Genomic DNA, 144,179 nt, shown 5'->3' on the forward strand with positions numbered 1-144,179 from the left:
AACATCTGTAAAGCCCCCACTAGATTCCACAATTGTTAACATCTTGCCATATTTGCTTTCTTCCTCTCTATCTAGGCATATCTGTTTCTATACCTATACTGACCACTCACTTAAAAGTAATCCGTAGACACCACGATACTCTACCCCAAACACTGAAGCATGAGTCTTCTAAGAATCATCTCCTATATAACCACAAACCATTATCACATACAAACATTAACCATAGTGGAAGTCTCTTTAAATTCTGTCTTTCATTGCTGGAAGTTCTCCTAGTAGTCTAGAATCAGAAGGATGCAAATAGCTTGCTGGAGACAGTAATCCCATCCTGCTCATGCCCTTTAAGGAAGACAAGAACAAGGGAGGCTCTCATAAACTGGCTGCAAGTATTTGAAGGGCTGTCACGTGGGAAAGTAAGCAGATTTCCCTTGGGAGCAACAGAAGCGAACACCTGGAATAAAAAATGGATATTTCAAGGAGGCAAACTGAATCTGGAATGGGACTGGTGGCCTTGTTCTGTGGTGAATTCCTTGTCACTGGAAATATCCAGGGAAATTGGACGGCCCCTTCTCTGGGATACTGTGAAGAAGGATTGTACTGAGTAGAAAACTGGTCTGTGGCCTTTTAAGCCACTTCAGACAATTCCTAGAGGACAATTCTCTGTCTCTTAGAGGATGGAAGTTCTGGAGAGACCCAAACTGATATACAGGTTAGAATCAAGTTGTGGAGACCTTAGGTTTTTTTTTTTTTTTTAAGATTTTATTTATTTATTTGACAGAGAGAGAGACAGCCAGTGAGAGAGGGAACACAAGCAGGGGGAGTGGGAGAGAAAGTAGCAGGCTCCCAGTGAAGCAGGGAGCCCAATTCAGGGCTTGATCCCATGATCCTGGGAATATGCCCCGGGCCGAAGGCAAACGCCTAACGACTGAGCCACCCAGGTGCCCCTGTTTTGTTAGTTTTTTTTTTTTTTTAAGATTTTATTTATTTGAGAGAAAGAGAGAGAAAACATGAGTGGGGGGAGGGGCAGAGGGAGAAGCGGGCTCCCCGCTGAGCAAGGAGCCCGATGTGGGGCTTGATCCCAGGACCCTGGGATCATGACCTGAGCCCAAGGCAGGTGCTTAACTGCCTGAGCCACCCAGGTGCCCCAACCTTAGTTCATTTGGCCAATCCCAAACAAAGCTGATTGTTTCTATATCTGCTTTAAGGTTGGACTTTTTTTCCCCTGCTATTCATTGGCTGCCCATCTCATAGCTCTGGTTGTTCTTGGTAAATCCAGTAAATATTATATTTCTTATATAAATATTTCTTATATTTTATAAGAAAAGACGAGAGAAACTCTGCCTTCTTTAAAGAGGAGGCTGGCCTTTTCAATTTGGCAAAAGATTAGAGGTAGAAAAAGATAAACCAGGGAAATACATTCAAATTCTATGTCTATTCCCTTTTGCCCCAGCCCAAATGTCTGAATGGGTCTCTTTTTTTATTAACTGCAAAATGAAAGACCTCAAGGGATGTTTCCCCGGGAGTAAGAGTAGCTTGGACTGAATTTATATCTATGTCACATAACGTGCTTCTAGAGATAAGAAGCAGTAAGAGGTATTTTCCGCTGTTCATGAGAGTTTGTTTAGTAAACTAATGAATGGGTATCACTGACAAGCTTTCCAAAGTGGAAATTACATCAAACTGTCATCTGAGGGGAAAGGGCAACTAACAGAAGAGGAACTCTGGGCTCTTGCTATAGGGAATGCATGTCAATTCTAAAGGAGAGTCACGCTTTCACTGTCCCATTGAAATCAATTCAATTTTAGGTAGGAAGTGGCTGAGTGGAATTATGTTTCTAGGAAGCCACGCAACGAAGTGGAAAGCATTAGTAGTTCTTGACCCAGCTCCGCTATTAACTGGCCTGGGAAAGTTCTTGTTCCAGCCACAGTTCAGCTTCCTAGTCTAACAAATGTTTCTGTGTACATTTACGGATCCGTGGAAGGGACATGAGATAAGGTGATTAAAAAAAAAAAAGGTAAGAGTATATAGAATTCTACAAATGTGAGGTATTGAATGTGCTGCCCCCTTAAGGATATCCTAGGCATCACAGCTAAAGGTGAGGCAAGAATTTCCACACGCAGGATAACAAGCTCAAGAGGTCTTATCCCCAAGCCGATAAGATGTGGAAAGAAACCACCTGATCTCGAAGCAGGACTGGGTTTGGTTCCAAATGGATAAGATAGATGTATTTAATTAATACAAATGTGTTTGGATTTGATATCAAGGACTTGGCAAATGGTTCTTGGTCAACACCCACTTCTCCCAAATTCCTGAATGATTGCCTATCTGGATCTGGAAGTCTCAAGGTTTCTTTCCTCAAAGGGCTGCTTTCCTCCCGTGGTCCGCTTCCTCTGTGGGTCCTTGCCCCCACCTCTCCCTCTGTCCAGTTATCTCCCTCGTGATTCTAGAAAAGGCAGACTGCAGGTTTTTGCCGCCTTAGGTGGGTTTCCGTCTACCACAGCCTTCCTTAGGGGGGAGCAAGGCGTCGCGAGTCCAGTCTAGGGAACTTCTGTGGATGACGCTGATGACGAATGGAGGGGGAGTGCTTTTCCCAGTCAGGAGTCAGGTTTTGTAGCGCTCCATTGTTCTTCCCTGTGATGTGTAGTGTTCCAGGCTGGCAGCATGCGGTGCCCAAAGAAATGGTATGCAGTAGTCTCTTTGGATATGCTGTCACTTGGCAAAGGGCTGAAGGCAAATCGCGCACCTGCACCACCTTGTTAGCTTGACGAAGAATCCTGGCTCCCTGCCCCCCCATCCCTTCACAGGAAATGCTCCCAGACGGCAGCACCAACAAGCCCTAATTAAGTCTTCCCTCGGATCCTGACGCCTTTTCCTCTAACCTTGCTTTGGGTTTAGATGTGTAATTAAGAGGAAGGGTGGGGGAGAGCAAAATCAGGTATACGATGCAGCTGGGAATTGGAGCTACTTAATAGCATGGAAAGACTAGAATCTCTGTTCTGGCGGCTCTTTTGACAGTTTAAACGGAGCAAGGGATATGGTAAAATGATGGAGAAATTAAGATGCTTTTGATGAAAAGATTGGGTGCAATTATGTGAGAACGTTTGCTCAGACATTTTGAGTTTCTCGTGTTTGTGCCTTTTTGTCTCTGAAGAAAAGAATTTCTATGTTTTTCAGCCAATATTTAAAGATAATGTATGTAAGGTGCCTGCTGCTTCCCTGGGAAGCCTGTGAACGCTCCCTTACAATTAAATGCAAAATCTGGGGCTTTGCGTACTTATCTGAAAACAGAGTCCCATTGATTTTATCATGTCCCCAGAGGGTTCAAGACATACCCCTCTTCCCCCAAAGTTTAAGAACCACCGGTATTAGAGAAGGCTCTGGAGGCAAAATCTGGAAGGAGAGCCACATTGGGAAGCCACGAAGACAGGATGCATCCTATAAAAGTTAGGGAAGGATGGAAGCCCTGGACAGACCCATGGGAGGATGTGAGTGGTTAAGCATGTTAAGCATCTGGAATGAGATGCACCTGAGCTGAGAGCCCAGCGTCTTCATTTATTAACCGTGCTGACTGTGTGGCAAGGGCAAGTTACAGCTCTCACTTGGGATGGGATGATAGGACCTGCCTCATGAAGGTGTTGCTTGCCTCCTGGCCTCCCTGTTGATGTGCGTGCATGCGCAGTCTCTGTCTCCGGGCGTACTTGGCTTTTTCCTGTGCATTTCATGCCTCCTTCTGGGCCAAGAATCCTGTACAGACCTCTAAGGGCTCTGCATTCTATTCCACTATCTGGGTTTTTTTTTTTTTTTTTTTTTGCTTTCTTTAGAAAAATCATCATTGTGAGGCAGGGTCCTCAGCGGACTATCCTTCCAGCTTTTCTAGAGCCTGCTTGCTGGCGGGATAGAGAGTTGCATATTTGCACGCTTCCAAGCAGTACAGGGAGCATGAGAGGCTGGAAGCCTAGAGCCTGGAGCATGGAGCCAAGTGAGCCAGCCTCCTTTGGGAAGGAGAGACCAAAACAGTGCTGTAAGGGGAGAGCCTACTTCTGCAGTACCTCGAAGAAGAGCGGCTGGCCCTCAGGCAGCCTCAGGCTGGCTCCGTGGCCTAATTCCTTTTGTAATTTGCACAATAGACCAGAAGATGGGGCTCTTGACCTTGGAGTCAAGGACCAGAGACTGACTTTCTCCACATTTGAAGTGGAGGAAAATAGACCGACCAGAGCTCCCAGGAATTTTCTACCCCCTGAGCCCTCTCCCTCCTCTGCCCACTCATGCCCACTCCCATGGCTAGGAGCTATCCTTCCAGGGAGGGGGGTATTCGGGGCACATCCTCCCTTTGAACACCATCCTTGGCCTCTCCTGAATTACCATGTTGCCAGAGTCATTCTATCTGACTCTGTCCCGGCTTTCCTCCCTGTAACCCACCTCACGCCAATGGCAGTTTCTGGCCATATTGCATAGCGGCCAAGAACTCTAGAGTCAGACAGACTCATCCTTGCCTCACCTCCTAAGAGGGGCTCTCCCAGATCACCCCGTCTAAAGCAGCTCACCCCACCCCCCACTACCCTCTATCACATGGCCTCGCTATGGACTTCCTAGCAGCCATCATAATCTGTAATCATCTGTTTGTTTATGTGTTTACTATCTCCCCACTAGACTGTAAGGCTCAGGAGGGCAAGACTCTGTTTTATTGTTCTTTCCTCAACATGTAACCGGAATACATAGGTTCTCAGTAAATGTATTTTGAATTAATAAATGACCAAAGCCCAGCTTCATGACTGCCTGATCTTAAGAAAGCTACTAAACTTCCCTTAGCCCCCATTTTCTTACCAGTGAAATGGAGAAATAATGGAGATATTATAAATATTACATAATACCATGCATTTAATGACAAAGCCTGGAACCTGGAAGTGTTCTCCAAAACTTTCAGCAGAGTCTTACTTTCTATTATATGAGAAAAGCAACATCTGAATAAATTAACTGGCTCTCCATAATTTGGCCATAGTTGTTTTTGTTTTTGTTTTTGTAGAGAGAGCTCAAGAGCGTTCACCTGAGGGGGGGGGGGGAGAGGAAATAAGAATCCTCAGCAGGCTCTACGCCCAGCTTGGAGCCAATGGGGGGGGCTCTATCTCACAGACCTGAGAGCATGACCTGAGCCAAAATCAAGAGTCGGATGCTTAACCTGGAGAGACTGAGCTACCCAGGCACCCCTGTTTGTTTTTTTAAACCACGATCTGTGCTTCACTACTGTTCTTTTCTCTGACTTTTTGCTTTGGCTCAAATCATGACTACTCTGAACGGGCCATGTACATTCCTACTATTATTACCTAAAGATTTTATTTATTTTAAAAAAGATTTTATTTATTTGAGAGAGAGACAATGATAGTGACAGAGAGCATGAGTGAGCACGGGGTGGAAGGAGAGGGAGAAGCAGACTCACTGCTGAACGGAGAGCCTGATGCGGGGCTTGAGCCCAGGACCTTGGGATCATGACCTGAACTGAAGGCAGATGGTTAACCAACTGAGCCAGAGGTGCCCGTTTTTTAAAATATTTATTTTATTTTATTTTAAAGATTTTATTTATTTGACAGAGACAGCTAGTGAGAGAGGGAACACAAGCAGGGGGAGTGGGAGAGGAAGAAGCAGGCTCCCAATGGAGGAGCCTGATGTGGGGCTCGATCGCGGAACGCTGGGATCACGCCCTGAGCCGAAGGCAGACGCTTAACGACTGAGCCACCCAGGCGCCCCAAGATATGTATTATATTTTAAATTTGTCTGCATCTTCAGTGCGATTTGGGCTCGTACATAGTAGGGTTGGATATGTTTTTGATCGAATTAGAAGCACATATATTTGTTAACTTCTTTCTGTATGGCCAGTGTTCTTTGAGGCTCTGTGGAACACAGAAAGACATAAAAAAATAATTATCTTCAAAAAACTTACAATATTATAATAAGTTAAACTCAACATATAATTAAAGTACTTAAGTAACCACAGCATGGTAACTGATATAAGATACGGAGTGCCGTGAGGCTTCAGAGAAGGGAGAGGTGATATCTCTAAGAAGTGCTGGAGAGAGTGGGATAAAGAAAGTTTTCTGGGAAGAGATAGCCTTTGAGATTGACTTTGAAGGATGGTTAAGATTTTGATGGGCAAAAATGGGGGGCAGTGGATTCCAAATTCAAGGGACAGAATTAGTGAAGAGATAAACAGAGACTGTGGCAAAGAATGTTAAGGCTCAGAAACAGAACCAGGGGCCTTAGACAGGAGATTAGAAATATGGTTCTGACCCAGGGACACACATCAAATTTCAGGTCCAACGCAAGTTGTGGTATACAGGGGTTGAAATTTCACACGTACCCGACTATGTTCTCCAGATGTAGTTTCTTTTGAAGCAAAGAATCGTTTGGGCTGTCTCCCCCCCCGCTCTAAAAATATGGACTCACGTACAGTCTGATGTGATAGTGCGTGAAAGGCAGAAGGCCCCTTGCCTCCTCTTGGGGACAGAGGGTTGGTTGGTTTAAGGCCAGGCTCTGTTTTGCTTCAAGCCCAAATCAACCTGAACGCATTGCTCATGAGTTTCCAACCTTGCCTTAGATCCGTGGTTCTGTTGTTAAATAATAATGTGCCGTAGATCATTTATCGGAAAAGTTGGAGGCATTTTTGTGGAATTATTTCAACAATCCGCCTGGGCTCGACTCTGTGCGTTTCTCTGCCAACCTAAGACCAGAGGAGAAGACCTGAGTTGGAGTGAGTCTGTGGAGGGGGGTCTGATCACTGCCTGCCCGCTTCTCTTTAATGCACTTTAATCTAGCCACTAGATTAACAAGTAATTTTAGAAGGCCCTTCCCCCTCATCCTCTGGTACTTCCTTCTTCAATCCCAAGGGCTGTTACCTCAGAATTTGAAAACCATTACCTAAGTAATAACATCAGAATTAGACAAAACCGACACTTTCTCAGTTTTCAAGGGTCAGGTGCAGCCGCAAATAGCAGCACGAGATTCTCAATTTCTAGCAAGCAGCTGGGAGGACCTTTCAGCCCCGAGGCCCCCGAAGGGAGGGAGGCGGTTTCCAAGGCAACCGGGCCCGGAGCGGTAGCCTCCCCAGACTCCCTCCTCCTCCTCCCGGTAGCCCAGGGTACCGCCGGACAGCGTCCTCCCGTGCTCCGCGCGCTGATTGGCCGCACAGGCCGCGCGCTGATTGGCTGCGGCGAGGCCTCGCGGGCCGGTGGCAATGGAGGCGGCGGCGGTTGATGGTTGACCGTTGGCTCCGGGGTAGGGGTCGCCGCTCGGGCTATCGGCTCAGAGCCGACCGGAGCGGGCGGGCTGCTGACGCTCGGCCTAGAGCCGTCGGGCCAGACGTAGCTGGGTTCCGCCATGCCGGCCGGCAGTAACGAGCCGGACGGCGTCCTCAGCTATCAGGTAGGGCCCCGCCTCCCGCCCCTCCCCGGGGCTCAGCCTCCTCATCCTCTGCCCACCCTCCTGCCTCTGCCCCTGAGCCGGGCTCCGCAGGCCACTCCCTGAGGGCGAGGGGAGGTCCGCCCGGGACACCAGGGGGCGCTCCGGGCGGCTGGGGATCGGGCCGGGGCCGCGAGAGGGTGACCTTGGGCGGAAGCTGGGAGCCGGCGGATCACTGCCGCATCCCTTGCGCGGCTGGCCCCGGGGAGCCCTGAGGGCGGCGGGCGGGTGACCGCTGTTCTCTAAGGGTACACGGTTTTGGGAGAGAGGCTGGCTTCTGGCCTCGCGGCGTCCTGTTGGAACGGGGGAGGAAGGGTGGCGAAGGACCTTGCTCTGGTGGGGCAGGTCTCCTCTTTGTGTTTTTATTTCTGGAGACTTCTGGTTCATCAGTGGTTCAGAGAAAGAGCTGGAAAGACTGGAGGCTGGGACCAGACCCCGTTAGTGTGGCCAGCTTTATGACTTTCTCCATCCCACTGGGCAGACAGCTGAAACTTCTGGGAAGGGAAGGGAAGGGAAGGGGAAATGGGATGGGGAAGTGTTGAGAGGTCAGGAATAGGTGTTTAATTAAGGGAATGAGGAAACCAGATTTAAGTAAGTGATAACTGTTGGGGTGACAAATGTCAGGAAAAGCATTGGACTAGGTGTCGGAGACTGTAGGCTCAAATCCTACATCTGCCTTGCACTGGCTTTGTGACCTTGAGTAAGTCCCTTGTCTCCTTGAGCCTCAGTTTCTCCATCTAGTAAAATGGGAATGGTAATACCTGCTTTGCTTACCTCACAGGGTTGTTTTGAGGACTAAATGAGGTGCTATTTGTGAAAGGCTTTATTGTGTGACAAACTAGTAAGTGAGTGCTAGCTCATTGAATTCCCACTCCCCCCTTTCCTATGCAGTCAGGTGGTCTGGTTACTGCTCTGGAAAGAGAGGTTGAAGGGGGGTGGGTGTCAATCTGAAGTGGAGGGGCGTCAAGAGGATGATGGGCCTTCTAAGGAAGGATGATGGGTCTTGGAAACAAGTGCCATGTTGATGTCCGTGATGGTTTCTGTAAGGAAGCAGTGGGAACAGTCCGAGTTTGTAGCAAAATGGGCATCAGACACTGACTCCCTTCTTCTTCCTGGTAATAGTTTGTCACAGAAGATCCATGATTCCTTGCTTGCTTGCTCCATCAAAGAAGGGACCATATCTAAGATTTTGGGAAATCTTTCCATACCTGATCCTCCCAAGGCCTACTAAGTGTTTTAAATGTATGTCGGGGTTACAGCAATGAGTGAAAATAGGCAATGTTCTTGTCCCCTGGAGCTTCCTGTCTTGGGGGGTGGAGAGAATAACCATTTTTAATCAAATAATCCCATTAGTAAATGTATTATTATGAACTGTGATAAGTGTTTCAAAAGAAAGATAGGCAGTGCTCTGAGTGGTTCCAGCCTTGGCCTTAGATGAGAGAAGAATTTGCTAAGGAAGAAAATTAAAGATCTAAAGAATAAGTGTCAACTGAGGAAAGAGGGAGATCAAGGATGTTGGCGACAAAGAGAATAGCAGAAAGGGGGCACATCTAGTTAGAGGGCCTGAAAGAAGGCCAGTGTGGCTGGAGCCACAGGGAGCAATGCGGGGAGTGGTGTGAGATACACTCTGGGGTCATAACATGCAGGGCCATTATGGCCCATCCTGAGAAAGTTGGGATTTATTTGGGGAACAAGGGGAAGCCGCTGAAGGGGTTTAAGCAGGGAGGGGAAGGAGAGGGACAGAGAGAGTGCGAGAGAGAGCACAAGTGCATGAGAGCGAGGGAGGGGGGATGAGAGAGCAAGCACCAATGAGATCATGATCAGATTTTCCTATTGAAAGATTTCTCTGGCTGCAGTGGGGCGGAATAGAACAGGCTGGAGCGAGTGTGAGGAGACAGTGTCCTTAACATGCAGAATGTGTACCAGTTGTATTGTCAAGATCGTAATAACCCATAAGCTTCTGTTAGTGCTCTGTGAAATTGATAACTCCTGAGTGCTTCTGGGGTAGAATACAAAAGAATTATCTCCTTTACATCTAGTTCGTGTAACTTTCATGAGTGGTGGGGGGAAGAGAGGAAAAGGAATAGAGCAGAAACAGTAGGACCTCATGAAGGCTGAGTCAGGTGATGGGCAAATGGGCACTTGAGATATAGGGAGGAAAATAAATGAGGGCAGGAGGAGCGAAGGAAATAGGCATGACCTGGAGGACAGTCAACCGATTGAAAATTACCAATGAAGACTTCTGTGTGCCAGCTAGGCGCTCTCTCTCTCTGTCTCTGTGTGTGTGTGTGTGTGTGTGTGTGTGTTGCGGGGGGATGGACTTTGCAAAGTGAGGAGATTGTGTAACTCGGTGTAAACAGATTCTAGGCATCACATGTAAATATCATAAGCCTAGGCTGTTATCTCTGGTGTGGACTATTGCACTAGCCTCCTACACTTCCCTCTGCTCTCTCTCTCTTGCCCTTCTACAGTCCACTTTTCACATGGCAGCCAGACAGAGCTTTTAAAAACACAAATCATGCCTGATCCTATCTTGAGACCCTTCAGTGGCTTCCTGGTGCATTTTAGAACAAGACCAAACTCATCATGGCCTACAAGCTTCAATGTGTCCAGCACTGACAGCCTCTCCCCCATTCTCTCACCATGCACCTCTGTACTGGCTTTCTTTCTGTTTCTTTCATATGGCAAGCTCCTTCATGCTTTAGGACCTTTGTTCCTGTCATTTTCTCTGTCTAGGACATGATTCTACCCAGGCTTTTTTGTGACTCCACTCAAACGTTACCGTCTCAGAGTGGCTTTCCCTGACCTCCACCCACAGTCACTCTCTTTCAGATAATCCTGTTTTATCTTCTAAATAGCACTTATAACTCATCTGAAGTGTTCTTGTTCAATTTCTATATTATCTTTTTGAATAGAAACTTCATGGGGGCAAGAACCACGTAGAAAATCTTGTCGTACAGCACGGTTCCTGGTATAAAACAGGTGCTTAGTTGCATGAGTGAATGAATGACTTTCCTGTATCCAAAGCCAATGTGCTTCTCCTTAAGGAACTCATGGTCTTGGCAGGGTTAGTACAGAGTATCAGGTGTCCATTGCTTGATTACACAAAAGCTCTCCCTTGTGTCCTGCTGGGCCTTTGCTCAGGTGTTCTGGCTGTGAAATCTTTCCCCTCCTCTTCACCTAGAATATTCCATTTAGCTTTCAAGGTCTGGCTCTATATCACTATCAGAATTCATCATTCAGTCTTCTCTGCTCACAATGCCCACCGAGTGCTATTACTGTCTCCAAAATATGTGCCTTTAATCACTCTGCATTACAGTAGCTTCTGTTTTGAAACCTAGACCAGAGCTTGGTTTGGAGTGTGCTTAATAAGTGTTTGGGAAGATATGTGGCAAGGTATACAAAGGATGTATTGGATAGGGAAGAGACTGGACTGAGGGAGGCCAGCGAGGAGGCTGTAATTTAAGATGACTTTTTTTTTTTTTGTAATGTAGGATGACTTAATGAAGGCCTGCATTACTGAATTTTGATAAGATCTCTGGAGGTGGTTATTGAAATTTTAGGAGTCAACGAGCTCTTAAAGGGGTTAGGTAGTAAGGGAGGAGGAAGAGCAGAAAGCTTTAGGGAGAGCCTCTAGTTTGGACAGGAACTGAGGACATCTTGTATCTTCAGAGTTCTCCTGATCAGCACTCTCAGACTTGAGCAGAAAGAAGTGCTGGAGGAGAAGGCTGGAGTGGTCGGAACCATCAGGACTTGAGGCAAGGGGTGCTGGGAACTGCAGGCCGGTTCAGTGGTGGTGTAAGTGACAGAGAGGCGAGCAAGTGAGTTTGGGTAACGACCAAGGCTTTTACGTGAATCAGTCCTGCTCAGAATGGAAAATTCTGCAGAAATCTTCAGAATACCAAGCCCTGGGAAATGGGTGATAATTGGGGAGGATGGATGATGAGAAGGACTGATGAGAAGATAGTCACATTCTATATCTTCTGTGGACCTGGAAAAACTCGTCCAAGCCAAGACTTCCTGAGGGAGGCCTGACTGCTAGCGCCTAATGACTGGCACATGTCGGAGCCCAGTTAACATTTACTGACTGTTATTGAATAAATCATCAACCATAGCAGTTTCTCTTCTCACTACTTGCGCTGTACAATCCATATTCCTCAACCCTCTCCCAAAATACACTAGATGTTCTTTTCCTTTGTAGGAGTGGGGGAAACTGTGAGCATCCTCTGTACATGGCTTTCCCAGCTCTTCTGGGGAGCTTCAGTAGGAGAGGTATGGGCTGTCCTGCCAAGCAGAGAACTGAGGTAGTCTGGGGGACAATCCAGGTTGTAAATTTACTTCCTTCAAAATCTGTAGATAATTGCCTTAGCTCAAGTTTGCTTTGGCAGGGTAGACAGGGCTCTCGGTCAAGACTGCCGTAGTACTAATCAGGACACAGAAAGCAACCATGTTTATTCTAGATCTGCTGCTAGGTAACAGCAACAAATCTTAGATAATGGAGTGGTTGGTTGTTTCCTGTAAGGTAGTAATAAGTTTACTCTGGTCTTGGTAGTTAGGGAACCATAATCTGTGTATTAGTTTCTATTGCTGCCATAGCAAATTACCCCAAATGTGGTGGCTTAAAGCAACACAAATTGATTATCTTACAGTTCTGTACTTCACAAATCCAACGCAGCTCTTGCTGGGCTATATCAAAGTGTTGGCAGGGCTGTGTTTCTTTCTGGAGGCTCCAAGAAAGAATCGGTCTCCTTGACTTCTGCAGCTTCCGAAGGCTACCTGCATTCCTTGGCGCCTAGTTCCCTCCTTCCAGCAGCACAGCATGTCTCCAACCCTGCTTTTGGCGTCACATCTCTTGCTCTGATTCTAGTCTTCCGTCCCCCTCTTCCACTTTTTAGGGATCCTTGTGATTACATTGAGCCTACCAGATAATCCGGGATAATCTTATTTCAAGTTCAACTGATTAGGAACCTTACTTCCATGTGCAGTCTTACTTGGGGGGGACATTACTCTGCCTACTACCATGTACTAACTAACTAGTAATCTGAGTACTGAACAGGAGTGACTCCAGCTGAGGTTCAAGAAAAGAATCACTGAGAATCCAGAGCTACTTTGAAATTTGAGGCCCCAGCAGGCTGCTGAATAGGCAGAATAGGGAGCTCCCGGGTAGTCAGGAGTTCATGGCCACTGAGAGGTCCGTAACGGCTGGACAAGTCCTTATGGAACCTTTTTTTCTCACTAAAGCAGTCTGAGTTCAGTGAGGATGTCGAATTGAGGGCATTAGACAGATGGGCATCTGTGGGCCAGCTTCACTGACAAGGGTATACAAGCGGCCAGAACTGAGACTTTGCTGGCTGAAGAGGAAGATGGACGTGCATAAGATGGAGAACTATTGGAAGTCTGGTCAGTAAAAGGGCAAAGTACAAGTTTTAAGTACCAGGTGCTGGCACACTAAGGCTTTAAGACGGTAATAATGTGGGTCTTGCGCTGTGAACACTAATGCATGATTAGGTGACCTGAGCTCTCTGAAATGACTGGGTTCTTTGCTTTTGGCAATGTTAGCATACAATGTTAATAAGAATACAGAGGGGTTTGGGTTCGAGTTCCTCCTATCCCACTTAGCTCGTGTGATCTTACTTAACCTTGCTTTAAGACTGCCGTAAAGATTAAGTGGGGTAATATACGTAAGGCACAGCGCTAGGCGTACAGGAAGTGCTCAGTAAATATTTGTTCCGAATACTCACTGTATCAACTGAGTTTGCTGATTAGAAACCCTGGAAGTCACTTCTATGTTTGTTGTTTTAAAAATGGTTAAATGTATCAGAACTCAAGAGATGCTTGACTCTTTTTTTGTTGGGGGTGAGGATGGGAGGGTGGAGGGGTGGAAGGGTGTTATACACAATCTCTGAAAACATTGGATCCTTAGGAAAAAAGATGAAAGCGGTCTTCAGAGGTGAAAAGTCTGAGACTAACTGCAGGAAAGGAGGGGGAGTTGAGTTTGGCTGGTCCCCCACCCCGCAGGTCCAGAGTGGTGCTGCAGGGGGCATGAGTCAGGGAGAGCGCTCAGGGTGGGCTCCACTGCCTGCTGCCTTCCCCCACCCCTGCAGCCTCTGGGGCTGCTTCCAGGAGCTGGAGCCATTACGTAAAGCTCAGCTCTGCCCCTGCCTTTTCATTTGTCCATTAACTGTAAGTCAGAATCTGGTCTGCTACTCAGGTATAATTCATTCATTTTTCAAGACTCATAACAAGATGTGCCTTGCAATTTCAGTGTTTTAATGTGTATTTAACCTCCTTAGTTCTTTTTATCTTCTCCAGTCCTTGAGGTATGCACCCAAATCAATTCACATTTACATAGTGGGTCATTGTCAGTGAGCTAGGCGGAAGTACAGAAAAGAGGAGACTTAGAAACACCACCTTTTCTCCAGTTCACTCTTCTTTCCTTTTTCTCCTAAACTTATATAATGTGGTTCTCATGATTCCAATCTTTTCTGAGTCACAAGCTTCCCTGAGAATCTGATGGAAGTTATGGGCCCTCTCAAGAAAAATGCGCACTCACACATAATCCTGAAGCCCATTCATGGGAACCCTAGAAATCTATGGATAAGAAATCCTCTCTGCCAGAAATAACAATGGTATCAGAGGAAGTAACAGCCAGCTGATGAGGAATCTGCAACAAGCACAGATCAACGAGACTTGATATTCTTTTCTTTTCATTTTTTATGATTTTAAACAAACTTTGTATATACTTGAAATTTATGGAACATTTCAAGCAGATAATAAAGTAGAAAGACTTGTAAAAGTGACTAGTCATGTACCCATGACCTAGCTTCAACAATAAACACATATATGTTTTGTTCCATTATGTCCCCACCCATTCTCCAAATCCCAGACATCATATCATTTCGTCAGTAAAAACTTCAGTGTGTATCACTGAAGATTAAGAAGTTTTTTTAATGATATAACTACCAAATCACCATATTATTATTATTTTTTAAAACTCACAATAACTCCTTAATATAATAAATATCCATTTAGTTGTTTAAATTTATGTGGGTGCCTTATAATTTTTTAAATAGCTGTTTTATTTGAACAGGGATCCACACGAGGTCCACACATTCACATTCAAGCCTGACATTTCAAATGCTCTGACTAATGGTGTTTGACAGTGGCTCTGTTTTCTTTGGCAAGACAAAGAAAGTGGATGAATTTAGGCTGTGGTTAACTAATCTAAATTAAGGAAACAAGGTGAGTTTTCAACCTGAATATTTCAGATGTTTGACCTTGCTCTCCATATTTTGTTTTTATAGTTCTTAGAATCATAACATCAATGATCCCACCCTCCCCCTGCCCCCTTTCTCCAGATTCCTGCTGTGTTCTATGCTGTGCCGGTTATCTGCGGACAGTGCTAAGCATTATAACTAATTGGTCCCTGTCCTTTGGATATTACAAACCTGTGGGGAAGCCAACATGAAAAATTATTCATATATATGTATATACATATATATACATATATATGAAGTTTAATGGGAAAATATATGATCATATGCTAAAGAGTTCAGAACCCTAATAAATATTCATTCATGACAATTTTTGGATACTTACCACATACTGGACATTATATTAGCTGCTAGGTACATAGTGGTGAACATAGGCACACCACCTCCCCCTCTGGGACTTACAAGAGTGCAACCTACTTAGAGTGGTAAGCTACTGTATTGGGCTCTAAGAACATAAAGATGAGAAATTGTGGCTGCTGCCATCAGGAAATCCATGACCTAAAAGATGAGCTAGATAAATAACAAATCTAAACTAAAGGCAAGTTGTTCTGCTTAGAAGTTATTCCTTTACTTTATGTGAGTCTTTACATTGATATTAAAGATGTATTTGAAGATTTCAAGTTATTTTAAAAAATTATAAAATGCGAAAAAAGTAATATTTCTAAGTTAATATAGTCTTTTCCATATCTGTAATCTTTCAGTTTTATCTGTAAATATTTCTGTGTGTATCACTAAAAGATAAGAATTCTTTTTTTAATTTAAGCATTTATTTTATTTTAATTTCAGCATAGTTAACATAACAGTGTTATATTAGTTTCAGGTATATAAGATAGTGATTCAACAACTCCATACAAAAAAGGTAAGAATTCTTTAGAAATGAGCACAGTGTCGCCTAAAGAAAAAAATAGCAATTTCTTTACTATGATAAAAGATCTAGTCAGTATTCAAAGCTCCAATTGTCTCAAAAAATTATTTAAAAAAATAACTAAAAAATTATTTTGGTTTGTTTGAATCAGGATTCAAATAAAGTGCACACGTTGAGATTGATTTATCGCCTCTTTTAAACTACTCCTTTCGCCTTCTTCTCTCCCTGTCTGTCTCTGTTTCTGTCTTTCTCTTCTTGCAGTTATTTATTTTAAAAAGGGGGTAAGGGGAGGGAGAGGATTTGTTCTACGGTTTCCCAGAGTCTGAGTTTTGTTGATTGTATTTTCATGCTGGTGTTTTTCCATGGAACTGTGTTTCAGTGTATTTTCAGTAAATTGGTATTTGGATTTAGAGGCTTGATCAGATTCAGGGACAATTTATTTGTTAAGATTACCTAATGGGTGGTGATATGGCCTCCCATTAGGAGACATACAATGTCTGGTTGTCTCTCTTTGTGATGTTAGCGGCTGTGGAAAATCAATGCACTCCATTAGGGATTGCAAAATGGCGATGTCCTAATTCTAACATTCCTTTTTCATTTATTCTTTTCTATAATAAGAAACTTCTCTCATTTCTTCTATGAAACCACTATGGTACAATTTATATAGGAAAGCCAAGATAAATGTTTAACAGTTTTCAAAATAATGTGTTGGTTTGTTAGTATTATCTTCCAATGGTGACCGGTTAATTTTTAGAGTGACATTGCAAACTCATAGATTTTAACATATTTGATATAGTTAATCTGTTGCAGTTATTACTCTTATTGATGCTCAGATTGTCCTAAAAAGCAAGAGATCTCTTTAAGTTGACTCCTGAGTCCTTTTGACACCACCCTAGTTGTCTGTGGGCGGCTTTTAGTAGAAAATGATATTTTAAGAGGCCACAATCTAGGTGCTGAGGATACTCATTGCTTCTGGCTGATCATTTTTTCTAGGCTTTTTGAGTGGACAGAGCTAGAAAATGTAAACTTATAAATTTAAAAACATTTAAAGATAAAAATACGTGTTCTTGTTGATACATCCGAATCAAATTCAGGACTACATGGTTTTTACTTAACTTCTATCTTAAGACTGTATTTCCTTTTACCCCTGCTGAGAATGCCAGTTCTCAATGACATTGAGAAAGACAGAACAAGTTTACATAATCACTCATTGGTTGATCTCATAACGCACAACAGTCTCAGAGTGATAGCACCAACACTACCACCAATAGATAACTAAAAAGCAGTTTAAGATCTTCTTAAACTCTTTCTGTCTTTAGGGTATATGCCACTAAGGATGTTCAGTCAATTTATTATATCTTAGTTACGTGGAATAATTTGTCTTGGAATAGTTATGCCGTCAATTTGACCTTTGATTTCATTTTGTTTCTCATTTCTGGGAATTGCTTTTAAAATTTTTAGTTTTGTTTTAAAATTATGTGAGATATTTATAAAATCAGGTATATTCAAAGAAGTCTAGTTTTCTGTCCTTGTCTCCTCACCCTATTCCCTCACTCCTCTATAGGTAACTATTAAAAAAAATTGTTCATGGTTTATTCTTCCTCTATATGGTTTTAAGTATGAGCAGATGCTTATGTTCCAACACTTTTTCTCTTATATATAGATATCTATATCTATATCTATATCTATATCTATATCTATATCTATATAGCCTCTGGTGCCCCAAAACCTCAAACTCTTAAATACAGAGAACAAATGGGTGGTTGCCAGGGGGATGGGTGAAAAAGATAAATGGAATTAAGAATACACTTACCTTGGGGCGCCTGGGTGGCTCAGTCGTTAAGCGTCTGCCTTCGGCTCAGGGCGTGATCCTGGTGTTCTGGGATCGAGCCCCACATCAGGCTCCTCCGCTGGGCCTGCTTCTTCCTCTCCCACTCCCCCTGTTTGTGTTCCCTCTCTCGCTGGCTGTCTCTATCTCTGTCAAATAAATAAATAAAATCTTAAAAAAAAAAAGAATACACTTACCTTGATGAGCACTGAGTAATGTATGGAAGTGTTGAATCATTATATTGTATACTTGAAACCAATTTAACACCTATTTTAATTATACTTGAGTAAAAAAAAGAAATAGCAGAGATATACTTGAATTTAAAAAATAGCGCATATATATATATATATATATACATATAGATATTTGACTTTAATCTACTTCCCTAAAAATTGGTTTATTCAAGTTGTCCTCAAAAACCTTTTTGAGGGGTGTCTGGGTGGCTTAATCGGTTGAGTATCTGCCTTCAGCTCAGGTCATGATCCCAGGGTCCTGGGATCGAGTCCCACGTCAGTCACCCTGCCCTGCCAGGAGCTCGTTTCTCCCTTTCCCTCTGCCTGCTGCTCCCCCTGCTTGAGCTCGCTCTCTTTCTCTCTCTCTCTCTCTCAAATAAATAAAATCTTTCAAAAAAAACTTTTTTGAGTCTTCTCATTAGGAAAATGGATTGCTTTATGTTCAGGGTTGCCTTATTTGGGGACATAGATGATAACTGGAAAGGAAAGGAGTAAAATTAAGACAGTAAGCTGGAAATTTGAGCAGGATCTAGAAGATGGTCAGGATTTGGTGGAGATTTGGGGATGGGGCACATTAGACGACAGAACATGTGAGCAAAGGCATGAAAGTGGGAATGTGCCCTATGCCCATGGGATCAGTGAACTTGGCTGGAGCTGCAGATTTGATAAGAGAAATAGATTGGCAGGAAAATCAGTTCAGATATTTTTTTGAAATAATCCAGGGTTTTGATAAGGTAGGTGCCGTTATATTCATTATTTTACCAAAGAATTATTGAGTACCTACTATGTCTGTGTAGGATGCAGGGGAAACAGTGTTGAGGAAGACACACAGCGTCCCTCCCTTGAGCAGAGACATTTCATTATGAAGGAGAAGTACAGCGCACTATGAGGGCATATAAATGGGGGGACCTAGCTTAGTTCAGATGAGGGGTAGTCAGGGAAGCCTTTCAAGGAAGTGCATTGAGGCTGAGATCTGCGGGATGATGAATAAGTATTGGCTGCTGGTTGTGGAGGTGAGGATAGCAGGGAGACGGTGATAGTTCTAGGCAGAGGGAGAAACACTTGAGGAAGAAAGTAAATATGGTTCCAGAACTGAAAACGTGTCCTGTATGACCTAACGGGCTGGAGAGTGTGGCCTAGAGTAGATGAGACATGAGAGTGGATTCAAGAGAAATTGCAAAGGAGGACTTGGTAAGAAAAGGGAGAAAACGATCTCCCTGAAGACATAAAATAGACACTCAATATACATGGAATGGTTAAATCAGTACATTTGAAATTTCAAACGTGGACTAAGAAACGAAGGTACCATGGGTGAGTGTAAGTAAATGAGCACAGGGTGCTAGTTTTGGAAAGATTAGTTTGGTTTTAGACATGTGGATCTTGTGAGTGACATCCCAATGGTTTGTCAAATACTGAGTCAACAGTTTCAGGCTGCTGTTGAAATTGTAAGACTCAAGTGAGGGAAACAAAAGGTAGAGTGTTCTTGCTTGGGAATGATGGTTAGAGGAAGAAGATGAGCCTTAGGCTGAGAGAGAGGAGACTTGATCAGAGGAACAAGATGGAGAATTTCAAGGACAAGAGGCTCAAACACTGTAAAGAGGTCAAGGAGACCGATTTACACTAAATGAAATGATGTGTTTGACACTGCTTACAAAATGCAGACCTATTATCCTCTTGTACAGGTGGAGTGGGGGGCTGGAAAAGGCATGAGATCTGCAGTCACAAGACCTGAGTTCAGTCCCACCTCTGCCTTTGACCACATTTGTGTCCTTGAGCAATAATTACTTCATTTTCTCTGACTCTCAGGCTGCTCTTTTATAAAGTGAGAAAGAGGATGGCTGTCATGTTTGTGTCTCAAAGTTATTGTGAGGTTCAAGTGAAAAACATACATAAACTGTGGTGCTTTCTCCCCCAAGGGTTGCAAAAAGGGTCTGGCTCCTCCGCTATGAGCCTGCTTCTTCCTCTCCCACTCCCACTGCTTGTGTTCCCTCTCTTGCTGGCTGTCTCTATCTCTGTCAAATAAATAAATAAAATCTTAAAAACAAACAAACAAACAAAAAGGGTCTGGCATACACGTGGGACTTAAATGACTGTTCGAATGAACATATGCATATGACCGTGGCTACTTCTTTATGTTTCAACAGAGACCAGATGAAGAGGCTGTGGTGGATCAGGGTGGGACCAGTACAATTCTCAACATTCACTATGAGAAAGAGGAGTTGGAAGGTAAGAACTGTGGTTTTGTGTGGGGTGGGGCGGGGGAGAATTAATGAGAGGCACACTGGTGTGGGAGGAGAGCTTTGCCATCAGGAGGCCTGAGTTTGAGTCCTCTAGCTTTCTCACTAGCTGTAAGACTTCGGGGGAAAATCACTTCATTTCCCTTAGGCTCTATGTCCTTATCTGTCAAATAAAAGTAGGGATATTAATACAGAGAACCAACTGGTGGTTGCCGGGGATGGGGCTGGAAAAAGGTGAAATAGATAAAGGAGGTTAAGAGGTACAAACTTCCAGTTATAAAATAAGTCACGGGGATGAAAAGTACGGCATAGGTAATAGAGTCAATAATATGGTAATAATGTTGTTTGCTGACAGATGGTGAGTATACTTACTGCGATGAGCGCTGAGTAATGCACAGAATTGTTAAATCATCATGTTGTACACCTGAAACGAACACAGCATTGATGTTAATTATAATTCAATTTAAAAAGTAGGGATATTAATACCTTCCATTAGGATCCAATAGCATGTGAGACAGTGCTTTGAGCACTCTAAAGTCCAATATAAATATGAATAAATGACCTATTCCTTGAGACTGTAAAGTACTCAGACCAGTTTGTCAATTCTTGGCAAGTGCCTACAAATAGTAATGTAAATACACAATTTTAAAAGAAAATAAAATACAAATCGTTTCTAAAATTCAGTTTGGTTATTATTCGGTTTGGTTATTATTCGGTTTGGTTATTATTCAGTTTGCCCCATCTCCAATATTTGCTCTTCCCATTCTAATTATCCGCATTTCTGCCTGGTGTTTTCATCTAAACAAGACAAAAGAAAACATACACACCTGTAACATATTCTTTAAGAATTCATAGTGCAGAGTTGTATTTTAAAAACACCCAGCTGAAGTAGAAGGGAAAGAAGAGTCATTTTTATTGACCTGCTCTGTCTAGTTCCCTTAACCTTCTTTTGTCCCGTGTCCCACCCCTAGGTCCCCACATGACCATTGGTGATATCCTTCTGCTTTCATTTCTCCATAGTGGCTGGTTTCCTGATAGGTGGTGAGGCTCAGTTTTATGAGAGAAAGGCTCGTGTCCAGTCTAGCTTTAATGAGAACCCACATTTGGCTCAAAAGCCTTTGTGAAATCTCTGCAGCGTCCCCTGCCATGTCGAAGGCTATGACGCAGCAACTTTCTAATGACCAAGACGGCATGTGAAATGTTCTCTCTGTACTGCTTCTTCCCGTGACGTTTTGTTCATCAGAGCTGCATAATTCCCAGAGAAAACTTGTCCTTTGGTTGGGGAGAGTGAAAGCTGTAGAGGCTGACTCAGCCCCGGGGCCGTTACCATGAGAACTTCTGTGGGTGGCTTCTGGAGGTCAGTGGAGTTTGGATAGATCAAGGTCAAGTTTTCCAAGTTATTCCGACCAGATGGAAGAAGAGCCGGTGTGGGTTTCGGCAACTGGGGGAAGTGGAGAAGGAAAGGGCGTGGAGGCGGGAGGCTAGCATTTGTTGAACGCCCCTGCGCGTGAGGCATTGGGTTAGGCGTTTCGTACCAGTTGTCTTTTTCATCGTGCCAGCAGCCCGAGCGGGTAGGTATCATCCCTATTTTGCATGTGGAGAAATTACTCAGGGTCATTTAGCCTAATAGCAGGTGAGTCTGGGATGGAATTCTGCTCTTTCTATTCTACCACACTGCCGGCCAGGGAAGACAGTCCTCGGCATTAGCCATCCAACCTCAGTTTCTTGCTCCCTCACATACACGCTTTTATACGATATAAACATCGTGTGAATATTTATCATGTTGCCCTACCTGTCCCTCTGCCTTGGTAATCCTGTTGCCTCTCTACCCTCTCCCTGCACCCTGAGGGCACTGTTGCTCTCAGTTTCATTGTCTGGGTGCACTAGACCTTTGCCCTCAGCAAGGAGGTAACCAGTGACGAACACTCTTGTCTGCTTGGGAGTAGAATCATAAACACAGGCAAACTCTCTTGGATCCTGAGGACTGGGTTCCATCCACGGAGCTCAGCTGAGTAATCGGGAGTCGGAACATCTTTTCAAGATGACATCATCTATTCTTCATGCACTCACCATTCTGCTATAAAAGAGAGCTATCTATGATGTCATCTGTAGGGGACAGCGTCTTGGGAAATGGTCCCTTATATAGAGAGCTTTTTGAGAACTAGAAACTTATTTAGATTAGCACTTTTTAAATAAAGCACAATTGGCACATGGAGGACGAATGGTGCCCACTTCTCAGGCCTGATGTGGTTCTAGAGCAGCTCCAGAGAGGAGAAGAGGGAGTGGGGATTTGCTGTAGGCTTGGTCATGCTGGGGACTCTACCCGGGTTCACTATGAAGGAGGCCCTAGGACTCAGGCTGCACCGAGGGTGCTGTCATTTCTTGAAGGCAGGAAATAAAGTCAGTCCCACTTTGATGAAGGCGGAAGTAAACTCTATTCTGATTCCAAGTGCGTGCCATGATACAGGGTTCTGTGGCTGTAGACAAATCTCTGGGTCTCCCTTCCCCTTTATTCCATACCTTCTGCTCCACATAACATAACCCAGCCCCCTTTTCAGCACTACTTCAGAGATTTAGTCTCTGGACATGGTTACAGACTTTTGTAAATGTGGGTCTTTTTGCATAAGTTAATTCCATCAGTAGGAGAAGGTGCCTTAAACCATGACATTGCTTCTTTTTATGTATGAGAGGAGTCCAAAGCAAGTATTAGAACAGATTTCCAAAGATAAACTCACAAAGAGCAATAGTCCATGATGTGCTTCAGTGGACACTCCCATTCCCAGAAGGACATGGAACAGTTGCTTTAGTTACAGAACTGGGTTTTTCCGTTTTTTTCTGGCAGATCATTATTTCTGATCAACTATTAGACTTAAAAATCCTGACTAGGTTTAGTGCCTTCTAATAAGTTTTTAACAGAGGTAAGAGCCTTTTGATCCTATTTTTAAGTTATAAAAAAAGGCTCGCATCTGCTCCGCGTGTTAGATTCCCCCCTCCAGTTATTGACTTTGAGTTCAACCTGTAGCCCAAGGGGGCGGAATACTTTTCAGTATCTGCTAATGAGTTCTGCGTGTGTGCTGGGTAAACTGTTTATGCTGTGCACTCTATGTTGGTAGGCCCGGTCTCTATTTGCAAGGGTAGGTCACAGCTGTGATTTCTGTCCTGCTCCATGAGATTCGGCCCCAGTTCACTAATGGTTGCTCTCTGTATGTGTATATATACTTATTTTTAATAACACACACTAACATTATATCTCTCCCATAAGTTTTACTGAATGAATAGTTGTATTTGTACACAGATAGCTCCCAAAGCATTTGACAATGACTGGAAACAAAGAATGGGGAATTAGATGGGGAGAAGGTGGGGTCTGGGTGGGGTGGTAAGTAGGTGAAAGGGAAGAAGACTCCAGGAGGGAAGGCAGTTGAATGGCCAGCAAAGTGACCACAGGATGGATGAGTCCAGTGAAGTCACCAGACTGCCAGAATCCAGTTAAATGGACTAGATTTTATTGATGCCGTATTTATTTCCTGATGTCCATTTGTTTGTCATCGTTTCTGCTGATTTCACTCAGAAAATCCAAGTCCCTGCTTCAGAAGAGTCCTCAGCTTAGAAACTGAAGCCTAATTTTCAGACAGCCACTTTGGTCTTTCTTAGGTCTGACCCCTGCTGGGACTTGTTTTCATTTCTGCCTGTCTCCCGCATTTTCAAAAGGCAGGCACTGTGGTTGGTTAGTGTTTGGGAGAACTGATTGGACCGAACAAATTCTTAGAGAAAAAGAGCCTTTCCCTAAGATTTAAGCCTTACCCTACTTCCTACAGAGCCACCAAAGGCACCTGAAGGATGTCTTCCCCATTATCCTCAAACTTGCCTAGTGGGAATTTTAGATATCAGGCAAAACCATACATCATTTGCTCAACAAACATTTACTGAGCCCCTGCTATACTCCCTTTTTGCAGCAGTAAGTAAGAATAGTGGGAACAATCGAACCGCCTTGTCTTCTCCAAAGAATGACCTTGCCTGAGCCTTTCCTAAGTTCGTATGTAAAACCTGGACTAGAAGTGACAAGCCATTTGATCCAACCTCCTTGTTTTACTTTAATAGTGACAGCGAGCAAATTAACCAAGAAAATGAGATATAATAACACAGGTTCTAATACCTAATCACTACCCCTCATTTTCTATTTAGAATATACTTAAAATTACATAATCTTGGCAATATACCGACAAACGCCCAGTGGAAGTATTCAGAATGTGCTTAAGAAGAAGTAGAGGTCCTAGCCTGGCTGATAACCATCTGGGGGATTTTGGGAAGATGGAGCTCATGGCTGGGATGGCTCTGTTGAAGGGCTGAAAGTCACCCCTCGCTGAGGCTTTTCTTCACCTAAGTCTAAGCTCTACCTAGACGTACCTGATTTTACAACACCTAGGTCACTGTTTAAGGGGCTGGCTGAAGTGGTTCTGTGGGATCTAATTATGCTTTTCACTACCCATGGGTTCTTCATGGTCCTGCCTGTCTTTTTGACCTTTCTCCCCTCCTCTTCTTTCCTCTTTCACTTTGCTCTGGCCTACTGGCCATCCTTTTGCTTTGGAACTTGCACATTCCCACTGTTAAGGCCTATACATTGATCTTGTCTTGTCCTGGAATGCTCTTCTCATGGCCTCTCCTCATCACTCAGCTGTTGCCTCTAATCATCTTAGCTACAGTCTCCCTTCTCTATCCTAACTTCTACCCGGACACTTGACCTTTTTTTTTTTTTTTTTTTTTTTTTAGGGGGAGAGAGACACGTGTGCATATGAGGGGTGTGGGGTTACAGAGGGAGAGAGAGAGAATTTTAAGCAGACTCTATGTCCAGTGTAGAGCCTGATGTGGGGCTCGAGCTCACGATCCTGAGATCATGACCTGAGCTGAAATCAAAAGTTGGACACTTAACTAACGGAGCCACCCAGGTGCCCCTACCATGTTTTTATTCAGAATAATTATCAATACTTGAAATAATATGTTACTATTTTCATGATGCCTGTCTCCCCTAACTGGAATATGTGTCTTGAGGACAGGACCTTGTGCTGTTCACTATTGTATCCCCAGCCCTTGGGACAGGACCTGGCACAGTTAGGTGACTCCAGCCTGGGTTGGTCTCAGTGGTATACTACGGGAATTAATTAATGTACTATAGTGGAACATTATTAGCTAACATGATATTTTATTAAGATGGTATTCAATTTAGTCATTTTCACACTTTATAGTTTTCATTGATAATGTCAGAGGTTTGGAATCCCACATCTTAGCAGATGACTTCTTCTGGCTCCATATTTCTGTTTCGATAAAGTTGCAAGATGATTACATTATGTTCAGAGATCTGCCTGTCAGAAATGTCCTGAGACACGCATGAGTCGATATAGGATTACCCTAACACAGGATGAGGATAGGAGGGGTTATTCCTCCAATACTAAATGTTTATCCTCCTGCTTCTCAACATTCTAATAAATCTCTGATCAGCTTTCCTTCTAATCCCGTTCGTCTTTCTTTGAAGTATAGCTAACATACAGTGTTATATTAGTTTCAGGTATACAATGCAGTGATTCAACAATTCTGTGCGGTACTCAGGGCTCATCAGGATAAGCACACTCTTGATCCCCTTCATCTACGTCACCCATACCACCACCTCCCTTTTGTGAACCACTAGCTTGTTCTCTGTGTTTAAGAGTGTGTGTGTGTGTGTGTCTGTGTGTGTGTCTGTGTGTCTGTGTGTTTGTGGTCTCTTTTTTCTTTGTTCATTTGCTTTGTTTCTTATATTCAACATAGGAGTAAAACCATATGGTATTTATCTTTCTCTTCTGATTTACTTCACTTAGCATTTTACACTTTAGGTCCACCCATGTTGTTGCAAATGGCAAGCTTTCATTCTTTTTGATGGCTGAGGAATGTTCCATTGTTTGTGTGCAAATTAATACAGCCACTGTGGAAACCAGTATGGATGTTCTCCCCAAAATTAAAAATAGAATTACCATGTGATCTTTGAGTATTTAGCCAAAGAAAATGAAAACACTAATTCAAAAAGATATATGCACCCCTATGTTTATTGCAGCATTATTTACAACAGCCAAGATATGGAAGTAACCCAAGTGTCCATCTATAGATGAATGGATAAAGAAGATGTGGTCCATATAATCCTTTCTTTTTATTTTTCTTTATCATTTGGGAGTTTGGAAGGCAGGAGAGGACAACAAAAAGGAGAGAGAAGTAGAGAAAGGAATGTAGAGCAGCACTCCAAGGCATATTAATTAACCCCGCTTGTAGGGGGAGAGCACTTATCGAGGAGTCCCCAGAGAAGCTGAACACAGTCTTAGGAAAACCCACTGCTGTGGGAAGAAGAAGAGTTGGCAACTTTCCATAAAGTCCCTTTATTCAGGAAGTCTTCCTGGATTAGGCTTTCCTTTCTCAGGTTGGCTTGGATCTTCTGAGGCTTCTCATGCTTTGGTGAGTCTTTCATTTGCCCTAAACACATTCACTTTGGTTACACATTCCTTTTGTGGCTCCTTTCACCTTAGAAGCTCTCTTAGGTCTGATTGTGATCTCCTGAGGAGGTTCAAAGGGGTTATGTTCCTGAGGGAGGCTCTTAGGAGATGTTCCATTTTCTGAACATTCGTGGAACAACAACCATACGCAAAACACTGTGCTTTGTTATGTGAGGGATTCCAAGAGGAAGAAAGTCTGACCTGGGACCTTGAGAAGCTTGCAGATGAATAGTGGGAGGTATTAATTCTAGTGCAAGGCATAAAATAAGTGCATAAGAGAATGCTAGCCAAGGGCTCTGGTGACTTAGAAGTAGAAGGTGGCACATCTGATTGGGGGAGATCAGATATAATACCAAGAAGGAAGGTGTGTTGCTGTGAATCTTGTGGGAGCAAGCCAAGCCCGTGTCTGGAAGACACCGGCACACTAGTGGAATAGCGGTTGGTTCAGGTAGAGGAAAGAACTTGAGATGACGGTGGGTACAGCAGCTGAGGCTGTGGGGAGGAGACAGAGTTGCTGGGGAGGATGCAGAAAGTGTATATCTCTAGATTTCCCCTGCCCCTGCAATGTTGAATTGGTGTGAGCCTGTGTGGGATTTCCACTTCAGTCTCGCTTGAGCTGATTGCTCAGTTCTTTTAGAGGCCCTTCCCTTTATTTTTCTATTGAATGTACAGTTTGTCCTAGTGAAGAAAAGACTAGCAAGAAGGCTGGGGCCTGAGCATGCTGGAGCATGAGGGGTCCTGACTGCACAGACGTGAGCTGTGATCAGAGCGGTGCTTCAGGAGGATTTGTTTGTAGGGCTGAACTGGTGTGGGAGGCAGGAAGGAGGCTCCTGCTGTTGTCAAAGCGAGGGGAGAGAAATCCTTGACGTACCTGATCTGTAGAACGTAACACTGGGGGGCATGGGGTGAGGTGGAAATCTAAGGTAACTCTGAGGTTTCGGGCCTAGAAAATTGAGGGAATGGTGATGCCATGAACAGAAACAGGGAAGAAATGGGTATGAACTTGATCTGAGATGGAGGATGATGGCTTTGCTTTGGGATATATTGAATCACTGCAGATAAAGATTTGGGGGTCATTTGTAGAGGGAAACTTTCTAATCATGAGAGTAGATTCCAATAAAAAAGGGGAAGGGCCCAGGACCAAAACCCTGGGAGCTTTTCTTTGGAGGATGTGGAAGGGATGGAGAAGCCAAGTCAGAGGAGTGCGGAGGGAGGCCAGGGGTACAGGAGCTAAGGGACCCTGGACCACCAATGGGAGGAAGTAGTCAAGGGATTTGGACACTGCCTGGCACATGGTGGGCTCTCAGGAAAGGCTTTGGAGTTGAACGGAGAGACATAAGATGATAGAGATTTGGCGACTTAAGTGGTCCCTAATGAGGACACTTTCAGTGGGAAGTAGCCACATGCAGAGGCTATGGAACAAGGAGATGGTGAGGAACAGAAGCTAGGTGGGTAGATTGTTCTTGAAGGTGGTTTGATGGAGAAGGAAAATGGACAGGTAGAAGCTTAGAGAGTAGCACTATACTGGAAAGTTTCTTTTTAAGATAAGAGAGACGTGGTGCGCCAGCCTGGCTCAGTTGATAGAGCACACGACTCTTGATCTCAGGGTCATGAGTTCGAGCCCCACGTTGAGCCTAGGGCTTATTAAAAAAAAAAAAAGGTAAGAGAGACTTGTAATCAGGAGAAAGCTGTGGAAGGGATGGATGGAATGGAGAGACTGAAGCTAGCTGATGGAAGAGGACTCCAGAGGCGTGGGAAGCCATGCTCATTAGCCTGGTCAAGAGGGGCGGCTGGGGGAGGAAAGCAAGCCAGGTTGAGATGGAGGGAAGTCACATGAGACTGCCTAAGTCTTCTTAGTAAAATATGAAGGGAGGTCACCTGCTCAGAGGGAAGAAGTGTGGCTCAGGGTTGTGGATTTGAGGACAGTGACGGAAGACCGGAATGTTCCTGTAGTGGGAGAAGAGGGGAGTCAGCCTGCGATCTAGAGCGCGAGTAGCAGGAACTGGGCAGCAGTGGGGGGAGACTCAGGCTCCGTGCGTCAGGGTGCTAGCAGCCCCGAAGCTACTGATTCTGGGCTTCAGGCTGGCAGCGAGGCAAGGCAAGCTGGGTGGAGGTGAGAGAGAAGCCTGGCAGTCATGAGCAGAAACAATAAGGCTTCTAGAAGGAAGAGATGAGTAGAAAAGGAGGAATTGGACAAGAACACTCTTGGATCACTTATTTTCCCACATTCTTCTCTTTTTGTACAACATGTATTATCTCTCCCTGTAACCCCAGACTCATGCTTCTTAAGATTTGTAGCTAGTCTCTCACTGCTCTTCTGGATTGTGTATTCTACAGTGCCGAAAGAGAAGAAGTGGAGACTGGTCCTAGAACGTAGTGGCTGCTGAAAGTGATTTCAGGCATTGTGTTGAGCATTTTATATACATTATCTTATGTATTGCTCATGAAAACCCTCTGAGTTTAAATAATAAGCTTTTAGTATTATTTTTTAAAGACAGAGAATGATTAGCTAACTTATTCAAGGTCGCATGGTTAGTGAATGGCGAGGTCAAGTTTCGGACCCAGGCAGGTTGACCTGAGCCTTTAGCCACTTCTCTAAACTGCCTCCCTGCCAGGACTTGCTACAGTTGGCACAGTGACTGTATTGCTTTTTCTTCAATTGCTCAAATTGTCGTAACAACAACTAGAATCCTTGTTGGCCTTTATGGTTTGCAAATCAAGTTCACGCACATTATTTCCTTTGATCTTAACACTCCTGTGAGGTTTGCAGCCACGTGCCGGGGGACGGAGTGCATCAACTCCAAGCTCTCTACGTCTTTAGTCCTGAAATCTTTGAAGTTTTGCCATTACAGAGTTGTCACCCGGCCTTTCTTAAATATGCTCGATTCCTTTTATTAAAGGCTTTCTCTGGGGTGCCTGGCTGGCTCAGTTGGAAGAGCATGAGATGAGACTCTTGATCTCAGGATCCTTAGTTTGAACCCCACATTGGGTGTAGAGGTGACTAAAAATAAATAAATAAAAACTTTTAAAATAAAATAAGATAAAAAAAAAATAAAGGCATTCTCTGTACAGACCTTCTGCTTCATTCCAGGTCATAGAACTCTGTATGTGGGCGTTCGGATGCCGCTGGGTCGGCAGAGCCATCGCCATCACCGAACGCATGGCCAGAAGCACCGAAGGCGAGGGCGGGGCAAAGGAGCCAGCCAGGGAGAGGAAGGCCCAGAGGCCTTGGCCCATGGTAACATTCTCAGGAGGGAGGGTGGGGGCCCATGGCTGGGACCTTGGTGAGGCTGAGGGAATGTATGATGGATATCAAGTACGTGGTCTTGATTCTCTAGCCCTTTTATAGAGTTTTCAGGGCTTGCTTCCAACAAGAAGAAATGCCTCTAAGAATCAAAAGTATCTTCCTGAAAAACTCTTAGTTCAGGCCTCCCAAATCAATTACCGTATAGGTTGAAATCATTTGCCAGAAAATTAACCATTCTTTTTAATCAAATCAATCAGATTTCCAGTTTGTTGTGGGTTTTCTTCAAGTGGTCTTAGTTCATAATTTTTCCCCCCACTAACTGCTTCCATAGAATAGCATTTTTTGGGAGGGGGAATAAATCTTTTTGATCTACATTTAGGATTGTTTTCTTGATGTTCCTAAAGTTATAAGGTCCCCAGATGTGCTAAGTATAGCAGAATGCTATTTCTGTTCTAAGTTGAGGCTGGGAGCAGACCTTTCTCTGTGGCTGATTTTCTAGACACACCATCTCAGCGTGTTCAGTTCATTCTTGGCACTGAGGAAGATGAAGAGCACGTGCCTCATGAGCTGTTCACAGAGCTGGATGAGATCTGTATGAAAGAGGGAGAAGATGCTGAGTGGAAGGAGACAGCTAGGTAAGGCCCTAAAATATCCTGGGTCACGAGTTGCTTGGGTAGGCAAACGTGTACCTTTCAGCAAGTGACAGGTCTGCTTGTCTTTTATTTCTTCATGGGAGAAGTGATAACTGACATGGGGACTGATGTTCTAAAGTCTTCAATGGGAAGTCTTGATTTTGTCCTCTTTCTGATGTCTCCGATGATACCTATACAAATTGACCTTGAGCCTGGGATTGGTGACAGAAACATAGAACCTTTAGGGAGTCCTCTCATTTACTTAGGGCCCAGAGTTGCTTGTGGGCTATCTTGATATTGTAGTTCTGGCTTAGAAGATGCCTGATGGGGCCACCTTTGTTTGGACCCACGCAACCAAGCGTAGGTGAACATAGGATAGGGTAAGACTTTTCTGCAGGTGAACCATAGTGTTTTAATTCATTTGGGTTTTGATTCACTGGATGTTTCATAATTTTTGAGATGTCCTACGGGACAGCCCAACCTCATGGAGACCAGTAGGATTATAACTAGCCTGACGGTAGGCTTCCTGGGGTAACTGTAGAGTGACCATGCTTGCCTGAGGCTCAAACCCCAGAAGAGCCCTCAGATTAACCAGGGCCATGTCTGGGCTCCTCTGGTAACTGGCCAGTAAGCCTTATGGGGGAATTGAAAGCCATCATGCCTGAGTTTCAGGGAAGAAGGCGAGGTGGGTAACTAGTAAAGTGTGGCTCTAGCTCTCACTGGAACAGCTCTTCCTGGATCCTTGCTATATCCTTGGACGTTTGCCATGGGTGGAGAGGATTAGGCAAGACAATCACCCTGATGCCAAGTCTTGTTATTCTGTCTTTGCCAACTTGTAAAGGTCACATTTACAAAAAAGAGGCTTTTTAAAAAAGAAAAAATTATCATTTTATTAATCTGTCCAAATGATATTGATTAGACCTATCTTTTTAATTGCACAAGTAATATGTGCTCATTATATGAAATTAGAAAAGAAAGATAAGCAAAAAGAAGATGAAAATTATGTATAAATCTACTACCTCAAGGAGAATGAGGAATACACCATTTGGCGTCTTAAACATGTGTGTTTGCATTTTAAAATTTTTCTTTAAATAGAAATGGGATCAAGCTGTACTCAACTTTGCGCTGTTTTATAACCTGCTTTTTTTTGCCTATCAATGTACCCCGAACATTAAATTAAAATGTCAATATGATTATTCAGCTATCTTTCATTGTGGCTTACATTAAAAATTCTCTTGTGAAAATTCCTCATTTTCTGCCTTTGGCATCCAGTTGTTCGTAATGCTTTCAGGTGGCTGAAGTTCGAAGAGGACGTTGAGGATGGGGGTGAACGCTGGAGCAAACCTTATGTGGCAACCCTTTCACTGCACAGCCTCTTTGAGCTAAGGAGCTGCCTTATTAATGGAACAGTCCTTCTGGATATGCGGGCAAATAGCATAGAAGAAATTTCAGGTAAGTTTAGGTACAGGAAAACAGAGGAATGTTTGTGTAAATTAAGAAGTGTGGTGTGGAGGAACGAGTAAAGTAGCTGTGTGTCCTCAGGTCCGTCACTGAACCTTCTCCACCTCAATGTCTTCAGCTGGGTTCAGATGGGTTTTAACTAAGAAACTACTCTACCTATTTCACAGTCTTCTTATGGGATTCAAACAACAGGGTGTTCAGTCTTCTATTTGCCTGTTCATTTAGCATGCATTTATTTTGTAGCTATTTATGCTCGAGAATGTGCTAAGCACAAGGGAATAAAGATAGGAAACAGTTCCTACCTTCAAGAAGCTCACCTTTTAGTGGGGGAAATAGCCATGGGACAATTCGAATAACTGCAACCACAGAGATATGTCTTGGTAATAATCAGAGAAAGGGGCAACTGGGAATTGTGCAGAGAAAAATGTGTGAAGGGAAGATTTTTAAATATGGCCGCTAGGGAAGACACGTAAAATTGAGCCAAACTCTCCCCACGGCTTCAGCAGTGTGTGAAGGGTGACGTCTGACGGGATTACCTGACGTGGTTGAGTGCTGCTACCATGTTTTGGGCACAGCGTTTGAGAAACACCTGGATGCATGTGAAGATTTTCCCCTCAGCTGGGCTCTGGCTGGCTGGTGAAATAGAGATTTCTTCAAACGTTTCTTCAAGTATCCAAGTTATTCTGCCTCTCTGGGATCACTTGGGGAAGCAGGGGAGGGATCAGCTCTGATGAGATCCTGTGTTGCCTCTGAAGGCTCTAGGAGAAAGCTGTTCCCTGCTTCTTCCAGCTTCTGCAGGGGCCCTAGGTGTTCCTTCTCATGAATGCCTAACTCCAGTCTGCCTCTGTCTTCATGCGGACTTCTCGTTCGTGTCTCTCTTGTAAGGCTATTTGTCAGCGTTGTCCAAGATGATCTTATCTTAAGGTCCTTAGCTTACTTACAAATGCAAAGGTCTTTTTTACAAATAAGATCACTGTCACAGGTTCCAGGGGATTAGTATATAGATGTATCTTTTAGGGGGGCATCATTCAACCCATTACAAAAGCTGAGAGGAGAGAGAGTACAACTCATCAGTGTTAAATGCTGCAGAGAGGTCAGGTAAACACCCATTAGATTAAGCAACTGGAAAGTTATTGGTGATTTTATCAAAAGCAATTTCAGGGACGCCTGGGTGGCTCAGTTGGTTAAGCATCTGGCTTCGGCTTGGGTCATGATCCCAGGGTCCTGGGAGAAGAGTCCCATGTCAGGCCCCCTGCTCAGAGGGGAGCCTGCTTCTCTCTCTGCCTGCCGCTCCTCCTGCTTGTGTTCTCTAGAGAGAGATTTATTTATAAATAAATAAAACCTTAAAAAAAAAGCAATTTCATCGAGGTAGCCAAATTATAGGGGACTGAGAAATTTTTCTTTTGAGAACTTTAAATGATAGGAGTGAGTAAGGCAGGGTAAATAAAAGGGGGGGGGTGAACATTCTTTTTCTTATTTTAAATTTTTTTCAAGATGTAGGATCCTGAAGCATGTTTACAGTATGGGGGCAATGAACCAATCAGTATAAAGGTTAGAGGTAGAGAAACCATGGATCTTCAGCTTGAATATTCAAAGTAGATTTTCTTTATTTATTGCTTCTAGTTCTTGGATAGTTGTGGATGGAGTTGGGGGTTGAGAATAGGTCGAAGTTTTGGGGAGGCTTGGGAATAGGTATTTAGGATTGAAGTGTAACTGCTATAATTCCTTACAGTAGGTACCTGAAGTATTTGTTAGTGATAACGTTAGGTGCACTGGGTCGAGTGTCACCCGTGAATCAGCATTTTGTATTTATTATCTCATTAATTTTCCATAACAAGCTTTGATGATGGTCGATGATATTATCTCCATATTACAGATGAGGAAACTGTGGTATGGAAGGGTTATGTAACTCGCCCAAGATCACACAGAAAGTGGTAGAAGTGGGATAGAATGTGGGCCTTTGGAGGGGGGGTAAACAGAAGAGGGAATGAACCTGAGAGACTGTGGACTCTGGGAAACAGACTGAGGGCTTCAGAGGGGAGGGGGGCGGGGAATGGGATAGGCCAGTGATGGGTATTAAGGAGGGCACATATTGCATGGAGCACTGGGTGTTATACGCAAACAATGAATCATGGAACTTTACATCAAAAACTAAGGATGTACTGTATGACTAACATAACATAATAAAAAATTATTATTAAAAAAAAAGAATGTGGGCCTTTCGCTCTAGAACTCATACTCAATAGCAGGTATTGGGATTCTTTCCCCTCTCAACTGCGCTGGGTTTGAGGGGTTAAAGGTCGATGCTTGGTGGCGGTTAGCTGGGGTGCTGAGTTAGCTTAGTCATACTTGTAGGTTCCACCTTCAAATTGTCATTCGGAGTGCTCTGTGGTTATAGTTCCTCTCGGTGATCATAGCAATGTTGAAATCTTGGAGCAGGAGAGTATAGAGGAACTTTGGCAGATGACAGAAGAAAGTGGGGATTAATGTGGGCTTTGGAGTCAGGTAGTCTTGGGCTTGAATTCCATCCTTGCAACTTACTAGGTGTGCGATCTTGGGGAATTTTGTAATGTTTGGGCCTCAGTTTCCTGATCTGTACAAATCGTTACAGTGCTACCTACTTCTCAGAGTTTTTGTTAGGATTAGATTGGATGATCTATGTAAGGTTCATAGTACCTTTCTGGTGCATATTAAGTGCTTGATAGTATCTAATAATAATGATTTGTTACGGAATCAAGTATAACTTGCCACAGTTGCTGTCATCAGATAACTCTTTTGGGCACCGAAGCATTAGTTGTACCTCAGTGACCCTGGTGGAACTGCTTCCCCCTACTCCGTGCCCCTCACCCCTCACCCCATCTGACGCTGGCCTCTTTGAGTTCATTGTCAGTTGGAGTGTTCATGTTAGTGCCTGCTTTCCAGACCTGATCCTGGACCAGCAAGAACTGTTCAGTGACCTGAATGACAGCATGAGGGTTAAAGTACGAGAAGCCCTGCTCAAAAAGCATCACCATCAGAATGAAAAAAAGAGAAATAACCTCATTCCCATTGTTCGCTCCTTTGCTGAGGTTGGCAAGAAGCAGTCCGATCCACATTCGATGGATAAAAACGGTAAGATTACTGGAAGTGACTGTTTTCTCTTCTTATTAATTAGACATTTAGGAACTAGTTGGAGATGCCAAGTTACTAGAGGGTACAGGTTATATTTGTCTAATATGCGTCCATGCTTACTTACACACAGTACTCTGGTCACAGGCAAGAAGGGGGGCTGGGACTGGTGACCATCGATCTCTTGTGGCACTAGGGATGCAGGCCTCAGATCTCAGATAGGTCTTAGATTCAGGAGGCAAAATACAGTAGCGTAGGTCTTGAGTCAGACTTCTAGGCTGGAGATTCAGGCTTCACTACTTGCAAAGTGGGTGACCTTGGGCAACCTCCTAAACCTCTTTAAGTCTCGGTTTCTCTTCCGTAAAATAAGGATAATAATAGCATCTACCCCATAAGTTTCTTGTGAGGCTTCAATACGGTAGTCCATGTAAATCCCTTAACCAGGTGCATGATGGGTTATAAACACTCAATGAATTTCAGCTGCTGATTGGTTTCCCTTTCTGTGGCCAGGCAGGGCCTGATCTATATGTCTCCCTATCGCCACATTCACTGATCACAATGGCAGGGGATATGCCTGGGAATCTATATACTTGAAAAGTTTTCCAGAGGAGTCTCTGATGTGCACTCCTGGTTATGAATCACTACCTTCACAGAGGAAGACAGAGGATCACAAATATGTTCAGGAGAAGGTGCAGAAGTAGTAAGACTTCTGTTCTCCCTTTACCACTAACTGGTGGATAAGGAGATATGTCTTAGCTTCACAGTCATCAGAACCTCTTCTTTCTATGGGCTTTGCAGGAGACATGGCCGTAGCCAACCAATGATGGATGGGGTGTGTCAAAAGGGGGAAAGGGCAGAGACTCAGGAAATTGTTTTCTCTCAATAGGTCAAACTGTGTCTCCTCAGTCTGTTCCCACTACAAGTCTTGAAGTAAAAAATGGAGTGAATTGTGAACACAGCCCTGTGGATTTAACCAAGGTGAGCACAGACATGGGAGCTTGGCTTAGAGGCCTAAGTGGCCTCTGGAACCGAGTCCAATTGCTGGAAGCTGGGTAAGGTTTGGTATTTCTGCAGCCTTTGTCTAAGACCAGAAGCCCCTCTGCAGGAAAGGAGGCCCTTCTGCTCAGGTCTTCTCCCTTTCACTCCAGCCCGGATGGGGCCCACTCAATTTGTTCCACCAGGTTCAACGTGCTGGAACTGAAAGTAGCCCCTGCTTATCCTCACTGACGCAGACCTCCCAATTTTTCCACAGTTCTTTTTGGTATTTGCTCTTCAGCAGCTCCTTCTTACCTTCAAGGGTTTGGCTGAAATGGTATTTTTGCTCTTGTCTCCTAAAACTACTCGGCAGCCGAGACTCTTCTCCGGCACTGTGACTTGGGTGTCCGAGGCCTGCTGCAGCCAGCAGTGCCTCCCTGCCGCTGCTGCTGTAGGCCTCGACCTCCCCGCCCCCAGCCTCCCGCTGCCCTGGTCTCTCCTTGACACCAGCTAAAACACAGATGGTGTCATGGCACTTCTCTGCCTGTAAGCCTCCCTGTTTTATTTAGAAAAGCTGAAACCTCTGACAAAAGCAGCCAAGTATTTTAAAATGGAAAACATTTGACCTACAGCTTCAAAAACAGTCCTCTGAGAAAGCGTGGTGTCGTGGAATTCTAATCAGAACACCTGGATTTAAATGGTCTCTCTTAAAATCTCCCTCGGGCGAGTGAACTTCACCTCTCTGGGTGTCAGCGCTTCATTTTATAAAACAAAAAAGTGGGGCCAATAAGACCTGTTTTATCCACTTTACAGAGTTATTATAAGGATTACACGAAATTGTGTGAGAAAACATTTGTTAAATCATAAAATGACAGACGGATGTGAGGTACGAGAGGGTGATTGATGTTTGAGGTGACGCTCCCAGGTTGTCAGAAGGTTCTTTTGGACTTTCAGGTGGATCTTCATTTCATGAAAAAAATTCCCACTGGGGCAGAGGCCTCAAATGTCCTGGTGGGAGAGGTGGATACTCTGGACCGCCCCATTGTTGCCTTTGTGAGGCTGTCTCCAGCTGTTCTTCTCTCGGGCCTGACCGAAGTGCCCATCCCAACAAGGTAAAGACAAGGGCTGCAAAAACTCAGTGCATTCCGTCTCAAGTACAGATTTGTGTGAGCTCTGGTGGAAGAAACCAGCTAATGCCAAAATTTAGGATTAATTGGGGCATTCTATTTAAAATTCAGCAGTGATCTCATTGGGGGATATTTGATTAACCTCCGTGCAGAAGGATTCTAAGACTTTTGAGGCTGTGGCTGTGCGGGACCTACAGCCTTGGGAATGGAGAACTGAAGAGCATCCGAAGGGCATAGCACAGGCTAATCGCTTGTTAGTATGGGAAGCCTGAGTCCTAGTGTCCCAGTTCTACAGAGCCGTGTCTCAGGGAAATGTCTCTGAGCAAAGGTATTGATGTCTCTTTCCACGGTCCTGGCAGGATTTGTAATGGTTTGCAAATATGTCCACATTTGTTTAAAAGGCTATTCACGCACTCTGAAGATGGTGACTCAGGTGATTCAGAGCACCATTAATTACAGAGTATTCAGACGTCCAGAACACAATTTAGACTCCTCTACCGGGCTTGATAATTTCAACTTCCTTATCCCTCTCCTCTCCCCATCATTTTCTTATTAGAGCAATGAATGAGATTCAGAAAACCTTGAATTTGCACTACAATGGCATGTTTTGAAAAAAGCATTTTTTCTCTAGCAAGGAATTGTGTCTATGGAAACCCTAAGAACGATAACCACACTATTGAATGGAGTCTTACAAATAGCTTCCAATGCTCCTAGTGGAGCTCTTAGGTCAAGGCAACTTCTGTTGCTCCATCATTAGCCTGTCTCCTTTTATTGAAGTTATGACAGTGATTTCTGTTTGATAGGAAACAGAAACGTTTTGTCGTTTGGAGAGGAATAAGATGCCACTTCTTTATGTTTACTTACGTCATTTATAATTTCATCCCCTGTATGTGTTGCCAGATTTTTGTTTATCCTATTGGGTCCAGTAGGGAAAGGTCAGCAGTACCATGAGATTGGCAGATCCATGGCTACCATCATGACAGATGAGGTATGTGTCACCTCTGCTTTCTGTGCATGCTACAGATATTTACTGAGTATTTACTCTGTGTCGGGTCTTGTGCTATTTGTCGGAGATAAAGTAATTACCATTCTGGGTAATTATCTTCTGGGAAGCAGTTCGGGTCACTTCTCTGCAGGCCTTTTGTGGGAGGATCAGACCTTCTGTGGGTATTTTTTCCTATGTCATCTCTCCCTTTTTGAGTAATCAAGGATGCAGAGAAATGCTTTTCTGGGAAAATTATTACTGCCAATTAGGACACCTAGAGAGAAAGATACTAAGGCTGACAACTTTCTAGAGAGGTTGGTTAATTACGTGTGTAAAAGCTATTTACATAAAGAAACCTCACTCTTATTCCTGTAAACGAGACCAGTTTGCATAAGGGTCAGGGGTATGAGCTTGGGCACTGTAATGGGAATGTCCCAAGGCAGCCGGATATTTTGGCCGCCATGCTGCTGAATCTCCACCACGTACCCTAGTGTGGTCTGCACTGCTCACGTAAGCTGCAACGTAAGGTTTTTAAGGCATGTGTCATAGCAGGTAGAGGGAGATGGGGGTTGTGTTTTATCATCTCTCTTTGAATGGGAAACTTATTTCATGGAGGGGCCTTCATTAGTAATTCCACCCAGTTTTTCCAACTGTTATCAGGAAATTTTCCCCCACATTTTGCCTTTTGTTCCACTCTTTGGAGGGATAACAATATACAACGTTAGAATCTTATCTCTTCTTGTACTAACATACATATCTCTAGTTCTTTTCGACCCATCTCCAGGTTCATTTTTTAATCCTTTTATCTTCGCATTTTTTTTTAAATGCTGAAGTTTTCCCCACTTCAGATCCCCATGACAGGGATACAAATCATGAGGCTGTATCTGTCCTTCACCACAGTCATTGGTGATTGTTTTAAGTCAAGTTATTTTCAACTTTGCTGAGGGTTTTTTCTTCTCTGTAGATTTTTCATGATGTGGCATATAAGGCGAAAGAGCGAGATGATCTCCTGGCGGGGATTGATGAGTTCCTTGATCAGGTCACTGTGCTGCCACCAGGAGAGTGGGACCCCTCCATTAGAATCGAGCCACCCAAAAACGTCCCTTCCCAGGTAATGTATGCACATTAGCCAACGGTGGCTTGGTGTCACTTACTGAGTACCCACCACGGACAAAGCAAAGACCATGAGGGTATATACTAAATAAATCAAGGCCCTTTTGGGGGCACCTAGGATGAACAGAACAGTTATAAAAAATAAGTACAGTAACATAGGTCGGCTCAGGTGATGCAATCAGTCAGGATTATTCTAGGATAAATTTGGAGTGGCTCTTGACAGTTTGATGTGGAATGGCAGAGAGGGGAAGGAAGGACAGTTCTTGGGAGTAGATTGTGAATGAAGCCATGCAATGAAAAGAGCAAGTTGCAGAGAGAAAGTAGAGTCGCCCATGCTTCTGGCCAAGCTAAAGGTGGGAAAGGAGCTCCTGTACTCTAGCCACCAAGCCTGGTGCTTTATAAATGCCAACTCAGCCTTGCCAGCAACATCCCCAAATAGGTATTTTTATCCTAAATTTTACAAATAAATACAACTATCTTCAAAGTTTTAAGGGAAAGTAAGATTACACAGAGGGAGATTTGAAACTGGAACTTAGGTCATAGCTGATGCCAAAGCCTCCATATTTCTGTTTCAGGACAAGACAGAGTTAGGAGTCAGGTACTAGTAGAGAGAGGGAGAAATTATATGTTGTTGTTGTTGTTTTCCAGGAAAATCAGTCAACTGCCCTAAAACAGTAAATGCATTTGAAAACTACAAACACTTGGGTATTTGGGGGCTGCTTTTGGATTATCTCATTACCAGTCCGCCCTGTTAGCAGGAAGGACAGAACAGATGGCTGACTTTACTAATTTTGGGGTCCTTTGTTAAAAGGAGAAAAGGAAAATGCCTGGAGTTCCAAACGGATATGTTTGCCACATAGAAGCCGAACCACATGGGGGCCACAGCGGGCCAGAACTTCAGCGCACCGGGCGGTAAGTTCGGGGATATTTCACAGCTCGTACTGCTTACAGGGCTGACGGTCTGCAAAGGAATGAGTCATACTCTGCTTTCAGCCTTCTTCTCTGTAGTATATTGGCTGGGAATGACTTTCCAAATGGAACCACTGACTACAATAAGTATTGCAAATATATCAGCTATTGTATTCATTCATTCAAGTTTCTCAAACCACCTACCACAGTCTGTCTCCCCTCCGGTCCTTTCCACACCTTGTTCCCTGATTTGAACCCTCGTCCCCTTCCTCATCTCCTGGCTAACTGCCACTTTGTCTCGGCTTAGGTGTCACTTCCTTTGGAAAGCCTTCTAAGACTCTATAGATGAGGTTAGGTATTCCTGCTATGTGGTGTCACAGCTTTGAACTCTGTCCTCTCTCATTGGCCACGCTCCCCCTAACCCCCGGTTACACCCTTCTCATACTTAATACTATTGCTTGATTTGTTGTCTTCCTGTTAGAACGTTTGTTGCATAAGGGCGGGGGGCCCGTTATATTCCTAGCACTCAGCACCGTGCCCTGCACAGAGTAGGCACTCAGAATCTGATGAACTTATGAATGAGTACTTTTAGAATGACTCCTGTTTTGTAGTATGAGTGGACTGAATATAGATAAATATCAAGTGATTACTTGAAGTTAAGAAACTCCCTTAGGGTAGGAATATAGGTAGGGGTGTGTGTGTCTCAGAATAGTCAATCTACTCTTCTAGGCCAAGATTCTACAGACAGATGCCCAAGGAGAAGTTTCTCTATGGAAGGCTAGGGAAGGAGGTCTCCAGACTTGGTTTTATTTGCCAGGTAGGAAGGTGGTAAAAGAGGATGATATTTTGGATTGGAGTGACATCTAGAGTTTCCCCCAGATTATGGAACACAGTTGAGACCATAGCTCTGGCTCTGTAAGTTGTGCTTGTGTCTAAGAAGGACCTGCTGGGTGGAGATTCTCAGGACATGACTTATATCACGGAGAGAAGCTTTGTAACATCCTCTATTCCTTTCTTTCACCTTATTTTTTTTCTCTTTGCTTGAAGTTGCTTTCCTTATTTTTCTATCCTCAGTATACTCTACGCATTGGAGACTCAGGGTTTTTTTTAGAATTGTAGACAGTCATCTATTTTTCCACTCTTGGAAATTCAGGGAGGAGCGAGGAAAGGAGACTGAGAAGCAGGAGAGAAGGCACTTAACTAGCAGTGTCCAGACGGGGAGTGTGTTTCCTGGCTGGAGGAAGGTATTTGAGGGTGGGGAAAGATAATTGGGTTCTGGGGAGTGATCGCAGAGGAAGGAGCAGTTTTGATAGAAGGGGGTCACTAAAATGACGGAGCAACCTCCAAGAGTGAGTTTAAGGTGTTCTTTAAAGTTGGGAGAGGTCTGAATTGGGTGGGAGGCCTGGTATTGAGAGATGGTTCATCTGTCCTTAGAATAGGGGAAACTATTCATCTGTCCTTAGAATAGGGAACCATCTGTCCTTTGAATAGGTTCCAGGATTGAGATTGTCCTGGAGAAGGTGGTGTTTTTTAGGGGAAGAGTCTTGGGTATGGATTTGATAGTGTTTCAGACTTGTGATTTATCTTTTGAATATAAATGGGGTTCACCCCCCAGGACTTAGAGTTTAAAGGCAGTGGAAATGAGGGCAAGAGGATTCCCTCCAAATGATATCCATGCAGAGGTGAGCTTTCAGGTTTCTTTTGGTGTCAGATGAGAATAAACTAGAGTCCCAGGCCTTTTGAGGGGGTCATTTATAATCAATTCCATGTGGGGATTTGGGAAGCTATAAGATCAGATCTCAACAATTATAGATTCTCAGCAATGGTGCCTGACATTCCAAAAGAGAATCTCATACAGCCAGAATCATCACATGCTTACTCAAAGTATCAAAGTACCCTTACTCACAAACTCACATAGGGTTTGAGGAAGTTCTCCCTTCGTGTCTTGTCAGGAAGTTATGGAGCTGGTAAGGCTGAAAGGAAGGGTTATCTAGGCTCAGAGCCTAAGTCTGCTTGGTGAGGGAGATACTTCCTCTTCCTGAGCTCCTAGAGTTTTCCTCAGAGCCCTTAGTAGAAGACCTCAAGACACATGGCCTTTCTCCCATTGTAGCCTTGTAGTGACTACTACAAGGTGACTTAATGCCTGTATCAGAGATTATGGTTCTGGGCCAGCTCTTGCCCCTTTCGCAATCTCTAAGTATTGAGATCACTCTCAAAGAGTGAATATAAACCCACCCATGCAGATGGACATCCTAGAACTTTCTGGATCTGGACTGCACAGACTAAAAATACATTGACAGCTTGGGTTCTGTGGTTCTTCATACCATTAGTTGTGTTTCTTTGAGGTGGAAAACCTGCTTTATGCATACCATGTTGTATAGGGTGGGGCAAAACTTGGAGACTTAGTTCTTAGTTCTACCTGTTGGACACGGTGAGGTATATGAAGATGGGGGAGCGTAGACTCTAAGAAGGTGAGAAAGAGACAGGTGGAAAGCAGTATTCTGAGTTCTGTATTACCTGACCCACCATGCCAGGATGAAGACAGTTCTTGGAGCTCCCTGCTGTTGATGCAGGCAGTGATGCTGATGCATTCCCATACGTAACAAAGAGGAAAGTCTGACTAGAATGTTCCTAGGCCACAAGCTTCACCACAGGGAGGATAGTCTGGAAAGGGTTCTTCCAGGGGTATGTTTATGTACCTTATTGGGGAAGCCGCTTTTGGGAAGGGTTAATGAAAAAAGAATCAGGAGCTGCTATCTCGATGATCCCCCCTCCCCCCACACTTCAAACAGGTTTCTTCCAAAGCACACCAGACAAAGGATGGCTGTCCTGTCCCTAAAGCCCTCCAGAGAAGGGCTCCCTAAGTCAGTGCTCCAGAGCCTAGTGACCCTCTACACGGGTAAGTCCTGTCTTGCATCAAGCTTAAGTTCATATCCCTGTGTGCCTCCTACCCTCCAAAAACTTGAACATCAAGGGTAGTGTTGAAAGGGAAAGGAAGTGTCAAATGTTAACAGAAGCATCCATGCCTGATCTTGTGGGAGAGGAGCAATTATGGTCTGATTTTGTGCATGAGTGAGATATAAGGCTGACTCTGTAAACAATATTTAGAAATTAGTTTACTAATTTACAGTTACATTATCGATAGGAGCCTCAGATCTTTTTTTCCCCTTTTATTTATTTTTTTAAAAAATATTTTATTCATCTATTAGAGAGAGAGAGAGCACAAGCAGGGGAGAGTGGCAAAGGGAGAGGGAAAAGCAGGCTCCCCGCTGGCAGAGAGCCCCACGCAGGGCCCGATCCCAGGACCCCAGGATTACGACCTGAGCCAAAAGCAGACGCTTAACCAACTGAGCCACCTAGGCACCCTTACTTTCCCCTTTTAATCACTGCTAGGTAAACAGATGTCCTCCCTATCTGTCGGCTTCTCATGAATCCATTTCGCATAAATCTTTTGTCTCTTACTCACAGACACTCTTCCCTGAAGATGCCTCCTGCATCCAGGGGGCTGAGCAATCATGGCAGCATCTCCGATTGCCTAGTGGGGTGAGGCTCATTATTGCAGAAGGAGATTATTTTCCCAGAATGATACCCTTCAGTGGAAGGTCATCGATGATTAAGAGGTGATATTCGCATGGTACCAGGATTCTGTGTCGGTAAAGACCAAGAAACACTTGTATCTCACCCTCACTAGTCACAACTGCCTGTAAGGTCCTATTTACCTAGAGGAGAAAGCAAAACACAGTGATACTTTATTACAAATCAGAGCCTTGGTTCCAAACCCTGAGGTGGAATTCTCACACTCTAGGTTAGACCCTATAGATAGCTCCTTACCTAGGGTAGGTTTGCCAGATAGACTAAAAACAAAGCTAGCTTTGCCTCTTTTCCCTAAGCCAAGACCCAGATTGTGATGTTACTGCTGTAAACTGAAGAATGGTGAATCCCAACTATACCCACCCAAACCAGAAGAAAAGAGCCAAGGGTAAGATAGAACAGTGTCTGCCCTGTGTCCACCTGCACCCTCATTGCACTGGCTAGGGGAGAGAAGGCATTCAAATGGAGAGAGAGAGAGCTGGCTGGGCCTTCTCCTCTGGCATACAGGTTCCTGTCCTCCTGGTCCTCCTCCATGCTCCCAGGCAGAAAGAAAGAGCTGGCCAAGCCTCCTTTCAAGAAGGAGTAGCTCGTTTTTTGTTTTTAGCTTTTTATTATAGAAAATTTCAAACACATGAGGCAAAAAAGAGAATGGTATAATGAACCCCCATGGGCCCATCAGCAGTGATTAACACTTTGCCAGTTATGTTTCATTTATTTCTCCCCACTTATTTGTTTTATTTTTATGTTTTCTAGATTATTTAAAACCAAATCTCCGGTATCATGTCATTTTACCTGTAACTACATCAGTATGTATCTCTGTTTGATGAGGGTATTTTAAAAAACAACTATCATGCCATTAAGAAATCTAACACGATTAACACTGATTCTTTAAATTGTCTAATGCTCAGTTCATATTCGACTTTTTGTGATTGTCTTAGCAACATCCTTTTAGAGTTCATTTGTTTGACGTAGGATCCAATCGGGGATTGCATTTGGTTATTATGATTCTGTCATATAACGGCTCTCCTTCCTTTTTTTCTGTGCCACTGATTTGTAGAAGAGACCAGGCCATTTGCTGAGTGACTCTTTTTGTGACTCACCTACCAACTTTCACTCTGGTGCACTGACTCCACTCTTAGAAAAAGTGACCCCATTTGAGAACACTACTCCTCTTTGGTGTGGGATATCTTGCTCTTGATCCGGCTCATCCTTGGGAAGTGGAGAAGGGTCCCCGAAGTCCTGCCACCAAGTCCTGTTCATTCTATTCCCGATTAAGCCCTTAAGTCCATCCACTTCTCCTCATTCCAATCCACTGCCTCCAGTCTTGCCCCACGTTCCATTCATTACACCCCCCCCCCGAGTGAGCCTTCCAGAATGCATGTTTATGTTGTTCTCCTGTTTACAATCCTTCAGTGATGTGACATGCCATTAGCATAAAGTTCTAATTCTGTAAAACAGTTTACAAGGCTCTTCATGACTTGGCTTCTCCAGCTTCTCCATCCTTGTCTATCAGCTTTGGCTCCTCATTGTCTTCCAGCCATATCTCCGTCAGCCCTGCGCTCCCACCTCTAGGTGGCGCCCGTGCTAGCCCCTCTGCCTCATCGGGCTGGCTCCCGGTCCGTTCTCTGAGTCCCTGCTGAAATGTCCTTCCCTGTCCTATGCCGCCTGTGGCACCCTCACAGCACTGCCTATCTCTTGCACTAGACTGCAGGTCCTGGAGAGAAGGGCTGTGTTGTCTTGCTCACTGCTGCCTCTCCAGTACCTGGCACAATGCCTGGCAGGAAGTATCTGCTACTACTTGTCAACTGCATGAATGAATTATTATGCTAATTTCTCAACGGAAGGTGGGTAGTTGCTCAGAGTAGGAAAGTGCATGTGATGGGGCTTTTTATCTAGACTACATATACTAAAACTAACAACTTTAATACCTTGAATTGGTTTTGCACATTTCCTCAGAACAGCTCAGGATTTGAAGTTTGTAGCTACTTCTTAATTTCACATTAATTTTTTGAAACTTCTTATTGAATGGGTAATATGCACATCCACATTCATTCTTTTTGTGCTTGGGATAATCATTCAAACTCGTGCCCTTAGCTGCAAATAGAATCTCTGCTGACACCTGAGAGATCTCTTGTACTTGGGGTCAAATTGAAGCCAAAGTATGTCTTCAGTACAGAACACATTTGAAGTGTTTTTCAAATGGGTGCTGTTCAAATACTTTCGTGAAAGAGGGACTGTGTCAGAGGCCTATCTGCCATGTTTCCACAGGCTATTTGGGGGCTTGGTTTTGGACATCAAGCGGAAGGCCCCCTGGTACTGGAGCGACTACCGGGATGCGCTCAGCTTACAGTGTTTGGCCTCCTTTCTGTTCCTGTACTGTGCCTGCATGTCACCTGTCATCACCTTTGGGGGATTGCTCGGAGAAGCCACTGAGGGACGCATAGTAAGGACTTTTCACCACTTCTATCGGTCCCAAACAAGACTTAAAATACTGTGTTGCCGGCCAAGTCTGCTGAGGGGAAAATCCCCTGGGATTGGATTCTTTCTACTGAGTTACTGTGGTCTTCTGACTTCATACCAGGCAGTAACACAGTTTTCCCTTTAGAACAGACTCTCTTCTGCTTGAATATCAATTTCAGGAGTTGATTGCCCAGTCGAATTACCTGGTGCTCAAAGGATGGAAAATGATATATCAATGTCATTTGACATTTAAGGTGACTTTGAGTGACGGCTCGTACTGTGAATGGTATCATTGTGCCTTCTATGTCTATTTCAGTACTGAATTGAGTCACTGAAGAACAGGACTTAGTTAAGGAACCGTATGTGGTTGGATTTGGGCACCTGGATTATCCAAGCGGTATCCATTTACAGGAGTATTAGACAGTGTGTACTCTTCACTCTTGCTAAGATGAAATGCAAGCAAAGTGCTTGTCGGGGCACACAAGAGAGCTAAATCAGGAATGTGCAGAAGCCCACGTTACTGGTTACAGATGGGCTATGGACTCTGATGATTTCTTTTCCCCCCTCAGAGTGCAATTGAATCCTTGTTTGGAGCCTCCATGACTGGGATTGCCTATTCCTTGTTTGCGGGACAGGCTCTCACCATCCTGGGAAGTACGGGGCCAGTGCTTGTATTTGAAAAGATTTTGTTCAAATTCTGCAAGTAAGACATTTGGTTTTCTGAAAACTCTAACTGGATGTGTTATTGTGCTGTTAGGATTGAATGCCGGATCCTAGGCATGTATAAGCAGGCAAATATTAGTCTGGATTGTAAAAATCTGAAGGAAAAACATCATTTGGTCTGTTGTCCTGCCCCTCCCCCCCAGGTAGTACCATACCTAAAATAGTAGATCTCCGAGTCTTAAAGAGCTTTATTAATGCCCTTTAGCCATTATTGAAGTCTTAACTTTTTATCTTTAAAAAACTTTGCCTAGCTAATTCAAATTCCTCTATTTTAATTTCAAGTCCACTTTTAATTTGGCATAATCTGCCCTCTTCATAGTCTGGTTGCTAGTGATGGTAGGGACTTGGCAGTGCCCTTGTTTCCCTACTTTTCCTATAAAATCTCTTCTTCATTTTATACTAGGAGTAGGAGCATTTGGAACAAGGGCCAGCTGTAAGAATAAGGTCTGAATCATGTTGGCCAGTAACGGCAGAAATGGGTGAGGGGCAGTTCCTTTCTTCTTCACTTCCCATGTCCTTGCTGTGGCAAATAACAACAAATGTTTTGTCACGGCTGTCCCTGGGCAGCATTTAGGAGTGAAGTACAGTCAGAATCAGGGATAAACTGGGTTGCAGTACTGGAATGGGTAATATGAGATGAACTAACCACATTTCTGACCCTTTGTCTTGTCATTCATCCATCCATACTTTCTGATGAACCTTGGTCTTATTCCAGAGACTACGCTCTTTCATACCTCTCCCTGCGAGCTTGTATCGGACTGTGGACCGCCTTCCTGTGTATTGTCCTTGTGGCGACTGATGCCAGTTCCCTTGTCTGTTACATCACCCGCTTCACGGAAGAAGCGTTTGCCTCCCTGATTTGCATTATTTTCATCTACGAAGCCATAGAAAAGCTGATTCACCTGGCCGAGACCTACCCCATCCACATGCACAGCCAGCTGGACCACCTGAGCCTGTATTAGTAAGTATGCTTTCTGCTTATCTTTTTTTTTTACTTGAGCAGAGGGCCTGAGTTTATTGGCTGGATGCAGTGTACCAGACAGTACTTGTAGCTTGTGTTAAGGAATAAGGAAGTGTCTTGGCCCTCTCACTGGGAAATAAGGCTCAGGTGGGGATGCGGAGACCTGGGGGAGCCGCCAGAGAACAGTCAGGAGTGATGATGGAGAGGACGGACTAAGAGTGAAACTCAAGGCACATGAGAAATGCTTTCCAGAGCATGGCTTTTGGTTCAGGCATGAGACAAAAATAGGCTGCAAAGGGAGCGGGGAGAATTCAAGTTAGTTTTTGGGAAGAACTTCTTTTTACAAGGATTTGTGAGTCCCTGGAACATGTTGTCAAGATTTTTTGTAAGTACAGGCTACTCTTAGGAATCATCAGGTAGAGATATAATAATAATTCCTTAGAGATCCACAAGCCTCTTACTTTGTTTCCTAAAGATCTAGTAATCTATGTAGTTACCTAGATTTCAACACAAGAGACTGCTTTCTTCACATGTTTAATACAGTTTGGATCAGCTGGAAAAGAAACACAGTATCTGGCTGTGTTTTCAACCATCTAGGAGAGTCTGGTCCTATAAAACATTTCTTCTCTGGAATAGTATTCTCCAAATTATGACTAAAGACCCTCAACCTTTAGCTGTGTCCATCAAGTTCCCACCCTTCTGGCTGTACATTTCTGATGTGGAGGGTCTGGTTGTGAAGCGAACAATGAAACTGTCTGGGCAGACAGAGCGTGCTGCATGGAGGTATCTGCCACCTAGCCACGGATACACCTCTATAGATTTTGCTTATCCATTTAGTAACCTTTTGAAGGTCTGAATTCATAAAAAATTTGTTAGAATTTTGAAATTATTTTATAACAACATAACAACCATTAGGGAGTATGATCTTTAATGCCTTGTGGATTGCCGATTGGCATTGGGGTAAGTTTCATTCTTTGAATGAACCTTTTAAAATCATATATTCATTTTTAAAAATCATATGTTAATTTAACAAATATTTGTTGAACACCTACTATGTGCCAGGCACTGTTTTAGGCCCTGGAAACATAGGGCATGACAGACAAAGGATCTACCTTCATGAGGCTTATATCCCACTGGGAGAAGACAGACAAAAGTAACCAGCCCTGGACTGAGTAGACTTTGGATCTGGATACTGTAATTCTGTGTTAATAAAGCTCAAGATGGTATTTTTCTTAGTTGCATTCCACTGTTGGAGCTGTGAAGCTAGAACTCTCCAACTCTTTAAATGATTTGATGTTAGTATGTGTGGAACTGATTTTTAAATTTTTAAATTAATTAATTAATTTGTAAAAGATTTTATTTATTTATTTGAGAGAGGGAGAGAGGGAGGGGAGCAAGAGAACACGATCAGAGGGAGGGGCAGAGGGAGAAGCAGACCCCCCACTAAGCATGGAGCCCTACCTGGGGCTCAATCCGAAGACCCTGGGATCATGACCTGAGCTGAAGGCAGATGCCTAACTAACTGAGCCTCCCGGGCACCCGTGGAACTGACTTTTTTTTTTTAAATTTATTTATTTATTTGAGAGAGAGTGAGAGAGAGCATGAGAGAGGTGAGGGTCAGAGGGAGAAGCAGACTCCCTACTGAGGAGGGAGCCCGACACAGGACTCGATCCTAGGACTCCAGGATCATGACCTGGTCCAAAGGCAGTCGTTCAATCAACGGAGCCACCCAGGCTCCCAGAACTGATTTTTTAAAGAGCAGTTTAGGTTCACAGCAAAATTGAGCAGAAGATGCAGAGAGTTCCCATCTACCCTCTGCTCCCACACATGTGCAGTCTTCCCAGCCAGCACCATCCCATGCACCAGGATGGTAAGTTTGAATGAATGACATGGTAACCAATGAATTTACATTGACACATCATTATCACCCGAAGTCCATAGTTTACATTAGGGTTCACTCTTGGTATTATACATTCTGTGGGTTTTGATGAATCTGTAATGGATATCCACTATTATAGTATCATACAGAATAGTTTCACTACCTTAAAAATCCTCTGTGCTCTGCCTACTCATCCCTTGCTAACCCCTGGCAACCACTGATCTTTTTAGCCTCTTAACAGTTGTGCCTTTTCCACAATGTCATATAGTTGTAATCATGCAGTATATAGGCTTTTCACACTGGCTTTGTTTACATAGTATTATCTCCTTAAAGGTGTTTTATGTCTTTTAATGCCTTGATAGTTTCTTTTTAGTCCATTGTCTAGGTATACTGCAGCTCATCCATTCACCTACTAAAGGACATCTTTGTTGCTTCCAAGTTTGGAATTGATTTTTTTTTTAAGATTTATTTATTTATTTTAGAGAGAAAGAGAAAGAAAGCACGGGTTGGGGTGGGGGGAACAAAGGGAGAGAGAAAGTCCCAAGCAGACTCTGTGCCAAACACGGATACATGACCCAGAAATCACAACCTGAGCGGAAACCAGGAGTCTGATGCTCGACCAACTGTACCATCCAGGCGCACCTGGAATTGATTTTTTATGCCTAAATATAGGACTTTACAGCTTTCCCTATTACTTTTCATTTTGTTGGTTTCCTCCTATTACAATCTGTTGAGATCTTTTTGTATTTTAATTTTGTCATACTAGATCCTTAGAAGGCATGCTCATTAAATTTATGATGATGATACAAAGCTGGTGGGAATGGCTATGTTAGTTGTGTATACTGGGAGCCAGTTCAAGCATGAAGCATGTTGGGACTGGGAGGCAACATGGTGGCCAATGAGACAAGTCTGATCTGCTCTAGTTAGATGGAAGAGAAGGCCACTGTGGTGGGATATTACCAGGAATAATGCAGTGTCAGGAAGCGCTTGCATCCAATTCCAGGAGACCTTGATATTTATTTATTTATTTATTTATTTATTTATTTATTTATTTTAAGATTTCACTTATTTATTGGACAGAGAGAGAGCACAAGCAGGGGGAGCGGCAGACAGAGGGAGAAGCAGGCTCCCCACTGAGCGAGGAGCCCGATGTGGGTCTCCTGGGATCATGACCTGAGCCAAAGGCAGATGCTCAATGGACTGAGCCACCCAGGCGCCCCTGAGACTGATGTTTAGAGCAAGAATGTGATGGGATATAGGAAGCAGGAGACACCCGGGCTTGGAGGAGACTGTTGAGAGCTGACTGGGGTATCAGGTCCTCCCTGCTCTGTAGATTGAATTTCATGGGAAGTGCCTGAGAGAGAGAAACAAAGCAGGAAACCACCAGGGCTCATTCTGGGCACATGAGGCACCGAGCTTGGTTGTCGGCACAATTTAATTCAAGAACCACACACTGATTTGTGTCTGTCTTTAGTAATGGCTGACTGAAAAATAAGGATGTGGTCAGGCTTATGCCTGGGCCTCAAGCAACAGGACCAATGTCAGGGATCTGAAGCGGGCAAAGGAGCAACAAGGCGGCTCTGACAGAGCCTTCAGCCCAGTTGTGGCTAAAAGTATTTAATTGAACACTTGGCTGCTCTCTTCAGGAATCTTTTTTCTTTTCCCCTTAGCTGCAGGTGTACTGTCCCAGAAAATCCCAACAACCATACCCTACAGTACTGGAAGGACCACGATATCGTGCCCACAGAAGTGCACTGGGCCAACCTGACTGTTAGTGTAAGTCTGGGAGCTGCGTTACGGCACTGTGACTGCCAGGTGGGCAAGGTCTGGCACTTTCAAAAAGAAAGTTCTTTTCTAATTTAAACTATTCTTACTGACCCTTCCCCCCTTCCGAAGTTCTCTTGTATGTAAAGGGAAAGGAAGATTGCCTTTCTCTTCTCTCCCACATGGCCCCTACCCGGCGACCCTGCACTAGGGATAGGTGGGCATGACACCAGGCAGGGCAGGGGGCACACCTGGGTGTGGTGAGGCTTGAAGAACATTCAGATTTGGACGTACTCTGTAACAGAAACTATATAAATTGCCAGGGCCCTCCCAGAACAGCATGCCGGCTTGGGACCATCCTGGTTTCATTTCCAAAAGTGCCTAAGGACTAGAACTTGTCGCCATGCCTGGAAGGGGCCCATGTAAGCAGGAGCCCCTCAGCTGTGCAGAGGTCAGGAGGACACTGCTGGCAGCCTATGCTCCTCTGCACATCGCCAGCACCTGCGGGGTGAGAGCGGCGGGCTCCGAAGGCCGGAGCTGTCGATTCCCTCGCGCCTGCCTCCCGTCACCCAGAACGCTTGTTCCTCCAGGAATGCCAGGAGATGCATGGAGAGTTCACGGGATCTGCGTGCGGCCACCATGGACCCTATACCCCTGACGTGCTCTTTTGGTCCTGCATTCTCTTCTTCACCACCTTCATCCTCTCGAGCACCTTAAAGACGTTTAAGACAAGCCGCTATTTCCCAACCAGAGTAGGTAGCACGCTCACACATTCCTTTTGCGTTAGAATTCTAATGTAACAGAGTCTGTTCTCGGCCTCCATGCTGCCTGCTGAGTGGAGTGGCAGTGGCAAGCTCCACGTGTCCTGGTAAGCCACACTATGGCATTCTCCTCTTCTAGTGTCCGGCAACCTTTCTTCAATGTGTGGTGTGGGATGAGGGATTAATACTTAAAAATTTTGTTAAAAGTGCCAGGTAATGGGTGCCTTGCTGGCTTATTCAATAGAGTATGTGACTCTTTTTTTATTTTTTTAAGTAGGTTCCATGTCCAATGTGGAGCCCAACGTGGGGCTTGAACTCACAGCCCTGAGATCAAGACTTCAGCTGAGATCAAGAGTCAGATACCTAACCAACTGAGCCACCCCAGCCCCCCATACCTGCGACCCTTGATCTTGGGGTCATGAGTTCAAGGCCCACACTGGGAGTAGAGATTACTTTAAAAAAAAAGTCAGGTGGTTTAAGGTGGTTCTCTAAAAACTATGAACTCTCATTTCCAGAATGCTGGGACATGTAGTGTACAATAGCTAGAGCTGGCTCCTAAATAGAGTAAATTGGGGTGATCACTTTGGATATGTAGGGGACCTAAAAGTCTCTTCCCAGAGATGGCTCTTGTGGCAGCCTGTGAAATCACTGGTCACGTTGACTGCAGCAGCCAAAATGCTCCTGAGTTGGTTTGCATGACTGAAGCCTCAGCAGTCTTTCCTGATGCAGATGGCACTGTTTGATCGTGTCCAGTTTTAGAAGGGCAGAATTAGAGGCTGGGTGCAGAGTGGCTAAAAGGGGCCACTTTTGCTTTGAACGGGAGTTCAGATCAGGAGAGATGGTGGTTTTTCTGTGTGTGAGGATTTAATCAGGTGCATTCGCAGAGCAGGAAGTCCGAATGGGTGGGGAGCTCAGTTGATTATATATTTAGGGTACACACATGCATGACTAAAACACATTCTTAGATTTCAGTGAAACTGCACAGTAATTAAGGGAAACGCATATCAAATAAGTTCTGGGTCACTGTTTCTGGTCTGGACAAATAGTTAATAAGTGACAGTTCTCTACTAGCTACTTGCCCAGGCCTGGGTTAAGTGCTAGCAGGGATATAAAAGAAGGTTTTTTTTTTTTTTTTAAAGATTTTATTTATTCATTTGAGAGAGATTGAGAGCACGAGCGGGGGGGGGGGGGCAGCAGAGGGAGAAGCAGGGAGCCTGATCTAGGGCTTGATCCCAGGACCCTGGGATTATGACCTGAACCAAGGACAGACACTTAACTGACAGAGTCACCCAGGTGCCCCAAAAGAAGTTTAGAACATGGTTTCTGCCATCATCTAGGAAGAGGAAACATATGAAGCATACAGGTCCATAGGAGACAGTAGTAGAGAGTTGGCTGTCAGGGCCATAGGAGTTCAGAGGAGAGGAGGGTCACTGGGCCCCAGGCTGGTCAGATGAACCCAAGATGGCTCCTGATGGTGGGGCAGGTGCACGTGCAGAGAATTTGTGTAACATTCAGAAGAGAACTAATAAAACCAGGGGCAGGGAGCTGGAAACCTCAGGTTGCAAAGGAAAGCAAGGTCAGGTTAAGATATATTTTGGCTTAGATATATTTTGCTCGATCTCTGTTGGAAGTTCAGATTCTGGCAGACGCTGGGCATTTCAGAGGCATTGTATTTTATTAAAGCCACAGTAAACTATAAAGCCCCCGGGGCACAAAATGGTGAGAAGTGCTATAGAGAAAATGAAGCAGGAAAGGAGTAGAAGAGGTGCCGCAGTGGAGGGTGATGTCATCAGAGAAGACCTCAAGGAGAAGGTGACATCTGCGTGAACATAAACGGGGTGAGGGAGCTACCCGAGAGGTTATCCCGAGAAAAAGCATTCCAGGTGGAGGGGTGAGCAAGCCCAGAGACCCTAGGCGGGAGTGAGTCCAGCACATGTAAGAAACAGCACGGTGGTCTGTGGGACCGGAGCAGAGTGAGTGAGCGGGGAAGCCCTCGAAGCTGGGCTTGGGGAGGTGATGACTGCAATGGGGCCTCAGAGGCCAAGGCCTTTTAGGTGTTCACCTCCGTGAAATGAGGCGCCATTTCAGGGTTTTCGTGGAGGAGTGACCCAGTCCAACTTCTGTTTTCAATGATCAGTCTGGTGGCTTTCAGGAAGGGCAGAGCAAGATGAAGGGTCTGCTGTACTTACTGGGACAAGAGCTGACGGTGACCTTGATCTGAGTAGGAACAGTGCAAGTGGTGACAGGTGCTCAGATCCAAGATGTGTTCTGAAGGTAGAGCCAACAGGACTTGAGTGCAGGTAGACGAGCTGTGGGCCATGAGGGAGAAGAGGAGTTGATGCTGCCGCCAAGGTTCTTGGCTGGCACAAATGGACCTTGACTGGTCCCAGGAAATCTTATTCCAAGTTCTCAGAACTATTGCCTACACCTGGGCATGAATGCTCTGAACAGAACTCTTCACAGTCAGGGCGGTGACATGAGAGTCTCTTGGATCGTTCCTTCTCCCCCATCCTATCCACCCTTTGGGGTGTTAACTTGGGCATAGTAACATATTCCTATTGTTGAAGTATGCTTATATTAACTCAATCGTCAGATGAAAGCATGCTTCTGAGGACTTTTAAAACTTATAATACTAAATTCTTTTCTACCGCATTTAACCTAATAAAACACTTTTCCAACCCTTTCTCATGCCAGGTGCGCTCCATGGTGAGTGACTTTGCTGTCTTCCTCACTATCTTCACAATGGTGATCATTGACTTTTTGATTGGAGTCCCATCACCAAAACTTCAGGTTCCCAGTGTGTTCAAGGTAAACAGCTTTCAGGGCACTTGGGGCCCTCCCGTGGCTTCCTAGAGCCTGCTCCCAAGTTAATCTCAAAGGCCTTACCCTAGCCGAACCCTGCGTTCTGCAGTGCCCTACATCTGAACTTTGCTCCTCGTGCCTTCGCTTTCAGAAGAGCAAACTCTTCGGGTTTGGCTGAGTTCAAGCCAGCAAAGTCCGAGAACAGAACCCCAAAGTGGTTTAATGAATGAAAAGTTAAGATTTAAAACAATGGAATGCGCTCGTTTACTCAAATACATACCACATTCGGTGGAAATGTGGGGTCCCTGGAACAGGTCTGGTTAACAGCACTCTCATGGAGCGTCCACTCTCTAAGGGCACTGGAGGGATAAAGCAGCTAGGTCAGGACTTGGCCCCTGTCCTCAAGGATCTTGCCGCATGGAGAGGTGAGCCGGCCAGGGGCCTCTCCCACGGTGTAGCCCTCCTGCCAGAGTAACGTGGACAACTCCTCAGCCCTGTTCCATTGTTTCTTTGTATAACTCTCTAAAATCTACAATGTTTTGCCCAAAATGTAGACAAAAAAAGTCAAACAAATGATCATATGTGGGGACTCTAGATCTGCTTCAGTTGAGGGGCACTGAGTAACACAGAGGACGGGAAGCTGAGCTCGGTTCCACAGGCCCCACAAGAACAGAGGGGAGGGAAAGCCTGGGTGCGCTCAGTGACCCGAGAAGAATCATACAATGAGAAGACTGGAGAGGCTGGGGAGAAGGAAGACAGGAATAAAGGCAGTCCTTGACTTGTAAACATCCCCTTACCGTGCGCCTTTGTCTTCCCTTTCTTTTTCTCTCCCTCCCTGAAATAGGCCTCGTTAAAAATATCTTTTTCCATATTGCCAGAAAATTTTTTATTTTATTTTGTTAAATGCACCGCGATGCCATCAGTTAGAAATTGTGGATTAAAAAACACCCTCTTTAAAAATATAATTGCTCCGAGAATACGTCATTCTCACCTTTGTTTGAATGAGTACAGTCAGCTTTCTCTCTAATACCTAGCTGAGGTCAACCCTCCAGGAGGAATGGATTTGGTGTAAAAATAAGTAATTTGAGAACATTAAGTAGTCCTTGGAAAGGTTCCCTGATGGGTAGGCTTAAGATAGAAGGTACTGAATTTCTGGAACATCTGGGAAGAAGGCCTCTGAGAGGTGGAAGAGAGATGAGAAGGGAAAATGGGAGAATGTCAAGGAAAATGTTGCTCATTGGCAGGCCTCACTTTCAGGAAGCAGAGAAGAAATTTTCTTCCTTCTTTCCTTCCCTATTATGCCACATGGCCCCTAGTGATTAAGACCCAGTCTGAAGGCTAGTACTATTACTAATGTGTTAATGTCAGTAAGAGGATTTTGTTTTTTTTTTTAAGATTTAAAAAAAATTTATTCATTAAGAGAGAGAGTGCGAGGGAGTGAGAGCATGAACAGGGGGTGGGGGTCGAGGGGAGAGAGAGAAACACTCCCCGCTGAGCAGGGGGCTTGATCCCGGGACCCCAGGATCATGACCCGAGCTGAAGGCAGACGCTTAATTGATTGAGCCATCCAGGCGTCCCATGTCGGTCAGAGTTTAATAAATTTTTGTGTTGACCGAGAATTTAACTATCACTTGGAACGCTGTTACTAAGGAGACATAGATTCTATAAACTTTCAGAACTTAACCCGTTCATAATTTGGGATTTGGTGGCATTATTGATCAGTCTTTGAATCCTAGAGTCATGACCAATATGGACCCAACTACTTTGGACGTAACAGTCTTTGCTTTGTTCATTGAGTTTGAGTCAATTCTGGGCCAGTTTGTATCCCTGGTCTCTTATCTTCCATTGCTATTTGCCAAACAAGGGGAACTTTTCTTCCCCAGAGTACCCTGGAAGGGGTTTGAGGATCTAGGAAAGTTTAGGTATGTCATGAACACCCAAACAAGATTTGTGAACAGTAGTGTTCTCACAGGGGTATTGGAGAGGGTCCTAGACCTAACAAGCCCCCAACTTCAGTGGTCTTGGGCTCGTCTCTCAAGTCTCTAGTACCTGGGCTCCTGTTTCACTGCTGTTGGGAGAAGGCCCCTGGACCAAAACAATCTAAGCCCATGAGATTCCAAGCAACTGGCTCTACTTTGCTTTTATTTGTGCTGTAGACATACGTTATATGGCTTCTGGAGGGGAGCAGTCTGAAATCTGGAGAAGGAGAGTCGAAATTATTTATATTTGCCTTAATTATAATTGTATTAAAATTCTTTTTTGACAATGGATTTTGTTACTTTACTTGGGCTAATGTTCAGATAAAGTTGCTTTCTCTGTATGTGGATTTGGAGAGTAAGGGAAGAAAATGAGGGATTAATGACTATTTCACAGGAAGTTGGTAATCGAGGATTGACTCAAAGGGAATTTGGAACAAGGTCATAGATTTCCTAAGGAGTTGCTGTATTTCATGACTTTTTTTTTTTTTTGGTTTTATTTATTTACTTGAGAGAGAAAGAGAGAAAGCAAGTGAGACAGAGAACACGAGCAGGGGAGAGGGGCAGAGGGAGAGGGAAAAGCAGACTCCCTGCTGAGCAGGGAGCCCTAAATGGGGCTCCATCCCAGGACCCCGGGACCGTGACCTGAGCGGGAGGCAGACACTTAACCAGCTGAGCCACCCAGGCGCCCACATGACTTTTTTTTTTCTTTAAGGATTCTCATTTAAGAATAAAAATAATGTGAGTTTGTGATTCAGCTTGATCTGTTTTGCCCTAATGACTAGAGTTAAAATACAAAAATAAAACTTTGTTTTTTTCCCCTTTAGCCAACAAGGGATGATCGAGGGTGGATTATTAGTCCCATTGGCCCCAATCCCTGGTGGACTGTGATAGCTGCAATTATCCCGGCTCTTCTCTGCACTATCTTAATATTCATGGACCAGCAGATCACAGCTGTCATCATTAACAGGAAGGAACACAAGCTCAAGGTAACAAAAGTTCTGACCTAGAAGGAGAAATGGCATCCTGTTACTTTTTTTTAGTTTAGGGTAGGCACATTTAGACCAGGAACTATAGAACCTGGATAAAAAAAAGTCATGGAAAGAGCTCATAAAGAGTTTTCAGGGGTTTCCAGTCCCTCCATTAGTGACAAAGATTGGTTTGGAGATGAAACCAGAGTAGAGCATGATGGAATGAAGTGAAGGGAGCATGGACTCCGTTACTATCCTCGCAAGCCTGTGGCAAAGGTGGGTGGGCACAATTCCTTGTGGTCCCTACACAGGCTTATCTTTCTGAGGTTCAGTTCAGGGCTTGGGCCACTGTTTCTTGGAGTCAGATATTCTCCCATTGGTGTCCATTACTGGGGTTTCCAGACTGAACCTTGAGCCCAAGGATTCTAGGGCGGTAGGGTTGATTCCAGCACATTTATTAGTCAGGGGCTTCATGCCTTAGTCTGTGTTCTTATGTAGAGTAGGCAAATCCATATTTGTCAAGGATCTGGGGGTGTTTGTAAGAAGCCATTTATCTCCAACTCCTGTATTGTCTACCATCTAGACACTAGGATGATCAAGATGTGGCTTGGCCTCTGATTGCTCCACCAAGAAAAGATGACTCTTTGATTGTATGAGACTCTGGGTGAGATCTGGGGGCACTTGAATAAAACATGGATATGGCATGTATAGGACAGGCTAAGGTTTCTTTTTTTCTTCTTCTCTGTTCCCTCCAAACCAGGAGGGGCTGGAAGACTCGTCCAGGATCCCTGGACCCCTTCTTCCTTAGCCATACACCCCTTCCTGCTTTGGGCCTGAGACTCTTAGCTCACAGTTCTATGTCCCACTACAGCTAAGCCACTGGTGGTGACGGAGACTCTGTTTCCCCACAGAAAGGCTGTGGCTACCACCTGGACCTGCTGATGGTGGCCATCATGCTGGGTGTCTGCTCCATCATGGGCCTGCCCTGGTTTGTGGCTGCAACTGTCCTGTCCATCACACACGTGAACAGCCTCAAACTAGAATCTGAGTGCTCCGCTCCTGGAGAACAGCCCAAGTTCTTGGGCATCCGAGAACAGAGAGTGACAGGCCTTATGATCTTTGTGCTGATGGGCTGCTCTGTCTTCATGACGGCCATATTAAAGGTAACCATTCATTCGTGCAGTAGATAAATATTCAGTGCCTGATTTGTGTCAGGAATTCCGTTAGGTGCTGGGAATATAGTGATACGCCAAAGAGATACACATACAAATAACCGCCCTGAAAGAGCTTACTCTAGCAGAGTAAGACAGATAAGTTGTAGTCAAGGAAGTTAGTTAAGAAAACAGACATGAGGGGCGTCTGGCTGGCTCAGTCAGTGGAACATGCGACTCTTGATCTTGGGGTTGTGGGTTCGAGCCCTGTGCTAGGTATAGAGATTACTTAAAAATAAAATCTTAAAAAAAAAGAGGGACACCTGGGTGGCTCATTTGGTTAAACTTCCAACTCTTGATCTTGGCTTGGGGAGTTGGATTCAGGCCCCTCCCTGGGCTCCACTCTGGGCATGGAGCCTCCTTTAAAAAAAAAAGAAAAAGAGAAAGAAAGAAAGAAAGAAAGAAAGAAAGAAAGAAAGAAAGAAAGAAAGGAAGGAAGGAAGGAAGGAAGGAAGGAAGGAAGGAAGGAAGGAAGGAAGAAGGAGGGAGGGAAGGGTAAAAAAAGAAAAAAGAAAACAAACATGATAATTATAGAATATGAAAATGATAAAAGGAAATATAAAGTGCTCTATGGTGCCATAGAGAATTAAGGGAGTGCTGTTTTAGTTAGTGTGGTCAGAGAAGGCTTCTACGGAGATGGTATTTAAGATGTGATGTAGCCAGCCATGCCATGGATGGAGGGAGATGGCATGGGGGAAGGGAGAAAAGCAATCTAGTTGGGCCCTGAGATGGGAAAGAGCGATATGTATTCTAAGAAATATCAGGACTACGTGGCTCCAGGGTGTTGGGTCAAGGCAAGAGCACAGAGAAATGAGAGTGAAGAGCACATGGGGGCAGATCGTGGAGGGCCTTTTTGACTCTGGTAAAGTTAACCTTTGAAGGGTTAACTTCCAGGCAAAGGACATCATCCATTTAGTATTTTTAAAAGACCATTCTGGCCAATTTCTAGAGAATAAGCTTTTAGGGTTAGGAAAAATAGAAGCAGAGACACTAGTGAGGCTATTGTAAGTGGGAGATGATGGTGACTTGGATAAGGAAGGTGGTAGAAGAGATGGATAAAAGGGATGACTTCTCTGTATCTTGGAGGCAAGATCCAAAGTCTTGCTGGTTGACTAGATCTGGAATGGAGTGTGGAAAATGGAAAAATCAAAATGCCTGCTAGGTTTCTGATTTGAGCATCTGGGTGGAGAGTACTGACATTTAAGATGGAGAAGACGGCATGAAGGAGGAAGTGATTTTGTGAGAGGTGGTGGTGCTATGGTCAGATTTTAGGTGAGACAACTGCGTGAAGAAGCTAGAGGAAGGTTCCGGATTAAAATATAAATGCGGGAGTCAACAACACTTAGTGGTATTGAAAGCCATGGGAGTAGATAAGATCACTGAGGGAGAAGGGTAGATACAAAAGAGAAATAGGCCCAGAAGCAAGAGCAGAGTTGATGGAGCTCCAATACTGAGAATTTGGGCAGAGCAGGAGATGGCAACAGAGACTCAGAAGGAGCTGCCAGAGAGGTAGGAGGGAAACCAGGAGCGTGTGGTATCAGGGAAGCCAAGCGAGGGGAATGTTTCCAGAAAGAGGGATTGGTTGGAATCTGTCTAGAAAGATAAAGACTAACCCAAGCCATTGGATTTGGCAACATGGAGGCCTCACGTGACTCGACAGGAACAGAGTCAGTGGAATGATAGGGCTGAAGTTGAATTACAGGGAATTGAGGAGCAAATAGGGGGTGAGAAGTAAAGAGAGTGTGGGCAAGACAGCTCTAGCAAGAGATTTTTCTGTGAAATGGAACAGAAAACGGGCAGTGGCTGGTGTGAGATGTGGGGTTAAAAGAGGATTTTTTGTAAAGATGGAAGATACCTTGAACGTGAGGAAAAAAATATTGTTTTGTGGGTGTAAGGCTTGCATCTGGGAAAAATGGGGTGAAAAGGAAAGCTCTGTGGCTGTACCACCAAGCCCCAAACGTTCTGGAGCACTTACTTGGCTCCCGTGCCTCCTTTCCTCTTCTTTTTGGTGCATCTTCAACCACCCCGGCCTGCACCGCGAGTGCTATTTAAGGGTGACAGGTGAGAGAAATGGGAAAGAATTTGGAACCGTCTTCCTGGCCCCTTACTTTCCACCCAGTCCCCCTCTCCTCACTCCCCCTCCCCTCCTTTCTACTGTCTGTCCCCAGCCTGGCCCCCACTCCCACCTCTGGTCTAGCTGCCATCCGGAGGAGCCCAAAGGTCGCTGCTCCTTCAGGAAGGTAACCACGAAGGCATGGCGGTGGGCATCACCGGGCCTTCCTAGAAGTGGCTCAGAGGGCTTCCTTCAGGATACCATTCAGTGGTTCTACAAGCAAGGTTCGCACCAAACTGAGATGTCTACTCACTCTACGGTTGCAACAGCAAAAAATCCAGTGGGGATTTTCTAGTTCTGAGAGGAATTATGTTTGGGAATGCAGCTTCAGAATAAAAGCAAGTCAAGTTTAGTCTTCAGCTGTAAGACTTCCCTTGCCTTAATTCCATAGGCCTCTTTTCCCTACCTCACTGAGTTGCCTTGAGGATTACCGAGATGGAGAGCGATGGTGTGATAGGTGTGTATGTATACTCAAGTGCAATGTAATGAGGTTGATATTTCTCCCCAAATCATTCCCTCTCTGATACCTCCCCATTCCTGCCCTCAACTCTCTGGTTCACCGAAAGGAAACTTTGTAGTCCATGTTAAAACACACCGAATCCCCGAGATGACTGATTATGTGATTAGTTTTCAAAGGTATCAGTTCTGTAAAAGAGAGATGTGTGTGTGTGTGTGTGTGTGTGTGTGTGTCCACCCATCCCCACAGAGGAGGAAGAGCCAGACAGCAGTAAAATGTGGGGCCTATGATTTAACCAGGACCAGATTACTCCTATCCGTAATCATTTCATTTCAGAACAAAATGGGTTTTTTTTTTTTATCATTGTCAGCTTCTGATTTTGCTTCTCCTTCTAAATCATGCGAAGGCAGCAGAAACTAATGCAATGTGTATGCAGTGGTTTGGGGACTTTGTTTCCTTCTTGGAGATTCAAAAGTTTATGTAGTCTTGAGGGCGCTATGATACCAAATTTAATTTCTGGTCTTTCTGCCCTTTTGTGTTCAGTTTATCCCGATGCCAGTCCTCTATGGAGTTTTCCTCTACATGGGAGTGTCCTCACTACAAGGAATTCAGGTATTGCATGGTTCGGCCAGGGCAATGGCCTCTCACCACCAGCTCATCCGTCCTGACCGGGGAGGGAGGGCTCCCCCAGGGACTCACAAACCCGTTCGTGAGAACCCTTTTCCTAGGCTTGCCGGTTAAAGCTATTTTAGACGTTTCTTTGGGCATTGGGCAAGTCATTTGGACAGTCAAGCTGGCATGAGGGTACAGAGACTTACAGGGTGGCCTGGCTTGATGTCATGGTGCCAGTCATTCATGAGCGATTTAACAGACAGCTGTTAGACTTCCACGCATGGATCATGCTCGTTTTCACACCAGGCTACAGTGTGAGTGAGGAAGCTTAACTGGGGGTGCACTGGTGACGAGACTGGCAGTCGTGGGGGCTGCTCCAGGTAAGTGGATACCACTTCCCATCATGCTCTGCCTTTTCCCAGCTGCCAACTCATTCCTCTGAGTCCTGTGAACATAGAAAATCAGGAGCTTGCCACAGATAACGGGGGCACCCCAGATGATACCTTAACTTAGTTTCTTCTATTGGCGGCTGGTTCCTCTATGTTTTTATGGAATGTCCAGTGGTCACTCTTACCCACTGAATTTTAATGTGACCTTGGGCAGGTTATTGAATCTCTCTGGGACTGTTTTTATTTATTTTTAATTTAATTAATTAGTTAATTAATTTATTTATTTTTAAAGATTTTATTTATTTATCTGAGAGAGGGAGTGAGAGAGAGAGAGAGAGCACAAGCATGGGGGAGAGGCAGAGGGAGAGGAAGAAGCAGACTTCCTGCTGAGTGGGAATCCTGATATGGGGCTCGAGCCCAGGACGCTGGGATCATGACTGAGCCGAAGGCGGGTGCTTAACTGACTGAGCCACCCAGGTGCCCCTGTTTTCCTTTTTATAATATAAGGATGGTCATATATTCTATATCCACAATGTTATGAAGTTTGATTTTATCTTTTTATTATAAATAATCAAGGAAAGGCTCCAAACTCCTCAAAGAACAAGAGATTTGATTTTGATAATAAACAGAAAGATGGAACTGGCTTATTTTGTTTTCAACACTCCCCGAGAAAGATCTCTCAGGAGCCAGTGTGGGATAGAAGAAACTAGAATTAGAAAAGATGGATTTAGGGACACCTGGCTGGCTCAGTAGATAGAGCGTGTGACTCTTGATCTCAGGGTTGTGAGTTCGAGCCCCGTGTTGGGTATAGAGATTACTTAAAAAAAAAAAAATCTTAAAAAAAAAAAAGACGGGCACCTGGGGGGCTCAGTTGGTTAAGTGTCTTCCTTTGGCTCAGGTCATGATCCCAGGGTCCTGGGATCGAGCCCCATGTCAGACTCTCTGCTCAGCAGGGAGCCTGCTTCTCCCTCTGCCTCTACCTGTTGCTCCCCCCTGCTCATGCTTGCTCTCTCTGTCTCTGTCTTTCTTTCTCTCAAATAAATAAAATCTTAAAAAAAGAGATGGATTGAATTTTGACTCTGACATACCAACCTCAGCCAAATTACCTGTACCCTCTGAGACTCAGTTTCCATTTATGTCCAGTGGAAACAGTAGGTAAGCTTTCAGAGCAGGTGATTAAGAGACAAGAATGGGCCTCACAAGGCTTCTGTCTGACCCAGAGAAACCTCCTGAAAGTAATTACCAGTTCCCTCCTTTCAGTTCTTTGACCGTCTGAAGCTCTTCGGGATGCCGGCAAAGCACCAGCCGGACTTTATCTACCTTCGGCACGTGCCCCTGCGCAAAGTGCACCTCTTCACCCTCATCCAGCTCACCTGCCTTGTCCTGCTCTGGGCCATCAAGGCGTCTCCGGCTGCCATTGTCTTTCCCATGATGGTGAGCTTAGCAACATTGTTATTTATTTTTAAAAATCGGGATGAAATATACATAACCCGAAGTGCATCACCTCAACCATTCGTAAGGGTTCAGTTCAGTGGCATTAAGTACATTTACGTTGTGCTGCAACTATTGGCACCGTACTTTTCCAGAACTATTTTATCTTGCAAAACTGAAACTCTGTACCCATTAAACAATAACTCCCCATTCTCCGTCCCCGAGCCACTAGCAACCACTATTCTACTTTCAGTCTCCATGAATTCGACTACTCTAGGTGCCTCATGTGAGTGGAACCATAAAGTATTTGTGTTTTTTATCCGGCTTATTTTACTTATTAGCATAATGTCTCCGAGGGGTTCATCTATATTGTAACGTGTCAGAATTTCCTTGTGAAAGGCTAAGTAATATTCCTCTGTGTGTATGTGTGTGTGTGTATGTGTATGTGTGTGTGTGCATGTGTATGTGTGTGTATGTGTGTACGTGTGTGTATGTGTGTGTATGTGTGTATGTGTGTGTATGTGTGTGTATGTGTGTACGTGTGTGTATGTGTATGTGTATGTGTGTGTATGTGTGTGTACGTGTGTGTATGTGTATATGTATGTGTGTGTATGTGTGTGTACGTGTTTGTGTACGTGTGTGTATGTGTACGTGTGTGTACGTGTGTGTATGTGTGTACGTGTGTGTATGTGTGTACGTGTGTGTACGTGTGTGTACGTGTGTATGTGTATGTGTGTATGTGTGTGTATGTGTGTGTACGTGTGTACGTGTGTGTATGTGTGTACGTGTGTGTACGTGTGTATGTGTATGTGTGTGTGTATGTGTGTGTACATGTGTGTATGTGTGTGTACGTGTGTGTATGTGTGTACGTGTGTGTATGTGTGTACGTGTGTGTACATGTGTATGTGTATGTGTGTGTATGTGTGTACGTGTGTGTATGTGTGTGTGTGTACGTGTGTGTATGTGTATGTGTGTATGTGTGTGTACGTGTGTGTACGTGTGTGTACGTGTGTGTATGTGTGTGTACGTGTGTGTATGTGTGTGTACGTGTGTGTATGTGTGTGTACGTGTGTGTATGTGTGTACGTGTGTGTATGTGTATATGTATGTGTATGTGTGTGTATGTGTGTATGTGTGTGTACGTGTGTGTGTACTGTGTGTATGTGTATGTGTGTGTACGTGTGTGTATGTGTGTGTGTACGCGTGTGTATATGTGTGTATGTGTGTGTATGTGTGTGTGTATGTGTGTGTACGTTTGTGTGTGTACGCACACACCACCGTCTGGTTATCTGTACACTCGTTGACAGACACTTGGATTGCTTGCACTTTTTGGCTATTGTGAATAATGCTGCTATAAACGTGAATTGTACAAATATCTGTTTGTGTTCCTGCTTTCAGTTCTTTGCAGAATATACCTAAAAGTGGATCGCTAGATCATATGATGATTCTATTTTTAATTTTTTGAGGAATGGCTGTATGATTTTATAAGTACATGGGGTTCCAATTGGTCCGCATCTTTGCCAACACTTATTTTCTGTTTTAGTTTTATTTGTTGTTTTTTGGAAATCAGCCCTCCTAATGCGTGTGAAGTGCTATCTCATTTGGTTTCGATTTGCATTTCCCTGACGACTAGTGAGGTTGAGCACCTTTTCATGGGCTTATTGACTATTTGTATATCTTCTTTGGAGACCTGTCTATTCAAGTCCTTTGGCCATGTTTTAATCAGATTGTTTGGGGTTTCGTTGTTGAGCGCTAGTCTATCTATTCTGGACATCAGTCCCTTATTGGCGGCGAGGTTTTTGGTTGGCTTGGGCAGGAGCCGCATTATTCTGGGACCTTGAGGTGTGGAAGCACATGGGAGGCAGCTGGCCATCTTCCTTTCAAGTCTATCGGTCGGTCTTCCTCCCTCCCTTGCTCCCTAACTTCCTTCCTCTTCCCTCTCTCATGAATCTGACATGGAGAGGATGCTTCAGGTTTGCAGTAATTTGCATATTACTTCAGAGCAACACAGTTCTGGTTTAGAATTCGCTGCCACCAGAAGGGCCTGCAGTGGTGGAAGTGCACGGTTGTAAGCCACTGGAAGACAGGACCAAGTTGGCCCAGCACTGAGAAGTGATTGGGGACATCCTCCCCTGCCCTCGAACTGAAGCGGAGGCTTTGGAAAAGGGACTGGGGAAGCTGAACTGTGTGTGGCACCATGGGTGGCAAGTTGCTTCCTGCCACTAGGGTGCAGATGAAATTCTTGCCACCTGACGTCCTCGCGGTCTCACCTTCTCCTCTTGTTACCTTCCCCTCTCCGGCTACCCTGGGTCGTGAGGCTGCTGAGCATTCCGTGGGCTGTTTGAAAATGACCCAAAGGGTGGGCCTCTAGAGAGAAAAGGCAATTTGTCTTACTGGGAGAATATTCAAGGGTGAGGAAAATGGGGGTGAGAGGTACTCCTCTCCCCTCATCTCTTACACATGCACCTCCTGGTGGATCTGTCCATGTTGTCAGGGTTCATGTAGGTTTCTGCATTTGGGTGTTACATTCAGGGGCTGACTGTTTGGTTAAAGAAACAGCAAGTGCCTGACAAACCCTTGGAAGGGATACTATCGATTTTGGCTTTATTAGTTGCGGACACGAGGGAGAAACGTGGTTGAACATGAGAAGCCTGATTTGCCTCATTCCTGTCCAGCCACCAGATGTAGCTGGTGGACACAGGTCAATCCAGGCCAGTCATTCTGGGTTGTTATTATTAATTCCCCTTTGGCAAAAATGGCCTTTTATGGGAAGAAAGTAGAGCAGCGGGGGAGGTCCCCTGTCCTATGTACAATTGAGAAAATTAGCTGTCGGATTTTAGGCAAGTTTCTTTCTCTCCCTGGACCTCGGGTTCCTCATTTACAGAGAGTGTCAGGCCAGGCCAGAGGGCAGAGACACGAAACACTAGTGATTCACGATGCAGGCATAAAGCAAGGATTTTGTGGGGAACCGTAAAGGCGAAGGATCAGAGGGAATTCAGATGGTCCTTCAAGTCCCTTCCTGCCGCGGTGAGGGATGCTTGGGCTGGGTGTGGCTGGCCTCGCTGTAGTTGTGGTCTGGCAAAGCTCTCTCCCCAGGATGGCCCTGCAGCCCTTCCTGCTGTTCCCACCACAGGGAAAGTAAGACTTGGCTTTTAACTCCAGGAAGGAAATGAACTCCTTTAATTCCCTCTCTTTATTTTTCTTCAGGTTTTGGCGTTGGTCTTTGTCAGGAAAGTCATGGATCTCTGTTTCTCTAAACGAGAGCTGAGCTGGTTAGATGACCTCATGCCTGAAAGTAAAAAGAAGAAGTTGGATGATGCCAAAAAGAAGGCCAAGGAGGAAGAGGTCATGGTTCTCGCACCACCTGTACACTTCAGGGCCGCCTCAAATTATAGAACATGGGAAGGGCCACATGAGAAGTCAGCATGTCTGGAATCCCAAGGGTTATAGTTAGGAGCTGGGCAGATTACTCCAAAGATGGCCTTAGCTGAGAATGGATGAAGGATTCTTGTCCTTATCTGTCCTTTATTTTTGGTCCCGACAATCAGTTTTTCTCCTCTTTGTTTGGCTACAGTCTGCTCACCAGGTTCATACTTAGAATATGATCATAGAGTCTGCTCTTATTATCCGATCTCATGGTTCATGTTCTCCCAAAAGGCCTCATTTGACAACGACACAAAAGCTATTATTTGTTATGTACCTAATGGCAGATGGTGTTGTGGTTGGCACCATGCAAAGACAACTTGCACAGGACTTTCTGTCTTTCCTCATTTCACTCAGCACTTGGCATCTGCTGTCCGCACAATGGACCCTCAATCAATGGTCTGTATGTGCCAAGAATGGATGTGTAACAAAATGAAAATGCCAGACCAAGAAATGAATGAGCCGGAAAGTGTTTCCAAATACAGTTAGTGCCTGAAACAGTGTCCTTTGAAATGCATTTTAAATGACATTTTTCCCTAATATCTTGAATTTTTAAAACCTTATATTATTTTTTCCCAGCTCTATTGAGATATAATTGACATGTAACACTGTGTACAGCATAATGATTCGCTATATGTGTATATTGTGAAATGATCACCACAATAAGGTTCGTTAACACATTCATCATCTCACACAGTCACTTTTGTTTTTTTCCCGTGGTGAGAACTTGTAAAATTACTCTCTCAGCAACTTTCAAATATACGAGGCAGCGCTGTTAACTATGGGCACCATGCTGTACATTACACCCCCAGGATTTGTTTGTCTAATAGCCGAAAGTTTGTACCCTTTGACCACCTTCATCCATTTCCCCCAGCCCCAGTAACAACTAATCTGCTGTTTCTATGACTCCGGTTTTTTTTTTAGATTCCACAAATAAGTGAGATCATATAATATTTGTCTTTCTCTGTCTGACTTATTTCACTTAGCATAATGCCCTCAAGGTTTTTTCATGTTGTTGCAAATGGCAGGATTTCATTTTTTATGGCTGAATGATATTCACCTGTCTCTCTCTCTCTCTCTCTCTCCACACACACACACACACACACACACACACTCTCTCTCTCTCTCTCTATATATATATATATATTACCTTTCCTTTGTCCTCATCCACTGATGGACATTTAGCTTGTTTCCAGGTGTCGGCTATTGTAACTAATGCTGCCGTGAACATGGGGATGTAGAGATCTCTTTGAGATAGTAACTTCTTTTCCTTTGGATATATACCCAGAAGTGAAATTGCTGGATCATAGGGTAGTTCTACTTTTAACTTTTTGAGGAGCCTCCGTACTGTTCCCAGAGTAGCTGCGTCAGTTTGCATTCCCAGCAACAGTGCAAGAGGATTCCCCATTCTCCGCATCCTCGCCGGCACTTACCTCTTCTCTTTTTGGTAATAGCCACTCTGACAGGTGTAGGGTATTATCTCATTGTTGTTTTGATTTAAATTTCACTAATTATTAGTGATGTTGAGCACCTTTTCATGTACCTTCCAACCATTTGTATATCTTCTTTGGAAAAATGGGTATTTAGGTCCTTTGCCTATTTTTAAATTGGATTATTATTATTATTATTGCTATTGAGTTGCATGGACTCCTTGTGTATTTTGGATATTAACACCTTACCAGAGATGTGGTTTGTGGGTGTTGCCTCCCATTCCAGAGTTTGCCTTTTCATTCTGTTGATCATTTCTTTTGCTGCACAGAAGATTTTTAATTTGATGTCATCCCCCTTGGTTTATTCTTGCTCTTTTGTTGCTTGTGTTTTTGGTGTCATGGCCACAAAATCATTGCCATGAACAATGTCAAAGGATTTTTTCCCTATATTTTCTTCTAGAAGTTTTAGTGCTTCAGGTTTTACATTTAAGTCTTTAATAACATTTCAAGGTGATTTTGGTGAATGGTGTAAGATGGAAATCCAGTTTCATTCTTTGGCTTGTGAATATCCAGTTTTCCCAGTGACATTTATTGAAGAGACTATCGTTTCTCCACTGAATACTCTTGGCTCCTTTGTCAAATATTAGCTGACCATATATGCTTGGGTTTATTTCTGGGCTCCCAAGTCTGTTACATGTGTCTGTTTTCTATCATTAAAAGAGTTTTAACAATTATAAGCACAAAAGCGATGGAGTAAAACTTTAACGAGAAGATTGATAGAAATCACTACATAAAATGTGAAGCTTTGAAGTGTCCCAAAACTCTACAAACCAAATTTTAAAAATTACACATACACATGCACACGTGCGTGGACACACGTAGAGGTGTATCTCATTTTATCATGCTTCACCTTATTGCACTTCATAAATCTTGTGTTCTTTACAAAGTGACACATTCACTGTGTCAAGTGAATCTATCAGCACCATTTTCCCAGCAGCATTTGCTTTTTTTGTGACTTTGTGTCATCCTTTGACAATTCTTGGAGTTTTTCAAACTTTTTCATTATTTTATATTTGTTATGATGATTTGTGATTAGAGTTTATGATTCATTGAAAGCTCAGATGAAGGTTAGTATTTTCTCGCAATAAAGTAGGTTTTAATTAAGGCATGTACATTGTTTTTAGACCTAATGTTTTTTAGACGCTAAATAGACTACAGTATAGCATAAACATAACGTTTATATGCACTGGGAAGCCAAAAAATTCATTCGACTTGCTTTATTGTGGTGGTCTAGAAGCAAACCCGTGATATCTCTGAGGTATGTCTGCACATACATACATATATATATTTATTTACTGATTTATATAAAATTTTAGGTACTGATATGTTTGACGAAGAACATAAGGAGTGAGGGAGTTACTTTATTTAGGCTGATCAGGGATAACTCTAAGGAGACGTCTCATCTGAAATCTGAATTAAGTGAGGGCAAGTCGTGAGAATATCTGGGAGTAGGAACATTCCAGGCCAGGGGCACAGCAAATGCAAAGGTTTTGAAGCAGGAATGAGCTTGGTGTGGTTACAGAACATGAGAAAGCCAGAGAGCCTGGAAGGGAGAGAGGTAGCAGGAGACTAGTTAGAAGTCGGTGGCAATGGTTCAGGCAAGAGGTGAAGGTGGCCAAGGCTAAGGGAGAGGTGGTGAAGCGGCTGGCTTGGGGACTTCCTTTGAAGAGCGAGCTCACAGGGTTTGCTAATGTACAGTGAGCGTGGGTGAAAGAGGAATCAAGGACAGATCTTAGATTTTTGGAGTGAACAACTGGATGAGTGGTTGTGCCATTATTAAGCAGTTTGGGGAGGAGAATCAAAGCATCTCTTTTGGATGTTAATTTTGGGGTGGGCAGTAAACATTATACTCCTTCTTTTCCAAAATTTCTGAAGTAGACATGTATTTGTTAATACATGTTTTATTTTATATAGTTTCTTCGGAAACTAAATGAAAGGAAAATAAGACTTCACCCCAAAATTTCATGTCAGCATCCAATATTTATGGTCATTACTTTATGTTCATTACTTTATGTTCTCTTTAAGTCCTTAACATAGTTTTCATATAACTATAATCATTGTTTACTTGAGGGGGCGGTATTTTTTTTTTTTATTTCCCCCCTTCAACTTGATTTCATAAGATACTTTCATGTTTCTATATGTCCATATAATAAACAATCATGTTTATTGTTTTAATGACTGCATAATATTCTCTAGTATTTTCTCATAATTAACTTGAATTCTCTTCCTTTGTTGAAATTTATAGTTGTTTTAGGATTTATTACTAATCATACTACTTTAAACATCTTTGTTTTTTTTTTTTATGTTTTTTTTTTAAAGATTTTATTTATTTATTCGACAGAGATAGAGACAGCCAGCGAGAGAGGGAACACAAGCAGGGGGAGTGGGAGAGGAAGAAGCAGGCTCACAGCGGAAGAGCCTGATGTGGGGCTCGATCCCATAACGCTGGGATCACGCCCTGAGCCGAAGGCAGACGCTTAACCGCTGTGCCACCCAGGCGCCCCACTACTTTAAACATCTTTGTATATATTTTTTCTCTGTAATTGTTTTCTTTAAATTGATGGGATTATTTAAATTAAACAAAACATTTTGTTAGGTAGAAAGGTAGAAAGAACAGTCAGTATTCATATTTCCCCGATTGCCTTATTATTATTATTATTATTATTTTTTACAATCTGTTTGTTTGAGTCAGGATCCAAATAAGACCTATGTATTACAATGGTTGATATGTTTCTTAAATCTTTTTAGGGGTTCCTTTGTATCTTTTTTTTTTTCTTTTTGTGGAAGAAACTAGGTCTGTGACCTGTACGATTTTCCACCATTTAGATTTTACTGTGTCCCTTGGTGTCATTTAACAACGTGTTCTTCTCTCCCCTATATTTCTAGTAAATTAGTAGTTGGCTCTAGAGGTTTATTCAGATTCATTTTCTTTCTTCTTTTAAAAAAATACTATTCCATAGGTACAAAGATCTGGTTGTCTCTTTTTTGGTGATGAGCCAAATCTATGAAAGAACATAAATACACTTTTTCAAAATAAATGTGAGAGAAATTAGGTAGAAATTGTGGTGAGAGAAATATGGGTGGTGTAGACTCATGGTTTTGCTTGGCCTAAGATAGAATAATGTCTTCTTCTCTTTCAGGAGGCTGAGAAAATGTTAGAAATGGGGGGAGACAAGTTCCCCTTAGAGAGCAGGAAGTTACTAAGTAGTCCTGGAAAGAACAACAGTTTCAGGTAAAACAAAAAACAACACAAAACAAAAAAACAAAAAAAAACCCAAAACCCAAAAACCTCCCCAAACACTAGGGAGTTTACTGTTCTGGTTATTCTGTAAACATGTGGCATTGTGGTGGGGGTGGTCACAAATGCAGGTGCTGGCATAAAGAGCTAACATTCAGCCCCCCAGCTCCAACCTGGGAAAACACTTTCCCTTTTATGGTTTCCTGAGCACCTGCTATGTGTCAGGCACCACCCCGGGTGCTGGGAATCACAAGAACAGAGGTAAGGGAGCATGTGCTGAGCGCCTTCTCTGTGCTAGGAATGTGCTAGAAGCTTGACTTATGTATTCTCCTTTAATCTTTACAACAACTTACAACAACAATATGTCTTGTTATCCATATTTGTACAATGAGGAAACTGAGGCTTGGATGGTTTTAGGTAATTTGCCCAAGGTCATAACACTGCTAAATGGAAAGTTCAAGAGTCAAACCCTAGTCTTTGTATTCTTCAGGTCATTGCTCCCTCTCCTTTCTCTGCCATTTTCCAGAGATGAATAGGATATGGCCTTTCCATTCCAGAGATGAATAGGACCGAGGGTCCTCCTCTTGGGGGGCATGAAATTCGCATGCTGGGGCCAGCCTTTGGTGAGGGCCAGAGGCAGCACCTCCATTTTGACTCATGGCGTCTGTGGTCCTAGGAGACAAGGGGAAACTGAACTGGGGTCCCCCAAATTCCTTGCTTCTGCCAGTGATCACAGCCCCCTTCTCCAGCAAAGTTATTGCTCACCACAGGTCACAGGATGCTAAATTGGTCCATCTGTGGCTTCATTCCTGGCATTTTGTTTCCACTGTGGCAGAGCTGTTTTCATAAGCTGAAAGATGCCCAGAGGCCGCAGAAAAGGGAGAGAGAGGGAATCAGGATCACCTAGACCCCGGATAACTGATTGCCAAATCATTGAATTGATTGTAGTTTATACCGAGGGGGAAATGAGGAAAGTCTCATCTTTGGTATTAAAAAAAAATTGGATTTATTTATTTTGACAAATAAAAATATATACTTAAGGTGCACAATGTGATGTTTTGAGTCTAGGTACACATTGTGAGATGATTGCTACAATCAAACTAATGACATATTCATTACCTCCTAGAGTTACTGTTCTTTTTTTGTGTGAGAACACTTGACTACTTTCTTAGCAGCCTGCAAGTGTGCAACACATTACCGTTAGCCGCTCTCACGCTGTCTGTAGGTCTTCAGAACTTAGTCATCTTATAACTGCCAGTTTGTACCGTTCGATCAACATCTCCCCTTTCCCCCCACCGCCCAGCCTCTGGTAACCACCATTCTACTATCTGTTCCTATGACTTTGACTTTGTGTGTGTGACTGACCCCAAAGAAATGGGATCTTTGGGCCTTAATAAGCTTTCTACAAGTTGTGAAGAAGTAGCCATAGACTGAACTCTCTGGCAGCAAAGCAGGAGCAATGTCCCCTCTCTACTCGGATGCTGCCTCTTCTTCTGGCCTTTTAAAATGAGACTGTCTGGCCGGTAGGACATTTGCCAGTATCCTGGGGTGCTAGGAGACCAAGGACTGGTCTCAAGGCCTTGACTCTCCACTTACTGACGTTTGACCTTGAATGATCCCTTAGCTCTGGGAGCTTTGGTTTCTGTACTTTCAAAATGAGGATTTGAATAATTTCTGATTTGACAGTTAAGATAATAGATTGTAAGAGTCCTTTGTAAACTACAAATGGAAAACATTTGGCCATGTAAGTGAGAAAACGTATGAAGAATGCTTATTAGCACATGCCTGGCACACGGCGAGCCTGGCACCAGCGAACACTCAGTAGGTGGCAGGTCCCAAAGCTGTCATCCGCACCCCCAGAGGGGCCCCTGGAAGGAGGGCACGATCGTGGGGGCAGAGCTGCCCACTGCTTGGCACCCCAGCCCAGTCCTCAGCACCACCTCGTGGGCCACCTTGCCTCTCTGCATTCCAACCACTTGGCTCCTGGTGCTGCCAAGAGCTGTCAGCTGAGCTCCCTCAGACCTACTCTCTCCCATCCGGTGGCGTGGTGATAATTGTAGACTGAGATATGTCTTATATTTGTGTGCCCTCCATTTATTGTCCTAAGCATTGATTTCAGGTGTGACCCCTCTGAGATTAATATATCTGATGAAATGCCTAAAACTACGGTCTGGAAAGCTCTCAGTATGAACTCTGGAAATACAAAGGAAAAGAGGTAAAGAGAACTATAATTGCTGATTTTTATTTATTTCTGGCTTTAAAAAATAGCAATCATGTTGAAAGTGAAATAAATCTTAGCTGCAAAATTGAATTGTCTAAAAAAAAAAAATCACTTCCGGGACTGCTGCTAACCTGTGAGAATTGCTAGAAGCCTAAGAAAAGGAAACACGTTTTCAAACTATTTGAACAGATGTGGTGTTTGGAGCTGCCCATTTACACAGCCCCAAAGTCAGGACAGGATTACTTGGGGATGTAAATTTGCTTTATCTGTTTAGTTACCTAAATCCTTTTTCTAAAAGTGCCCATTTCAGGGGCGCCTGGGTGGCTCAGTCGGTTAAAGCGTGCGACTCTTGGTTTCAGCTCAGGTCATGATCTCAGGGTCGTGAGCTTGGGCTCCACACTGAGCAGAGAGCTTGTTTGGGATTCTCTCTCTCTCCCTCTCCCTCCGCCCCTCCCCCAGCTCATGCATGTGCGCGCTCTCTCTCAAAACAAACAAACAAATAAATAACCATTAAAAGTTCCCATTTCAAAATTTCCCTGGTTACGGTAACTGCACAAACTGGAAAATGGCTAAAATGTGCAGAGAGTGTCGATAGTATTGATACAGACATTTAACTTGTTCCATAATGAGAATTATTGCCGAGAAAAGATTTTGAAATAATGTCACAGTTTTCTTATTTGGGAAACAAAATTCTGTATATCATTTGCCAATAGTGTAGATCAATTTTCATCAGGTTACTGAAGAAAATGGAAGGACTTGAGGCATCTTTGCCTTCACTGAGGCAAAATCTTAGATCTATATTAAAGGCAACTTTTCTAGTTAAGGGGGAAAAAAGCAGTAGGCTAGGAATTAGGGGACCTGGTCTAGCCATTTATTCCACGTGTAACCTGGCAGGCCATTGTTTCTGGGACTCAGTTTATTCAGCAGTAAAATGGGAATAATAATGACTAACTTCCTCACTCATAGGAGTGTTCTGAGGAGGAGCTGAAGTACTGGGAAAAGTCACAGCCACCAGTGGGTGGTGGTGGTAGGCTTTTTCTTCACCGAATGGGTTAAAATAAATCTGTGCTGAATGTGAGTGAAATATAGAATCTTGTTTCCTTCAGAGGAAAATCCAGGCAGCTGTCGAAATGTATAACGCACATGGTTATTTTTAGTTGAGAACTAGTCTACTTGTAAATGAACTTAAAATATAGCCAGATCCAAATTGTGGTGACATCTTCAAAGTATTGTGTTAAAAGCAGGAATGAATCATGTGTTCCCTTTTTGTCTAATTGTAACACTTTTATTCAGTCTCTTCAACTAAAAGTCTTTGCTGGGAAGGAAGATTTGGGCCGTGAGGTGCCTCAGGGAAGTTCTGGTTACAGAGAAGATGGTGAGTCTCTCAGAGAAGAAGCAAGACCAAGTCTGGCCCTGTCCGTGGTCATGTCAAAGCCATGCCGAAGCATGCAGTTATCCGTGCTGGGCATTGGAGGGCAGCCAGCCATCCCCATACCAGCAGCCAGTCACCAGATGTGAACGTGGAAGCAGAAGACCACGTCCTGTTGGTACTTCTCTTCTTCCTTTCTCTTTCTCTTCAGAACTGCCACCCATGAAGACCCAGCTTCCCATCTTCCAGACATTTTCTCTGAAACTCTCTGCTGGCCTGCAGAGCCATATGGATCCATTCTCCCACTGAGGATTCCCTCAATGAGCTCCCTCTTCCTAAAAGATGGGGCGGGGGAGTAGGAGGAGAGCAGAGAGAAAAGGGAAGGCTCTCCAGTCCCGCAGAATCCACAGGCTCCGAGGCAGTCCTGGGCCTTGGTTTGCTGCCTCCTCTGGGGGAGGCTGGTCAGACCCAGAGGCTGTTAGGAGGGACTGCCACTAGGACGGTCAGCGACCGACCTGGGCATCGGCAGGGCGTACCACTGAGGCCAGAAGAGGCCTCTGCCCCAGGCGCGTCTGTATCGCTCCCTGGCAGCAGCCTGCCTAACTCGGCAAGAACCTTGGATGATGAAAGGGCCACAAGGGACACTGGCGTTGTTTAGCTCAGACGGGAAAAAGCTCGGGGGAAAATCAGGAATGATAAGTGAGGACGAGCAGCTTCTCTTGGTTTCGTTGAGGATGGACTAAGGGAATGAACTTCAGTTGCTACGGAAGGAGTTGGTTTAGACACCAGGAAGGGCTTCCTCGCCTGAAGATTTGTCAGAGTGTCTGCTTTCTAGACATCTGGGAAATGTTCGATAGTAGTCGTTTGTGAGTAGAAAGGGAGATAAGGTGTTTTTATCGGCCATGCTGTGGAAACATCCATGTTTTGCTGCTGTCTCTTGAGGATACATTCTGATTCCACTCCAGGAGAGATCCAAGTGCTTACGTAATGTCTCCTTAGCTGCCTTAGTAGCGAACCATCATCAACTCAATGGACCCACACCACCTGCAGCCATGTGGTTTCTTCATCATCATGAATTTCTTTTGGTTGACAAATGTTTTGGCTCTCAGAGGTAAAAAGCCACACTGGGAAATGAACCGTAAGTGGTGAAATTAATTTTGGTATTTAGTTGAAAACGATATTTATAGTTTTTCTCTTCTCTTCTCAGTTGTGATGACTAGCAGGGGTTTGGGCTCCAGTGTGTCGAGGTCTTCCCTTGTTTTGTGCACAGAATGTGACCAGTAAGCATGTCGGTACCCAGGGGATTCGATCACATTAGTTTTCCACCCCAGAAAATCTTTGTACAGTGGGATGTTCCTACGGGTTGCTCTCCTTTCTTTTCATAGGTGAAGAGTTGGTCACAAAACTTTGTTGAATTTTGCATTCCTTTGACTTTTAAAATATATCAGTGTAGTCTAGTCTTACTCTGAGGACTTTTGAAATTGAAGGAATCCTGCGTTTCTTTAACATGCCCCCATCCCCTAGAACCACACCTATCTTAGCACACAGATGACTTTCAGAATATTGAGCAACTGGTACAGGATGGACGCCAACCACTCAGAACGGATGCCGGCTGTAAACAGGCAGGTGGGCGCGGCCATGCCGCTGCCTCTCGGCCGAACGCCATGCTGCTTTCAAACGTTAAAACGACATCCCTTTGAATTGTGGGTATTGTTCCTGGTTTGATTTCCGCTCACAAGGCTGTCTTAGGGACAGCCAACTTCCCTTCATATGGTGCAGACAGGAACGGGCATGCAGCTTTGAACTCTATGGGCATTACAATCTTTGCGAGCCAAAGCTTCACATTTTATCACTTTAGGAGAAATGTAATGATTGTACCCATTTACCTACCTAATGTAGAAAAATCAAAAGGCAACCTGTCAATGGGAAGAGCTTTCCTGCTGACTTGCCGTGTCTCTCTCTGGCTGCTTCTTTGAGCTTATCTCTTTCTTCGTCTTCCTTGTTCCCTGAGAACACTCTCACTTTCCTCCTCCATCCTGCCCCTCCTATCTTTTCCTGCCACCTCTGTGGAGGAAGGTTGGTGACTGTTTCTCCTGTTCCCCTAGTTTCCACACAGCTGTAAGGGATGTGGCAGAGAAAAGCCTATCATACAACAAGTTAGGTGACAATATCACTCAGAAAAATCTCTGTCCTGATTATCGATCTCTCTTGATGCCCTGTGTATGCTAGGCCTCTCGAGAGCAGGAAACCTGTCTTTGTTAACGGTGTGCAGCGCAGTCACAGGACCATGCGTGTACTTCCAGGTCCTTCCAGAGCCAGACCCTCCCAAGTTCCTGCGCCTTAGGAATGTTAGTTACTTTGGAAGCCTGTGCCAATCCTTTTAAGCCATTACATCTTTCTCAGATTAATAGCCGGCCTCATTTCTGCTGCATCTCAATGGTAGAAACCATTCCCTACCCTTATGGTCTCTCTTTTCCCAACTCCCACCAAACACTCAACCCCAGCCCTACCCGAATGCTTCCTCGCTCTCGTCCGTGGCTGGTGGCCATGGTGGCAGTCAAGCTAGGCAGTGTCTGGGGTAGGGAACTAGGAGTGGAGGCGAATATGTTGGGGGGGGGGGTGCACGTGTACTTTCACTGACAAATGCAAGTGGGTCCATGAGATGTCCTTGCTGCTATTAAATAGTTTGTGTACCTAAGTTGGGGGGACATAAAAAAATATGATCATTCTCCACTCTCGGGTTTCTCGGAGGTCTCTGGCAGAATAGCTTGACGACAAATATAGGCAGATTAGTCTATAGGAACAGGTGTTTCAACTCAATGTTGAGGAGAAACTGACTTCGGGATAGAAGGCAAGGCAGGTAGTTCACTTGGGCCAGAGAAGCAGTCCGCCTCTTTTATGACAAGGGGGATTTCAGGAATGGTTGGAGTGTTGGCGGGCTGGTGCCCTGATGGGCTGGCCGTGTCGAGGCGGGAAGGGAGGGAGGTCAGGGGTTTAAGAAAGTGATGGTAGGTGACATCTTGCTTCTAGTGGTAAGAACGGGTGTTGCGGGGTGGTTGGGTTACTTCCTAGCTCATGACTTTGAGGGGAAGTGTTGGTCTAGAGAGAAGGGGAAGACCAGCCATATGCCGTGAACTTGCCAGATCTGTTGGGTTGCATAAAACGCAGCCTAGCTCTTTGTGACTATGTATGATTTCTAACTTCTGATGATGGGATCATCAGGAGATCTGGTCTTCACGCATACAGCTCCTGTCCCCACCTCCTTAGTCATATACGCTTGCCTCTGGGATAGAGAGGTAGTGAACAATTTACTCCAAAAGATGGTGTGAATAGTTGCTCTTTCTCTTTGTCTGGGATGTGACTGGCTTTTAAACTAGTCATAAACATTTGATAAAAATCTGATAAATGCTAAGTCTCAGGTGGGGTTGACATCTCAGGCTATGACAACTGTGACCTTCAAGAGGTCTCTGATTTTAGGAATCTGCTTTCTGGTCATCCCGAAAAGACAGTGCCCAGTTTTACTTAATTTTCTCCTTACTCAGCTCTCTAGACTTCCGTCTCAGGAGAAGAATCAGCAGTTCTCTCTGCATCTTCTCTATCGACTTCACTGTCCATGTTCTGAGTCTCTCAGTTTTCCTGAAGCCTAGGAGAAGGTGTGACCCCAAGGCCCCCAGCTTTCCTTGTAACTGGCGTCAGAAGTCCCGTCCACTCTGTTCTCTCTGCTACTACATCAGCTTCTCTAAATTCTTCTTCTGCTCCTCCTCCTAGGACTTTAAAGCAGTCTTTCTAGTTTGTCACGGCATTTTCCTCGGACTGCTCAGATTTCCAAGCCACATCCTGGCAGGACATTCAGGAACCCTGCACTGAATGTTCTCAGCCTTCCTGGCTTTCTTTTGCTTGCAGCTGTCAGGCCTCCATGACGTAAAAATCCTTCCTGCGGGCCCCGACAGGCCAAATGAGACATCCTCCAAGTTCCACCCCTTTTACTGACTCAGCTTCCTCCGGCAGCCTTTCTTCTCCTTTCTGCCTGGTCTTTCAAGTTCCCCTTGGAGGGCTGACATTCTTGGTCAAGGGTCCTCAAAACCACCACCAGTTGGGGGTGGTGAGAGAGGTGAGGAGGTTGGATGGTTCTGGGGTCCTCAGAAAGGGGACTTTATGGTTATTTTCCTTACTTGGTGTGGGGGACTAGGGATTCTCAAGCCCTCAAGCTCAACCATATTTCAGGGTAAACAGGAAAAGACACCCCAAATTGAAGTGGTTTTTCTACCAGATCTATTCTTTTTGATTCTTGGTGCCCTTGTTCTCATACCTTAATCATAAAGAATGGGCAGTTGACTAGGTTAACACTTCTTTACCAGAAAGGAGGCCAATTTTCATAAGCAAAAGAGGTGTGAAGGAACCATATCACTGCGGAAAGCATAAGAGGAGAGGAGTGTTATGTGGATCTCTTCAGCAGGAAAAGTCAGAAAGTGGAATGAGTCACCCACAGGCACAATTCCTTCAGGAGGTTCTGTGCTCAAAGGGAATAAATAGTTTCTGATCCTTCCGAAAAGAAAAGGAATAGCATTTTTCTCAAACCTGACCACTGTCAGCATTGGAGAACACAGAACTTCTTCTAGCTGATGGCATTAATATTTCCTGAGAAAGAGAGACCCCCTCCCGCAGCGCTCTTCCGAGGCCCGCAGACATCAGCAGAGCCGGGGCTTCTCTTAGCGGGTTCGCGAATGACTCCAGCAGGCAGGTTCTCACACACGCAACAATGTTGGGAACAGAAGTACCACACTGAATGTGCAACTACTCCTTTTTGCAAAAGAGGCAAAAATCCTCCTCCCCGCTCCTTTCTCCCATATTCACTCCTCCAAGATGATCAGCCTCCCTCATGTGTATCTGTGTCTGTCTGTGTGATTGGTTAGCTATGGCTGCCCGAAGCTAATGGCATCCGGTGGAGAGCAGAGCACCCTTCCCACGGAAGGGGACAGCTTGAGGTGCTGGTACATTTCCTGGTTTTCTATGTTCTTCTTTCTAGTAGGTCTCATGTAGAGATAGAGATATTTTTGTTTTAGAGATTCCAAAATATATATTTTTAGTGTAAGAAATGTACCCTCTCCACACTCCACGGTGTAAATAGAACCGAGAACAAATGTGTTGTTGTGATAATCCCATAGCAATCTGTGGTAGGAATAGGACCCTCTCCCTTGCCACCAAGTCTCACGGTCTGCATCTGTGAACCAGGGGAGGTGACCGCGACACCTCTGTCTGCCCAGACCTTCCTGTGCTCAATGGGTGAAAAATAAAGTCTGTGTAAACTGTTCACACCTGTGGTATTTTTTGAGCCAAGGGGCTGAGCCAACGCGGACCAGTTTCAGATCGTGAAAGAAGAGTGAAGAGGAGTCATGAAGACAGTTGAGAGGAAGGGCAGGGTATCTGCTGGGCGTGCCGTAAGAGGGGCACGTGTACCTCCCTGGTACAGACCCAGCACAGTCCTTGGCAAAGAAGGGGACTGCCTAGATGTCTGTCTGGGTGGGGGGACAGGACAGCAGGAAAAGACAGCCCATTTTGGAGATGCTACCAGACCACTGAGAGCAATTGCTAATATTGAAGGACCGTCTGCTGCCTAGAAACCCAGATTTTAGGGGCACCTGGTTGGCTCAGTTGGGAGTGCATGTGACTCTTAACCTTGGGGTCATGAGTTCAAGCCCTACGCTCGGTGTAGAGATTACTTAAAGATAAATACAATTGTTAAAAAAAGTTATTCCTCCCTTTAAAAAAAATCCAGATTTTAAAAATTGCTGTCACTCAGGAGGGTTTTGGGTTTTGTGGGGAGGGAGTGCCCTATTTATCTTCTTCCCAAATCCATCTGTTGGACGGTTGGAGAAAAGGGGATGAGGGAGTAAGAGTAGAGAGGCCAGTGCCAGGGTTGGAGAGGAAGGCAGGGGTGCAGGGAAAGACAGCAAGCCTCATGGAGTTCCTAGAAAGGCATCCCCCGAAAGCACCCTGAACATGGAGCGCAGTGTGGCTATTTTATTAGGGAGCACCAGGTCAAATTGGGCTGTAGCCCTAGAACTCACTAGCTCTGTGGCTTTTGCTATCTTTGAGCTATTTTTTAAATATGCTGAGAGTATCCCCAATAAGCTGCTTTGTCTCAGAGAAACATGCTTGAGTTGCACTGAGGCGGGGTAGTGAGATGGGAAGGCCCGGGTGCAGGGCACGGGCGGTTCTGCTGTGGGGGAGCCTTGAGCACTCTCATGTCCCAGGGACTGGCCTCGGGGCTGTGAAGGAGCCATTAATACATGGGAAGTACTTAGAAGGGCACCTGGCGTGTAGTGAGCACACAGTTCAGTACGGAGAGACCTGGAGGGAGGGGTTCCTGGGGCGGTAAGGTCGGCAGCCATCACGTCAGGACTCTGGTCACAGTCTCGGCAGCTCCCCGGGTTTTCCCCTCGCAGTTGCCACGAGATGGTTCCAGCAGAACCTCCAGGCATCCCATCGGCCAAAGGCAGGAAGAGAGAACGGCACTTCTCCAGCTTCTCTCTTGTAAAGGGGACAATTATTCCCAGAGACGACACCCCCCCCCATGTCAGTGGTCAGAACCGAGCCACCTCCCCGTCTCTAAGATGGGACAACAGGGATGGGGTGACGCGGTTCAGCTTGGACCAGTGAGGCTCTGGGGGGGGGGGGGGCATCTTCCCCGACGGCATTGCTGCTCCAGTGCTGGTACAGAGCGAGGATCCTGCTAGCCGGCGGTAAGGCAGGAGCCAGACGGGATCAAATAAGCCGCGTGTCCGCCGCAGACGACAGTCCCAGCAGGAAGCCGGCGGGCCGCGGCTCAGTGGTTCTCCCCCGCCCTGACCGGAGCGTCACTCGAAGAGACCGTGGGCCTCCTGCCGCCTGGTCCCCACTCTACACCAATTCACTCGAGTCTCGGGGACAAGGACGAGAGCGAATACGCGTCCATCCCCTCGGGACGGATCTCGGACGCTGGCGGGGTGGGCCGTCCCCGCTCCGGTGCGTGCCCTCCGGGTGCGTGCCCTCCGCCGACCCTGCTCCCCGGCGTCTGCGTCACTTCCGGCCCCTGCCCCGCCTTCGCCGTGTGAATGTTCTTCCACGCGGAAGCCCTCCGGCCCCCTTCGTGTCTCTGGGCCTGACCTGTCACCGCCTCAGCCACCTCCACATTCTGTCACCCTCACTGTGCGCCGTTTCCAAAGTCAGATTCCCAAGATCCAGAGCGGGATGGGTCCCTTGGCCGCCGTTGTAGGTCCCTGACCGGCCTGTGGATCGAGGGCCTCCGGGTCCGCGGCCACGCCGGGGCCAACTGGGAGAGCGTGAGATGCAAGCAGTAAAAGGTACGGCAGTCGGGGGGTGCTCGTCGGCGGAGACTGGGACTCGTCAGTCCCTCGTAGAAGGAGCCAAGGGCCGCGGAGGCACGGGAAGTGACGTGTCTGGACATCTTGGCGATGTCCGGAGTGTATCCCCAGGTTACAGAGCGGCCGCAGATTCACCCCTTTTGCCTGGTGGTGGTGGTTCATTACAGGGACACACAGGCACACACTTGCAGGAAGCAGGTGCAAGCTAGCGCCCTGCTCCCGCCTGCAGCCTTCGTCGTCAGTGTCCCTAGTGGGGCACACTCCCCACAGTCTCACGGGTCCGGAGCTCCCTAACAGAGGGAAGCACCGAGCTTTCGTCCGGAGGCTAAGGGGGTGTGACGGGGGCTCTTAGCAAGCAGCAGGGTACGGAGCAGCCAGCCCAGGAACCAGCCTGCGCAGGTTCAAGGCCCAGCTCTGCCTCGACAGCTGTGTGACCTTGGGCAACTCGCCTCAGTTTCTTCACTGCAGAACAGCAGCGATAGGGCCACCCCCCCATAGGGCCAGTGGGGAGGGCTAAATGAATTCCCCAGCACGAGGAGGCAGACCCTGGGTGCCCTCCATGTGCCCTCTCGTGGCAGCAGGCCCTCCCTTTGCTCGCTCCTCCAGCCCTTGGCTCTGCAGCTAGGTGGTAGAATGGGGCCCTGGGGCCAAGCGTCAAGGAGTCCCAGCACTGTAACGTTTGTCTGGGGTGTTATAGGTATTAACTCCTACGAAGAAAGAGGCTTCGCATGGGCTTCCTGGCCGAAGCCATGTTCTCCGGCCCAGCTTCTACCTGAGGCTTTCATTGGAGGTTTGGGGTGCTTGCCCAGTGTAAGATACTTACCAGTCCTTGTTTGGGTGTACACTCCCTGGGTCCAGAGAGGAGAGACCAGGGTGTCCCCAAGCCCCTAAGGGTAACGGCCATGTCTTTATTATTAACGCAGTGCCCAAGGCCTCTCCCCACTCTCAGAAATGACAGAATGAATTATAATCACCTGATTTCCTTAATAGACACAGTGGATAAAGAGAGAATGCCCAGGCCTTGACTCTCTAGGCAAAACCGTAAGTTTTCTAGTAACTTCGAGCTATATCATTCTAGAGCTGATTTTGAGCACTGCGCCCTCAATTTCCTCTCTGCCAGATGCATAAGGTCCCTGTCTAAGGGCGCTGCATCTAAAACACACACCTTCCCTGCCCAGAAATTAAGAAGACTTACCGAAAAATAAAAGCATTCGAGAAATAGGAAATTAGAGAACATAAGAGTTCCATCGCTTGCAAATCGCAGAAGTTGAGAAATGAACTCAGTGTTCCGGCAGGAGTGCCTAAATGTGGCCAGGGACCCAACAAGTTTTTTTAAATGAATGACCAAGGGCAGTTGTAACCACTGCTGGGTAATCCCGGGAAAGATTTCCCAACAAGAGGCACTTCGGGGGCCATTGTGAAGATGTGAACAGCCCGAACTGAGCAGCCCTGCTGGGAAACCGGGCGAATAACGGTTGGTGGTCAACTTGTTTCGTTAGAATTCCCTGCTTCCCTCTCCCCACCTTTGGCGCAGGGGAGCTGTGGTTTCCGGGTACCCGGTCCCAAGGAGAGTACTCTGCCCTCTTCAGATGCTGCTGGAAAACAGAGATGCCCAAAGCACGCCCTTGCGAGGGACACTGGAAGAAAACAGGGGAGAGGCTCGGGGAGCCCTGGCAGTTGGGTTTATCTCGTCATTGTCCTGGGGAGGGTGCGTGAGAATAAGAGTCCTCTGAGGACCTATACGATTGGAGTCCTCTAGAAAATCAGACCGTGTATGTAAAGCACAGTGGTGAGGACCGCGGTTCTGTGGGACGGAGGAGGGCAGCCTCGCAGAGCTTCAGAAGTCAGGGAGGCCTCCAAAGACGGGGCAGTATTGGAGGAGAGAAAGAAGAGGGTGTAGGCCGGGCCCCAGAGGCAGGAGTCCAGATGGAATGTTCTGCGGATGGAGAATTTGGCTGGTTTGCTTGCAGTTGAAGATTTTGTGCAAGGAAGCAAGTGTACATAAAATTGGAGGCACAGGAGAGAAGACCTTAAATGCCAGGGATAAGGAGCGAGGAGTTCCTGTAGGCTCTCAGCCACTAGAGGGAAATGTGTGTTTGCTGTGGTGTGGAGAACGTGGTCCTGTGGCAGTGAGGAAGCGCGGGCAGGGGGAACACTGGAAACGGGGGGCTGGGCCCGAGGTGGTGAGACCCCGGACCAGGGCCAGGGCAGTGGTGACAGGAAGCGCAGACCAGGGAGATGACCTGAAGGAACCAGAGTCACTGACTGGGAGCAGGGGGTGTGCAGGTGGAGCGAACACCTCTCTAATGTCACACGTCTGAGAGAAAAGCTGTCGTGTGGGACAAAGAGGACTTGTCTGCCCGAGCTTCAGAGGACACAAGCAGGACGACCTCTCTTCCAAGGAGGCCGATTTGGGCTCAGCGACAGGACCTAGAGCGAATGCTGTCCAAGACTGGAACTCGCTGCCCCAGGAGCCGGGGGGGGGGGGTGCCCAGCGCTGGAGCTGCCCCTGGGTGCAGGGGGGCCATCTGCCAGGAGAGCTGCAGGTGGGGGAGGATGGACGCGAGGGCCCGAGACTCTGCCGTGGGGACAGGGCGGGAGCTGCACACAGACGACGTTACCTGGGAGGAGGCTGAGAGATGGGAGGGTGGTGATGAAGGAGTGGGTGGGGAACAGATGTCTGAGTCGAGGAGACGGAGCAAACGGTGCGGGGAAGAGAGCGAGTGGGCTGCGGTTGTCTGCTTCTGAGGCCGAGCATGAGGATGGGGCCTCAGCGCTTGGAGTCCCCGCTGCTCGGGGGCTGCGACTTTGGGTTATCTGGGTCCCAGGTTACATGGGTCTAGGTTAAAAAAAAATAGGGTTCCAGAATGACAGAAGAGGGTACTTTCCTGACTATCTCCTGCCCCCCCCACCTCCTATCATAGGACCTCCAGGCTCTCTTAAAAGACCCCAGAGCCAACTCCTGTCTGCTCGTGAACATGGTGACCTCAGTGACAACCTCTGCACCCCAGGCCCCAGTTCCAGCTCTCTGGGCTGTGCCCGCTGCTGAGCGAGACCCTGCCATCGCTGCTGCCTCCATCGCCCACTGCCGACCCGCTGTGCCAGTCTATGCTGCGCTGGGCCGACACACCACATGCTGATGGCCTTGGCCCACCAGGTCCCTCTAGGCAGCAATGTGAGCCGTCCATCCTGATCCGGGCTAAGGAGCCTTTTCTCCCAGTGTCAAGGCACCCTCTGCCAGTGGAGTCCCAAAGCTGGCTAGTTGCCTTGGCTCATCCAGTGTGCCAGAGGAAGAGAGTTCATTACAAGGTGTCAATTGCCTGGAGGCCCATGTCCCCCAAAGAAGGGGATGGAACAGGTTGACCTCTACTACTAATTCCCTACCCTGGTCCAACCAGTGGTGTCCAGTGTCAGGGTCATGCAGGCAGCAGAGGCCACGAGTGGGGGTGGCTCCTAGCAGGAGGTATGGGTAGGGCCAGCATCCCTGCTCGTGAAGCATCCCTAACATAAACAGCTACCATACCTTGAGTGCTTAGCGCATGTCAAGCGCTGGGCCAAGTACTTTAAGTGTACAACTCAGTGAACTCTCCCAACAGCTCTTTGAGGGAAGCATTGTTATTCCTTTCTAACAGGTCTGGAAACTGAGGTTAAGAAGGTTAAGCGAGGGGCGCCTGGGTGGCTCAGTTGTTAAGTGTCTGCCTTCGGCTCAGGGTGTGATCTCAGGGTTCTGGGATCGAGCCCCGCATCGGGCTCTCTGCTTCTTCCTCTCCCACTCCCCCTGCTTGTGTTCCCTCTCTCGCTGGCTGTCTCTCTGTCAAATAAATAAATAAAATCGTAAAGAAAGAAAGAGAAAGAAAGAGAAAGAAAGGAAGAAAGGAAGAAAGGAAGAAGGAAAGAAAGAAAGAAAGAAAGAAAGAAAGAAAGAAAGAAAGAAAGAAAGAGAAAGTAAGTTAAGCGATTTGCCTGGTAAGGTGCAGCCAGTAGATGGCAGAGCTGGCATCCAGACCCAGGTCTTTCTGAGTCCAAAGCATGTTCGTGCTCAAAACCACATCCTTGTGCCTTGTTCTGACCACACGGGTTCAGCCTGTCCTGTCTTCTCGGCCCGAACGACCACTGTTTTAAGGGCGGACTAATTTGGTTTGGCCATATCCACACCTGCTTGCTTCCTGAGTCAACAAATAATGGTGGGCCGAGCCCCGTCGCCGGGCTTAGGCCGCAGGGGTGAACACACTCGTGGAGCTTCCAGTCTAGAAGGCGGTGACCTAGGCGAGCACACGCCACTGAGGAGGGGGCCGATCTCCCCAACAGGATGAGCAGCTTGGGAAACTTCTGGAAGGGACCTTGGTCTCACGGTTGTCACATGGCCCTGGGAAAGGAGAAGTCAGGAGATGTGGTTCGGGTCCTGACTCCACTCTTGACTACCTTCAGTTTCCTTCTGGGTCTCTGGGTTCTTCATCAGTATAATCACGGGCTCATGGATAGTTCCTTAGCTCTCTCCTGAGCTCGACGTCCCCTGAGTCCGTAATGAGGGCAGGACTTGCTCAGCAGGCTCAACCTTGGGCTTTCGTGTGCTGAGCCAGGAGCCACAGACTGGTCAGCTCTGAGGCTGGGGAATCAGGGTGGGAGGGTCAGAGACATCTAGGAGGCTCCAAGCAGGTTGGAGTCTGGAATCCAAGGGGTGAAAGCCTGAGGTGGAGGCACCAGGGGAAAGGAGTCCCTCGCAGGACCTAGGCGCTCAGGGGCTCTCTCGGCGCACACCGGTGTCCATGTTCACAGGTGGTCTCCTGGATCTGCCACATTGACAGTGATGAAAGTGCAAAGCCAGGGGCTGTGGCCTCAGATCTCCTGCCTGGAGAAGAGAACCCAGCTCCATTCATATCATCACGAGCCCACAGACTCCGCTTTGTACAGCCTGTGATGAGTTATTGGAAAAACCCAACCAGAGGGAACCTGCGTTATGTTGCTGGAGTGATGGCCACACCCCCAGACGACACGGTGACCTTGCTCATCAGTCCCGGCAACTGGAGTCTTCGTCCCACTGGCACGACCCACAGAGAAGGGCCTGTCCAGCCCTCCAGATCAGGCTGCCGCCGTCTACATGACAAACATCTCACGGCCGCTTCTCTTCCCAGCTTCTCTGCAAGGTGACGGAAGCGGATCATTTACCTGCATCCGGTCTCTTCCTTCCCACTGCTCCTCCGGCACGGCGCCTCCCCGCAGCCCCAACCTCATTCTCCCCCCGCCCCCATCTCTCCCCTCACTCGGGGCAAACCCGCCAATGGCCTCATCCTCTTCTAGCCCCTGGCTCCGGGTCTCACCTGGTCCCTGCTCACGTGGACCCTCACAGTGCGTGCCCAGCAGGGCCGCCTCCAGCTCCGCTCCCATCTACCTCCTGCTCTCGGCCCCACCAGAGAATCAGAACTGGGTGAGGTCGATGGATGCTGTCAGGCTGTATGCCGTTTCAAACGAAACATACCTCTCGTGGGGCACTGTATCGTAGGTACGATTGTTCGTACCGTATAAAGAAACTGAAGCTCGGAGATGCTTAGTAATTTCCCCAAGATCACCCAGCTATTAGGTGGCAGATACGACTCCGAAGCACGTTCCTCTTTCCACTTCATTAATCTACCTCCCAGCACCTCTGGATGAGGCTTTCTTATGCCTTTTAAACTGATGCTTGTTACCCAGATGTGAAATTATTTCATAATACTAAACATGCTTTTTCCTACTCTCAATTCTGCTCCCTGCCTGCCCCCCAGGGAGGCTGTGCGTATTCAGAGGAAGGCATTCTTACCACCCCCACCCCAGCTCCCGAGGGCCATGGAGTGGCATGACTCCATTTGGGGAAAGGCTGCAAATTCCCCTATACTCTGCCAGAGGAGGGAATCCAGAAAGAAAGTTTTCGGCCAGTGCCTTTGCATGGGACACAGAGGTGTCTCTGAGCTGGAACGAGGGGAAGCACATAAGAACAGGCCCTGAGATCCACAGCAGGAACGGGAGCCTGTCCTTCCTTTCTCCTTTGCTTGGACCATCTGGGTCAGAAAGAGCCCGAGTTCCCCAGAGAGCAGCTCTTCTCCTCGTCTTGTCCTGCACCGGAGGGAACCGACTGCCCGGCTTCCTTCTTCACAGCAGCCTTTTTGCAGACAGCATCTTATTTGATCCTCGAAACTGCCTGCAAGCAATTATTCTTGTTTCCTTTTTAGAGATGGGAACATACAGGGCCCTGGGGCCGCTAGTGCTGTCCTTGCTGCCTCCTGCCTGGGTTTATACATTTCACACCCTCTCTTTTCAGAGTGGACATTTACCTGCTGTTGGTTTCACGGGTCAGATCTTAAAAATTTACCATGAAAGGAAATCACAGAACTGTATTGTCACAGATGCTGTTCACTCGCCACATGCGGCTATTTAAACGTAATTAAAATAAATTTTTAAAAATTCGGTCCCTCAGTCACATCACCCACTTTTCAGGTGCTCCGTAGCCATAGCAGTGAGTGGCGAGTGCCTTGGACAACACAGAGGAGAGCCTTTCCATCATTGCAGAAAGTTCCATTTGACAACACTAGTACCAGATATTCAGAAGGTACAGAGAATTATAAAGTCACATAGAAGTATAAATGTATTCACTTCCATGGCTGTATAATCAAGTTACTACAACCTTAGTGACTTGAATGACACACTTCCTAATGCACAGTTTCCGTGGTTCGGGGTCTGGGCACGGCTCGGTTGGTCCTCTGCTCAGGACCTCCGTAGGCTGTCACCGGGGTGTCGGCCAAGGTTTCTGTCTCATCTGAGGCTCAGCTCCTCCTCCAAGATCATTCCAGTGGTTGGGAGAACTGAGTCCCCTGTTGTGGACTGTGGCCCTCAGCTCCCAGAGGCTACTCGTCTCCACAGGCACTTTACAACATGACGGATTGCGCCTTCAAGGCCAGCAGGAGAGCAGCTCCTACCTCTCAACCTGCTCTTCAAGGGCTCACCTGATTAGGTTGGGCCCACCCAGGATAACCTCCCTTCTGATCACCTTAGAGCCAACTGATCAGTCAACTTTAATTACGTCTGAGCAATTCCTAACCTTTGCCCTATAATGTCACATAATCCCAGAGTGACATCCCCTTACCTTTGCTGTAGTCTGTTGGTCCTCAGAATCACTTGCCTCTAGTCTCACAGCTTCCACCCACACTCAAGGAGAAGGAATTATACAAAGGTGTGGATACAGGGGGCGGGAATCACAGGGGCCATCCGATGATTCCACTCACTACCACCGGGTATCACAGTATGAAAAGACAAATAGTACGAGAGAGTACAAAAAGACAAAACTCAATAAATCTGTAATTCTGCCATTGAAGGGGACCATTGCTAACATTGTTCTATTTCCCTCCAGTCTTTTCTGAGCATATTTCTTTTTATACTACTAAAATCATGCTGTATGTACAATTTGAATCTGTTTTTTTTTTTTTTACCACTATCACATCATGGGAAAGTCACTGCAAACATCATTAATGACTGGAGGATACCCTCCCATGGATATATTATGACTTATGTAACCAATTCCCTACTGCTGGACAAATATGTTAATTTTTATTAATATTATCAACACTGTGACAAACATCTTTGTGCGTAATTTTTTTCTGTATGTCACATTATTTGTTTAGAATAGATTTGACAAAGGAAATGATTATCTTAAATTTGTAAAACTCTTGTTACAACTAACTGCTTTCCCCAAGTGTACCAAGTGTAAGCCCCCAGCAGGGAGGCACATGCCCATTTGCTGCAGGGGTCATGGTTTGGGGCCTCTTGGTTTTGGTTGAGTTGAGATGGTTGAGCTCCCCCAGGCAGGACCACAGGATCTCTGGCTCGGTGTCCCCACTGGATTCTTTATCAGCTCCCACGACTTGAACAGAACCTTTATCAAAAGCACAACTTTTCTCCAGGTTGGAGACACCGAGAGCTGTCAGCGTTTTACCCAGCATTAGGCCAGAGCCCTATTCCTTCCTCAATCCTGCTAGTTCTGGGATGTGGTCCCAAGGTCTTTCTTTCCTCGTAGAACCCTCCCAGGGCACCAGACTTTGAAAACAACTGCAGCCCAAATTCCACAGCGTTCCCCTTGGAACGGAATGCTGGGATGGACACGTTTGCCAGCGCCCCCTTCACAGCATCTGCTGGTCTCTCCCGGGGAGGAGAACAGAGACAGGGCTGCCTCTCCTGCCCTGGGGCTTCCCAGGGCCACTCTGTTGCTCTGGAAGGTGCCCAGCTGAAAGGGGGGGAATGGGAGCTGGAACTCCATTCACCAAGCTAACACACGCAACGGTGCCCTAACGCGGCTGTGTTTGGGTGGAAGAAAGAACACCTTTTTGAGATTTGCGCAAGGATACACTATGGGCTGGCGGTGGCCCTGGCTTTCCCAAGTGCCTGCAATTCCACCTGTCACCCCCTTGGGCCATCATCCCTTGGCATGTGTCTTAGAGTTCCTCACCTCTTCTCCCCCGCTGACACGTGACTCTGGGACCTTGTGACCCGCCCCCGAATTCCTGTTTCCCCCCTCATTACTGCCCTAGCTTCACACTTCAGACGGAGTCTGTCTGAATTACTACTCCTCAGACTTCAGACTGATTCTGTCACCGGCTCATTGATTACCTGAGCTGGGAACCAGGGTATCTGGGGAAAGCCTGGCTTCCGTGGAAGCAAAGTGCCAGAAGCATAGGTAGAAAAGTTCAATAATATAGGGAGGTATGTTCCCAAAAGAAAGGGGTTGCCTAAGGACAGAAGCCAAAGGGACTGGTTGGGGAGAGGCCGAGGACGACGTGAGCCTGGCACGGAGGGCTAAGCTCGTGGGTATGTGTGAATAAGAAATCTAGATCCAGAAGGGGCTTCGGGGGCAGGGCAAGCGCTGTCTGCTGCTCTCCCTGGGATGCAGTGCACAGGGCATCAGGGGTACGCTGGGAGCTGCGGTGGGCTAATATCTAGAAAGTGCCTGAAGCCGTGTCTGGCACTATGTGTTTGATGCATAAATACGGACTCAGCATTGACATTCCCCGGCTGCCCTTCCTCTCAGAAGGCAGCCTTGCTCCCAGCAAATCTGCAGTGCCTCAGACAAGGCCCCTCGGGGTCTGCAACAGCAGGTTCCAAGGGCAGAGCTGACCATATGTAGGAACTTCCCGCCCACACCTCTGTTGTTTTTACTCCACGGTCCTCTCCTTTCCCTGCCTGCCTGTGGACTAGGTTGCTGTCCCAGAAGAATCCTATACATGCCAAAGTCCCCAAACTGGTCTGTAATGAGACCAGACTCTGAAGGTCTTGAAGACAAGAGCCAGTCTATCGTGTCCTTTTTCCTAGTCCCAGGAAAGCACACAAGAGCTGCTCATCTCCTTTGTTAGATGAACCTACGGTCCGACTCCGACACAGCATTACCCCGCCGCTGAATGCTGATCGGGTACGAAGACATTTAGGGAGAAGTCAGCTCCACACCAGACAGACGAACAGAACAGGCTCCGCTGGGTGCATGTCAAGGGTCTGCTTCCTGGTGTCTGTGTGGAAAAGGGTCAACTCAGCAGGCCTGACTGCTCCAACCCTGCACATCCCCAAGAAAGGCCCTGACCCGGCTCCTGCATGTAACGTTTGAGCCCTTGGAATACCCTGCTTGATAGGAGTTTTTCCCACACCTGAGGCCTTGGGCCATACTGTGTCAGCACCACCAGACAGTTTATGCTACCAACGTGACCTGCGGGGAATGCCCGTTGTTGTACGCCTGAGGCCGGGAGCGTGCGAATCCTGATGTGGCCTCTAGCAGGGCTGGGAGCCAGGCACGGGGGAGCTGGTATCTGTCCCGGGCGCAGCGCGCACCTGCTGACCGGCCCCCGATAAAACCCCTGGACGGCAAGGCTCGCGTGTGCCTCTCTGGTTGACAACACTTCGCCTAGGCCGTCCCATGGAGGTTCTGGTGCCACGAAACGCACCCCCGTGCAACTCCACCGGGAGGGGACCCCTGGGAAGCTGAGCCTCGTTTCTACAGGAATTCACTCCATGGGCTTTTTCTCTTTGCTGCCTTTAATCTGTATTATGTGGCTTCGCTAAGCCGTCGCTGGGAGAGCTTTCCTGAGTACTGGGGGTCCTTCCAGTGAGCTGTCGAGCCCGATGGTGGTCTTGGGGATCCCCACCACAATGTTTGTGATGCGAGAAGCCTGGAGGGGGAATCATCTTCGTCTTCGGCTGCACGGATGCCTCTGCAGAGACATACTTCATTCACGGGACAAACATTTCCTGACCCCCGGCCATGTGCCCATGCTGCAGCCTGGGCCCGGGGTACCCCAGGCAGACACACAGCCCTTTGCCCTCACGGAATGCGGGTTCTCGTGGGGGCGGGGCGAGAGCCTATGAGCAGTCAAGAATAAATAGGGTAACATAGGGCGCCTGCATGGCTCATGTTGTTAAGCGTTTGCCTTCGGCTCAGGGCGTGATCCCAGGGTCCTGGGATCGAGCCCCGCATCAGGCTCCTCTGCTGGGAGCCTGCTTCTTCCTCTCCCACTCCCCCTGCTTGTGTTCCCTCTCTCGCTGGCTGTCTCTTTCTCTCTGTCAAATAAATAAATAAATCTTAAAAAAAAAGAATAAATAAGGTAACAAACACTATGGTGGAAAGAAAAAGTCCTGTGGAGACAGGGTGCTGGGGTGAAGGTGGGGCCCCTTGGGAAGGGGCCACGTGGCTTGACGGAGATGAGGGAGCTGGCTGTGGGGGTGACGGCTATGCCAATTCTCTGGCTGTTGTCATTATTTAATGAATGCTGGCGGTCTGGGAACTGCAGGAGGAGACAGGGCGGCCCGGAGGTGAGTTAGAAAGCGCTTGCCCTTCGGTGACGTAGGGGGGTGTCTGCAAGAGTGCAATGCCTTTTGGAGCATTTCTCTGCCATTCATATATCCATGGGGCGTTCTGAATTGATGGTTGCTGAGCACGGAGAATTCAGAAGGGGCACATCTGGGGAGCCAGGGTAGGAGGGATTAAGGGACAGCGGTCATGAAAATCTGGGTTCCCAAGAGCAAAAAAGGAGGTGCCGAGATACCAGGGAGGCAGGAGGGCTCTGAATCTTCCTAGGTTTCCAGAGGTGGCTCTGCCTGAAGAGACAAGGTCTCTGGCGGGGGGAGACTGGATAAAGAGAAGGAGCCTTGGAGGATGTGGCAAACGCTGCTGGCTCCGCCCCGGGTGCCCTCAGGTCTCCTCCGCCAGCTCTGTGTCCACCCCCAGCTTCAGTGTTCACTCCCGAAGGCTCTGGCCAACTACCGTCTCAGAGGATGAAACATGAGCTTCTTCACCCAAAGGCACCAAGACCTGCACGTGCCTTCAAATTCACGTGCCCAGGGCAGCCGGGCCAGCGATGCTGGTGCAGGATACACAAGAACAGTCCCTTTGCCCCGAGCTGGGACAAACTCTGCTCCAGCTTCTACTCCGGAGCTCCCCACAGGATCAGGCTGAGGCGAGGACTTCACCTGGAATGGAACCCTGGCTTCTCCTTCCCTCATCTGCTCTCCCCATCCCCGTATTGGAGTGGGACTATTTCCTTAGGAAACCACCTGCACATGAAGCTTTGTCCCATCTGACCCAAGACAGACAATTCAAGCACCAAAGCAGTACCCTGGCTGTACCCTGGCTCACAGTGCTTCGGAAGAAGGGAGAGTGAGGAGTGGGGAGGGACAGCCGCACCTGTTCCCATGGCAGCCCGGAGAAGCATTCCTCTCCCCACCCCAGCCTGGACTGCCCAAACCTGCCTGGTCTGGTTTCTGTAGAAAGGACATTGCCAGTGCCTAAGGAGAAGCGCACCAGGCTTCAAACTGCCCCAAACTCCGGGAAACTGATGGAAAATGCAAACTCAGTATCAATTCCACGCAAAACCAAAGGGCTAAATCTGGAGCCCAGACTTGGGGCAAATAACTTCAAAACGCACACAGAGAGGATTCACCCTTTTTAGCCAGCCGAGAAAGCTGTCCAGACAGTTCAGAGGAGGCGCTGAGACCAATAGGAGAACTTGTCTAAACAGACTACCCGTCCCATCTTTGCTCAGCCTGCCCTCTGCTGGACTGACTCATGAACAGCGGCTAGTCAGGAGGGACGAAGCCAAACGCAGGTTCCAGAATTCTCTCAAATCCTACTCATCCTTTAGGGTCCAACTTAAATGTCATCTCCTCCGGGAAGCCTCCCCTGGTTCTTGCAGCTGGAAGCAAGTTCTTTACTGTGAGCTCCTGCCAGCCCTGCATTTACACTTCTCTACTTGCCTACCTTGTAGAGACAGGTGTTCTGTAAGGTGCTGTCTTATGTTGTAGTTACGTAGTTTATCTCCCTGATGAACTTGTGAGCTGCCAGGGGAAAAGAATTTTTTTTTTTTGAAGTTTATTCCCAAAGGATTTTGTACCTGCCCTGAAATATCTCCTACAACTAAGCCCTAAATTTGCACCATTAAAGACAGTCTCTTGAGGGGCGCCTGGGTGGCTCAGTCGGTGAAGCGTCTGCCTTCGGCTCAGGTCACGATGTCAGGGTCCTGGGATCGAGTCCCACATTAGGCTCCCTGCTCAGCAGAGACCTGCTTCTCCCTCTGCCTGCTGCTCCCCCTGCTTGTGCTCTCTCTCTCTCTGACAAATAAATAAAATCTTAAAAAAAAAAAAATTCGCTTGAATTCAAATGCATCTCCAAAAAGACCCAATTAAAACATAACTATGAAAAAATGTAAACGTGTTACTCTGTGAGTCATTAACCACTTATGGCTTCAACACATTAACAGAGCCCAGAGCTCAGAGCCACGTGTTATGGGAGATGTTTTTTGATGGCAGAGAGGTGAGGAAAGGCAGAGGGTAATGAATAAAGGAGGAGAGGGTTGAGCACGGGGCATTTCTGAAGACAGTTGGCTGGATAAGGCTAGAGAGGGGTTGGGGCGTTGGAGGGAAGCAGAAACGTACTACCAGGCACTCACTCACCCTGAGTGAGAGGTTCCAGCAAGACAGGTGTGGGGTACATATCAAAGGGGCCATTGTATCTTGTAGGACCCAACAGGTAATTATTGGCTCAACACGCAAAAAGAAAACAGTAAAAGAGAATTAATAAATACTCAATTACATGTCAGTAAAACATAACATTATGTCAACATCGTTAATTGCTAAATTTAGCCTTTTAAATATTCATTCTATTTGAAAAGGATTTGTGGGTTAGATTTTCTCACTTTCTGAGTAGGATTCCCGAGTAGAGACAGCGACTCCTGAGAAATCATAGCCATTTGCAAATTAAATATTACTCATAGCCGAATAATTTCCAAAGCAAAATCTTAAAAAATCCTTTCAAATTTCCAGGGCAAAATTATATTTATTGTAGCATGTGAGCACCTTTTGATATATTTGGCATAATAAAAGTAGGACTCCCTGGGGCTCACAGAGTTTTAAAGGGCCCTGTCAAAGATCAATTTCATTCATCCCCTTCAGGTGCCCTCCCGATGACATCACGGGCTTCACCTGCCACGGACGAGCTGCTTCCTTCTCGGAAAGGCAAATGTACCTTCTTGTCCACCTGTATGGGCCCATCCCTTACAACTAACTGAGTGATTAAATGCTTGGAATAGATAACTGAAAAGTTTTCCTGCTTCCAAGTGTTATCAGTTTCCTACGTGTATTTCCCAAGTCTCTCCTGCATTTACAAGCAAAACTGATTACATACTCCACCTTCTCCTTTTACACAGCGATGAATCCCTTACGCCACCGTGTTCCTCGTCCTTTCTACTTAACCTCCACCTTTTAAAAAAGACGTATTTATTTATTTATTTTAGAGAATGGGGAGGGGTGGAGAGAGGAGGGAGGGAGGGAGAATCTTAAGCAGACTCCCTGCTGAGTGAGAAGCCCAGCAGGGGGGCTCTATCTCAGGACCCTGAGACCCCAACCTGAGCTGAAATCAAGAGTCAGACACCCAGCCAAGTGAGCCACTCAGGTGCCCCTGAATCCCCTTCTCAAAACCCGTAATTGTGAGGAAGCTCCTAGCCGCCCTCCCCCAAAAATGGTCAGAAGGGGGAGAAACACATAGAGCCCTTTCAGAGGCAGAAGCAGTTCGTATCAAGTCAGAAAACACCGAGACACAGAATGTAGTTTAAAAGAACCGAAGTCATTTTATCCAGAAACAACGTAGAGCACAGGACACAGAGAATGCCAAAGTCAAGGCATCTGGAGGGAGTGAGCCCCAGAGAAGCCTGATGGTCAAGAGTGACAGGGGTTTTTTTTATTTGCAAGAGAGATGGTGATGAACATCTTTCTCCTTTGCCTCCTTGCCTTCCTCCTCCTTCTTTGTTTCCTCTGTTATTCTTGCTAGGGATAGAAAAGATTGCCGAGAAGCCTGGAGGAATAGCCACATGGAGCAACGAGAGGCCAGGGAGTCAATCAAAGCTGAGAGGGCCCTGGCGGGTTGGAGGGCTCGGTCCCAGCGGGGCTGCGGGGAGCTCGACCCTGATGCACGAGATCAGAGGGGCAGGGCTTGAGTCTGTAGTTAAGAGAGGAAAGGAAGAGAATCTAAGGCTTAGTCGTGTTTTCTCTGCTTGCATCCGAAAACCTAGGTGGGCACCTGGGTGGCTCAGTGGGTTAAGCGTCTGCCTTCAGCTCAGGTCATGATCCCAGGGTCCTGGGATCAAGTCCCCATCGGGTTTCATGCTCAGCGGGGAGCCTACTTCTCTCTCCCCCTCTGCCTGCCGCTCCCCTTGCTTGTGCTCTCTCTCTGTCAAATAAACAAAATCTTAAAAAAAATAAAATAAAAACCTAGAGAATGCAACAAAGTGATTTTATTCAGGGGCTGCTGTGTATGAGGCAGGAGGACGCAGCAGTGAGCAGAACAGATCGAGCACGTAGGTAACATGTCTCCTTAGCACCCCAGGTCTGGGATAGTTTCCGGCTCTCCTAGTTTTTCATGACCTTGACAACTTTAAGGAGTAGCGGTATACGGTGTTTTGCAGACTCTCCCTAAATCTACAAGCCCTCCAGAGGCTTGGAGGGCTCATCTGCTGTTTTTCTCATGATCAGAGTGTTGTTAGGAGTTTGTAGGAAGAATCCCACGGAGGTCAAGTGCCCTCCTCGTCACATCCTGTTGGGGGTTCGGGATGTGAATGGGATGGTAACCTTGATCATTTGGTGTCCGTTGCGTTTGCCAAGTTCCTCCGCGGTGAAGTGACTGGTTTTCCCTTTACGTATGGTATTCTTTGGGTGTGAGTCACCAAGTTCAGCCCACACTCGGGGGGGGGGGGTGTTCAGCTCTACCACCTAAGGGCGGAGCGTCTACTGATACTATTTGGAAATTCTTCTGTAAGGAAGACTCGTCCTTTGTCCTCCGTCTACTTACGGAATCATGACTTTATCCAGACGTGGATTTACGCGTATTCTGTATTATGGGTTGCAATCCAGTACCACGGTAATTATGTTGTTGCTCAGATTTCCGAGCTTTGGCTGTTGGGAGATTTTTCAACGTGGTTCCCGTGTCTCTTTGACACCTTCTGGGTTTTGAGCACTTCCTTGCTTTCTGCCACTACCAGCAGCTGACCTTTATGTTTTTCGAGTCCTGCTGTGCCGGGTACCTCTTTGTTGTGTTTCCCCCACAGAAATGTGCATCGTTATGCTGTTCTGTTAGACATGAGCTGGAAAGGGGGCAGCAAGGAGGGGAAGACTCTTGCTGTCCCCCAATATCCGTCCTCCCTTCCTCCAAAATGACAGAGGTCACCCAGGCGAGCCTATCTCCTGTAGCATTTTGCAGCCGGAGGTATCTGCTAACAGGCTTGTGTCGAGTGATTTGCACGAGAAGCAATGGAAGCCACGCCCAAGTTCTTGCCCTTAAAAAGATGGGGCGTGAAGGAGCTCCCTGGGCCCCCTCCTCCTTCCTGCGGCGCACAGATGGCGGGGCCCCCAGCCGCCGTTTCCCGTTCGCTGTAGCCGCAAGGGCGCAGACCCGGGTCAGCGCAGGGCGTTCGGGCAGCTGAGCTGAGGCTCTCCCCCCACCTGTTCTCCATCTCTAGGAGTCTTTCTGGCACCGCAGCAGCACAACAAAGCAGACAGGCCGGAGCAGGCCTCCCCCGACAGGCGCAGGGGCCAGCGGCCTGGTGAACACAAGCCCAGGGCAGACGTGTGCTGGGATGAGACCCCCGCGCGGGCAGCGGTGAGCCTCCACCGGCCTCCAGGCCCGTTCAGAAGGCGGCTGGGCGGAGGGGGAGACTCAGAGCTTGGCCCGGGGCGGCCAGGTGAAGGTCTGGGGCCCAGCTCGTCACTGTCCGTGCAGGGTAAGTTGCCTTGGTTAGTTGCCAGAAGGGGTGTGGTTCCACTTTCACCTTTCCTTCCTTCTCTTTCCCTCTCACCCTACTCCCTTTAAATTATGACAAATGCGCAATGATCAGAAACCACGAAATGCTTGAGAAATAAAAAAAAAGCGAAGTGATATTCTGGATCCCTGGATAAGGATCAAGGAAAACTAACATTTACTGAGTTCCTACAATGTCGTAAACAGATTATAGTACTCTTCATAGCAATGTGCAAGACAAGTATTTTGTCTGTTAAAAGGGAAAAGGTGGTCAGAAGAGTTGAGTAACTTTCGTAAGGTTGCACAGCAGGAACTGAGCAGAACGAGGATTGGAGTCAAGGCTGCCCTATCCCCAGCTCTTTCTCTTACCTTGTCATCTCTGTCTCCGGGGGTGCTCAAGGCCTGCTGTACATTTTGTGTTTTGCTGGGTGACCCTGTTGTTTGGGGGTTATCTGTTGGAACTCAGCATGGGAGCCCTCTCATCTAGACGTCTCGGCTCCCCTTCCTTCTGGGCAGTTGTGATGGGCTCTCTCCCACTCGGACACTGGACCTTCATTGCTGTTGTGTTATGTGTCCCCCCGGCAGTCCTGGAGTCCGTCTGGGTTCTTCCCGAATCAGCACCTGTGAGATGTGTCTGGAACGGAGGGGAGAGCCGTCGGCAGAGCCCCTAAGCAGGAGCCACAGAATCACGGCCTGGTAGGGCAGACCCAGTTCAGGAGTTTTAGAAAAACATGGAGGATGCTAATGGGTGGTTTGGGTTTGGGTTTTGTGTTGTTGGCCCGATGATGGCTGCTCACGCCGTCTGGGTAGCCTGGTACCTGAGCAGACGTGCTTCGGAGCCAGACGGCACGGGGTCATCTCCAAACCTTGCTACTCTTCCAGTTATCTGTTTCCCCGTAACAAACTGTCTTGAAGCACAGTGGCAACCATTGTATTATACGCATGATTTCCTGGGACGAGAATTCAGACTTGGCTGGATGATTCTCGTGCCCACATGTGGTATTCAGCCGCAACTGAGCGGGTCTGAAGGGTCCAGGATAGTTTCACGCACACATCTGGAGCATTGCCGAGTTAGCGGGAAGGCTGGGTTCAGCTGGGCCCTTCTCTCTTTCCCTGTGATCTCAGGGCCTCCCCATTGGTCTTTCCAGCAGGGTGTCAGATTTCTCATATGGCAGCCGGCGCTCTAAGAGACCAAGATGTCAGTCTTCGCAAAGTCTGGGTCTGGGGGCGCCTGGGTGGCTCAGTCAGTTGAGCGACTGACCCCTTATGTCATGAGATGGAGCCCCGCGTCCTGCTCTTCGCTCAGCTTGGGGTCTGCTCTCTCCCTCTCCTTCTGCCCCTCCCCTCACATGCTCTCTCTAAATAAATAAATACATAAATACATAATTAAAATCTTTAAAAAACAGTTTGGGCCTGGAACCCACCTACCACCCTTTTTGCTTGTCCTTGACTGTAGGTCAAGGCAGCCAGAGGCCAGTTTTAAGAGGAGGGGAAAGATTACGTTAAATGTGTAGATCGCTTTGGGTAGTATAGACATTTTAACAATATTTGTTCTTCCAATCCACGAGCATGGAACGTCTTTCCTTTTTTTTGTGTCATCTTCAATTTCTTTCATCAGTATTTTATAATTTTCAGAGCACCAGCCTTTCACCTCTTTGGTTAGCCTTACTTCTAGGTATCTTATTGATTCTGGTACAATTATAAATAGGATGGATACCTTAATTTCTCTTTCTGCTGCCAAAGGAAAAAGAGAGAGAGAGAGAGAGAGAGGCAAACCAAGAAACAACTCTAACTATAGAGAATGGAGGTGGGTGGGGGATGGGTGAAATAGGTGTTGAAGATGGGAGCGGGCACTTGTTTTTGTTTTGTGTTTTTTTTGAGATCTTATTTATTTATTTGAGAGAGAGTGAGGGAGAGAGTGAGACCATAGCGGGCAGAAGGAGAGGGAGAGACAGAAGCAGACTCTCCACTGAGGAGGGAGCCCGATGCGGGGCTCGATCCCAGGACCCTGAGATCATGACCCGAGCCAAAGGCAGAGGCTTAACCGACTGAGCCACCCAGGCGCCCCGAAAGGGGTGCACTTGTGATGAGCAGTGGGTGATGTACGGAGGTGCTGAATCACCAAATTGTACACCTGAAACTAACATTACACTCTATGTGAACTAACTGGAATTTAAATAAAAACAAAACAAAACAAAAAAACCAGAGGAGCGAAAAAAGACCTTATTGCCCCAATGGGCGGAGTGTCACAGTCTGGCCGTGTTTTACCCATCACCTTGTCCTTGGGCAAGTTTCTTAACTTCTTTGTGTCTCAGTTTTGTCACCTGGAACAGTGGAGACAACAACAACTCATCCAGTTGTCATGAGGATTATGTTCAAGAGTTTAGGTGAAGCACTCACGACACTGTCATGCTGTCTTAAGTGCTGGTAAATGGGAGCTATTCTACTGTCATGGTTAAGGTCACCGGCTGTGGAGTCCGCCTGTGTGGGGTTCCCTTCTGCCGCTTGGTAACTGTGACCTTGAGCTGGTTACTTGACTTCCCTTTGCCTGCATTTTCTCCTCCGTGCCTACCACGTAGGACTATGTTATTAAAATTAAGTGAGACAATACACGGAAGCATTGGCCCGGAAGAAACCCCTACATGTTGTTTGGACGGTGGGAGTGGGTTCCCAAATCAGAGGACGCACACCTTCCTCACCCTGGGCTTCAGTGACCATAGGAGTCTCCAGGTTAATAACTTGGGCGCTCTTAAGGAAAGCGAGGGCAAGGTGGAGGGGCCGTGTGACGCTGTTGGCTGTCGCAGGTCCTCCTGGTGGTAACCGTGAGCCAGGTACCAGGTGGGCGGGGTGGATGCTGCCCTGCTAAGGCGACGACGATCCCACAATGAACGGTGCAAAAGAGTCAACGTTGCCTGTTGTCTCTGGGCCTCAAGAAACATACCCATCCCGGACAGGGGAAGGCACATCTTTTCTACGTCCTGAAAAAGATCAGAAAGAAATCTCAGAACACAACCAGAATGAAGGAGCAAAAGTGTCAGGGGCTTTCAGGAAGGACGGGTACCGGGGAGTGCCACCTGGCCAACATTTGCAGGTTTTGCAGAGCCCAGGGAGTGGCTGGTGGCGTGGAGACTCTGGAAACGGCCCGATGGACTGACAGTTGGTAATCCCCACATCACAGAAGCCCGACGCAGCAACAGAAGGAGAAGGTATCATCAAATCCCAGAGCTGGGAGGGCTCCCAGAGGCCCGGCCAGATGCATGAATAACTTCCACATTCTAGAACAGTGGTCATCAAGGTCTGCCTGCACCCCCCCAGAGAAAAGCGGCCTCTTGTCTCTCTCGGTGGTTGGTTTTGTTTATGTTCATCTCTTCATTTAAGGAAAATCAGCTTTCCTGCAGTGTCTACCCACTGGTTCTAGTTCTGCTCTCTGGTAGCACAGAAACCAGTCTAATAACACCTACTAGTCTTCTAGACATTTTAAATCAATTTCCCAACCTCCTCTCCCCTTCTCTCCACCAGGACCAACAGCCCTAGCTCCTTCTGTTGTGTTTCAGTGATGTGATCTGAACTCTCTCCACCATCCTCCTGTTTCTTCTCTTGACCTTCTCTTTCAAGAAATAAAAGAAAGAGGTATCTGTGTGGCTCAGTCAGTTAAGCATCTGCCTTTGGCTTGGGTCATGATCCTGGGGTCCTGAGATCGAGTCCCGCATCGGGTTCCTTGCTTAGCAGGGAGCCTGCTTCTCCCTCTCCCTCTGCCTGCCACTCTCCCTGCTTGTGTTCTCTCTCTCTCTCTCAAATAAATAAATAAAATCTTAAAAAAAAAAAGAAATAAAATAAAATACCCCAGGTGCTCCACAGCCAGAAAAACAAAATCAGCTTTTAATTCGTAGGTGTTCCCTAGCCATTCTTTATCTCTGTACTAACACTGTATTAATTTTTGAAGATTTTATTTATTTATTTGAGAGAGAGAGAGAGAGAACGCAGAGGGGAGGGGTAGAGGGAGACAGAGAGAAAGTCCTAAGCAGATTCCATACCGAGTGGCCCATGACCCTGAGATCATGACCTGAGCCAAAACAAAGAGTCAGACACCCAGGCGCCCCTATGCTGACACTTTCTTACACAGTGTTTGAGGGTGCTACTTTGTTCCCATCTTGTGGTGGATTAAAAATGGCCACAGACTCATTGCTGCTCTTTCCACCAAGAAATGGAGTCTTTTTCTCCACCCCTTGAATCTAGGCTGGCTTTTGGATTTGCTTTGGCCAATAGAACATGGCAGAGGTGAAGTTGTATGACTGCTAAGCCAGGTTCAAGAGACTCACTTTGGTCCTCTCGGGATTCTGCGCCAAGGCCGTCATGCGGAGAGGAAGTCCAGGACAGGAGAGCTGGGGAGAGACAGGCCCAGCTATCGGACACTCCAGCCATCGCCACCGAGGCCCCGGCCACCCTGTACCCTCCCGCCAGAATGCATTTGCATGAGCTGGGCCCTGAGAGACCAACGTGAGAAGTGCCCTTGCAACCCACAGAATGATAAGAAATAATAAACTGTTGGTGTTTGAAGCTACGAAGTTTTGGGTGGTTTCCTGTATGATAGATGACTGACACACTGACCGTAGAAGCCACTTGATTGAGTGCTTTTGCTCCACACTTACCTGGAGGTTTTCTTCCCTTGCAATAGTGAAATATTTATCTCCTGGCCTTTGCTCGAAGCGTCCCCAGCGTAGAGCCACCAGCCATCGGGGGAGAGAGTCCCGCTGTCTTGTTGGGCCACCGGCTACACCACTGCAAAGAACGCATGCCCAGCATGGGAATGAGCGGCCCAAGCTAGGAAACTAAACCCCTGTGCTAAGGGACAATCGTCATAGGGAAACAGGATGTCTGACACTGACATCAAAGAATCGCGTGTTCTTCCGTGGCTGGTATCTCACCGCCTGACGTCGGGAGGAATTCAGTAAGCCAAAGGGAGACACAAGGGCATATGGAAGAGGCCAAGGGGTGGCCTCTCTGGGAACTCAAGAGAGGAACAAAATAACGTCTGTTTCCAAGAAGTTGTTTTGTTTCATTTTGGTTTTTAAGTATCTTTTTGGGGTCTTTGGATTCCCAAGTAGCGAGACATTAACCTGAAGTATGGAAATCAACTCACTTCAACAAACAATTCTGAGCCCCTTTCAAGGGTCACACCGCTTGCATGGGGTGAAGCAATAAACGCCACAAGCCCTCGAGGGGGTCAGTTCAGAGTTGCTCAGATCCAGAAGCCTTGGCTGCAAGGAGCAATGAATGTAAATATTTCAAGACGCTCGCGGGAGCTGTGAAGTGACAGGACAGTATCTGTGATTTCTAGCGGCTACTGCTGATTCTACTGGAGTTTGTTGCCTACATTTATAATCGAAGATACTGCTAATTTTCAGGTAGTAATCAGACAAAATGAGGATTTGTTTTCACCATTCAAGTCCCCAGGCCCCAGAATGAGACCCCCTGTGTCCAGCCCAACAGCTAAAGGGAACAACTAAAGAGAAAGCAAGACAGTTGTTTCTAAATTGTCACAGCCCAGGCTTTCCCCCTTTGCCACACAAGAAGCGGAAATAGTCAACCTCTCTGGGGGAGCCGGAGCCCCAGAAGCCCCCAGGCCTCCTGGGATGGCTTCAGGATCCAGACTGCCAGGTGCTCAAGCACCGCTCCTCCCCGAGCCACCTGCCTCCGCGTCCCCTCACGGAGCCCATACCGATCCCTGTGCTCACGGGCCCCTCGCTGGCCCCCAAGTTCTGCTCCTGTGTCGCTTGGATTTGCAGTGGCTTTGGCTTGCTGTGGTATCTTCTTTTTCAAGGTCCGAAAAAACATTTTATTCGAAATAATTTCAAACTTACATTAAAGTTGCAAGAATGGTGCAAGGAACTCAGAATACTTTATGTTCACCAACGTTTGACAGTTTGTGTATTTGTTTTTCTCATTCTCTCTCTCTCTCTATGTATATATTAGAGGCATATATGTATGCATATGTACATATATTATATATACACATAATATTTTTTTCTTTTTTTTTTAAATTTTATTTATTTATTCGACAGAGAGAGAGACAGCCAGCGAGAGAGGGAACACAAGCAGGGGGAGTGGGAGAGGAAGAAGCAGGCTCCCAGCAGAGGAGTCCGATGTGGGGCTCGATCCTATAACGCCGGGATCACGCCCTGAGCCGAAGGCAGACGCCCACACATGATATTTGTCTAAACAATTTGAGGGGAGTTTGCATACATCATGTCCCTTTACTCCTGAATACTTTACTGTGTATTTCCTAAATATGGGTATGCGCTTCTATTTCCACATTATGGTGATCAAATTGAAGAAATTTTTTTAAAGATTTATTATTTATTTGTTTATCTGAGAGAGAGAGCGCGAGCTTGAGCATGGGGGGAGGGGCAGGGGAAGAGGGTGAGCAAAAGCGGACTCCGTACTCACTGCTCTCAGCATGGAGCCCGACTCCGGGTTCGATCTCAGGACCCCGAGATCATGACCTGAGCTGGAACCAAGAGTCAGACAGCTCACTGACGACACCACTCAGGTGTCCCCGAATCGAAGACCTTGAACGTTGCCATATTACTTTTATCTCATCCGTAATACACATTCCAATTTCTGTAATTGACTCAGTAATGTTCTTCTTAGCGATCTTTTTCCCTATGCAGGATCCATCCAGGAATCAGTATTACACTTGGTTTCGTGCCTTTTTGGTCACCTTGATTCTGGAACAGTCCCTCAGTCTGTCTCTGTCTTTCTGGTCGTTAATACTTTTGAGGACTACAGACCAGATATTTTATAGAATATCCTTCACTTGGGGTTTCTGCAATATTTCCTCGTGACTGGATTTAGGTTGTGTGTGTTTGGCTGGAATAACACATGTTAGCCCTTCTTGTTAGGGAAGTCACGTCTGAAAGTTTGTGAAATTCATCGGCCCCTTGGTGATGAGTCATGATCACTTCCTTCATGTGTTGTCCGGGTTCTCCAGTGTGTTTTGACTTTTTTTCTCTTGTGATTAATAACTAAGGTGTAGGTAGAAATTTTGAGACTGTATAAATATTCTGTCCTTCATCAAACCCCCCCCACTTGAATTTACATGCATTGATGAATCTTGCCTGAATTGATTCTTACTATGATGGTGGCAAGATGGTTACTTTTACAACTTCATTCCTTCCACATTTATTAGTCAGTATTTTTTTTTAACTTTTTATTTAAATTCCAGTATCGTTCCCATACAGTGTTATATTTGTTTCAGGTGTACAGTATAGTGATTCGACACTTCCATACATCACCCAGGGCTCAACACAAGTGCCCGCCTTCATCCCCATCCTCTATTCCCCCATTCCCCACCCACCTCCCCTCTGGTAACCATCAGTTTGTTCTCTATAGTTCAGAGTCTCCATGGGGCGCCTGGGGGGCTCAGTGGGTTGAGCATCCAACTCTTGGTTTTGGTTCAGGTCTTGTATTCGGATCAGGTGTCATGATCTCAGGATCATGGGATCGAGCCCTGGGTTGGGTCCTGTATTGAACTTGGAGCTTGCTTCACATCTTCTCTCTCGCTCTCCCTCTACCCCCTCCCTCACCTGCACACACTTCCTCTTAAAAAAAAAAAAAAAAGAGCCTCCATATTTATTAGTATTTATCTGCTTATCTGGGTTTTTTTTTTGTCACTATGGACTCATGGGTTTTTATTTTATTCAATGGACTATAATATACAACTCTCCTTGAAGGTTTGGTGTTTGAAATTTTGATGTCCCAGATTCTGCCAGCGGAAGGCTCATAGAGCTGATTCCTGTGTCTTTTTCACATACCTTCCATAATATTTTAAAAAGCACTTGCTTATTCTCTGGCACAGCGAGGTATTCCGGGCTCATCTTGTACTTTTCCTGCTGTAACTCTGGACTTCGCAATGTCTCTAAGCAGCCCTGACCAAGGAGCACAGAAAACAATGTTCAACAACAGTAATCATCAGGAAGTTTGTATTACAAGCACAATGAGAAGCCACCACAGTCACTAGAATGGCTAAATATAAAAGAATGACAATAAAAACCACGGATGAAGGTCCGGGTGGCTACAACACCCATTCACTGTTGCTGGACCCACTGTGGGAAAAAAATTGACAAGTTTCAAGTAAAGCTACACTTATAAAGTTTTATATTTACCATGTGACCTGGACATTTTGTTCCCACGTAGTAACCTAAACGGAATGAAAATGTACGTCCCCATAAAGACTTAACATGAATGTTCGTTGCCACTTTATTCATAGTAGCGAAAAGTTAGAAACAAGGCAAATGTCCATTAACAGGTGACTGGATCAGTAAATTGTGGCGTATCCGTGCCGTGGACTGATTTCTGCAAGAAGTAGAAATAAACTGCTGACACACATAGCAACGCAGATGAATCCCAAAGACGTGACGCCGAGTCTGTACTGTATGGTTCCATTTGTATGAGACTCTAAAGAAGGTAAATCTAAACTATGGAAATGAAAAGCAGGTAAGTGGTTGCTTGAAGCTGGTGGTGGACTGTGGGGCTTAACTGGGACGTGGGGAGAATGGGAAAGTCCTATATTATGATTGTGGGAGGGGGGTGGTTAGAAGGGTGCATGCATTTATCAAAATGAATCAAACCGTGTGCTTAAAGTGGATTCATTTTACTGTCGATCATTGCATTTTATTACATATAAATTGCATTTTATTGGATATAAGTTGCATTTCGGTAAAGTTGATGAAAAAACTATATAAAAAGGTATATTCAGAGAAGTGCCACTTTTTTCCCTAACCCTTTGACTTAGTGTTGGGCTGAAGGCCGACTTGTTTTTGCTTGTAAGACATGATTCTGTGAATCTCTGTAGGAAGTTTACTATTAACCACAATGGGAGGATTTACACGAAGGAAACCGGCAAATTTACAAACCAGGGCTGGCTGGCTGGCTTATTTATTTATATTTATTTATTCACTTATTTATTTATTTGCAGAGAACTGGTTTACCAGTTTCTGGTAAACCCCTGCCTTTATCTACCCTCCAACCCTCATCTCACTGGTTTCTGGTTTACTCTGCCTGTGTCTTTTTTTTTTTTCTTTTTAAGATTTTATTTATTTATTTTAGAGAGAGAGAGAGAGAGTAAGAGCTGGGAGGGAACTGGGGAGGGACAGAGGGAGAAGCAGCCTCCCGCTGAGCGAGGAGCTCGACGCAGGACTTAATCCCAGGATCCTGAGATCACGACCTGAGCTAAAGTCAGATGCTTCACTGACTGAGCCACCCAGGCGCCCCTCCCTGTGTCGTTCTGTAAGCATCAGCAGAAATGTATTTGTTTTCTTATTTCCTCTTCTTTCTTACATAAAATGTCACGTATTGTATATGCCTTTTTTGCACTTTGCTTTTTTTCACTTAGCAATATGTCCAGGAAATCACTCCAGTTCAGTTCATAGAGATTGTTTTCATTCTTCTTCAGCTGCATAGAACTTCGTGGTGTGACTGTACTGTCGGTCATTCAGCCAGTCTCCTACTTCCGGGCATGTGAGTAGTTGTCAGTATTTTGCAGTTACATGTAATAAATAACTCATGCCTGCATAGTTTTGTGTTGTTAGAGGTATCTTTTTTTTTTTTTCTGAGAGAGAGAGAGACAGAGAGCACGGACGGGGGTGCAGAGGGGCAGAGAGAGAATCTTAAGCAGGCTCTACTCTCAGTGTAGAGCCTGATGGGGGGCTCAATCTCACGACTCTAAGATCACAACCTGAGCAGAGATCAAGAGTTGGACGCCCAACTGACTGAGCCCCCCAGGTGCCCCAGAGGTGTCTTTTGAATTTAAAATTCTAGAAGTGGGATTGCTGGGTCAAAACATACACGTTAAATATTGCCAACCTTCTCTCCATATTGTTGAACTTTGCATTTTTACTGGCAATGTATGAAAGTGCCTCTATCCCCACCACCTTGCCAACCATGTGTGTCGTTAAGCTTTCTTTTGTTTTTTTTTTTAAGATTTTATTTATTTATTTATTTATTTGACAGAGAGCGAGCACAAGCAGGGGTGCAGCAGAGGGAGAGGGAGAAGCAGACTCCCCGCTGAGCAGGCAGCCCCATGTGGGACTCGATCCCAGGATCCTGGGATCATAACCTGACCTGAAGGCAGATGCTTAACCAACTGAGCCACCCAGGCGCCCACCCCCCACCCCCAAATCTGTTGCTAAGCTTTTGAATTTTTGCTAATTTGACAGATGAGGAATCGTATCTAAGTGTATTTTCAATTTACATTTCTATTGTAATGAGCAAAGTTGAACTTCTTTTCATGCAAAAGGGTGTGGTGCATACGCTTGCCCCCATTCTACAAAACCTCCCATTTGTAGGACCCTTTCTTGTCTGACCAAACCTTAGGGTCTTATTTCAAGTCACTGAGAGAGAATCTGATTGGCCCACCCATCTGTGAACTGGTTGCTACCGTGGGTGTATCCGGTTCTCATCTGCTGTCTCTTCCTGTCCTTGGCCAGGGGCTTGATGGTTGAGGGAATTCTCAGAAGGGAGTGTGGATTGAGTGTCACTATAAGCATGAGAGATGTCGAGTGACTATCAGTCCTGAAAATGTGTGGGAGACCAGATGGCCCTTTCTGATAAGGCTGCTACTGTCTGACAATTCTTTCATTCAATGGATATTTTTTAAATACCACTATGTGTAAAGCACTGATCAAATGGAGAAGGCAATTTTTTGTATTAAAAATATTATGGAACATGGCAAACATATACAAAAGTAGAAAAAATATATAACGAAACTCTGTGGACCCATCACCCAACTACAAGTATCCACTCGTTTCCAGCTTTGTTTTCATTCATACACCACACGCTTCCCTCCGGGTGGCTTTACATCTTTTCCTTTGTAAATATTTCAGCACAAATTTCCAAAAGATAAGGGCTCCTGACTATAAAAACATAACTACATTACCCTTGTCACACCTTAAAAATTAACAGTAATTGCCTAATAGCAAATATTCGCTCAGTTCAGGCTTGGGTGTTGGTTTCTTTTATAGTTTGTTCAAATCAAGACCCAAATAATGTCCATATATTATGATAGATTGATAGGTCTCTCAAGGTTCTTGTAATCCAAAACTTCTCCCCTTTGTCTCTTCCCCCCTTCACTCTTCTCTCTTTTCCTTTCAACTTCTATGTTGAGGAAACCAGGTCATTTGTCCTGGAGAGTTTCCCACTTTCAAGATTTTGCTCACTGCATGCCTCTGGTGTTATTTAAAATATACCTCCATCCCTTATATTTCTTTTAAATTCAGATTTTATTTATTTATTTTTCAGGACTCTTTCAGACAGACACACAACATCTGGTTGTCTCCCCTTTTGGGATGTCAGCAGTCATGTTCAATCCATTATTAGTTCTTTGGGGAATGCAGGGTGGTGATATTTTAATTCTACCATTCCTTCTTTATTAGCTGGAATATTTCTACAAAGAGAGACTTCTCATCTGCTATTTTGGTTATCTGTACTTACAGTTTCCATAGGAAAGGCAGGAGAAATGCTTCAGCAGTTTTCAACCCAGGATTTGGTTCCTAGAATGAAACATGCAAACTGAATCTGACATGCGTCCTGCCCTCTTGGAGCCTTCCTTCTGGTAGGGGGATAAGACATGTGGACAGAGTGATAAGAGAAGCCAGGAGAGGCTAAAGGCCCGCAGGGCCATGCTCCCTAAGAGGCAGAGCAGGTTGGGCTTCAGTTCTTCTGGCTGGAGGGCATCAGGGGGAGCTTGTACAAGTGGTAGGATTTCAGCTGAGCCTTGAAGGATGGGGGGACAGGAAGCGCCAGTTGCTCCCCAACATCTGTTCTCACCTTCTTCTTTGCCAGGGCTCATGGTCTTCCAGACATAAGATAACTTTTTATCCTCCCCTTGCAGTTTCACCCAGTCATACGACAAGACTTTGGTCAATGGGCTATTATGAGAAGAAGTGATCTGAACAATTCCCAGGTTATACCCTTAACGAGAGGGGGCAGACCTTTCCTGTCCCCTTCCTCCATCCTGCTGCTCACAAAGTAGATGACATGGGGCACCATCTTGGAACATGAGGTCCAGGAGGCCCCGTGCCGATGGCCAAGCAACAAGACAGAAGGAACCGACTGGATCCTGGATGTCCTCCTAGGAGCCACCATTCCAGCCCTGGACTGCAATCCAACTGTGACAAGAACAAGGAATAAACCTCTCCCCCTGATGGAGCAGCTGTGGAGATGGAAGTGCCAACCAGGGCCTCCCTTGGAACATCTGCTGTCTGCTGGTGCTAGGAAATAGTGGGGGAGGGAATCCAATTCAAAGAAGTGTAAGGCCGGGGGAATGTTTCGGTACTTTACACATGGAGGAGGAAGAGGAGAGAGCAACCAAAATAATCCCCCAAATTCTGTTAAAAGAAGGGTTACCTGGTATTTTTGAAAAGCATCCACTAGTCTTTCCCTGCAGTTTACTCGATGTGAGAATCAAGCAAAATGTGTTTGTTGCATTAATGATCACAGGCCTTCAACAAACGAAGTGTTTTCTCTACTATTTTCTGCATATTTTCCTAAATTATCTTGTAGGAGCTTTAGCATTCTTTTATTCACGTTCAGATTTCAAATTCACCTGAAGTTGGGTTTTGTGTATAGGAAAAAGTAAGGACAAAGTTTCAATTATTTTTAAAAACCATCCTTTTCCTTTTGCTCTACAACTTTGTCACAAATCAAAGGCATCGGGCAGTTCCTACTGAAACTGAACCTACAAATACCCTCTGACCCACTAAGTCCGTTCTAGACATACACCGAACAGAAATGCATTCCTATGTACATGCAAGGACACGTTGGAGCATGTTTATAACAGCACTAGTCCAAAGAGCCCAGTAGACAACACCCTTGTATTAAAATCATCAGACTTGCTGAGAGACTAGAACTTAATGGTTCCAACCTCTAAAAAGAAAAGATCATTATATAAGTGATAGAGACACTAGTTATCCCTACAATGACAATCATGTCACGATATAGGAATGTATCAGATTAACACATTGTACACCTTAAATTTGCCCAATGGGACATGTCCAATGTTATTTCCATTTCTTTAAGAGTTCGAAAAAACACAAAACCATAACAGCCCTAAAATGAAAACAGCCAAAATGTCTATCAGCAGTAGGATGAAAGAATCATGGTATATTCATGCAATAAAACAACACTCAGCTGCTAAGACATTTCAGCTGAACTATACACAATAACTGATACATTTCACAAAGATGTTGTGGAGTGAAAGAAGCCAAAAGTAAAATAATATAAACTATCTCAATTCTATTTATGTAAATTTTAGAAATGGGGGAAACTCACTTATGCTGTCAGGTTATCTCTGGGGAAGGGGAGTGGATAGTAACTGGGGGAGGGGGCACTGAGCACAGCTTCTGAGGTCCTATTAATGTTCTATTTCTTAATCTGGGTGGTGTTTGTGGATAACGCATTGACCCGTGTGTTCATAATGTTTGCAGTTTTTTTTTTTTTTAAGATTTTATTTATTTATTTGACAGAGAGAGAGACAGCCAGGGAGAGAGGAAGCACAAGCAGGGGGAGTGGGAGAGGAAGAAGCAGGCTCCCAGCAGAGGAGCCTGATGTGGGGCTCAATCCCAGAATGCCAGGATCACGCCCTGAGCCGAAGGCAGACAGTTAATGACTGCACCACCCAGGCGCCCCAATGTTTGCAGTCTTTAAATGTGTATCATACATCAATCTAAAGTTATTTTAGGAAAGAAGCTGGTCATTGTGTTACGTGGGAGTAGGGAAGTAAAGACCGGAAGTAAGACTGGAGACGGGCATGTGGAGCTGGCCTGCTTTGGTTTCAGAGTAGCTGTTGCATTTCTTTTCTTTTTTTTTTTTTTTTAAAGATTTTATTTATTTATTTGACAGAGAGAAACAGCCAGCGAGAGAGGGCCTGATGCGGGGCTCGATCCCAGGACCCCTGGATCACACCCTGAGCCGAAGGCAAACGCTTAACGACTGAGCCACCCAGGCGCCCCGCAGTTGCATTTCTGTAGCAAATCACCAAAACATACAGGATGCTTGATATACATGCAAAGCAATGTATGACAGTTGATATAAAATGATGGCTAGAAGAGGGGCGCCTGGCTGGCTCAGTCAGAGGACCATGCAACTCTTGACCTCAGGGTTGTGAGTTTGAGCCCCACGTTGGGTGTAGAGATGATTTAAAAATAAAAGCTTTTTTAAAGAAGTGATGGCTAGAAGAGGACAATGAAGATAGTTTTCAGATTTCAGCAATTCTCATATACCACTGATGCTAAAATGTGCCATTATTTTAATAAACCACTTATAGGGGAAATGTGCTGCTAATTAAATATGAAACCACGCCTTAACAATGGTCCAAGGTGACACGTGAAATGGTCATCACAGTTTCTCGTTGCTTTGAGATTTCTTTCATTTGCTCCAAGGGATTTGACAGTTTACTTTCCTTGGGTTACCTTGTTGCGTGGCTTATGGTATTATGATGGACATTGCGTATGTTTTAGCTACAAAATGGACCACAACTTCATCTAGTTGTGGGTCTCTTCCTTTCTTAGGTCCCATAAGACTCTTGGTTGGGCTTTACAAGAGAATTGAGAATTTTGGCCATTGCTCCAGAGTGAGATTTTTGCTTTATTACTACCAATCTGTCCCCACCGCACTGCTTTGTTTCTCTGCCTGCCTGGGACTCCAAGAACCTTTTGTTTCAATGAGCAATCTCTGAAAAGACATTTTAAACATCAATTAAACTCATCCGCCATGATGCCAATGGAATAGCCACGGCCAAGTTCACACACGTGGAGGCAGTGACACAGCTGTTGCCCGGCCAACGGCGACTATGAGAGGCTTCGCAATCTCAGAGATGTTAAATGGGAAAAAATGTGCATCTTAGAATTGATGAATCAGAGTGTTGAAGGGAAAGGCAATGTCAGAAAATTACTATTTACAGAGTTAGAGGAAGTCTTACATACTTGCATAATTTGGGCTGAAAATAAGCAGTGATGTATTTCAAGGATCTAGAAGAAAATCAGGGAAGAGGTCAAAAGAAAATAACATAGTTTGCCTAAAATAAATATACTATGCTTGATGGAGGCCGGTCTTCATTAACTTGATATGGAGAAGCATGGCTGGTCCCCTCTCCCCTTGGGAGGCAAGGTGGTATGATAAATTAGAGCAGTGGGGTGCTGGCAGATGTTTAGCAATGACTCTCTGGAAAAAATGTGCGTATATAAGCTTATCAGAAACTTTACTGCTATAAAGGATGTGTGGCCCATGGTTTACAAATGATATTAAATATATCGCACTCTGGGGATGCCTGGGTGGCTCAGTCTGTTAAGCAGCTGCCTTTGGCTCAGGTCATGATCCCAGGGTCCTGGGATTGAGCCCCGCATCAGGCTCCCTGCTCAGCAGGGAGTTTGCTTCTCCCTCTCCCGCTCCCCCTGCTTCTGCTCCGTCTGTCTGTCTCTCTCTGTCAAATAAATAAATTAAATCTTTAAATAGGTAGATAGATAGATAGATAGATAGATAGATAGATAGGTAGGTAGCACTCTGTTACAAATTACCGTAGAGCGTATTAGCCAGTTGATTCCCACAGAATGCTTTCGTGGATTTTTCCCTAGCTCTGTCTCCATAGCCAACCTGTGGTTGTAATTGACAAAGACATGAATGTTGGTTGGTATTTTTGTTTACATTAGTGAGTAAGAGCAAAGTGAAACCACAAAGACATATGTTGGAACTTCACTCATCTGTCAGTGACATAAATGGCTTCTTTGCTGAGTCAAGTAACGGTCTTCTAATGCCGAAAGAATCTTTCCTCAATGTGTTTGTGTTGTGAAAAAACGTAACAGCTATAGACACAGCACACTTTTTAAAAAAGATTTTATTTATTTATTCATTTGAGAGAGAGAGAGAGAGGGAGGGAGGGTGGGGGAGGGACAGAGGGAGAGGGAGAGAGAGAATCCCAAGCAGATTCCCCACTGAGCATGGAGTCCGATGGGGGCTCGATCCCACAACCCCGAGATCATGACCTGAGCCAAAATCAAGAGCCAGAAGCCAAATTAAACGAGCCACCCAGGTGTCCCTAGACACAGCACACTTTTAGGTTTTGTCTACATTATTAACATTTCCCACCACTTTTTTTTAAAATATTTTATTTATTTATTTGATGGAGAGAGAGAGAGAGCCAGTGAGGGAGGAACACAAGCAGGGGGAGTGGGAGAGGAAGAAGCAGGCTCCCAGTGGAGGAGCCTGATGTGGGGCTCGATCCCAGGACTCCAGGATCACGCCCTGAGCCGAAGGCAGATGCTTAACGACTGAGCCACCCAGGCGCCCCTTCCCACCACTTTCTTAAGTCTAGACAATCAACAAAATGGTAAATTGAGCCCTGATGTGTAGTGTGTGCCAGTTGCCGTGTGGCAAATGCCCCCCTCGTGGCCAGCTTCCAGCTGTCCGTGTGATCTCACTGAATGAGGGGAGGGGCAGAGACGCGCAGCCGCACAACGTTACGTGGGATTTCCACGCTACAGAAGGGAGAGTTGTACAGAACCTTCAAAAGCAGAGGCTCTAGTAAAAGGTAGTGATAATAGTTAGGAAGTGATGAATTTTGAGTATTTACTACCTTGTTTTAAAAATAATTTAATTATAAGTTTGCATCATTTAATTTTTAATAATGGCCCTGTTTAACAAATGCTCACAAATTTCCTGAAATTGTACCTTAGCAAGCCTCTGTGAGTCAGCTCCGGCACACCTCGTATTTGGAGGCAGACCGCTTCAGCTTTATATTTAACTTTACCAGTTCCTTGTTCTCCGACCACGGACAGTACGCCTAGCCCCTTCAAGCCCAGTTATTTCTCTGCAGGGCTAATAATACCTACGTCACAGAGTTGAGCTGTTGAGGACGGCACGAGACCAAGTTTGTGAAGTGCCAAAATCAGCACCAAGTAGGAGCCCAGGCTTAACTCTTTTCTCGTCCTTTGGTCTTTCTCTTGTCTGATGCATCTGCTTGTTAAAATTATTCTTCCCCAAGCAGAGACATTGCTATGTCCTCCCTCAGACTTCACTGGTATTAAGCACAAGCTTCAGTTTGCTATCAAAGCCTACCTCTCACCCATCTCAGCTTTTCATTACTCCTCGAGATTGTGCCCCCATGATAGATCTGTTGACATCTCGCACAGCGTCCTTGTGGGTCCCATCCCCACACCTCTGTTCCCGGAGTTTCTTCCCATTGGGATCTTTGGACCATCCGTGCCCCCTCCCTCTGTCCCCATCAAAGCACCCACAACAAAGCACACTTCCTTTGTTAGCCCCGTGTGATAATCACATCTAACTTGTACTGAGTGCAGGGGCTATGCCAGGAGTTGTGCGGAGTGCTCTGTATTCATTATCCCACGTAGTTAGTCCAATTTAAAGATGAAGAAACAGGGGCGCCTGGGTGGCTCAGTTGTTAATCGTCTGCCTTTGGCTCAGGGCTTGATCCCAGATCCCTGGGATCGAGCCCTGCATGAGGCTCCTCCGCTGGGAGCCTGCTTCTTCCTCTCCCACTCCCCCTGCTTGTGTTCCCTCTCTCGCTGGCTGTCTCTCTCTCTGTCAAATAAAATAAATAAAGTCTTTTTTAAAAAAATAAAGATGAAGAAACAGAGGCACAGCTAAAGTGAATTGATTGCCCGAAGTCATATCACTAGTAAAATGGTGGAGCTGGGATTGCAGCTCATGTGGTCTGACTCCAGAACCTGGGCTCTTAGACATTGTGTCCCACTTAACTGCCTGGATAATTGCCTTTTAAAATAAATTCATTTGTTTCATGTTAATCTATCATGTATAATGTTCTATATCATGTTCTTGACCTTTTTCAGGTCTAGGTTTCTATGCTTTATCTAGTATCATCTTCTTGAAGGCAAAAGTATTCATTTACCAAATATTTACAAAGTGCCCTCTGTATGTATCAGGGGTTATTCTAGGCATTGGGGATATAGGACCAGTCCTTGGTTAAAGAAGTGACGAAATATCCATATGGCAGAATACCATACAGCTGTCACAAAGAGCGAGAAGGCTCTTTGCAAGGACATGGTAAGCTTTCCGAGATACACTGCTGAGTGAATGAAAACAAGGCACAGAACACTTTGTACACTATGCCACCTTTTGCGAAAAGATGAGGAGGGGTTAATAACTTTTCTGTGTGTTTTTACCTGTTAAAATAAAAGACTCAGTCTTGGGGCGCCTGGGTGGCACGGTCAGTTAAGTGTCAGACTCTTGGTTTCAGCTCAGGTCATGATCTCGGGGTCGTGAGATCGAGCCCCACGCGGGGCTCAGCGCTCCTTCAGGTCTGCTTGAGACTCTCTCTTCTTCTCCCTCTGCCCCTCCCCACTCTGTTTTTAAAATAAATAAATCTTTGAAAAAGTTAAATAAAAGACTCAGCCTTCCTCATTATGAAGTTCATGGTGCAGACAACATACTATCATCGTGCTATAATTGATGTTTAATGGAATCTTGATCTTCAAAAAAATATATATTCTGAAATCTTCACAAATCCCTAAAATCACGAACACCCCCACGGCAGCGAGGGCTCGCTGCTTAATAAAGTCTCACTATCCCCTCCCAGAACGTGGACTGGTTGCTGAGAAGTGGCTTCTGGCAAAGGACTCTACTTCCTAACCTTCCTTGCATGTGGGACCATCCGATTAAATCCTGGCCAGCAGAACGTGGACCCGAGTAATGTGACCACTTCTAGGCCCAGCCATGAAAGCTTCCTGTGCGGTCCAAGGCTGCACGTTGACATCCAACAGGATCTTGAATGACTGCATGGAGCAAACCTGCGTTATTCCTCTTCTTGGCTGTCGCCCATTGGGCTGCACTTGAGAAATGAAAGTCTATTGTGTTTAGCCAGTGAGATGGCAGTGTTATCTGTAATTGAAGTCTCTGGCACCTTCGTTAATACCCTATGCTAGTATACGGTTTTTCTCTCACAGGATAACTGAAAATTTTGAATGACTCTTTCAGATGCTTACTTCTTTATCTTATGTGATGAGCATATTTTTGGCTGGGAAACTTGGTGAAACAGTTTCACAAACTAATTTTTCTTCTTTTTACCTAATACCTATGGTGGGATCAACCATATCACAGGGCTGTGCCAAGGGCACATGTAAGAACATTTCACTTTTTAAGTAATCCAATATTTCCATTTTATTGCTAGAACTACATTTTCCTAGACCTTTCAGCTTCTGTCTCTCGTGTTACCAGCCGCCGTCTTTCCTCTGCTTTTTCTACTTTTTATAGTTTTATTTTATTGTGAGATGCATCATACATACAGCAGAGGGCATAAAACAGAGAGTTTTCAAGAAAAACTAGGAGATGAAGACCTGTAAAGTGCCACTCAAGTCAAGAAGCAGAACATTGCCTTCCAGTTGTCTCTTTCCAATGACAATTTCTTTCCTTCCCCCACAGATGAAGCCGCTATCCTGACCTTGGTGATGATTTCTTTCTTGTGTTTCTTTATAGTTTTACCACCTATGTCTGATCCCTAAATGACATAATGCAGTTGATCTATTTTTTTATTATGTTCAGTTGATCTGTTTTTGAACTTTGTACAGAGGGCATAATCGGCTCCGCCCACTTTGTGTCATGCTCTGTGTCCGCCATGATGTAGGTGCAGGGCGTCCACATTGTTTCTTATTGCTCCGGTTAGTTCCCTTGCATTGCGTAGAGCAGTCCTTTCCGTCATTTCTAGAGAAATGACATTTGACTATTGCAAACAGTGCTTTTGTGAACGTTCTTATCAATGTCGCCTATGGCCAATGAGTATGCGTTTCTCCAAGGTATGCAGCTGGAAGTAAGCTTGCTAGGCCACGGAATATGCCTATCTTCAATCTGGCTGGATGATGCCAGGCTGCTGTGCAGTGTCTGTCTGGACCACTTTCTGTGCCCACCTGTGGTGTATAGAAGTCCTCCATGTTCCTCAGCTATGCCAATACTTGGTGTTGTCAGACTTAAATTTTCTTTTCTTTCTAGCTTGCTTTTTTTTCCTTTCCTTCCCTTCCCTTCCCTTCCCTTCCCTTCCCTTCCCTTCCCTTCCTTTCCCTTCCCTTCCCTTCCCTTCCCTTCCCTTCCCTTCCCTTCCCTTCCCTTTCCATTCCATTCTTTTCCTTTTTGTCAATCTGGTAGGTATTCCATTGTGGTTTTAATTTGGCCTTTGATTATTATAAGGTCAAGCACCTTTTTATGTGTATATTGACCATTAGACTTCCTTTTTACGTGATGTACTTGTCTTTTGCCCAGTTTCTAATGGTGGTTTAAGTCTTGATAGCAGGAGTTCTTAATCCTAGACCCATGTTGGTTGTATGAGTTCCAGATATTTTTTACAGCCACCTCTTCATCTTTTCCCTTTCTTTATGATATCTTCTGGAAAGTAGACACTCTTAATTTGATCAGGTGTGGATTTATCTTTTCCTTTGTAGGTTGTGTTTTTTTGTGTCTTGTTTAAGAAATCCTTCTTTTCCCTGAGGTCATGAAGTTATTTTCTAGTATTATATTCACAGCTTTTATAGCTCTGGCTTACACATTTAGATCTTTATTTTGCCTGGAAGTAGAGGTCTAACGTTATTATTTTCCATGTAGTTACACAATTGTTCCAACACCATTTACTGAAAAGTCTGTCATTTTCCCTTCAATCTGCAATGTCTCCTGCGGTCGTACATCACGCGTTCACATACGTGAGGGTGTGTTTCTGGGATTTCCATTCTGTTCCACTGATCTATTTACCTAACTCTGTGCCAGTACCATTTATTTATTTATTTATTTATTTATTTATTTATTTCCCATTTCAGTTTTCTTTCTGTCATTCATTTAACGCATTTATTTTGAGTGCCGGACAGATACAGTTCTAGGTACCGAGGATGAAGCAGTGAACAGAGTGGACAAAAATCCCTGCCTCCCCCCACCCCGAGTTTATGTTCTAGTGGGAGAGTCAGACAATAAACAAGGTAAATAAATAAAATACACAAGATGTTAGATAACAGTACCTGTTGAGAAAACTATAACAGGGAACGGAATGGGAAGTGTTGGGGCTGAAATTTTGGATAGGATGGCCAGGGAAGGTGTCCTTAAGGAGGAGATATTCAGTTTCTATCTAAATGGAATAAAGGAGCACCCTGTGGCTCTCCGAAGGAAGAGAGTTCCATGCCGAGGGATCAACAAGTCCAATTTACGTGTTTGCTGGACCTGGTGTGTTTGAGCGATGGGCGAAGCCAGTGCTTGCAGTTTGAGTGAAGATTGAGGGTGATGAAGTCAGCAGTTAACAGGGGCCAATCACTGGGGGGGGGGGTTTGTAATTCACAGATTTTGGCTTTGACTGCTATTTGAGAGTTTTGAGTAGAATAATTTGATCTAACTTCTATTTAAAAAGATCCTTTTGGGGGCGCCTGGGTGGCACAGCGGTTAAGCGTCTGCCTTCGGCTCAGGGCGTGATCCTGGCGTTCTGGGATCGAGCCCCACATCAGGCTCTTCTGCTATGAGCCTGCTTCTTCCTCTCCCACTCCCCCTGCTTGTGCTCCCTCTCTCTCTGGCTGTCTCTATCTCTGTCGAATAAATAAATAAAATCTTTAAAAAAAATAAAAAAATAAAAAGATCCTTTTGGGGTGCCTGGGTGGCCTAGTTGGTTAAATGGCTGATTTCCACTCAGGTCATGATCTGAGGGGCGTGAGATGGAGCCTTGTGTGGGGCTCTCTCCCTCCCCCTTTGTCCGTCTCCATCCCCACACGTGCTCTCTCTCTCTCTCTCAAAAATAAAATAAAATAAAATAATAAAATAAAGGGATCCTTCTGGATGCTGGGTTGAGGAAAGACTGAGGGGGGCTAGGGTAGAAACATTGAGGTCAGCTAAGGGTCTGTTGAAACAAGTCGGAGGAGAGAGAGTGGTGACTTGGACCCAAGGTAGTTGTGGTGAGAGAGGGTAGACTCTGGATTTGCTGATGGGTCAGATGTGAGGGTTGAGAGAAAGACAGTTGTGAAAGGTGACCCTGGAGTTTCTTCTTGGGGACATTTTCCACAAAGGAATGAAGGTTTTATTATTTGGTGAGCATTACTATCCATAGAATGCTGACAAATAGAGAAGAAGAACTTCAAAGTATGTAGGCGCTGGGCCAGACTCGTCTGCCACCACTTCTATCAATGACAATCAAAGAAGACTTCTTGGAGGAGGCTGAATCCAAGCTAGTTTTTTGAAGGACAAATGAGAATTTGCCAGATGAACCCTGGGCACTTCAAATATGAAAATGGTGTGAGTAAAGGTCTGGAAGAGCGAAATGGCATGGGGTAGACATTTCTAAACTTTCTCAGTTTACTGCACCCGCAGTGTCCTTGCGACGTTTTCATGGCATAGGCCAAAATACTGCCTAACAGTTCCATTATTGACTAATTAGGTCCAAGCAACTTAATAAATATTTATGTCCTAACAACTAAGTAGCTGTTTGAAAAAATAATACCTATAAATTGAAAGAAAATGTTACGTTTACTTTACTCTCAGATAATCGCAATGACATACTAATGATGTCGTTGTGGGACATTGGGATATGTGCATCTATTGGGTACACGTGGTTTCTCAGATGTTGGAATCTGACTGGACACCAGCACCGTAATTTCCTGTTCCACACGGACTTTCCCATGGTGTTTGCTTTTTGTTATGGCAACTCTTGAAAACCCAGCTTTGCAAAGAGATAATGTCACCGAAAGGAAAGCTTTGGCATCTAATATCGAAATTGCCGACTACCTCAAGTTACTAGTTTACGCAGTGTCTGGCGGATGTTCATTACTGGCACATTTTCCTCAAAAAATTAAAATATCTTCGAAAGCCCCTGTGAGTTAAATGTCCTGGGCTGCCTTGGTGCACAGTTAGAAGCTGCAGGCAGGGGTCATTTAGGAGAACTGAAAGCATTTCAGCACGGCCAGCAGAGGACATAGTTGTGCAGGGAAGAGTGAGAGGACATGAAGCTGAGCTACGAGCAGCAGGCAACTTATGCAAGGGATTGCCCATCACATTCAGCTGTGTCCAGACCCACTGGAGTGCCGGGAATGCACCAGCTTGGTCTTTGGAAATGCACGTTGCAGCTGGGAGGATGGACTGCTTATATAAAGTGTATCTGCAATACACCAGGATTATTCCTCTAACAAAAATCATACTTACTGATTGATTTTGACTTGGGAGGAAGTCAGAGAAAGTGTCATAAAGCATAGAGCATGTATGGTTGGCGTAGTCAGCTACGGCTGCCTAACAAACCACTCCAAAAGTAAGACTCACGGGTCTGCAGGTGGGCTGCATCTCAGCTAGGGTGGGCTGGATTCCAGGCTCCCGGCTGCAGGCGGTCCAGTTCTGTTCCATGTGTTTCTGCACTACCCCTGGACTGGAGACTGCTTGGAGGACACGGTCTTCTCATGGTAGATCTCGGTGCAAGAGACCACATGGTGTCCAGGCACATGTAAGCCTCCGCTTGGATTGGGTCTGCTACCTTTCTATTGAACTAAGCAACTCACACAGCCCTATCTAGAGTTACTGAGGCAGGGAAATAAGCTCTGTTTTTCCAGAACATGGCAAAGTCACGTGGTTGGGAGAGGGAAGCAAAAACAACTTTTTAAATTAAGGTTTTTATGTTAATTCCAGTATAGTTAACATACGGTGTTATATTAGTTTCAGGTGTGCAATATAGTGATTCCACAGGTCCACCATCACTCCGTGCTCATCGCGATCAATGCACTCTGAATCCCCTTCACCTAGTTCCCCCATCTCCCCACCTGCCTCCCCTCTGGTAACCATCAGTTTGTTCTCTATGGTTAAGAGTCTGTTTCTTGGTTTGTTTCTCTCTCTTTTTTCCCCTTTGTTCATTTGTTTTGTTTCTTAAATTCCACGAGTGACATCATAGGAGATTTGTCTCTCTCTGACTTACTTCACTTAGCCTCATACTCTCGAGCTCCATCTGTGTTGCTGCAAATGGCAAAAGGTCATTCTTTTCATGGCTGAGTAATATTCTACTGGTTATATACATACATATATAGACCACGTCTTCTTTATCCATTCATCTATTGATGGACACGGGCTGCTTCCATAATTTGGCTGTTGTAAATAATGCTGCAATAAACATGGGGGTGCTTGTGTCCCTCTGAATTAGTGTTTTTGTATTTTTTGGGTAAATACCCAGTAGTATGATTACTGGATCATAGACTAGCTCTATTTTTAACTTTTTGAGGAAACTCCATACTGTTTTCCACAATGGCTGCACCAGTTCACTGAGGGAAGCAAAAGTAATAATAGTCCATTAATAACACCCCTGTCAGGGGCACCTGGGTGGCTCAATCGTTAAGCGTCTGCCTTTGGCTCAGGTCATAATCCCAGGGTCCTGGGATCCAGTCCCGCATCAGGCTCCCTGCTCAGTGGGGAGTCTGCTTTTTCCTCTCTCTCTGCCCCTCCCCTCTTGTGCTTTCCCTCTCTCTCTCTCTCAAATAAATAAATTTTATAAGTCTTAAAAAAGTATACCCTTGTCATTGTAGTAATGGCAAAAGATAATTAGGGCAATGTCAGTGGGAAGGAGGATATAAAGTCAAAGGCATTAGGGAGCCCAGGACTTAGGGTCCATTAGAAATGAGGTAAGCAAAGCATATGGATCTCGAGCTTGATAATAAACTACTAGTTACGTAGTGCTTGTAGGTGCTAGGCGCCATTCGATGTATGTATACACTGACTAATATAATCTTGTCATAACAACTCTGTGAGATATCCATTTAATAGTTGAAGAAACCAACACAGAGTAGTTACGTAACTTGCCCAAGATTCTAAGACTCGGTGATGCTCAGATTTGAATCCCTGACATCTGGCTCCACAGTCCACGTGGCTGACTGACCACTATGACAACTGACTCTCAACTATCAGAGAGCCGACTCACTGCATAGGGTGCATAGCAGTGCCCTCAGGGGGGTTCCAGATGCTGACCTTGAGGCGTGAGGTATGCTCTTGTGGATACAATTTGACCAAATTAGTTGGTAAATTATTTGCCAAGCGATAATAAAAAGTAGGATAAGCCAAAAGTAAGATAAATGAAAAGCAGGATAGTCTGAAAGTCCACAGGCTGACAAACAGGGCACATTGTGGCAGCGTCTTTCACGTTGGCTGCGGTGAAAAGGAAGAGTGAGTGATACCTTCCACATCGCCAGTATTTCTGCAGGGCTTGCCACTGTGGGAGGAGATTAGGAGTAATCTCAGAGATAAAATCTTCAGACCAGAGTCTGCTGGCATCACAGCAAGCTAAGGAATTAAATCCTGTTTCCATTGAAGAGACCAGTAAATTTAGAGGAAGCAGTAATGTCTGGAACGAGAGATAGAAGATTAAGTAAATTATTATTGGGTCAAAAGGTAAAAAAGAGAAGTGGGACAGAACATCCCAAAGGAAAGTACTTCTGCTAGATTTTCATCAGAAAACCCTAGATGACCTCTAAAGGTAGTGGGTGAGGATGGGGATAGAACCGGAGGGTGACAGGCTCTCAGAGGGGAAGGGGCAGAGTCCACTTCACACTTAAAACATCGGTGTGCACTGGACATTCTTAAGCTGCGGTTCAAGGATGAGCTTCACAACTGGACTGTGCCTTAGGATACGAGCACGTTTGTGGATGGGTCTGCGAATTTATCTGGAAAGAAGAATGATCTGTAGTTCTCATCAGATTTGCCAAGGAGTCTCTGATCCTAAAAATGTCCAGAACAACGGGTCTTACAGCGTCTCCTTGAACTGACACCTTGGCTCCCTTCCTCAGGGGTGGTCTGTTTTGTTGCTCATCAGCTCTGTAAGAGCATGCTTCCTCACCGGGAGCTGGCCCCCGTCTCCTAGGAATTCCCACCCCTGGTCGTGGCTTGGCCTCTGGAGCAACACCAGGTAAGTCTAATCCCTCTTTCATCTTTCTAAATGGAAACTCATTTCTCTGTGTATTGAGCTTTTTCCTGATATGAGCTTAGTTGTTAAAGGAGATCCTTGACATTTTTGATGACTTCAAAGATTCTCATGGAGTCAGCAAATATTCTCCTTTTGGAAAGTTTGTAAGTTTGGCTGCCTGGATCTTAAAAGTAACAAATTCTGTTACTTGATCCCCATGTGATCCCAGAGGCTGAATTTCCACATTTGTTAAAATATTAGAGAAAGGATATAGAACTCTGTCCTCTCTCACTGTTTGGTAAATAATGTCTGATTATAGCTCCGAAGGGTCTGATTTCCAGGAAAAGCAGCTTCAATAAGGAGGACATACATCCTGCTTGTAACAACCAGAGATTTGGAAAATGCGAGATAAAAACGATTTACGAAGGCATCTTTTATGAGAAAAGTGTTTCTTTATGTTATGGAATTGGATTTTTTAAAAATCTGGGACCTCAAACTTCTTTTTCTAATGTATTTACACATTGGCTTCCTTATACTATTGATAAGCTACATAAAGTTTAATAATTCCAGTTTTAATCATTTTTTGGTGAATTTTCTTTCTTTCCTTCTCTTTATAACCACCTTGATTTAGTTACCATATTGGAAATCAGGGCTCCATCTCTTCATGGTGTATGGGGCCTGTTCCCATTAAAATCAACTTCTCGTTCAGTTATCTGAAGCACCCTAAGCAGGCAATCACCCAATGTCTGTTGATATAAGATGAGAAGCAACAAAAGCTCATTCTTTAAGTGCGTATGTATTGAAAACCTACTGTGTACAAAGCACCCAACGTTCTAGTAGTCAGAGAGCTTACCGTTTAATTTAGTATCCAAGTTAACTACTTAAATTTACGCAGTGGCAAAATAACCCCAACAATGACTTACAGCTAATAACTGTAATAGTTAATCAAAATAAGGCAGAAGAAACAAAGAACAGAAGGAATAAACAGGACACCGCACATTGTTAGATTTAACCTCAACCATATTAATGCTCCCATGAACTGTAAATGGTCTAACCATCTCAACTGAAAAACAGAGATTTAGATGGGGGTGGGGTGGGAAGACTAAGATTCAACTACATGTTGTCTCAAAGAAACTCACTTTAAATATAAAGATACAATAAATAGGCTAAATTAAGAGAATGTAAAAAGAAATACCATGCTAGTCTATAGTAGACAATGTAAATTTCAGAGCAAAAATATAACCAGGGATAGAGAAGTTCATTCCATAATGATGATGGAGTTAATTCATCAGGAAGGCATAACAATCCCCAACATTAATGTACCTAATAACAGAACCATAAAATATGAAGTAAACCCTGATAGAAATGCAAGAAGAAACAGACTAATCTACAATTATATTCATAGATTTCAAGATACCTCTTTTAAAAATGATAGAAAAAGTAGAAAAAAATCAGTAAAGATATAGAATACTTGAACACCACTATCCATCAACTTGACCTAACTGACATTTACAGAGCACCCCATCCAACAGCAAGAACACACTCTTCTCAAGTGCATGTGGAACATTCACCAAGATAAATCATATTTTGGGGCCATAAAACATGTCTCAAAAAACTGCAAAAGATCTAAGTGATACAAATCATATTCTCTGGTCACAATGCAGAAAGTTAGAAATTGACAACAGGAAGTTGTCTGAGAAATTCACAAATATTTGAAAACTAAATAGTATACTTGTAATTCATGACGCAAAGAAGAAATCAAAGGGGGAACCAGAAAATTTCTTTAACTCAATTATAATGAAAATCCAACATATCAGAATTTATGGGACGTAGCTAAGGCAGTGCTTACAGAGAAATTTGTAGCAATAAATGCCTATTTTAGAAGAAGAAGTTCTCAAATCGACGACCTCAGCTTCCACTTGAGAAACTAGGGGAAAAAGAGCAAGTGAAACTCAAAGTAAACAGAATAAAGGAAATAATAAAGACCAGAAATCAGTGGAACAGAACACCAAAAATTAGTAGAGAAAAACCAATGAATCCAAAAAGTCCTTCTTTGAGAAGACCAATTAAACTGATAAACTTACAGCCAGGAAAAAGAGAGAGAGAGAGACAAATTACCAAACTCAGGAATGAGAGAGCTAGCATCATTACAGATTCTGTAGATACTAAAAGAATAATATGTGAATATTATGAACAACATTATGCCCATCGATTCAACAACTTAGATGAAATAGAAATTCCTTGAAAGATACGACTACCAAAGTTCATTCAAGAAAAAATTAAAAATCAGAATAGTCCTACAGCTATTAAAGAAATTAAATTTATACTTTAAAAACTTTCTCTTGGGGCACCTGGCTGGCTCAGTCAGTAGAGCATGTGACTCCTGATCTTGGGGTCATGAGTTCAAGCCCCACATTGGGTGTGGAACCTACTTTAAAAAAATAAATACAAATTTAAGAAATAAACTTAAAAAATTAAAACTTTCCCTCAAAGAAAATTCCAGGCCCAGACGATTTCACTGGGAAATTCTGTCAAACATTTAAGGAAGAAATAATATGAATTCTACACAAACTTTCCCAGAAAATAAAGGAAGAGAGATTAGTTCCTAACCCTTTCTATGAGGTCAGCCTTACTCTGATACCAGAATAAGACAAGGCATTACAAGAAAACTACAGACCAATACATCTCATGAACATAGATGTAATCATTCTTTTTTTTTTTTTTAAGATTTTATTTATTTATTTGACAGAGACAGGCAGCGAGAGAGGGACACAAGCAGGGGGAGTGGGAGGGGAAGAAGCAGGCTCCCAATGGAGGAGCCTGATGTGGGGCTCGATCCCAGAACGCCGGGATCACGCCCTGAGCCGAAGGCAGACGATTAACAACTGAGCCACCCAGGCACCCCTAGATGTAATCATTCTTAAGAAAGTGTTAGGAAGTCAAATCTAACAGTATATAAAAAAGATAATACTCCATGATAAATACATTATTCTAGGTTGGTTTAACATGTGAAAATCAATGGATATAATTTACCATATTAAAAGACTAAAAAGAAAAGCCATATGCAGAAAAAGGATTGCAAGTCCAATATCCATTCCTGATAAAAATTCTCAAGAGAATAAGAATAGACAAGACTTTCCTCAACATGATAAAGGGCACCAAGGAAAAATCTACAGCTAACATCATATCTAATGATGAAAGATTGAATGTTTTCCCCCTAAAATGAGGAACAAAGCAAAGACATTTGCTCTTACTACTTCTTCTTTTTTTTTTATAAAAGATTTTATTTATTTATTTGACAGATAGAGACAGCCAGTGAGAGAGGGAACACAGGCAGGGGGAGTGGAGAGGAAGAAGCAGGCTCCCAGCAGAGGAGCCTGATGTGGGGCTCGATCCCAGGACTCCGGGATCACGCCCTGAGCTGAAGGCAGACGCTTAACGACTGCACCACCCAGGCGCCCCTGCTCTTACTACTTCTATTCGACATTGTACTAGAGGTCCTAGCCAGTGTAACAAGGCAAGAAAAGGAAGAAAAGACATTCGGATTGGAAAGGAAGAAATAAAACTGTGTTTATTTGCAGATGACATGATTGTCTTTGTAGAAAATCTGATGGAATCTACAAATAAAGTATTCGAGCTAATAAGTGAATTTAGCAAAGTTCCAGCACATAAGATTAATATACAAAAATTAATTGTACTTCTATATACTACTACAATCAGAAATGGAAATATAAAAAAGTATTTTTTATATGTATTTTTCAGTAGCACTAAAAATGTGCAATATTTAGCAGTAAATCTCAGAAAGGTGAGCAAGACCTGTATTCTGAAAACTACAAAACATTATTGAGAGAAATTAAAGAGAACTGAAATAACAGAGAGATATACTGTATGTTGCTGTTATGACATCAGTTCTCCCCAAATTGATCTATAGATTCAATGCAATCTTGATCGAAATCCCAGGGGGCTGTTTTGTAGAATTTGATAAGCTCATTCTAAAATTCATATGGCAATGCAAAGGACCTGAAATAGCAAAATCAATACGAAAAAAAAAGAGCAAAATGAGAGGGTTTGCGCATCTGACTTCAAGATTTATTATAAAGCTAAAGTAATCAAGACAGTATGGTATTAGTGTCAAGATAGACAGATAGATCAATGAAACAGAATAGAGAAGCCAGAAATAGACCCTCAACGTATCTGAATAATTGATTTTCAGATATGGGTGCAAAGGTAATCAGATAGGGCAGGAACAACTAGATATCCATGTGGAAAAAAAAACCCGTTAGGTATGACCACAAATCGTGATTGATAGAAAAAGAGAAAATAATAAATCAGACTTCATAAAATTAAGAATATCTGCTCTTTGAAAGGCACTGTTAAAAGAATAAAAAGATACGCACAGACTGGGAGACAATATCTACAAATCACACACATGACGAAGGACTTGTATTTCAGAATATATAAACACCTCTCAAAACTCAATAAGAAAACAAACAACTCAACTTTAAAAATAGACAAAGGACTTGAACATACATTTCACCCAAGAAGATTTACTGATAACAAATATGCCCATGAAAAGATGCTCAATATCTTAGTCATTAGGGAAAATGCCAATCAAAACCACAGTAAGATACCACTACTCACCTGTTAGAACGGCTTAAAGAAAAAAGACAGATCATAGGTAATGTTGGCAAAGATGTGGAGTAACTGAAACTCTCTAATGCTACTAGTAGGACTATAAAATGGCATATTCACTTTGGAAAGCAGGTTGGCCCTTTCTCAATATGTTAAATATATACACCTACAGTTGGACTTAGTCATTCTATTCCTAGATATTTATGCCCAAGAGAAATAAAAGCATATGCACACAAAGCATATTCATACAAAGACTTGCACACAAACACTCCTATCAGCTTTATTTTTAATAGGCAAATCTGGAAATAACCCAAATGTCATCAAAAAGTGACTGGATAAACACATTGTGGTATATTCCTATAATGAACACCACTTCGCAATAAAAAGTAATAAACTATTGATAGGCAACTGAATCATCAACAACAGGATAATCTCAGCACAGTTATGTGAGTGGAAGAAGCCATACCAAAAAAAAAAAGGACATACTGTATGATTCCATGTATTTAAAATTCTGAAAAATGCAAACTAATGTACAGTAATAGAAAGAAGATTAGTGGTTGCCTGGAGAGGGAGTGTGGGAGAGTGATACATGGAAGGATTACAAAGAGGCAGGGGGAACCTTTTGGAGGTGATGGGTATGTTGATGATGGTGATTTCACGCATGTACACACGCGTCAAAATTGTGCACTCTAAACATGCATAGCTTATCGCATGTCAAATCCACCTCCGTGAAGCTATTTAAAAATGGATGCAGTGGGCACACTGAGTGATGGGCATACTGTGCGCCAGGTTGTGTTGTAGGTGTGTGAAATGCCTTCTCTTCAGTCCTCACAACGAACCGATCAGGTTGGTGCTGTGGTTGCTCCCTTTTTACTGAGAGGCTCTGTGAGTCTTTTACTGAGGTCTGGAGAGGTTGTTCAGGCTCCAAGGCTACCCAGTTAGTAAGTGGAAGCCTGACCATCCTCTTTCGCTCTTAACTCTGAACTTCTGAACTTCAGGGGGCACGATAAAGCGCGAAGTTCTCACACTCATTACCCACATCCTCCTAAGAGAGTGCGGAGCAAGCAGTTCCAACGTTCGCCCCTACTTCACATACAGACTAACTGAGCTTCGGACGGGTTAAGGTGGCCTTTGCACAGCTTCAGACCCGGAGGCTGTCGGGGAATAGATGTGTCCCTTCTCCTCATGCCAGGGCCCTATCCACTGAATCACAAGGCTCCAACTGCTGTTGATAGACTTGTGCGTTGTGGGGGGTTTTTCCCCCCAGTCGGCCAAAGATCATGTAGATAGAGTTCTCTGTGCCTCTAGGCGTCAGAACTCCAACAACGGAGCATTGCCATATTGCCGGGCATTTCCTTCGCGACTGCCGTTCTGGAGACAGGTACGACTTGGCATTTACCAGGGTCACGGGGCATTCGAGCCCACATAGCACCTTCGGGTTTCAGCTCCCGGGCGCTGGCAGACGGCCCGCCGGCGTTCCGCGGCCGAGTCCCGGAGCTCAGCCGGGTGCCCCTCCCGCGCTGCTCCGCGGGGGCGTCGGGGAGGCGGGCCCGGGGACGCTCGCGAGGCGCTCCGGCGCGGCGCCCCCTGCCGGCGCCCTGCTCCCTCGCCGGGATCCGGTCCGGGCGGCGCGGGGACTCCGGCCTGAGAGCCAGCGAGCGCGCGGGCGGGCGGCGCGGCGCGCTGCGGGCGAGCGGGCGCGTCCTGCAGGGGTAGGTGGGCCGCCGGGCGCGGGCGGATGGGAGGGCGCGGGCGGCGCGCGCGGGCGGGCCCGGGGCGGGCGGGGGGCGCGCGGAGGGGGTCGGCGCGGGGGCGGAGCGGGCGAGGGGCCCGGTGGCGGGGGCGCGCGCGGCGGCGCGCGGCGGGCGCGAGTCATCAATTATGCAAGGACTCGGGCGGCGCGGGGGGCGGGCGCGGGGAGCGCTCCAAGATGGCGCCCACCGCAGTCCCGCCCGCCGCAGCCTCGGCGCCTCTGCAGTCCGGCCGCGCCTCCCGGGCCCCGCGCTAGGGCCACCGTTGCCTCTCTCGCCGCCGCTGCCGTAAGTCGCCCCGGAGCCCCCGCCCCGGCGCCGCTCCTCGCCCGCCGGCTTCCCCTTCTCGCCTCGGGACCCCGGAGCGGGGCTCGCCCATCTCCGGTCGGGGGCTTTGCCGCAGAGTGCGCGGCGGGGCTCGAGGGGCCATGGAGCTGGGTTTCTGTCCTCCCTGTTTTGGACAGGTGTTTGGAAGTCTTGCTTCCTTCTACCGTGTTTACCGGGGGTCCTTGAGGAGAGTTGAGGACCACCGGCTACCACCCGCATACACCCTCGCTCTTCTCGCCTCTTGGCTGCCTTGGGGGACACTGGCCTGCCCTCGGCGCCCCTTCCCTGGTGCAGCCCCCCTCCCCCCATCTCCAAGGGCCGGGACAGAGTCGGGGCCCCTCGCGGGGTTGCACTGGGAAGGGCAGCGCTGTCGGGATCTTCCTACAGCAGCCCCTCAGCTCTGCCCCCTCCCCCATGTCTTACTGCATCCTTCTCCCCCATCCGGCTCCAGATCGTTATCAGCTGCAGAAGCCAGGAGCTCCTGGGTTCTTAGGGCAGCCAGGACTCCCCCTGTCCTTTACTCGGATGCGTCCGTCCCCCTCCTGACATGGTGCTCTGGGGCTGTGTTGGGGGCCCCCGGGACCTTCCTCGGCAGGCTAGGATTCCTGCATTAGGGAGTACATCACTTTCAGAATATCCCCCTTCCCCCACCCCCATCCCTACGCCACCCGATGCAGAGCTCGTTCCTCTCCTCCTTTCTCTCTTCCCTCCCCCACCTTACCACAATCAGCAGCACCCCGGGCTGCTTAGCGTTTGGCTTACAGGACTGCCCAGCTCCACAGACCCCTCCTCTCTAGTTCTCTCTTGGTACTTGGGGGACCGCAAAGCCTCTGCATTTTTCCTCAGAGCTCAGCTCCATCCCCTCCGTGCCTGCGGCAACCACCGGTGGAGACTTGGCAGTTAACTTTCCCGGGGTTAGCCGGGGCTTTCAGACCCTTTCAGATGCCTCAGCTTAGAGCTCGGGTGGGGTGGGAATCATTTTTAGTCTGACAAATATGATTCTTCAAACCATGCATTCCTTCCAACTACTCCACCCTGTGCCCTCTTCCTCACTTACACTGCAGTTTTTGAAATATGGGGGAATACATTTTATATCGGGAGATTCTAAGATTCTCGGCATCCGTGTTCATAATAAAAGAATGTCATCTGTTTGGGGAGGGGGAGAAACTTGGCATTGCATCTGGCTAATCCAGGGAGAGGGAGAAATAATTAGCATGGAGCAAACTCTACCACACGAGAATTTAGTGGGCACCAGAGAAGCAGGAATGGAAGCAGGAAATGTGGGTGAGGGCTTTGGGAGCAAAGGGGGATAGTGCTTTTTATAACTATTTTCTCAAGTTTGAACCTGGAGAGCCTTCAGAGAGGTTTCGGTGTGTTAGGGCTGGGGGATGTCTTAGCTTTCCCAAGGAGATTTCGGGTGTGGTAGGCTTTCACTGATTCACCATCTCTCTGTACTTCTCTTTCCTCCACGTGCATTAGAAGATAATGGGGGTAGGGGGACTTTTTTCTTTCCTCAAAAAAAAAAATATATATGTATATAATATATACATATATATATATTTTTTGATGTGTAATGCAAATGGCTGGAGAACATTAGCATCCGATACCATTCTGGTAGGAATCTCGGGGGAATCAGACTTAAACTGCTGAAAGCTTTGTAGCACGTTGCCTGTAACCTGGTTCTTGAAATACTGCAGCATTTTTTCTTTGGAACTCATGACCCATAAGGCCTTCAATTCTCCCTGAAAGAATTTGATTGCTTGGGAGGGGGGTGGTAGTGATGGTTTGGTATTCAGCAAGCATTGTCTGTCCTAGAAATTGAGTCTCTCCCTGGGGAGGTCTCTGAGCATGTTCTATGTTCTCAACATCTGATTTAGGGTATGTGTAAATGTGTTGTGCTTCTTAGTAGGGCTGGTGGAGATTGCAAGGCAGTTCCTGATAGTGCAGGCCAATTATTGGTTTCTTGGGTTCAGTTTGAGAGGCAGACTTAATATACCTTTGGTTTTCATTTGGGGTTTGGTCAACTTTTATCAAAGTACTTAAAGGATTTTATTTTAAATTAATAAAGAATTATGAAGTAGAATATAGCATACTTAAAAACAAACACCCATACAGTGCTTGTTGCTTTCTTTTTGGGAGCTTTAACAAATTTTTCTCATGGTCCAGCTTTGGGTTTAGGCTTGTACCAGGGTTTCTTGCTGTGGTGCTTAAAGGACAGTTCCCTGGTTTCTTGCCGTGGTGCTTAAAGGACAGTTCCCTGGTTTCTTGCTGTGGTGCTTAAAGGACAGTTCCCTAGTTTCTTGCCGTGGTGCTTAAAAAGACAGTTCCCGATCCAGCCCTGCCATGAAGTACGCACATGCTGGACATGATTTGGGTTTTTCTTTGCTTTTGTTATCAGCAGGCTTTCTTGTAGATGTGTGTGTGTGCATACGCAGCTGGGATTATTCTTGAGGTTGCAGGCCTAGTTATCATATTTTATTACTCCCACATAACTCTTCATTTTGGCTGCCCCTCATGGAGGGATCCATATGTAAGACTTACAGTGATGTTTTGCTGACTACATTGTTTTAGCACATTTCAGTAATTTCAAGTAGCAAGGATCTGTTAATAATTATGGGAATTTGGTCTCCACAAGAATTAATCAGCTAGCTTGCTAAGTCAACCTGGATCAGCAGGGAATCTTCTCTGGGTTGATTTGAACAGTGAGCTGAAAAAAGGACTTGACACGACAGAGACCAGTATGTAATCCATTGTATCACTAGTAGATTTGTCAAAAAATTTATTTTAAAATCATAGAAAGGGAAGGTGGCCATAAAATTCAGCTGTACAGCCTCCCAGCATAGGAATCCCCTTATGGGAGATCTTTGTTTTGAATACTTCCGTTGGTAGGGAACTTCCTACTGCCTAAAGTAGCTCATTCCATTTGGGTTCCACTGGGATTAAAGTACTTTAATGCCATTGAAAAGATAACAGACGTAAATTTAAAAGACCTTTAGTTTGGGGCTATATCAAGGCCAGATGTCTTCTTGTGCTCATTACCAAGAAAAGATTGCCTATTGATATTCTATAGAAATTATACAAGAAATCCCCATCTGCTTGAAAAGAATACAAAGATAGAGACATATCTACCTAAAGCAAGAAAAACATTCCATGAATGGAGAGAAAAATAATTATCTTTAATGTGCTGATGTTATGTAACAAGTTTTGGAGGCACAGGCATGAATTAATAAATACATAATTCCTATCGATTATATCTGAGAAAGAAAATAACCCCACACTGTATAGAAAGTGTTAAAGATGCAAAGTTTATCCAGAGTGAGATCAGTTTCTGTAATTATGAAAATAACACACTCTTATTACAGTATAATTTTAATACATGTAAAAAAAAAACAGGAAAAAGTCATCCTTAGTCTTAACTCTCCTAAGCAAAACATTTGTCTGTGTTTTATTGTATATTTTCAGTCTTTTTTTTTTTTCCCCTATAGGAGGGCAAGAAGCACTTGCAAACGTTATTCAGAATAACAGTATTTTTAAGCCAAGCCTTTTAAACTCTTAAGTTCATAGTCTACTATGTTAGTCCTTTAGGGATTTAAACACTAGATGGGTATATTTAATTTACCTTTTTTTTTTTTTTTTTTTAAAGATTTTATTTATTTATTTGACAGAGATAGAGACAGCCAGTGAGAGAGGGAACACAAGCAGGGGCAGTGGGAGAGGAAGAAGCAGGCTCATAGCGGAAGAGCCTGACGTGGGGCTCGATCCCAGATCGCCGGGATCACGCCCTGAGCCGAAGGCAGACGCTTAACCGCTGTGCCACCCAGGCGCCCCTAATTTACCTTTTTTTTCTGAATCATTTTTAAATTTTCCAAAAAATTATCTTTAATGCAAAAGAATTCATTCTTAGATTTGGAATCCTGTAGTCTCTTGATTTAAATATAGCAAGATAACTAGAGGAATAAAGAAATCTTTTCTTAATCAGCGAATCAACAAATATTGTCCCTCTGCACCTACTGTGTGTGAGGCATTGTACTAACACTCTGTCAGCAGCAAGAACCAGCTTGGAAAATGATACCATGCTCAAAAACTATGGCTATTAAAATGTACAAGAAAGGAAACAGAACTTTCATGCTCTAGATATACATTAATTGCTGAAATATGGTATGGCAGACTTTTAGGTCTAGGCTGGTAATTCAGTCTAAAACAGAATAATTCATATAGGTATAGGAAGTAAATGCAGGAAAAGACAAGACAAAGAGGAAGTCTTCTGGGAAGTTTCTCTCTTTGTGACTGTATAGAGACACAGCAGGACACACAGTTAAGTACCATGTCAGGAATTCAGGGGAAATGAAGACACAAGAAGGCTGCCATAGTTAACACAGCTGAGAAGCAGCAGCAGCAGTATGGGCTTTGGAGTTAGGCAAAATTAAGTTCAGGTCTCGACTCTGCTACTTATTAGCTTTGTGACTTTGGGCAAATTATTTAATCTATTTGAGCTTCAGTGTTCTCATCTATAAAAATAATAATACCTACGTTTGGGCATTTGTGGGGATTAAATGAAATCTCGGTTATCTTGTGGTTTCTGACACATAGAGCTCAATATATATTTACTCCTTTCCCTCTAGGGATTTAGCAGCTTAGTGTATGTTTATACACGTATTTGATACAGTATATATATATATACACACACACACACACACACACACACACTGTATTAAATTTTAGTAGTCTGAAAAGCAAACAGTTGCTTTATCTTAGGCCTGCAGAGAGGATAGGATCTGCAGATACCCTGACTTGGATGGACATTGCTAGTCTAAGAGGAGAAAGGTTTTATTGTGGAATTGCAATGCCGATCTCCACCACGACCATGCAGATGCAGTTACCAAAGTAACTCCTCATTCATTCCCAAAGTATTCTAGAATAGGACTCTACCCAAGAGGAATGCTCTGGCACTGACCAGCTAGCTGGCAGGCAACTGAACTGTTTTTAGCTACAGCCTGGAATCCGAAGGTGGAATGGACCCAAAGACTGAGGCTCCCCTTTATTCTTCCTTGAGGTGGATATCTTAATTATGGTGAGTGATTATCAAGTTTGGAGTTGCTTTTGTCTTCAGCACCATTCTAGGTTTTCCCATTATATTTGCACTGATTTATTTGAATGGGTCTCATATAGTTAGGTCTCACACCTGACCGTCTACCTTTGGTAATTATTATTCTATGTTTGTCTGTTTATCAGAGCTTTTAAAATCCTGGGATGCCTGAGTGGCTCAGTGGGTTAAGCATCTGCCTTCGGCTCAGGTCATGATCCCAGGGTCCAGGGATGGAGTCCTGCCCCGGGCTCCTTGCTCAGCGGGGAGCCTGCTTCTCCCTTTGCCTGCCCCTCCCTTTGTGTGTGCTCTCACTTGCGCGCTCTCTCTCTCTCTGACAAATAAGTAAATAAAATCTTTTTAAAAATGTAAAAAAAAGAACTTTTAAAATCCTTCTATCAGTTGATTGAATTAGGTAAGGCAAATATTATTCTACCCATTTTATAATTGAGCAAACTGTGTGTCCCAGAACTTAAAGCATATTGTCCAGGGCTACAGGACCATTGAGTCATGGAGTGGAGATGGCTACCCAGGTTGGCTGACCCATGATTAAGGATTTTTTTCCCCATTAAATGGTGTTATATTCTGATGTTCATATAACGAAGTAACGTGAACAATTTCGGCCTTATTTTAAGAAATTATCATTAACCTAGGTAGCTAAACATATCTTAGTGAGTAGGCATAATGAAAGATTCTTGGATAGGCAGAGGGAGGGCAAATGTACCTTTGAAGGAGAGCATTTTGGAAGCAGGAAAGATGAGGAAAAATGAACAGAAGATGTATCACTTATTGAAGTAACACACCTGTTTTGTTTCTGCAGTTATCCTAAGTACTTTTTAAAAGGTCATCATGTCTTGGTGTCTGCTTATCTTTCTTCATTTCTCTTGCACATAAATATATACATTTAGCTACTCATAAATGCTCCCGTAGTGCCAACAAAAGTTATAACCAGGACTGTAGAGGAATTATGGCCTCTACCACCTGACTTGTTTGCTTATGCAAGGCTGAAATTGGTGTAGGCCTGTATACTGGAGATTGGTGCTGGGAGGGGTATTCGCGGTGGAGCAGAAAAAAGTTCTGGAAGGCTCTTGGGCTAGAACAGCAAAGGTGAAAGTGTGTAATCGTCAGGATTTCCCGTGGGTATATGGAGATGTGTCCTATTGAGAAAAGTGGAACAAAATAAGAGCTGGGAGCCCGAGGGCCTAAGAGTAATCTAGGTTTGGGACTCAAGCTCTCTTGACCCTGAAAGAGGTTGATTGGGTTAGGGTGACTGAAATGGTAGCTGAGGGGGGGACCTGAAGCACTTTTATATTCACCGTTGGTGGTAGGGAGAGGCCTCCCATGTTCCAGGATCTGGAAGTGGAAAGCACTGAAATTCCCCAGAAGACATATTAACAGGCTCTTTTCATGTTCAGTTGATTAGTGCTGTTTTTATGCTGTAAAATCTTTGGGTTCCTGGGGAGTGAGGATGTTAGAGAAATACAAGTGAATGCTTATTTATCCAGGGATGGATTCTCTAGGCTGTGAATTGTACATGTCATTTATTTCCCTCCCTTTTCCTGCACTTTGGGTATTTGATCATTAGCATATCCACCAGAATGAACTTGGGAAGGGAAGAGGTCAAAATTAAAATGTTACTTTAAATTTTTAGATAGTGACTGATAAAGGAGGAGATCACAACTACTTTATCAATGAAAAGGCAGTTCATTTTTCAGCTGTTCTTATTCTCTTGTTATTTCAGTAGTTCACAGTTGAAGGCTAAACCTCCGAAAGCTTAATGTTCACTGGAAGCCGGTGTGAAGTAGCATTTTTCCTTCATTTGACTGAGCAACTGTCCTGTAAATAAATAGAGTTTAGTATATTACATGGTCAGTTTCTTGTTTTAGGAGGAACCCTTCTTCAAGTAAGGATAATGCAACAGGCTTTTCCTTTACATTCACTACTGTCTTTTTTTGTCTTAGCAAGAAGCTGAATAAAACATTTTTAAGTGAAAAGAAAATTATGTATTATTATTAAATTGTGGAGAAAAATTGAGCAGGTTGCAAATGAGACCAGTGGAGCTTTCTCAGAAGTCAGAATACCCAGAAATCTCATTTGCTACAGAATTCTCAATTGGATTTCCTAAGATTTTGGCGAAGACTAAAGAGGCAAAATGTCTTGTTTCTAGGAAAGATGCCTTGGAGAAAATGGGCATTTTTTAAGATTTGTGCTGTGATATAGAAGAAAGTATTGGGAGTGTAAGGAATCATAAGAGCAGAGTTTGAGAAGGTGTGGGAATGACTGCTGTGAAATGGACAAGGGAATTTGGACGTGAACTTGGGGAACTGCTCATTTTTTAATAGAAGGACTTATCTCCCCTTTGCAGACTCTTTTGGAAGCATCTCTGTGGCCTGATATTCTGGATGGGGTTTGGAGCCTTGGAAGGTGTTTTGTTTTTTAAGTGTTATTTTATCCCTAGCTCTGCTAGAACTCTGCTACAAATTGCTTTCTTTATCTGATGCCTGCATTGGAAAAGCTAGAGAGTATTTTCTTGCTTTATACCAAAAAATTTAGTAACATTCTTAAATATTATTTTGTTTCCTCTTTTTTTTTAAAGGATTCTAAGTCATTTAATATAAAAACTTTTTCTCAAAAGGCACTGTTGAAGTTATCTCTTCCGTTCTATGTATTTTACAAAACATATGTACTTTACATTTGAGCAGCTAACAGAGGCAGTGTTCAAAAATCACAAAGTTCAAAGTTAAATCTTATAACTGTCTCCCAGTCAGTATGCACTCCATAAAGGCAGCTATCTTTACCAGTTTTTCTTGTGTTCTTTTCTGTGTACATATGCACCCGTGCACATTCTGTCCCCTTGGCCCATACACAGTTACTTCCATCGTCTTTTAGGAAAGACCATTAGAATAGTTTAGGGATTTGAGCTCTTCTTTTAAATTGTCTTAGATCAGTTTTCCCTCTTTTCCTTATGATATAGATAATCCCTTATGTTTTTTTCTTAGTGAAATTTCTTGGCTTATTTAAGGTAAAAAGTTAATTGGGCCAAAGCAGCCCTTTCCTACCAACTATGTTGTTTTTTAGGGTTTCTGTATGAGAATTACGTATGAAAAAAGTATAGAAAAAGACATGGCCTTGAGAACTGTTGGTATTTTGCTTTCTTTGGGGAACTGTAGATCCCTTATTCTGACCACACCAATCAACAAAATTTTCATGAGTAACAACTAAGGGTGAGGCATTGTGACAGGTGTTGAAAGATAAGGAGAGATAGCCCTTATGTTGCAGAAATGTATTTATTGGGTGAAATAAATTATAAACACAAAGTGATAAATAAGAGGGGTTCATAATGGTTCATGACAACAACTGTAAAGGGTTTAATTGCCATATAAATAGTATAGAATATAAGTAAATTGTTTTTTTTAGAAAAGAGAGCTTTAAGCTGGTATGATGAGAAGGTGATGGAAGAAGTATGATTTGAGCTGAGCTTTACGGAATGGTTGGGTAAGACAGTGTGAGTCAAAGTAAGAAGGTGAGAATGCACGATGTATTTTGGGAATGCAGTGAACAAATCAGTTGGGCTGGGGTAGAACGCCACCTCCTTTTCCCCGGCGGGTAAGCCTGCAAAAGATAGGGTAGAGGTAGCTGAACGTTAAGGATTTTTGAAGCTGCGTTTATCCTTAGAGACCATGGAGAACACAGAAGCTTTTTGAGGGAGCACAGAATGACACATCATCAAAGCCGTGCTACAACGTATCAGGAGGATTGGGCAGCAATGTAAAATAGGACAGAATAGAACACAGAATGGACATCCAGTTAATTGGCTGTTTGGTTTGGCCTTTCATGGATGGTGACAAGGGCTTGGACCGGGATTGTAGTGATGAAGATGGAAAGGAAGGAAAAGAGAATTTTGTATATGTGTGTCACATGTATTTAAGTAATATTTTCCTAATGTAAGAAATAGTTTATAAGAAGGCTCAGTGGGACTTGATGAAAGACTACATGGGGAAAAGGGAGGCGGAGGAGTTCAAGATTATTTTTCCATTTTAAAATTCAGAGATACAATCTTCTGTTTAGAACATCTGGGGAGGTAGGTGCTGTAATGCATGCTGGCAGTCCAGTCCAGAAGCACCTTGGTTATTAGCAAGCTACCTTTATTTCTAATTTTTAAAAAATGGTCTTTGTAATCTCTCCAGCCAATGTGGGCCTTAAACTCATGACCCCAAGATCAAGAGTCAGATGCTCTTCTAACTGAGCCAAGCAGGCACCCTTATTTCTGATTTTTTTTAAAGATTTATTTATTTGACAGAGAGAGAGAGACAGCCAGCGAGAGAGGGAACACAAGCAGGGGGAGTGGGAGAGGAAGAAGCAGGCTCCCAGCGGAGGAGCCTGATGCGGGGCTCGAACCCAGAACACCAGGATCATGCCCTGAGCCAAAGGCAGACGCTTAACGACTGCGCCACCCAGGCACCCCTTATTTCTGATTTTTAATCTTTCTTTGCAGAGAGTTATTCCCCTTGAGCTTCTAAAGTTTTCTTTAAGGGAAACCTAAGTGTTCCTACTTCTTTATTCTCTGTGCTCGCTCACTGATCAAGATTATTTAACCTTTGTAGATCTCTACCCTTTTCTTATTTTGGAGTGTTAAATTCTGTCCATTTGTAGACACTTAATATGTGGTCTTTTTCCTTGATATTCTCAACTAACCTTTAGTTTCGCGTATAAAGAAACAAGAATTATGCACCTTTTCACAGACCTGGTTGGTGGATGACTGTTTTGTCCTTTCTGAAATCGAGTGGCTTTCTTTGATCATTTGCTTATGTTCTGTGTGCTTCATGAAACCATTTGAAATTGCAGGCTTAGTTAAAGGTAGCAACTGAGGGGATTCTAATAGGTGAAAGCAGAGAGGAAAGAGGCTTTATCGGCCAGTACTGTTGCTTTTTCTTGCAGGTATTGAACCTTGGGCTGTGGATACAAAATGTCAGGCTTGACTTGCATTAACTTCCTTGGTGCATCTGGGGTACCAGGCGGTGGTCAGTGGGCTCTAATGTGCAACTTCAGTATACAGTGGTAATTTAGAGCAAAGGGTATGCTCAGGGAGCTCAGGTTCTGTTCCAGCCTTTTGTATTCAGTAAAGGTCTTTGAATAAGAAAAAAATAAAGGGTGATTGGAACATCAGAACATGCACATGCAAATTAAAGGAATACACGTAAGAGAAAAGCAATTTAATTTAATGCAATAAAATTTTTCATTTAATTTGTTAATATTTTCCTTCTCACCACTAAAATTACAGAGTTCTTGCAAATTCCATTAACATTTGCCACAGTTTGCACTCAGACAGTTGGCAGAAGTCCCCATGGTTTGTGTGGAACCAGTAGAGCAGACAGAGTCCATGTACAAGACGTTAGTAAATTTAGCACTCTATTTAGGGATGCAAAGCATCCTTACGGTAACCCCATTAGGAGATTCTCTGTGCAATCACATTATAAGTTTGTACCTGCTTTTTAGTTTGAATGCTCAAAGTAACTGTGATTAAGGACAGTTAAACAAAAGCCCCTTGGGTATGCATTCTTAGGGTAGTCTGGGATGAGGAAAGTCCATAAAGACCTCTTAACTGAATGCTGGCAGTCTGTTTTATTTTTTTTTAATATTTTATTTATTTATTAGAGACAGAGCGCATGAGTGGGGGAGGGCGGGGGGCGGGGAGAGGCGGACTCCCCACCGAGCAGGGAGTCCCACGTGGGACTCGATCCCAGGACCCCGAGATCACGACCTGAGCCCAAGGCAGAGGCCTCACCAACTGAGCCACCCAGGCGCCCCTGGCGATCTGTTTTATTAATCTAGATGTTCTACAGCAAGTAATAGTTTGGTAGATTTGAGATATTTTTCTCTTTCCTTCTATCTGTAGTAGTTCTTCTTCCTTATCTCTATAAAAGGAGGGGGAGGGATGTGTAAGACCCAAGAAGAGACAGAATGAGTGATTAAGTGTAGTGGGGAAACAAAGTAGAATAACCATAGGAGTATTTCACCTACCTTATAAGCTTTTTTTTTTCTTTTTTTTTCCTGACTCATAAAAAAGTTCAGCCATAAGTGCAGAAGAAATAAGACTTCTTTCATTTGGGGATCTTAATATAGACTCTTGGCATTAGAAATGGCTGAGAAGCTTTATAGATCAAAGAAAATAAGTGTGTTTTGTGTGATGAATGGGTATCGAAGACATGTTATTAATTAGGTCTGAATGTTTTCCACCTTCAATTTTAATTAGAATACATCCAGACCCTTGGGGACTGATAGGGTTTGTTCCTTGCCACATGCTCCTTCCTGACCACTAGTAAGTCTTGGGTTTCTCTTGTCCCTTGTGAGTTGTGGGAGTTGCCACCACTTTCACCTCCCACTCCTTAGCAGGCTGCCTTGCCGCTTCCCAGTGGTGAGGCATAGGGTCACACCAGGGAATGTGACTTACTTGCCTGCTTGGGCTCTGCTCTAGAGCCCTATCTCTGCTCAGGATAATGCCCAGAGAAACGGTTTTTTTGCTTGTTTTGTAAGAGCCATACATTTATCACTCAGTACAATTTGTTGCAAAATCTCAGGAAAAAAATAATCATCCCCAGAAAGCAGTGTCACTTTTCTAGCTGGGATTACAGACCCATCAGCTCCTTTTAGGTACTGCTTCTGTTTATAGATGTTGAATTGTCAAGGCTTTTCCAGTTTTTTTTTTTTCTTCCTTCTATGGTTTACTCACAGAACCTGGTAAGAACCCGTATTTGTGGAAACTGCTGACATCTGGGGGTATTATAAAAATCCAGGGTGATCTATAGAGTTAGAGTATGGGCACTGGTCTGCATTTGGGACAAGAGGGTATCAGATGTTTTTATGGACAAAATTTAGGTATCAGGCCCCTGCAATTTAGTTGTGGCTTTGGGCCAGTACACAGTGCCCCTGGGACGAGCAGGGTCCTTTTTCCTATTTGGAAACATGTTCTTATTAGGGTACTATCATCAAACAGGGTCCTGTTTCCTTCACAAGAATAAGTCCAATAGAACTAAT

General features: G+C 45.2%; 1 protein-coding gene across 1 annotated transcript; it reads left to right on the forward strand.

The window, feature by feature from the left end:
- The first annotated feature begins 7,222 nt into the window (after nt 1-7,222).
- Nucleotides 7,223-81,089, forward strand: SLC4A8 (solute carrier family 4 member 8). The gene is made up of 25 exons (XM_026501843.4): nt 7,223-7,410; nt 19,791-19,872; nt 29,487-29,633; nt 30,142-30,277; nt 31,566-31,726; nt 34,658-34,846; nt 35,730-35,821; nt 36,773-36,930; nt 37,846-37,933; nt 38,895-39,041; nt 39,855-39,955; nt 45,812-45,986; nt 46,573-46,706; nt 47,442-47,687; nt 51,237-51,342; nt 51,921-52,082; nt 54,786-54,899; nt 57,697-57,858; nt 58,752-59,003; nt 62,165-62,233; nt 63,883-64,056; nt 67,260-67,397; nt 72,106-72,197; nt 74,323-74,418; nt 75,718-81,089. The coding sequence occupies exons 1-25, from the start codon at nt 7,366-7,368 to the stop codon at nt 75,728-75,730; spliced, it is 3,279 nt and encodes a 1,092-aa protein (XP_026357628.3). The 5' UTR covers nt 7,223-7,365; the 3' UTR covers nt 75,731-81,089.
- The last annotated feature ends 63,090 nt before the right edge of the window (nt 81,090-144,179 follow it).

The sequence above is a fragment of the Ursus arctos genome, unplaced genomic scaffold, assembly GCF_023065955.2.
Source record: "Ursus arctos isolate Adak ecotype North America unplaced genomic scaffold, UrsArc2.0 scaffold_26, whole genome shotgun sequence".
Classification (NCBI taxonomy): domain Eukaryota; kingdom Metazoa; phylum Chordata; class Mammalia; order Carnivora; family Ursidae; genus Ursus; species Ursus arctos.

Excerpts from the sequence above, each read along its gene's own strand:
- SLC4A8 (XM_026501843.4), top strand. The coding sequence starts at position 7,366 with ATGCCGGCCGGCAGTAACGAGCCGGACGGCGTCCTCAGCTATCAG. Across the intron at positions 19,873-29,486 it reads TGAGAAAGAGGAGTTGGAAG|GTCATAGAACTCTGTATGTG; the intron begins GTAAGAACTGTG and ends GCTTCATTCCAG. Across the intron at positions 64,057-67,259 it reads CCATTGTCTTTCCCATGATG|GTTTTGGCGTTGGTCTTTGT; the intron begins GTGAGCTTAGCA and ends ATTTTTCTTCAG.